We start from the raw sequence: 121,896 nt of genomic DNA, 5'->3' as shown, positions 1-121,896 counted from the left end.
CCTTTCCTTATCTGTTAGCTGTGAAGAAAAAAGCCATAGAAATTCCAAATTATCTTTAAGAGATATAACATAACATTCCCATTGTGATTTGTTCCCATTGGACAAGTATATATATATATATATATATATATGTTGTGTATATATGATGTTTTGTGTCTGCACAAATACAGGCGTAGCATTGTTATTTGGAAAAATAAAAGCTCATTTCTACAAGTTTTACACCATTCAACAGAGACTTTATTTCCAGTTCAGCAAATAATTTACTGCCTTCAAAAGAGTGTATTCATATATGAAGCAAAGAAATGCTACTGATGATAAGAAGAAGAATTAAGTCTACAAAGCAACAGTCTCCAGGATCCCTCGCTCGTTTGGCTCGGCGAATGAGACGACGTCCACCGTTCTCAAACAATCAGTCGGTAAATAAATACATAATGCATCACAGCAAGCAGCCAAGTTTTGTAATTTTTCATCAACATAGTGCATACAACATCAAATCTGATAACAATGATAACTGTCAATAACTATAATGATAATGGCGAGATTGAGCAGAAGCAATATAATTTACAATCAGTGCATGCTCTAAGCATAATGACATTCATGTCCTCACCTTTTCCCTTATAGGTCATGTGACGCACGGGTGACGACGCACGCCAACGAACAGCGAAGAATAAAATAAACTGCCTTTTGTAAACAGTATTGCAACAACGGATGAAAACACTTAAGGGACATTAAATTATTTAACATTATATTTTGGCACTGAATTTTCATTACATATATAATGAAAATATATAACCTCCCGCCGCCATGTATAAGTGTATATACGAGGCTTATACATATACGTATGATATATATATATCAACCTCAATCAATATTAAGTCAGATATTTACATTCAATTTGTGTGTGTGTGTGTGTGTGTGTGTTACACAGAGAGACAAAGTGAGGAAGAGAGAAAATGACGATCTTGATTGAAATTAAAGTTTTTTTACCGTTAACACTGTAAAATGTGACGTCTAAAGATGAGAACATTCAGTGTCTAACTTCTGATCGTTATAAATAAAGTATTGCCACGTTCTCTAATGTTCTGGCCTCGTAATAATTGAACTTGATAAATAAATAAATCAGTTTCTCTTCGCCCTTTTCATCCCTCCTGTTCTTATGCCTCGCACGCTCTTATTTAGTTTTCCTTTATTATCAAATGTTTTGACCCTTCATAAGGCACCAGTCCCCGTGATACAGACCGCCGTATCAGTGCAACAAATCAAAATAAAGCACTTCCTCACACTGATAAACGTCAGAGATAAGAGATAAACGTCAGAAAAGATGATGAGAAATGAACGATAGAAAGGGGGAGTGAGGCCTTTTATAATACCGACGAATTTATCTTCCAGAAGATGTGAATCTTTCTGTGGTTTTCAATTCTCACCCAGACGTTTTACTCCCTTAAATGGACACCTCGTATTTTCTCCTTTAAATGGACACCTCGTACTCCCGCGTATCCTGTTGGCAAAGCAAGAAACCAATCAGTTTAGTTCAGATATAAAAATACATATAAAATAATACAGCTTTTCTCGTTTCCTTTTGGCTCATTTTCTGAAACAGTTTCTCTAAACTGTAAGTGCAATTATCACAACTGTTTGAGGGGACATCACAACTCTGTGTCATGTCTGCAAAAGGTCGTAACTCCCCCAAAACACTGCAGTCGTGCTTCAAAAGCTGTTATTGTGGAAGTGCATAATGGACTGGTGTGAGCCGCACTGCTCAAAATGTTCAGATGTTTTTTCACCATCAACCCTGGAAATGTTTCTGATATACAAATCTCTGTTTTGTTCTACCTTTTTTGTTGACTTCTTACGGTACGATACCAGAAGTGTATCGCACGGAGCCTTTTAGATTCCCATTTCAACAGGACGTCAAAGTTTACTGGAAAAAGTCAACACTGTCGTAGCTACACAGAAACAGGATAGGCATTCAGAGTCCCTCCATTTGATCGCATCAGGCTGAAGAACGCTTTTGTCCATCAGTCCATCTTGTTGCTAAATAATAATTCATGTGCTGCTAAGGAGATGTAAATCCAGAGGACAGATGGTCATGTTTTAATGTGATATGTATGGTTGATTATGATGTGTTTTGGTCTTTGTCTTGTACGTACAACTGATGTGTCCTACTTGTCTGTCTGTCTATAGTAACAGTATGTCCGTTTGTTTATGGTAACAGGATGTCTATTGGATGTGTACTTTTTCTCAAACTGAGCTGCCTATGGATGCAAAATGAGTTTCAGTGCAAACTGACAGTAAAGTTGTATCGTATTGTGCATATTGTAAACAGTTGTACTGACTCTTGTGCACACACGTGTGCAAAAACACGTTCAATCTGCTTGAATGAACGAGACATTTGAATATGTTGTGAACAACAATCTAATTGTTCAGAGATCTGAACTCATTGTTTTGAAAAATCAAATAATTCTCATTCGAGAAACGAGAAAAACTGTAAAAAAAAAAAAAAATTAATTAAAGGAAATGTCTCTTTTTATAAATATCATCCGTATACAGTACTCACCCCGGCCTCGTAAAGAGGGTTGTTGAAGTCGGACTCGACCGTGATGGGACTGTAGGAGTGTGTGTGGGAGAGAGACTTCCAGAAGAGCGGCTTCCATTCTAGTCTGCAAATGCTGCAAGTGAAAAAAATAAAATGACGTACGGTCACATGAATACAGGCGACAGTTTAGACACCATGGTGAACTGAGGTGAAGAAAGACATGTTCATAAATCGACTTTACTGTCTTTCAGAGGCTCTAGTGGGTTCAGTTATAGGGTTAGAGTGAAGACACAGATATCAGATGAAACTAGAGAACCTGAAGAATCACTGTAAAGCTGAGACTCTTGTGGATCCAATGAGCCCAACTGTATTCATGTGTGATGATGTTAGTCCCCATAGGAGACATTTCATTGACCTCACTGTATAAAATGACCTGTGGTGACCTCTAGGATAATCACAGCCTCATGAAACTCTACAGCCACAAACTAGAGACCTAGAGCATTCAGAGGATGGATGGATCAAACTAGAGACCTAGAGCATTCAGAGGATGGATGGATCAAACTAGAGACCTAGAGCATTCAGAGGATGGATGGATCAAACTAGAGACCTAGAGCATTCAGAGGATGGATGAATCAAAACTAGAGACCTAGAGCATTCAGAGGATGGATGGATCAAACTAGAGACCTAGAGCATTCAGAGGATGGATGGATCAGACTAGAGACCTAGAGCATTCAGAGGATGGATGGATCAGACTAGAGACCTAGAGCATTCAGAGGATGGATGGATCAAACTAGAGACCTAGAGCATTCAGAGGATGGATGGATCAGACTAGAGACCTAGAGCATTCAGAGGATGGATGGATCAAACTAGAGACCTAGAGCATTCAGAGGATGGATGGATCAGACTAGAGACCTAGAGCATTCAGAGGATGGATGGATCAGACTAGAGACCTAGAGCATTCAGAGGATGGATGGATCAGACTAGAGACCTAGAGCATTCAGAGGATGGATGGATCAGACTAGAGACCTAGAGCATTCAGAGGATGGATGGATCAGACTAGAGACCTAGAGCATTCAGAGGATGGATGGATCAGACTAGAGACCTAGAGCATTCAGAGGATGGATGGATCAAACTAGAGACCTAGAGCATTCAGAGGATGGATGGATCAGACTAGAGACCTAGAGCATTCAGAGGATGGATGGATCAAACTAGAGACCTAGAGCATTCAGAGGATTCAAGATTCAAGATTCAACAGACTAGAGACCTAGAGCATTCAGAGGATTCAAGATTCAAGATTCAAGATTCAAGATGTTTATTGTCACGCCGGTTGTACAGGTACAAACGTGTGAAATACTTTTCGCTAGGAAGCTCCATTAAATAATAAAGGATGGATGGAGGATGGAGGATGGAGGACGGAGGACGGAGGACGGAGGACGGAGGACGGAGGACGGAGGACGGAGGACGGAGGATGGAGGATGGAGGACGGAGGACGGAGGACGGAGGATGGAGTCTCAGAGGGTTAAATGTCAGGTTACTTTACTTACTTTGTATAATACATGTAAATTCCTCCAATCAGCAGGATGACCAGGATGATTGGCAGAATTATTGCCAAAGCAATGTTCTCACTCAGGATCTGATGGGACGGCTCGAAGGACTGGGACACTGAAAGAGTCCAAAAATAAATCATCACAAAAAGGTTTTCATCAACCGTGATGTTTTTCTGCTCTTGATTTGGTTATTCATCTAAAATGTCATTTAAAGTGTCTGTATGTAAGTTTTTACATATATAAATGTGTTTTAATCCTTTTAATTACCGATGTGTGGACAGGTTGTAACCTAAAAAATTAGACCTTCCGCAACTTTCTGGGTTTCCTCTACCAGCCTGCAGACGGCTTTTAATGTGAATATGCGGGACATTTTTTTCTTTAAAACTCAACGGATGTGACGCAACGCACGCTTGTGAGTGCCTTTAATTTCAGCTCTGCCTACAGGGCTAACAGTGTGCAACTATAGCTAACGTTTGGTTAGGAATGGAGTCCGCTAACGCCAACAAATGTCCAGCACAAACTCCACGGATATACGTGTAAAATCTTACATACAGTCCCTTTAAAAAAGGGGCTACTAAATAAGGAGAAACTCTACATTTTAACACTTCTATTTCTGCATGGATTGCACTATATATTTTGTAAAGTACATTGGTTGTAAAAGCTGTTGTATCTCCTGTTTTCTTTCGTAGCAGCGTCGATCACATGTAGTGGATTTAAATATGACGTCTAAACGGCCTAACTGACTTTATACACATCACAAACAGGAGAATAGAAAATAAATCACCTTCTAACTTGTGATCATCCAGAAGCTCCTCATATGCCACTGTGTGAAATGAATAAAAGAGAGAGAGAGAAGTGAAATTAATGATTATAAATGAACTCCGGAGGTCCTGAATGCACCTTGAGGATCTCTGGAGAATCTGTGTTCTGTGACTGAAGCAATGTAAGAAAGCTTTACCTTTGCAGAAGGGCGGCGGGCTGTTCCACTGAGAGGGGTGGCCGGGAACGCAGCTGATGATGACCTCGCCGATGAGCTCGTAGCCCTCGTAGCAGAAGAAGCGCAGGGTTTCTCCGGCCTGGTAGCTGTGCTTGTACAGGGTTTGGTAGCCGTTGTCGGGGACGCCAGGGTTTGGGCACGGGTCATATTTCACTGTTCAGAGCAACACACAGAAAAACACACAGTCGTGTCTTTGCAAGTTCATTTGTAACCATGCAGCATCGTGAGCGGACGGTCAGGACTTACAGACACACTTCGGGCTGCGGTCGCTCCACTTGGGGGTGCCGGTGTCTCGTCCGTGGCAGGAGATTTGGCTGGGACCTTCCAGCTGGTAACCCTGGTTACAAGAGAAACGGACGACCGTCCCGACCGCAAAACCTGCTTCAGGGCGCACGGAGCGCGCTCCGTTCACCACCTCTCCTGGGTCAGGACACTGCTGGACTGTGGGGGACAAAGTGAGATATACATATATATAATAATAATAATACATTTTATTTGGTGGCGCATTTGAAGACACCCAAGGACACCTTACAAAAATGAAATAATACTCAAGTAGATAAAAACAGCCAGACATGACAAAGACATATTTATGCAGACACATATGATGGACTGATGGACACTACAGTGAATATGCCAGTTTGACGGCGTTTAACTTGATCCTGCCGTTGGACTTCATCAAAAATAGTCCAATACCAAACAAATCCAATCATCATCAATTCAAATCCATTACAAAACATAACGCTTTAACTACCTCACCATTTCCAATATTCTCCAAGCCCGGTGGAAAGCAAATAATATGATAAATATTAAGGGTGCATTTTTTAATACCAGAATGGATATATTTGCTTCATCTGAGTCTATGTGGAGGTAGAAGGAAGTTACCGCTTTTATTTTGGTAGTCTGAGTAACGTGACGTCATATCCGTTCCGTATCCGTCAACCAAAACAAACCTCAGAGAGTGTAAAACGTTGGAGGGTCGTCGTGGATACGACCTGCACCCTCACATGTTAAATCCAGCGTGGTGAACACTACACATCCAGTAAAGGATGGAAACACTTTGGGTTTCACACATTGACAGGAAAAGCAGAGCTAGACAGAGCAGAGCTAAAGCTGTACGCTAACTTCTAAAAAAGGACAAAATGTGTCTGAAAAAAGCCGAATATGTCGGCCCAAAAACAATTCCAAAAAAAGCAGTAATATGTCAGAAAAAAGACTGGAATATGTTTGAATAAAAGGCTGAAAAATGTCCAAAAATATCTGAAAAAAGTGCAAAACAGTTAACAGGAAACGTTATGGTATGGCGGTAATGGCACCTTGGAGAAGTTAGAGGAAGTAGACACGTGGGACTACGTCCGCTTTTCAAAATAAGGTGTTAACAAAGGGAACTGGATATACAAAATACATGGGTTGTATCCAATAAGGAACTCTATCAAAGCAAAAATGGAAATAATCAATAACCCCCTCAGACCATCCCTCGTTACCATAGCAACCAACTCTCCAAATTCTACAATTCTTATCTGCATCAGATTCCACAATATCTTTACCAATAGAAAAATGGAAAAAGGACCTCAATATCAACCCGGATGTCAACTTCTGGACACAAATCTGTCAAATCTGCCTTTCAAATGACCAGAAATATCAATTTATATCAACAAAACAAAACAACGAAAAGGTCACATTTTAAAAACTCTTTAGTTCTTCCGTCCAGATCTCTGCCCTTAGTTAAGATCTTTAAGGTTATGTCCCTCGACTTGTCTCACCTTTGACACATGTAGGCGGACTGCTGCTCCAGGAGAGATCCCACTGGCAGGTGATGATGTCAGAGCCGCTGATGTCATAGCCCGGTTGACACTGATAGGTCAGCACGCTGCCTCTCACGGGGGACGAGTGGGACATGCTGATCCAGCCAAAGTCGATTTGAGGGAGAGTAGGACAGGTGTCGTTGGGCTCAACCTCTGCACACGGAGACACACATAGAGACACAGAGACACGGAGACAGTCCTCATTAGTCCTGATAGATGGTTACACAGTTCTACTGTGTATTTACTACGTGAAAATGTATATGACCCCCTGGACCCCCCTAAACAAGAGAGAGGGCCAAAGTGCAAATGTACTACGGAGTATTAGGTCTACATTGAGGGAAAAAAAATCGGAGACTTCCAGAATAAAGTCACAACTTTACGAGAAAAAACGAAAATAACACGTAAAATTACTACTTTATAATATTCCGACTTTTTTCTCGTTAAGTTATGACTTTATTCTCGAAATCTCAGATTATTTTTTTTCCTCAATGTGGACCTAATACTCCGTCGTACCGTCGTACCAAAGACCTACAACAATGATAAATAAAAATGAAAACGTAAACAGAAGACCAGTTATTCATCTCCATGTTGAAACCTCCACAGGGAGCCGCCGGAGAGGAGCTGAAGAGCTGCAGGTTGCTGACCTCTGAGTTTAGGTGTTTCTTAAGGAGTGTACTCACCACGATAATGGATGAGGAATCCCTGACTCAGGATGAAAGTGGAATCATCCGGATCGCTCTGAAACTGAATGGTGACCTCTGACCCCCCAGACACGACCTGGAAACGCTCTTTGGACCCCAGGTATTGTCCCATCACGTGGGACATGAGGTCACGTCCGTCAAAAACGGTCAGCACGTCAGTGTGGCGGATGTTTAGACTTTAAAGAAGGAAAGACAGAAATAAAAAAATAGTTTAGTAAAAAAACTAGTTTTCATGCCGTATAAAGTTTAGTGTTATTTTCGCCTGTTCTAAAATGATGTATTTAAATATTTCTGCATACAAAACCAAAAGTTTTTGATCCCAAATCACAGCATGGCTTTTTTCTCTGGTGTTCCTCGAGGTCTTGGTGTCTTAATGTGGTATTTTGGAGGGATTATTGATCATTTTTTATCAATTTTCTAGTGGTAAAACAAAATGGTTAAATTTAGCACCAAATCTGTGTAACAAATGGTATCAACCCAAAAATTGCTGCAACAACTTATGAGACATAATAGAGCATGGGGGATGGAAGAACTTGACACACACTGCTAAGCAGCATCTCAAATTAATCCTCAGGTTTCCAGCTTTCAGATGATGTACACCTCTTCTATGTGACATCTACTGTTGACCTGCTATCTCCCCCTAAACACACCCTGGACCCCCCTAAAAAACGACTTCAGGGTTAATTGCCAACAGCTTGAATTATCAACACTCACATCTGGACGTCCAGTTCGACGCGTTTCTCCTCGTTGCCGTGGATCTGCCACACACAGTCCAGCCCCTTGGAGTAGCTCTGGGGCCAATCAGGAGACAGGATGGTACCCGACGGCTCGGTCAGCTCGCCTCCGCACAGAGCTGGCAGAGAAAAAGAAGAGACGAGACGAGAGGATGATGATGAAAGGGATGATGAAATAACAACAGAAACTGTGGAGAAGGATGAATTATTAATGGAGGGAGAGTGAAGATTTCAGAAGGCACATAAAGAAGGGAGATGTGCTGAATGGTAGAAGTAAATCTTTCATTAGGTGACACATCTGTGCTGTTTCCAACGGTGTACTTCAACACTTTTATTTCCCTGTTGTTTATTATTCTGCAGCGACACGCAGATCAATTACAGAATATGAAGAATGACATTTTGCCTCATTACTTCACATTAACATTAACAACATCCTGTCCTCGCAGGAGGGAGACGACAGCTTTAAACTGCAGCGATGCAGCACTTTTATTTCTATGCAAACCCTTTTTGTTTTTTGCCTGAGAGAACACATTCGGTCGCTGCCGACTTCTCATACGACGCCAGGACTTCCTCTCTCATACGAAGCACGACCTGTTAAAACTGAGGCATAAAACTGTGAAGCCAGACACGCAGACGCACACAAGTGGTGATAACGGGCAGATATGAGCAGGATAAACACTATAAAAAGATTACCAATCACAGACACCACCAGCTGATCCCTCAGCTCACTCCGTAAACAGTTTCCCCTCTGAGAGAGAGAGAGACAGCCCTCAAGACAACTCTGTCCGGGGTTATTATAGTCAACTAAAACTAGAATAAGAAGTGAAAATATTGTTGAAACTAAAATAAAAATTACATCCTTTAAGAAAAACTATACTAAAACTAATACAAATTAAATAAAAATAAACGTAAATTCATTTCAGTTTCAGTTTTTCAGCTCTAATATATCACTTCTGCCGCAATCGCTTCACATCGGACTCTAAACATTACGGCCGTTCCTACACAGTTCTCCCACCATGTACTGTTTATGTATATGTAGCTGCATACTGTATGTCTGAGACATTATAGCTGGCCCTAACATAAACAAACTAAAAGTACATATATAAAAACAAGGGCTGTTAATCAATTAAAATATTTAATCGTGATTAATCACACATTTTTTATCTGTTCTAAATGAACCTTAAAGGGAGATCTGTCAAGTATTTAATCCTCTTATCAACATGGGAGTGGACAAATATGCTGCTTTATGCAAATGTTTGTATATATTTATTATTGTAAATCAATTAACAACTCAAAACAATGACAGATATTGATCAGAAACCCTCACAGGTACTGCATTTAGCATAAAACAATATGCTCCAATCATAACATGGCAAACTGCAGCCCAACAGGCAACAACAGCTGTCAGTGTGTCAGTGTGCTGACTTGACTATGACTTGCCCCAAACTGCATGTGATGATCATAAAGTGGGCATGTCTGTAAAGGGGAGACTCGTGGGTACCCATAGAACCTACTTCCTCGCCTAAATTTAGTGTATGTTTGGAGCGTTATTTATCCTCCTTCATGACCAGCTAGTGTGACCTGGTTGGTACCGATGGATTCATCAGGTTTTATAGTTTCATATGCTCTTCATTCTAAATTGAAAACTGAGCCCGCTACAACCTTAAAATCGCAAGTTGCGTTAATGCGTTAAAGAAATTTGTGTCGTTAAAACGAATCTGCGTTAACACCTTATTATCGGGGTTACTCTGACAGCCCGAATAAAAACTAAACCTTTCTGAAAAAAATTAACTAAACTAAAACAAGCAAACACCCTGAACACTAAACTAAAATGGAATAATAATACAAGTATTCTAACTTTGACTCCGACCTCTTCACCACGTGAATCACAACAAGTTAGCATTTAAAATACACACCGATCAGCCGTAACATTCAGACCACTGAGAGGTGAAGTCAATAACATGGATTAGCTCGTTACCATGGCACCTGGCAGTGGGGGGATATATTAGACAGCAGGTGAACATTTTGAACTTTGGACTTTGTGTTGGAAGCAGAAAAAATGGGCCAGCGTAAGGATGTGAGCCACTTTGACAACAAGGGCCAAATAGTGCTGGCTAGATGACCGGGTCAGAGCATCTCCAGAACTGCAGCTCTTGTGGGATGTTCCTGGTCTGCAGTGGTCAGGACCTACCAAAAGTGGTCCAAGGAAGGAGAACCGGTGAACCGGCGACAGGGTCAGACCCGAGGCTCGTTGATGCACGTGGGGATCCAATAGAAGAGCTACTGGAGCTCAAACTGCTGATGGAAAGGAGTCAGAACACACAGTGAGGAGCAGTTTGTTGCGTATGGGGTTGTGTAGGCGCAGACCGGTCAGGGTGCCCCACGCTGACCCGTGTCCACCGACCAAAAAGCGCCTACAATGGGCATCAGAACTGGACCATGGAGTAATGGAAGAAGGTGGCCCGGTCTGATGAATCATCTTTTACATCATGTGGAAGGCAACGAGTTGGAGGTGTTGACTCGATCTCCAAATTCTCCAGATCTCGATCCAATGGAGCATCTGTGGGATGAGCTGGACGAACAAGTCCGATCCACGGAGGCCCCACCTCGCAACTTACAGGACTTAAAGGATCTGCTACTGACGGCTTGGTGCTAGATACCTCAGCAGACCTTCAGAGGTCTAGTGGAGTCCATGCCTCCGCGGGTCAGGGCAGCAAAAGGGGGACCTACTCTGTACGAGGCAGGTGGTCATAATGTTACGGCTGATCGGCGTATCGTTAGCTTCGTGTCTGGGCCTCTATGTTCAAGCTTCAGATAGCTTATCAGGATGTCCCAGTTCACATATCTCCATTATGTTTTATGATTGAATTCATATCTAAACTGAACTGAAGTCACTGATATCCAGCCGTCTCTGTACTTCTCTGTGTTACGAGCTACAGGCAGAAATACCAAACAGCAGATCTGAAACTATAACACCTGACCCGCTGCAACGTCTCAGCCGGTTTTATATCCGCCACAGTCTCTCTCTGTTTATCTCACTTCTCGCAGCACGCCAGCAGTTCAGCAGATGACACCACAGTCAGCGTGGCCGACACAGTCTTCTCTTCAAGCTACAACATCTTGACGCTTCAGGGCAGGCACCCAATAATGAATCAAATAAATGACGTTCTCACTTCATGCAGTTAGAGACTTACAAAACTCGGTGTGGATAAGTAGATTTAGGTTTAGTTAAATGAAGAAAATGAAGCCCAGAAACAGAACAGAAGAACGGACACGGAATAAGAACGTTTGAATTCTGATTAAAGGAAATAAAAAAAACATCAGATTTAATTCATCGCGGGTTATCCCGACTGACTTTACTGTCTTTCAGAGGCTCTAGTAGGTTCAGTTTTAGGGTTAGAGTGAAGACACAGATATCAGATGAAACTAGAAAACCTACAGAATCCATTGGTACCAACAGCCATGATAGTAACCATGGTAACCACGCCATGATGGCTTGTTGGGAAGGAGGCTCAATAACGCTCCAAAGTTGGGCTACTTCTTGGTGAAGAAAAACTGTCATGTCCATTTTCAAAGGGGTCCCTTGACCTCTGACCTCCAGATATGTGAATGAAAAAGGGTTCTATGGGTACCCACGAGTCTCCCCTTTACAGACATGCACACTTTATGATAATCACATTCAGAGGATGGATGGCTTTCCTAGTTACATTGACAATAAGGGGGTTTCTGAGCAGTTTACACCAATCGCCGAAAAATGCAGAAATCTCCAAATGTCAAAACGTTTTTGATCCCAAATCACAGCATGGCTTTTTCTCTGGTGTTCCTCAAGGTCTTGGTGTCTTAATGTGGTATTTTAGAGGGATTATTGATCATTTTTTATCAATTCTCCAGTGGTTAAAAAAATGGTTAAATTTAGCACCAAATCTGTGTAACAAATGGAATCAACCCAAATATTGCTGCAACAACTTATGAGACATAACAGAGCATGGTGTCACCATCATATACTTCTATAAGAATGTTCTAAGCTGCATCTCAAATTTATCTTCAGGTTCCCAGCTTTCAGATGATGTACACCACTGCTATGTGGCATCTACTGTTGACCTGCTATCTCCCCCTAAAGACCCTCTGGACCCCGCTAAGAAAAGAGCTCTATTGTGGGTCTCAAAGGGTTAAATCAACTTATTCATAATACAACCCGAAGCTCAACCCTGAAACGTACCTCTGCACACGGGCTCGCTGTCATTCCAGTGGGGGTTGCTGGGGTCGACACACTCGATGGTCCCTGATCCCTGCTCCATGACGAAGCCCGGGGAGCAGGTGAAGGTCACGGTGGTGCCCAGCTGGAAGGTGATGTCGCTGCTGCTGAAGTTTCCGTGAGGCATGTAGGGCTCCCAGCAGTGTTCGTCATCGAACGCTAAAAAACACAAACAAACAAAGAACGGATATTAAAGAGGAGAACTTATCTTCAGGTGCGTACTTGCATTTGGGGTTTCTACTAGAACAGGGGTCAGCGACCTTTACTACCAAAAGAGACATTTTATGCAAAAAAAAAAAATCTATCTGGAGCCGCAAAACATTGTGATGAAGGTAACACAGTTTATAGTCTAAGTATATAGAATATAAGTCTAATGCGGTGAGGGCCAAAGAGACAATGTACGACGGAGTATTAGGGCCACATTGAGGGAAAAACATCTGAGATTTACAGAATAAAGTCAGAATATTACGAGAATAAAGTCATAACTTAACAGTTTTATGCATGCAATAAGGGGGTTACTGGGCAGTTTACACAACACAAGTGTTCGCCATCCAATCGCAGAAAAAATGCAATTCTTGCAGAAATCTCCAAATGTCAAAAGTTTTTGATCCCAAATCACAGCATGGCTTTTTCTATGGTGTTTCCTCAAGGTCTTGGTGTCTTAATGTGGTATTTTGGAGGGATTATTTATCATTTTTATCAATTCTCCAGTGGTAAAAAATGGTTAAATTTAGCACCAAATCTGTGTAACAAATGGTATCAACCCAAAAACTGCTGCAACAACTTATGAGACATAATAGAGCATTGGGATGGACATCATATACTTCTATCAGAATGTTCTAAACACTTATACACAACTTGACACACTGAGCTGCATCTCAAATTAATCTTGAGGTTCCCAGCTTTCAGATGATGTACTGGTGGATTCATTCTATAATGAATCATATCTGACGCTGGTATTAAATATGATACTAATGAGGTCAGAAGGATATGCAGCGACACACTGCCTTTGTGTTTTTGTTTTTTTTGCTGAATGTGGAAAAGACCACCCGTGAGGCTGCGAGTGTCTCCGGCGCTCACCCTCGTATCGCAGCGCCAGCAGCAGGGGGATGGAGGACGAGTCGGCGGTGAGCTCCAGGTACAGCGTGGCGCTCTCGCTCAGCAACCCGCGCTCGGGGACGTCGTCCAGGTCCGAGTCAAAGAGCGGCGCAGACAGGGAGTTGTTTCCACTGCGCACGATTAACCTGAGAGGAACAGAGCACAGAGATCAGCACCGACGTGAGCGTGAGAAGAAAGGGACGCTACCTATTCTGAATAACAAAATCCTTGTCATTGCCACTGCCAATCATTATCCTCATCTTGTGCATCATCACCACCCACCTTGGTTTAATCAGAACAAAACATTCCCAAGCATCATCAGTCCCACGGCCGCACTGATCTCACTCTGAGAGGAACGTTCAAAAAATACAAACCTTATTTTTTAAAGTAAAATAAAGACGTGTACTCGCTGCAGTTCTAAAACCAGAGTCAGAAAAACTGATTCTGTTCACACACAAATACACGCAGTTACACTAAAACGATCTACGAATCAACTTAAAACACTTTTTATTTATTTATTTATTTTTTGTTTTTCACTTATTATTATTGGTATTGATGTTATTGTTGTTATTGATATTATTATCATAACGTCATTATTATTATTCATTATTATTAATATATACGTATGTGTGTGTGAGTACATATATGTATTTATTTATTTATTTACTTATTTATTTATTTACTTATTTATTTTATTTACTTATTTATTTATTTACTTATTTATTTACTTATTTATTTATTTACTTATCTATTTACTTATTTATTTACTTATTTATTTATTAACTTATTTATTTTATTTACTTATTTATTTATTTACTTATTTATTTATTTATTTATTTATTTACTTATTTATTTACTTATTTACTTATCTATTTACTTATTTATTTACTTATTTATTTATTAACTTATTTATTTATTTATTTATTTTTCTCTTGCTCCCCCTAACCTCTACACATAAAAGGACAGTTACTTGTATGTGTCTGTATATATATACTGTCTATGTGTGTATATGTACAGTATATATACATGTCATATATTACCACCAAGCCTCATTCAGTGCCACTCACACACCCGTTATCCTGATCACAAAGAAGTGGAAACACAAACGTACTTATCATCGTCTTCATCCAGTGCGATCCTCTCGAAGTGGAGGTGCAGTCTGTGTCCCTCTTTGGCTTCTATCAGCCAGTGGCAGCTCAGGTTGTTTCCATTACTGTGGTTGCTGATAGTCGGAGGAGGTGGAGACAGTATCCGTCCCACGGTTGCATTACGGATCCACCCTCCACAAGACACCGCTAAGGACAAAAAGAACGTTATTGTCAATCACATTGTGACCTAAAGACGAGCCGGCGTCGTTGCGTCTGAATGAGTTCACTGACCGACACACTGCGGCTCAGCGGTGCTCCAGTGCGGTTGCGTCGTGTTGACACAAGTTGCCACCTCGTGGCCGCGGACCTGGAAACCCGGATCACAGTGGAAGTGGGCCTGACCTCCGGGATGGATGTCGGTCACGGTCACTCCGCCGCCCTCCGGAGACTGAGGGAACGGGCAGGACAGCAGGAAGGCTGTCGATGAAACAAAGAATTCATTTTGTAGAATGGAAGATAAAAAGTTAAAAAAAGGATCTTTTCCTCTCACATTTTCAACATCCTCGTCTCCTGGTGGATGTCTGCTCTGCACGCTGATCAGAAATCTCTAGGCCCTCACCGTCACCTACACTTTACCATGCCGTCAAACAACTTTCATGTGTCACTATTGTCCCCATAGGAGACATTTCATTGACCTCACTGTATAAAATGACCTGTGGTGACCTCTAGGATAATCACAGCCTCATGAAACTCTACAGCCACAAACTAGAGACCTAGAGCATTCAGAGGATGGATGGATCAGACTAGAGACCTAGAGCATTCAGAGGATGGATGGATCAGACTAGAGACCTAGAGCATTCAGAGGATGGATGGATCAAACTAGAGACCTAGAGCATTCAGAGGATGGATGGATCAGACTAGAGACCTAGAGCATTCAGAGGATGGATGGATCAAACTAGAGACCTAGAGCATTCAGAGGATGGATGGATCAGACTAGAGACCTAGAGCATTCAGAGGATGGATGGCTTTCCTAGCTAGATTGACAATAAGGGGGTTTCTGAGCAGTTTAAACAACAGAAGTGCTCGCCAGCCAATCGCTGAAAAATGCAATTCTTGCAGAAATCTCCAAAATGTCAAAAGTTTTTGATTCCAAATCACAGCATGACTTTTTCTCTGGTGTTCCTCAAGGTCTTGGTGTCTTAATGTGGCATTTTGGAGGGATTATTGATCATTTTTTATCAATTCTCCAGTGGTTAAAAAACAGTTAAATTTAGCACCAAATATGTGTAACAATAGATCGTAATGAAAAGATCTGCTGCTTGTAGTTAGTTTACCTTGATAGTGGAGGCTGAACACGCCGTGGTTGGTCTGTCGGAGGCTGCGATAGTGAATGTACACCTGATTGGTTGTACTGCGGATCACCTGACCTTCTCTCATCAGGGTCTCGTTGGCTAAGAGCTCTGGTCCCAAACCTCCATAGCCCATGATCGTCAGAGACTCTTTCTTAGAAAGATTGACCTTCCTCACCTAGAGAGGGAAAGAAGAGGAGATAATGAAGTCAACCTGTTCTGGCGGCTGTCTTTAATAAATACACTTCAATCAGAGTCACTGACACATCTACTATACCTTCAACATGGCACCTTTAAGATGAACAAAGGAGAAACATAAATAGAGAATGAGCTGTGTGAGATGGTCTTAATCTATCTGCTTCATCTGAGTCTATGTGGAGGTAGAAGGAAGTTACCACTTTTATTGTGGTAGTCTGAGTAACGTGACGTCATATCCGTTCCGTATCCGTCAACCAAAACAAACCTCAGAGAGTCTAAAACGTTGGAGGGTCGTCGTGGATACGACCTACACCCTCACATGTTAAATCCAGCGTGGTAAACACTACACATCCAGTAAAGGATGGAAACACTTTGGGTTTCACACATTGACAGGAAAAGCAGAGCTAGACAGAGCAGAGCTAAAGCTGCATGCTAACTCCGTCACGGACAGGAAACGTTGTGGTATGGCGGTAACGTTATGGTATGGAGGTAACGTGGCGGTGGAGCCGGCCGTGTCGCTCTCGTCTCCGTGGTCAAATGGGCCGACGCTACGACTGTAGAGCACCCAGATACTGACATTTGTGTTCTCTGCATTGAAACGGCCCCGATGGAGCTGACCATGGATGGATAAAGAGAACGGAGCTGACGGGAGAGCTAGAGACCACCTTGGAGAAGTTAGAGGAAGTAGACACGTGGGACTACGTCTGCTTTTCAAAATAAAGGTGTTAACAAAGGGAACTGTATATACAAAATACATCTATGGAAATAAGATTGATGGATTATATTCACCAGAAGTATAAAACATTACATGTCCCTTATAGATTAAAAAGAAAACACCACTAATCTGTGAGGGAAATGTCTTTATTCTTTGATTTTTGGGTTGCTGGATAATAAATAATTCCTGACAATGATCCTGATATATTTGACTTCAGGACATCTCTGACTTCGTACATGCTGAAAATCAAACATTTTTACTGGATTCATTTAGAGATTTTCCAAAATAAAAGTCCCTAGAAGTGTATTATTTAACTTTTTCCCTCCATGGTTTAGAGGTTAACAAGTTAACAACAATCACAATAAATCGTAATATTGAAACGCAATACTTACAAATCTCAATACATATCGAATCGCCACCCAAGTATCGTGTATTGAAAACTCGATTCTGATTGGTCAATGATGCGTTCTACGGTCTGTTATTTCTTTATAACAGACCGTTGCTATGTATAACAGACCGTTGCTACGTATAACAGATCGTTGCTACGTATAACAGACCGTTGCTACGTATAACAGACCGTTGCTACGTTTAACAGACCGTTGCTATGTATAACAGACTGTTGCTATGTATAACAGACCGTTGCCATGGGCGCAGCTCTGATGTCGGACTCTGGAGGACCGTTTTTGTGTCAAATTATTGATTTCTTCAATAAGTAGCCGTGTAATAAGCGGGATAATGTACAGCTAGCGGGTCATTGTTGTGATGAGAGAGTTCAGGTTTATTTCACAACAATGACCCGCTAGCTGTACATTATCCCTTATCACTTATGAGCTAAAAAATAGAATTATTATCAGACTTATAGTGCACTCCCATGTGATTACTTCTGTGTTTTTATACATGATTTACCTTCTCGATATACTCCCACTATGTATTAGACAGGCTTGAGTATATTTCAAACTTGTTTAGTAATTTGACAGATATCTGAGATCACATGAAATAAAAAAAAATCTAATAATCAGATTTCTGTGTCACTATTTTCCTATGCAGCCTACACAATCAGTTCAAAGATAATATTATAATGGACTATTTCACAGTGGGGAAAAAAACGTTTTTTAATATTTGAAAAGATGCGTGATTATGGATTCAGGAGATGACGCACTTTACCTGAATTTCCACACCGTAACCTGCGTACACAGTGATGCTGTAGGTGCACTCCAGAGGGGAAAAAGACGAGGACGACGATGCCGGATCTGGTGACTCGACAACATCCTCCATTGCTGACAAAGTCGCATTGCACTGTACTGTGAAGAGAGAGAGAGAGAGAGAGAGAGAGAGAGAGAGAGAGAGAGAGAGAGAGAGAGAGAGGGGAGGAGGAGAAGAAGAAAGTGTTTTTAATACAGGAACACTTTAGCAAACATATATACATATATAAATATATGTATATAACAAGAGCATGACTCACAATAGTTTGACTTAATAGTTCAAGAACTAAAACGCTTCTTGGCTTCGCTCCCCCCCCCCAGCTGATATTTCTACAGCCAGTGACGGACTTTTGGAATCAAGGATGCACCGTGCAAAGCCAAGTCAGCGTGCATGAAGCCCAGTACACATGAGGGAAATCAAGTCTCCCCACCAATTAAAAGCTGTGTCCTCCCAACTACAGCGAACTGAGAGGAGAGTCCAGGCCAACTTCTCCAATATGCATCAGGGTTTATTTCACAACAATGACCCGCTAGCTGTACATTATCCCGCTTATTGCACGGCTACTTACTGAAGAAATCCATATTTTGACACAATAACGGTCCATGCTATAAAGAAACAACGCCCTGAGACCCGAGACTGACTTTACTGTCTTTCAGAGGCTTTGGTAGGTTCAGCTTTAGAGTGAAGCTAAAGATATCATATGAAACTAGAAAACCTGATGAATCCATCGGCACCAACCATGTTATACTAGCTTGTCAGGAAATAACGCTCCAAAGTTGGGCTAGATTTTAGCGAGGAAAAACTGTCATGTCCATTTTCAAAGGGGTCCCTTGACCTCTGACCTCCAGATATGTCAATGTAAATGGGTTCTATGGGTACCCACGAGTCTCCCCTTTACAGACATGCCCACTTTATGATCATCACATGCAGTTTGGGGGCAAAAACAATGCAGTTTTTTTCATGCAGTATGAAAGCTGAGACTCTTGAGGATCCAATGAGCCCAACTGTATTCATGTGTGATGATGTTAGTCTCTATTTTTTTAAATGTGACCTCAAAGTATAAAATGACCTGTGATGACCTCTAGGATAATCACAGCCTCATGAAACTGTACTGCCACAAACTAGAGACCTAGAGCATTCAGAGGACGGATGGATCAGACTAGAGACCTAGAGCATTCAGAGGATGGATGGATCAGACTAGAGACCTAGAGCATTCAGAGGATGGATGGATCAAACTAGAGACCTAGAGCATTCAGAGGATGGATGGATCAGACTAGAGACCTAGAGCATTCAGAGGATGGATGGATCAGAGTAGAGACCTAGAGCATTCAGAGAATGGATGGATCAAAGTAGAGACCTAGAGCATTCAGAGGATGGATGGATCAGACTAGAGACCTAGAGCATTCAGAGGATGGATGGATCAGACTAGAGACCTAGAGCATTCAGAGGATGGATGGCTTTCCTTGCTAGATTAACAATAAGGGGGTTTCTGAGCAGTTTACACAACACAGGTGCTCGCTATCTAATCGGCGAAAAAAAAATGCAATTCTTGCAGAAATCTCCTAAATGTCAAAACGTTTTTGATCCCAAATCACAGCATGGCTTTTTCTCTGGTGTTCCTCAAGGTCTTGGTGTCTTAATGTGGTATTTTGGAGGGATTAATAATCATTTTTATCAATTCTCCAGTGGTAATTTTTAAAAAAAATTTAGCATCAAATCTGTGTAACAAATGGTATCAACCCAAAAATTTGCTGCAACAACTTAGGAGACATAATAGAGCATGGGGATGACCATCATATACTTCTATCAGAATGTTCTGAGCCCTTATACACTTTCACTATTAGAAGGATCTCAAATTAATCTTCAGGTTCTCAGCTTTCAGATGATGTTCACCACTTCTATACGACATCTACTGTTGACCTGCTATCTCCCCCTAAACACCCCCTGGACCCCCCTAAAGAGACTAAAACGGCTCTATTGTGGGTCTCAGAGGGTTAACTAAACATTTCTGCAGGCGATATGTTACACAGAAAGCAGCAGATGAGGCACGATGCTGTTGCGTCCCAGTAACCTTATGTTTTTTGGATGAGGATCGCTGCTGTGAGCGTTCACTGATGTGAAGATGAGTTACAGTTACAGTGTCTTTTACTGAACCGTGTGTCCACTGATTCTCCAGGATGCCTCCTACACTCCTGACAGTCTGCGCTGCATAAACTGAGAAGTTATGCAGAATTCCTCGTTATCAGAAAAAGCGTTAGATGTGTGCAGAGGCACATACAGTATAGGAAGCACAATACCCGGCGCTGGTTGCTCACCATGTATTCAAGGTTCTGCATTGATTGAGGCATGTGTGCTTGTGCTGGAATTAAATGATTGCTCAACACAGAGGGTGCAGACGGGCAACAGATAACGTCTCTCGCTGCTGTCAGATATCTGGCGATGCCGTATTGATTTAGTGAGCTGAAACCAAGACCTTGATCCTGCAAGTAATTGTGTCTGGCTGATGCTGACAAGAATTATAACCATACAGGTCAGACTCTGCTCGGTGGACATTATTGCTAGAATTAAATTAAAACTGCAAATAACGGCTGAGGAATGTATAAAATTTGTCAATAATAACGAACATACAAGAGCCTTTTACGGCATCCTTCAACGTAAGTGACAGAAACACACCCTGAGCTGTTTCAAGTAGGTCAGTAGTAAGAGATGCAAATCATCCTTGACACCAAAACAGCTGTGCACAGCTGGACAGCCAGAGACACACCCATCCCCGACTGTGCAAATCATCAAAAATACCAAATGGATAAAAGGAAACATCACTGAGTTCCAGAGCCAACCTTTGTGGTGAACATACAATGAAAACATGCACGTGAAGCTGCTGTGGAGATAAAATCCTTTACGAGTTTTATGAAATAAGATTTAGGAACATTTGTGCATTGCTGCTAAGATCTGTTTTTGTTGGGTTCCAAGATGAATGACCAGCAAGGTTATACGTTTGCTGGACGACCACATCCGCCTTCGACTGGTACTGCCCGATCCGATCAGAATGTATTTATAAAGCACATTTAAAAACAACAACAGTTGACCAAAGTGTTGAACAATTAAACATAAAATACTGGTCATGAAGGAGGTTGAATAACGCTCCAAACTTACACAACTATCATGTCCATTTTTCAAAGGGGTCCCAAAAAAAAATGTCCAAAAAAGTGTCTGAAAAATGAAAAAAAGTCTGAAAATTGTCTAAAAAGTGTCTAAAAACTTTCTGAGAAAAAAGACAGAAAAATGTCTAAAAAATGTCCAAAAAAAATGCCTGAAAAATGAATAAAAAGTCAGCAAATTGTCCCACTCCCATGTTGATAAGAGTGTTAAATACTGGACAAATCTCCCTTTAAGGTAGATTTTGAACAGATACAATTTTTTGCAATTAATCGATTAACAACCCTACTAAAAATGTTTTTCATTGCTTATTTTCATTTTACTTTCAGTTTGAGTTTACTATAATAACCCTGGTCCTGTCACAACAACAAATAAACTACCAACCACAGTATAATGACATGTTTTATCTCAGACGAGTGGCGAGGAGCAGCACATTTCTGCCTCGACTTCCAGCTTGCAGGACAGGGCGATAATAATGACAACCTGGCTTATCATCATCACTAAGTGGCGGAGGGATAGAAACTCCTACCACTGAGCTCTGCCTTGGGTGAAGCTGTGGTGTATCGGATTGCCCTGCATTCAATTATTTTATTGACCGCATGACTGAAACTGCTGCTATGCTTCGGTAGAATCAAATTATTGACCACATCTTGTAATACAAACGACATCTGGAGAGGAAAAGGGTTTCACAGTCCATTTGGTTAACAATGATCAGAAATAGAAGAGAACAACAATCCAACATGTTTCACTTATATGGCAGATTTTTAGAAAGTGTCATAAAGTAATTCAGCTGACAGCGTTTAACCCTCCGAGGCCCACAATAGAGACGTTTTAGTCTTTTTTAGGGGGGTTCAGGGGGTGTTTAGGGGGAGATAGCAGGTCAACAGTAGATGTCACATAGAAGTGGTGTACATCATCTGAAAGCTGGGAACCTGGAGATTAATTTGAGATGCAGCTCAATCAAGTTCTTCTAGTCATAAATTACAAATAAACATAAATTAATGAATTCATTATTTAAAATGATTCAATTTAGCCATTTTTTTTTACCACTGGAGAATTTGATCAAAATGATCAATAATCCCTCTAAAATGCCACATTAAGACACCAAGACTTTGAGGAACACCAGAGAAAAAGACATGCTGTGACTTGGGATCAAACACTTTTGACTTTTTGGAGATTTCTGCAAGAATTGCATTTTTTCTGCGATTGGATGGCGAACACTTCTGTTTGTGTAAACTGCTCAGAAACCCCCTTATTTTCAATCTAGCTATGAAAACCATCCATCCTCTGAATGCTCTAGGTCTCTAGTTTGATCCATCCATCCTCTGAATGCTCTAGGTCTCTAGTTTGATCCATCCATCCTCTGAATGCTCTAGGTCTCTAGTTTGATCCATCCATCCTCTGAATGTTCTAGGTCTCTAGTTTGATCCATCCATCCTCTGAATGCTCTAGGTCTCTAATTTGATCCATCCATCCTCTGAATGCTCTAGGTCTCTAGTCTGATCCATCCATCCTCTGAATGCTCTAGGTCTCTAGTTTGATCCATCCATCCTCTGAATGCTCTAGGTCTCTAATTTGATCCATCCATCCTCTGAATGCTCTAGGTCTCTAGTCTGATCCATCCATCCTCTGAATGCTCTAGGTCTCCAGTCTGATCCATCCATCCTCTGAATGCTCTAGGTCTCTAGTCTGATCCATCCATCCTCTGAATGCTCTAGGTCTCTAGTTTGATCCATCCATCCTCTGAATGCTCTAGGTCTCTAGTTTTATCCATCCATCCTCTGAATGCTCTAGGTCTCTAGTCTGATCCATCCATCCTCTGAATGCTCTAGGTCTCTAGTCTGATCCATCCATCCTCTGAATGCTCTAGGTCTCTTGTTTGATCCATCCATCCTCTGAATGCTCTAGGTCTCTAGTCTGATCCATCCATCCTCTGAATGCTCTAGGTCTCTAGTTTGATCCATCCATCCTCTGAATGCTCTAGGTCTCTAGTTTGTGGCTGTAGAGTTTCATGAGGCTGTGATTATCCTAGAGGTCACCACAGGTCATTTTATACAGTGAGGTCAATGAAATGTCTCCTATGAGGACTAACATCATCACACATGAATCCAGTTGGGCTCATTGGATCCACAAGAGTCTCAGCTTTACAGTGATACCCAATTTATGTAATTTAAAACTGTTCAGGGACCCCAGTATGCAGAAATATTCAACACACCATTTTAGAATAGGAGACAATAACACATTTATACTGCATGTGATTATCCAATTTTCTGCCAATTTCATGTAGTGTTTTATAATTTTATGGTTTTATTGTTTATACTAATTTTATTTATCATCATCATTATGTTTATTTTACTCTATTTCGTTTAATCAACATTTTTATTGCTGATCATTATTATCTCTTTTATTCTATTTTATTTTATTAAAATTGTATTATTTTAATACAATCTGCTTATTTTGTGTAGTTTCATAATTTTTTATTTATTTATTTTTATTATGTCCTTGTATTTTATTGATCCTTTATTATCTTAAATATCCATCTTTTATTGCTTTCTTATTCAGTGAACTTTTATCTTGGTTGTTTTGGTGCATTAGTCTCTAAAATCCATTTTAAATACGTCTGTCCAGCACTTTGAATTGCATTTTGACTTGTTTGAAAGGTGCTACATGAATAAAGTTTGATTGATTGAATAGTCCCAGACTCAGGGGGAGCCGAGCGGTGGCATGCGGGTACCTGGCATGTGCATGGTGGTTATGGTGGTGGTGGTGATCAGAGTGGTGGTCGTCTCCTCCTCTACGGGCAGCGAGGACATGGTGTTCCTCGATCCCGTCTGGTGGCCGGCAGCGGAAGAGGAGCTTAAAGCCGTGGTGAGCAGCCCCGGTGATATGACCGTCGCCGTCGACTCGGTCTGCCCGAGTCCAGGAACGGCCTGCGTCGGGTTGGTGGTCGTACCTGCAGAGTCCAAAAGGTTCAATTCAATGTAGTGTAGTTTTAAAGCTAGAGTGAAGACACAGATATCATATGAAACTAGAAAACATAAAGAATCCATCGGTACCAACTACGTCATGCTACCATGTGGGGGAGTCCTTTGACCTCTGACCTCAAGACATGTGAATGTAAATGGGTTCTATGGGTACCTACGAATCTCGTACCCACTAGAGACCTAGAGCATTCAGAGGATGGATGGATCAAACTAGAGACCTAGAGCATTCAGAGGATGGATGGATCAGACTAGAGACCTAGAGCATTCAGAGGATGGATGGATCAAACTAGAGACCTAGAGCATTCAGAGGATGGATGGATCAAACTAGAGACCTAGAGCATTCAGAGGATGGATGGCTTTCCTAGCTAGATTGACAATAAGGGGGTTTCTGAGCAGTTTACACAACACAAGTGCTCGCCATCCAATCGCCAAAAAAATGCAATTCTTGCAGAAATCTACAAAATGTCAAAGTTTTTTATCTCAAATCACGGCATGGCTTTTTCTACGGTGTTCCTCGAGCGGTCTCAATGTGGTATTCTTGAGGGATTATTGATCATTTTATTAATTCTCCAGTGATAAAAAATGGTTAAATTTAGCACCAAATCTGTGTAACAAATGGTATCAACCCAAAAATTGCTGCAACAACTTATGAGACATAATAGAGCATGGGGGATGGAAGAACTTGACGCACACTGCTAAGCAGCATCTCAAATAAATCTCCAGGTTCCCAGCTTTCAGATGATGTAAACCACTTCTATAAGACATCTACTGTTGACCTGCTATCTCCCCCTAAAGACCCCCTGGACCCTCCTAAAGAAGACTAAAACGGCTCTATTGTGGGTCTCAGAGGGGTTAAGACTTGAGTACTTCTTCTTCCACAGCTGCTGATATGTAAATAGTAGCAGTGAAAGACGGGTCTCTCTTGTTTACTTTCCATAAAGTCTCGCTCCTACAGGTGTGGTCCCAGAGGTGCAGAGAGAGAGAGGGGGTGAAGTGACTCTCTAAAGATGATTATGTTTAGAAATGCCAGGAAATAGAGAAACCTTCAGAGCTTAACTGATAACAGAAGTTGCTGGTGCACGATTTATTATGTACCTGTGCTCGCAGAAGCCTCTGCTAAGTATTCCTTACTCTGCAGGGCAGCGTGGATCAGGTCACCCAGAGGGTAGGACTCTGGGGTTGATGTTGGTGGCGTATCAGGCTCAGGAGTCATGAAGCTCATACCTGAAATAAACAGGAATAATGACGGAGTTTGTTATAATATGCAAAAACATGAATGGAAACAAAACATCATTTACATATAACCCGTCCACAGCACCGTACACCAGCATCATCATCCAAACATTAACTTCAACATCATCCAGACATAATCACAAACGTCAACCTTCCAAATATACAATCCAGGATTTATCCCACAACGGAAATACAACAAATAAACAGTCACAGATACAAACACAGCACAAGACATGAGGAGTTCATCTATCTTATGTTACTCTCCTCTCTCCTCCTATCCCAGGGGTCAGCGACCTTTACTATCTAAAGAGACATTTTAGGGAACAAAACAAAAAAAATCTGTCTGGAGCCACAAAACATGTGATCATTGTGATGAAGGTAACACAGTTTATAGTCTAAGTATATAGAATATAAGTCTAATGCAGTGAGGGCCAAAGAGACAATGTACTACGGAGTATTAGGGCCACATTGATGGAAAAAACATCTGAGATTTACACAATAAAGTCAGAATATTACGAGAATAAAGTTATAACTTTACGAGAAAAAAAGAAAATAACACGTAAAATTACTACTTTATAATATTAAGACTTTTGTTTCTCGTAAACTTCTGACTTTATTCTCTGTATATATATATATATATATATAACTATATGTTATATAGATATAACTCTGTTTGTTTTTTTTGTGCTTCCGTGGAGTTTGTGTCAGAGTCTGAGTTGTGGTCGGGGACTGGTCGTTTGTTGGCGTTAGCGTACTCCTATTTCTAACCCAATGTTAGTTTATCGTTGCACGCCGTTAGCCCTGTAAGCGGAGCTGAAGAGACTAACGGCACCCCGCGACCACGCATGACGTCACGTGTTAGAATTTCCTGGAAAAAAAACACTGCCCGCATTCTTCCCATTAAAAGATGATAGAGGAAACCCAGGTTGCTTTCAAAAAATAAAAAAATGACGTCCTAACGTCTTCTCCTAACCACTTCTCCTTGACCTTGATGGAAAACGTCATGAGGTCAAGGAAAGATGAGAAGGAGAAGACGACCGTGGTGTTTAGAGAATCCAACTGCTCTTTCATTACGCTCCGTAATGATGATGCGACGACGGCGGATGTTAGTGACGTGGTGAAACTACAATGTTCTGAAGATGGACTACAAAAGGCGCTGCGACCCCCCGTGCGTTATTAAAAATCTCCTTCAATGACAGACTGCTTCACCTGCGATGTGTGAAAGAGAGATACCACAGGTCCTCCTGCTGCTGCTGGAACACTCTATCAACAGATAATAAAGCATCATCTGACTTTAAACGTGGACAACCGGTGAGAAACATCCTGTAAATAATGGTGAAATAAACAAAGGAATATATGATAAATATTGAGTTAATTGTTCTAGTTATGGAGAAGGTGTAGGACCATATACTTCTCTTCTCTTCTCTTATCTTTTTGGGATATGTAACATTTATTTAAGATGATTATTTGTTAATTGACAGTTTGCTGCTCATTTGATTTGTTATTCTTGTTTTGTTTCTTACTTGTTACATGCTCAAAATAAATAATTAATTAAAAATAAAGTGAAACTGTCCACTCATATTAAACATGAATCCCAATTAGTATATAAAAATAGTATGCAAGATAAGCGTATCGTTTGTTATTATGAGCGGCCGAATGGTGCGTCGCTTTAAATGCTGCGGCCGCAAGGAATTGTGGGATGTTATTCTCTCCTTTCCTTTGGTAAAGGATGCTCCAGTGTATCCTCTGCTAAAGGAGATAATAAAGGAAGCATTGAAGCTCCTTTCCTTTAACATTTAGAGGATTCAAACAGCTCTTATCACGGCTGCTACTGAGACACTTCCGGGTCATTTCACTCCGTTAGGAACCTTCCTAAAGAGAAAAAAGACTATTCGACCGCAGCCCCAGAAAGTCACGACATTTTTTAGGGTTAGGTTACAATCTGTTCACTCGGTTAAACAATTAAAAACAAAAGTTTAAAAACGTACATTGATTCCCTTTAAAGGGACGGTTTGTAACTTCTTACACGTATAAATCTTCCGGGTCGGGATCCCATGCGCGCTCGCATGTGGCCGGAGACTCTGCTCCTCTGCCTGCCTTCACTCACACACCGCGCGCGTTCTCGCTGTCTCGCTCCACCTCTACACGTGCATGCTGCTCACTCCACACTGCAGGAGAGTTAGTTTAGCTCTGAGAATATCTAGTGAATGTTCAGTGGACGTTTGTGCAGAAATAACTGCTGCAGCTCCTCCAGACCAACAGAGGTTTCCCGTGTCTTGTGAAGTGACAGGGCTCCGCAGAGAGAAACGTTATCGTCTCCAACCGGGTGCCGGAGGGAGACACTGGCACCCGGTCGGAGACGATAACGTTTCTCTTCCTGCGGGGCTGAAGCAGGAAAAGCCAACACTAGGATCAGCATTGATTCATGGAGAGACCTTGGTCTGGTCAGCTAACATTACTGCCAAGCAGCTGAAATATAGTGATATTGTGCTTTTAGCTGACGTGTGTCTCCTCACTGTGTTGAGCGACGCTCCTTCATGTCTATGTAGAGCGAGCACAAGCGCGAGCAACAGGACGCTGACTTTCGTTGACTTAACGGCCACAGGTGTCGCTGTTAACAAGACATTTCTGAAAGTTACAAACAGTCCCTTTAAATATCTCACAACAAGCCACCCTGTTGGATGGTAAACCAGCAACCTGTTCCACACCCTCACCACCACGCTGGCCTGACATCATCAGCAGGACATGGCAAGCAAACGCAAATAATTTATTATTATAGATCTGAGATAAACAAAGTCTGCTTTAGTGCATGTTTGGGGTGGAACAACAAAAGAGCATGCTTAAAGAGAACACACACACACACACACACACACACACACACACACACACCCACACCCACACACACACACACACACACACACACAGAGTTACCTGAAACCAGGTGGATCATGGTGATAGAAAGCATCACAGCAAGGCGTGCGAACCCCATGGCTTTGGATAAAACTGAATGACCTGAGAAGGTTAAAAGAGCTTTGATTAGCAAACTATTATGTCATCATGATGAAAGAGAAAAAAAGAGAACAATGACTGTTATATTATATTAGTATCTTATAATTACTGCAGGAGGCTTAAACATAATCCATGCTGACTGGAGTGTGCTAATTAATGGATCAATTATTAGTCACATCATGTAAAACACTGTCAGGTTGGCTACAGAGCAGATGTTTACATCACACAGAGGCCACAATGACTCGGATTAGAGGATCACTGCGATGTGATGGTGGAACAGCTCCATCAATCTGCAAAATACATCAATTCATGAGATATATGTGCAATCTAATAAAAGGAAGATGCATGTCGCATATAAGGTTAAATATTCAGCTGCATTTTTTCTCACCCAAATCTGCAATAACATGCACGAAGAAATGCGCTATTCCAAAAAAAAAAATCCAGCACAAACCTGAATCTATTGATCAACCTGTTAATGGTGAGAATAAAAGCCCCTCTGCTTGTTATTCGAGGCGTTTCCTCGGTGAGGATAAAAGCAGCCTGGTGTGTGACAGAATGATGTGTCTCTAATAAACGAGGAGGCATCACTCGCACCTCCCCCGGCCCTCTTTGTGCAGAGGAGCATTTTTTTTTTTTTTTTTTGGCATCCCTCCTGTGAGAGAGAGCAGCGAGCATCTGAAGCAGCTATACTGTACCTTTTGTCTTCTGCAAGATGCGTCCTCTGTCCTCTGGATCCTGGTGCTCTATTCTAGGCCCCGGTGAGAAGATGCTGATGATGCCCCTATAGCTGATAGCTGGGTACCGTGGGCTTGACGCATTCGGCTCTGATGATGATGGGACTGTGACTGTGAGGGCATCTGCTGCTGCTGCTGCTGCTGGAGGCTTCAGGTGCGCTCTGGCGGTGGCGCGCGGTAACTGCAGCCGGAGCGCGCTGGAGGAGACGCACGCACGCACATGCACATGCACATTTAGTGCGTTGTGACTGTGAGCGCGCTGGAGGAGACACACGCACATCCACCAACCAGCACGCTGCTGATCCGACACACACGCAGAGAGATGCTGCACGCACTGGGTAAATAATACTGTACGTTTGCATGTGCCATATACGGTGTGCATGGTTTGTGCATGTATAATAATGGGTGGATGTTTGGGCCAACATGCAATGCGGACATTAGAACATGAGCTGAGCTGAGCTGAGCTGAGCTGAGCTGCTGCTGAGCAAAAACAAAATGAATGCTGAAGAGAGATTCCTGCGTTGTGGTGCTGGAGGAGCCTCTAAGTGTGTTTCCAGTGAGGCAGTATCATCACATATATAGCATGTATATATGGATGCAACTACAAAAACAGATCCGTTGGAATAAGCCTATTAGAGAAGAGCCCTCCCACTTAAAGCATGCACGCGCGCACGTGCACACACACACACACACACACACACACACACACACACACACACACACACACATTCATTCATGTTTTCTGTGTTGTCAGACTATTAAATAGGCGTTATCAGCCGCTATATAAGCATCATAGATATGAGTCAATAAGGTGTCTACTACACCCACTAGTAGGTTTTAATCATCTATTCACATGGTAGATCGCAGAAAGAAGGTATAAAAGAAGACGACAGCGACGTCTAGCGACTGTAGGAATTATGACAGGAGCAGAAGTGGAAGTCAGGTGCTGTAGTGTAGACGGTGTGAAACTCCATAAGGGGTGAAGGTCGTTGACGATGGATGGGACGTAAACACACGACTTTCACCAGGGAAACCAGATTTCACATCCTGTGTGAAACCAACAATGTGCAGTTGTCTTTGTGTTTGTAGTTATTTTAACCGAAAACAACATGTTTTTCCCTAAACTTAACTGTTTTTGTTGCCTAAACCTAAAGAAGTTGTAGTTTTATTGCCTAAACCTAAAGAAGTCGTAGTTTTATTGCCTAAACCTAAATAAGTTGTAGTTTTGCTGCCTAAACATAAAGAAGTTGTAGTTTTAGTGTCTAAACCTAAAGAAGTCGTAGTTTTATTGTCTAAACCTAAAGAAGTTGTAGTTTTATTGCCTAAACCTAAAGAAGTTGGAGTTTTATTGTCTAAACCTAAAGAAGTTGGAGTTTTATTGTCTAAACCTAAAGAAGTTGTAGTTTTGCTGCCTAAACCTAAAGAAGTTGTAGTTTTATTGTCTAAACCTAAAGAAGTTGTAGTTTTATTGCCTAAACCTAAAGAAGTTGTAGTTTTGTTGCCTAAACCTGAAGAAGTTGTAGTTTTACTGCCTAAACCTAAAGAAGTTGTAGTTTTGTTGCCTAAACCTTATGAAGTCATAGTTTTATTGTCTAAACCTAAAGAAGTTGTAGTTTTATTGCCTAAACCTAAAGAAGTTGTAGTTTTGCTGCCTAAACCTAAAGAAGTTATAGTTTTGTTGCCTAAACCTAATGAAGTCGTAGTTGTATTGTCTAAACCTAAAGAAGTTGTAGTTTTGTTGCCTAAACCTAAAGAAATTGTAGTTTTGTTTATTTAATGACCACATTACAAGATGATTCTGACAACATTTGAGGAGAGAAATATGCATTACAGCAACAGAATATTGATTCATATTTAATCAGCGCTGCCTAGTTTGACCTTTGAGTTTGTGAGTGATTGACAGCTGCCTCCGTTGAATGAACAGCCAATAGGAACGCTCTCTCTCTGAAATTAGTCTCCCGTCACGGGCTAGATTTTCTAAAACCTGAAGACAGAGCTATGAGGAGGAGCAGAAGTCTCTCTCAGAACACTTGAATTACAATATGCTGAAAGGTGAATTTTTACCCAATGATGCCAAAAATATTCTGCCTACTGCAGCTTTAAAGGGAAGAAACAGACAGTGACTGTGTCGATGGAAAGCCTCGGTATGACTTCACAATAAATCTTCAGCTTCGTCCACAAAAGTTTGCTCAGAGAGGTCCAAGATCAGGACTTTTATAACACCATGAAGTCAGCATCAGGGGCAACTTAGCCAAAGGGTCGGTGGCTCCGTGATGGACCGGCAACCTGTTTCACTAATTTGTTCCAAGTGCATGCTGGGATACGCCTCAGCTCCCTGTGACCCTGAAGAGGATTAAAGTAAAGAAAATAAATTTGAATCCAGGACAGTCTGCCATTCCAGCCGGTTAGAACTTCTTTAGGTTGAGGCAATTAAACTACAACTTCTTTAGGTTTAGACAACAAAACTACAACTTCTTTAGGTTGAGGCAACAAAACTACAACTTCTTTAGGTTTAGACAACAAAACTACAAATTCGTTAGGTTGAGGCAATTAAACTACAACTTCTTTAGGTTGAGGCAACAAAACTTTAACTTCTTTAGGTTTAGGCAACAAAACTACAACTTCTTTAGGTCTAGGCAACAAAACTACAACTTCTTTAGGTTGAGGCAACAAAACTTTAACTTCTTTAGGTCTAGGCAACAAAACTACAACTTCTTTAGGTCTAGGCAACAAAACTACAACTTCTTTAGGTCTAGGCAACAAAACTACAACTTATTTAGGTTTAGGCAAAAAAAACAAAACACAGTTAAAAACATTGTGTTTTTGGTTAAAATAACTACGAACACAAAGCCAACTACACATTGTTGGTTTCACATAGGATGTGAACTCAAGTTTCCTGGGTGAAAACGCTGTGTTTTGTGTCTTATGGAGTTTCACTCTTTCTATACTACAGTGCCTGACTTCCGCTTCTGCTCCTGTCATAATTACTACAGTCGCTAGAGGTCGCTGTCGCGTTCTTTTATACAGCCGATTAGACTGTTGTCAGGCTATTAAATAGGCGTTATCTAATGGACTGATAACAGTTGAATCCGGTGGTTATTCCCTTTAGGCTGTGCTTGTTGGCAAACAGAGTTTCTCCCCCCTGATTGTCTTTAGATTGTAGAAGAAACTACTGTTGTTTTTATTATTATAAACATCACCATCAGGGTTACTAGTTCGGGTTGTAAAGTCAGGAGTGAACTAAAGAATTAGTTCTTATTTTAGTGAAATAATCAATAGTCTGAGAATATTTTATTGCCATATTACGCACATGTATGCATCACCATAATCTCTCAATCTGTTTCTATTTCAGTATTTTAGTGTCTCACAAATTTTAAGGATGCACTGGTCAATGAACACGCTGCCGCTGCCTCCGTACGTTGAGCTCGGCGTCCACTCGCTGAGCGGCCTCCTGTGGACTCTTCTGCTGCTCTTCCTGTGGCACTGCTACCGGATGGGCTCCGACCTGCCGATCCCGGGCCACGCGCACGCCGGGAAGCTCAAGTCAGGCTCGAGGCGGTCCATGTTGTCACGTGGCGGCGGCTGTGCCGGAACAAAGTGCAGCGCGCGATCCAAGCTGTCGAGGAGTGATCAGATTACTCCCTTCATTTCCATGGAAACGGAGGAGGATGAGGAGCAGGGACAGGGCTACCTCACCCCGGTGCTGAGTCATGCCTTGTTCCCAGCCCAGGCATCTGCAGAGGCCAAGAAACTGTACGCAGCACTGCAAGAGTACGCCAAGCGCTACAGTTGGGTGGGCATGGGCCGAATTCATAAGGGCCTCCGTGAGCAGGTACAACTTTATTCCATGCAGGCCACACACGTACATACTGTACATACTCGCTATTGTTAGTGAGTAAGTAAGTTTTGGTGCCTTCAAATGAAACTCGTGAGCTCGTGTTTACAACATGGGAAGTCGTGTACACGATATGCGTGGCGTTCAAGTGGTTAAGTCGTGAAAAACACCGCTGCTAAGCAACGGGAATACTAACGTTACTGTCGGCGTCTAGAAGCCACAGAAGCTAACAATTTAGCAAGCTAGCAAGTGGATCACATAATGCAAGGCCCATGGAAAGAGGCTGGGAGAGGCTTTCTCTTAAAGTTATGACTTTATTCTTGTAATATTACGATTTTTTTTTCTCGTAAAGAGTTTCTTAGCTGGAGAAAACAGGACTGGACAAGTTTAATGACACGATGGTCAAAAGTAATTTAACGGTCAAAGATGACACCAAGATTCTTAGCAGTAGGTTGGATATTAGGTTGTAATGGGCCAATAAACTGATCAACTGCAGTGGCATAATTGTCTCATCCTGTTAAAAGAACTTCAGTTTCAGAGTAAATCTTGTGTATCTGATGTATTCAATATTTTATACCGGATTCCATCGTGGTCAAAGGTTTGTTTTCATAATCTCGTGTAGAAGTATCCCAACAGCTCATTTTGTTGGAGGGTAAATGTTGGAGGAAGGACACACGATGGAGAATGAGTCATTGATTTCTCATTGTTCTCACTTTAAGGTCAGACTGAACGATCACTCTGCGATACAGAAGCCTCATCTCTTCTTCCTGCCAGACGTCCCGAGTGTGCCTTTCTTCCCACGAGACGCTCATCGACACGACATCGAGGTCTTGGAGGCCAACTACTCCGTCATCTTGGCCGAATTCAAGGCTGTATACCAGAGGGGCATCGACTCAAAGCTAGGCTGGACCTGTCTGGGACCGAAGGTACGCAATAAAATCACTCAAGTAATAGTAGAAAAAGTAGTAGTAGTAAAAGGTAAAGTAGTAAAAAGTAAAGTAGTAAAAAGTAAAGTAGTAAAAAGACATGCTGTGATTTCAGATCAAAAACTTTTGACATTTTGGAGATTTCTGCAGAAATTGCATTTTTTCGGCTGTTTGATGGCGAACACTTCTGTTGTGTAAACTGCTCAGAAACCCCCTTATTGTCAATCTAGCTAGGAAAGCCATCCATCCTCTGAATGCTCTAGGACTCTAGTCTGATCCATCCATCCTCTGAATGCTCTAGGTCTCTAGTTTGATCCATCCATCCTCTGAATACTCTAGGTCTCTAGTTTGATCCATCATCCTCTGAATGCTCTAGGTCTCTAGTTTGATCCATCCATCCTCTGAATGCTCTAGGTCTCTAGTTTGATCCATCCATTCTCTGAATGCTCTAGGTCTCTAGTTTGTGGCTGTAAAGTTTCATGAGGCTGTGATTATCCTAGAGGTCACCACAGGTCATTTTATACAGTGAGGTCAATGAAATGTCTCCTATGGGGATTAACATCATCACACATGAATACAGTTGGGCTCATTGGATCCACAAGAGTCTCAGCTTTACAGTGATACCCAATTTATGTGATTCAAGACTGTTTAGGGACCCCAGTATGCAGAAATATTCAGATGATAATTCAGAAAATAACACATTTCCTTTTTTTTTTCCCTCGCCAAACATGTAACCTAACTTTGGAGCGTTATTTATTTCCTTCCTGACCTGGTACCATGACAAGGTTGGTACCAATGGATTATTTAGGTTTTCTAGTTTCATATGATATCTGTAGCTTCACTCTCACCCTAAAACTGAACCTACTAGAGCCTCTGAAAGACAGTAACGTCAGTCAGGATGGCGGGGGGTTAATGGGAGTATAAATGGATGGATCCAGTTTAATTCTGATGTCTCATCTCAGGTGATCGTCTCTTTCAGGGCCAGGCAGTGTTTCCTTTGTACAGCGCAGGTGTCTCTGTGGCGGGAAACTGTCGCTCGTGTCCCCGCACCTACCGGACACTTCTCTCTCTGCGTACGTTCATAAGCAGCAACTCGTTGGGATCTGCTGGTTTTTGGCTGTTGGGGCCCGGAGCCACGTTGGGGAGCTCATACGGACCCACCAACACACGCCTACGTTGTCACCTTGGTGAGTAAAACAAATGCACTCGTCATGGTTTATCTGCATTTATCTTAGACAAATCTAAAAAAATCATTAAACCAAAAAAATAAATCAAAACGACCTGATAAAACGCTAAACCATTACATAATGTGGTACTTTGTGGGTCAGGGTTTAAGTTCATTTCCTCCTTAGCCCATTTTGTAGCGTGATCCGTCTGGCTATATAATCCTCTGGGTTTTAAACACAGACGGGAGCGGAGTGCGTGGCCTTCTTAGCTGAGGGGAAACCATCATATTTCCAAAGTTTAAAAACAGACGTCACTTTTGTAGGTCTGCAGACTCCAGCCCTGTGTGAGCTGGTGGTGGGAGGAGAGCCTCAGTGCTGGTCAGAAGGACACTGCCTCCTGGTTGATGACTCCTTCCTCCACACCGTCTCCCACAAGGGTTGGTGAATCACACACTATTTAGGAAAAACAAATGCTTCTAACGTTGATTTTACTCTTAATTGTATTCTCATTATTAAACATGGAATGTAATGCAGGATCTCTGTGTAATCTAATTTTGAAGATTTTTTACGAAGTTGCTGATGCACAATTAATTATTTTAATAATAAATAAGAATTCTATTAATTTTGAAGATTTTTTTACCTAGTTGCTGATGCCCGATTTATTATGTTAATAATAAATAAAAATTCTGTTAATTTTTAATTGTTTTTACCAAGTTGCTAATGCACGATATATTATTTTAATAATACATACAAATTCTGTTAATTTAGAAGGTTTTTACCAAGTTGCTGGTGCATGATTTATTATTTTAATAATAAATAAAAAATCTGTTAAATGTTGAATTAATAAATAATTCAGTAAATATATATATCTATGTATTTATTTTAGGGCTGTCAATCTACTAAATTATTAGGTATTGCTATCGGTATCGGGACTGAACAAGTGTCATCGGTGCATCCCTATTTGAACCTAAATAGCTGCCACATTTTTACCTAAAATGGTGTCTGTGTCTACTTCTGAAGGGCCTCCAGATGCTGGACCTCGAGTCATTTTGAGCGTGGACCTCTGGCACCCGAATGTGGCTGCAGCCGAGCGACAAGCTCTGGACTTCATGTTCAACCCCGACCTCTGAATTTGCTCCTGCCAGTATACAACACGCGGGGATGCCTTACTTTAGCCCCGCTCGTTGTTGGCTCATGCATCTCATTCCAGTCGATGAATCACTGTGTGAATCTGCCCTAAGAATTACACAAGCCGTCAGCCATGCTTACAAGTGGTGTTGGATTTATGGTCTGAAGCAGGAAGTGCCACAAGAGCGCGTTATTATGAATGATGCTATAGACAATGTTAGGGTGTTTTCACACTTGGGCCCTTTCAGCCCTCCAAACAGACTCAGAGCGATTAGTCAGCATTCTTTGTGCATATGTCAACACTCCAAAAGAACTAGACCCTCTGAAAGTCCTCTTAACGTGGACCAAAGTCAAATCAAGTCCACGTTGCAGTTCTCTGAACCTGTACATTGTGAACACAACGCGCTCCAGGTTTGCTTCAGGGATGTCACGAGAACCGATACTTCGGTACCAAGTCGATGCAAAAATTCTGAAGACGTGACGGTACTCGTTTTTCTACAGCACCGCAGGTACTGTATGTACCGTCGAGGCTGGAGACTAATGGCGTCCCGTCGTCCCGGGAACAAAAGAAAATGTGTTTGGATTTTGGCGAAAAACTTGAATAAAAACGGTTGTTTGAAGGAGACGTTTTTACAGTTTTAGAGACACTATGAGTGTACATTTTACAACCTCCTCTTGAGAATAGAGAAACCTTTCTGTCTGTATCAGTCTCACTCCCAAATGCTCCTTATGATTGTAATAACTGATGACAAAACACATTAATAACTGCATTGATTGCACCGGCAGGACATCCTGAAACACCGTAAAACACAGCGGTGGCAGAAACTTGACGAAAGCGCTGCGTTTTCCATAAACACCACTCGGATGATTATGGGCTTAATGAGTCTATTTCATCAGGACGATGTGGGTCTGAGCTCCAGAGGAACTATAGTGTGAACAGAAAGAAAACTGAGGCCTCTTTCAAATGAACTGACAATGTGAACGCAAAAAGAGCCGAGTCTCTTTCCTGTCGGTCCCCTTTAAGAGGACTGAGTTTGGTCCAGATGTGAAAACACCCCTAAAATGCTGCGGCTGCAAACTACGAACTGACATCACTTGAAAGCAACGACGAGATGGAACCTAAGAAGAGCAGATCTGGTGTTAACTGCTGTACATCTGATCTCGACATCATATACTATATACTAGTGAATGCTATTTGCATGTGAAACCGGTCTGTCCTGCTTACCAGACTTTGTTTTGAGCTGCTTATGCATGTGCACGAGCGCACGGGTCAGCCTTACCTACTGTATAACGGTTCAGCCAGAAAAACTGTGAAAATCATGTAAATGTAAATTTATTTTTGTTTTCTAAAATGAATGACGACAAACTTATATTAACTTTTGCTTACTGTGATTATTCTGTATCTTCTTATTACATATGTATGCTTGTGTGTTTCTATCTATAAATCTATAAATCTATAAATCTATTTTTTCTCTGTTTATTGATATAATTGGTGGTTTGCTCGTATTATATGACATGCACACATCAGGTTTTTTGTCTGTTTTTCTTGGAATCAAAATAACAAATAAAGAACAAATCAATCCGTATTGACTCAGTGTATAGATTAGCAGAGTAATGCAGTATGAGTATGCATGCAGCAGAGCTGATTTCTTTTGTACGGCTCTCAAAATACGCAATATATGCATTTGTATTTGGGGAACACATTTATCTTACCCCAAGTGATGAGTTCAAGTACCTCGGGGTCTTGTTCGCGAGTGAAGGGACAATGGAACGTGAGATTGGAGACGGAGAATCGGAGCAGCGGGGGCGGTATTGCATTCGGTTTACCGCACCGTTGTGACGAAAAGAGAGCTGAGCCGGAAGGCAAAGCTCTCGATCTACCGGTCAGTCTTCGTTCCTACTCTCACCTATGGTCATGAGGGCTGGGTCAGGACCCACAGAGCTATATCGCGGGTACAATCGGCCAAAATGGGTTTCCTCAGGAGGGTGGCTGGCGTCTTCCTTAGAGATAGGGTGAGAAGCTCAGTCATCCGTGAGGGACTCGGAGTAGAGCCGCTGCTTCTTTGCTTTGAAAGGAGCCAGCTGAGGTGGTTCGGGCATCTGGTAAGGATGCCACCCCCTGGATGCCCCCCTCCTGGGTGCCTCCCGACCAGCTGGGAGGAGACCACGGGGAAGACCCAGGACTAGGTGGAGAGATTATATCTCCACACTGGCCTGGGAACGCCTCGGGATCCCCCAGTCAGAGCTGGTTAATGTGACCCGGGAAAGGGAAGTTTGGGGTCTCCTGCTGGAACTGTTGCCCCCGAGACCCGACCTGGATAACAGGTTGAAGATGAGTGAGAGTGACACTTATCTTAAAGCTGGGGCCGGTAACATCGGAGAAACCAGCAAGAGTTTGCTCGATTTTAAAAATGATCGAACTGAAAAACCCAGCCCCGTGTTGACAACTCTTTTCCAATGAAAGTAGCTCCAAAAACCCTCAATCTGGAGAGAAAGTCAGCAACACCCCCCAAATGATCATTATGAACGTAAACAAGAAATATGGCTGCTGTTAGTACTCACAGATGTCAAGCTAGTAGCTTGTAGTAGAGCATGCAGGCAGGAAGGTAAATAGGTAGCCCATTTAGTCTTTACATTTCAGGCCAAATTAAATGAGATATCCACAATTACATTGTGACTGGTCAGAGTTCTTATTCCAGATATCTATAACGTCATTGTGACTAGTCCAAACGACAGTTAGAGATCTCTGTAGTTCAGTTCTGACTATCCTAATTAACAGTTACAGATATCTCAAACCTCATTATGATTAGTCAGAGTTGTTGTCATGACGTTGCTCATCAAGGCTTTCCTTTGGATATTGGCCCAACAAAGCATCTGAACAGCGTCAGCAGAAGCTTTTGCTAACTTGGATAGTTCGGTAAAGTATGAAAGATATTCAGAGAGTCAAACTTCAATAACTCATACGTTGTTAAAACACCAACGAGGGCTCTAGTGAGGTAGACGACGAGCTATACAACCTCATTTTAATCACAACGAGCCTTTAGTCCTCCGAGCTGGACACATAATAACATCGGTCTCTATGTTGCAGTCGGCTGTGAGACGAGTGGTTCGGGGACCGCTGTGGATCAGATAGTTAGAAAATGACGTGAAATAGAAAAAGAGCTCATCATCGAGGAATCTGTGGCCAACGAGAGCTGTAATGTTCACTAGAGAGTTGAGTTAGAAATTTACAGCGTGTTGTAGATTTATTGTCTCCAGACGCACTTTATAAACCCGTACGGCTGATATCTGCAACGTCATTTCACCTCGTCACAACTCTAATTCCTGATATCTGTAATTACATTTAGACTATCCCTAACTCCAGTTAGAGATATCTACAACATCATTCTGACTAGTCATAATTTAATATTAGATATCTAAAAATGACAATGTAGATATCTACAATTGAGGGGAATTAAAGATATCTTGAACTGGACTTATGACTAGTCAGAATTAAATTAAAGATATTTGTAGGGGTGTAAGAAAATATCAGGATATCATGTTTTGTTATACTATATCAATTTTTAATTATTAATAGTTTACATGCAAAGATGAACTCATTCAATACTTTGCAAAGAGATGAGCCCTCTCAAGGTAGAGCTATGATGCCTGATGTTACAGGGACTGTTATAAATGCTAATGCAGATCCCACTGTTCTGACTGCATCACTCATTCACTCAGATTTTATGCATAATGGCAGTGTGTTTTTTATACTACGACATTTTCCCTAAAATTCGATTTAAAAAAAAAATCAATATATCGCCTCGCTTACAGTATCGCAATTTATCGCAAGTAACCCCCTGTATCGTGATACATATCGTATCGTCAGATTCTTGCCAATACACAGCCCTAGATATCTGAAACTGGAATTACGACTGGTCTTAATTCACACTGCGGATATCCGCAACTGAATTGTGGATATCCGTAAAGAGGAACCCTGTACACATGAATGGCAAAAGTAGTTTGAATCGTACTAGTCAAAATAGAATTACAGATATCTTGAATTAGAGGCAACATGACGTTGCAGATATCTCTAATAAATATCCTGTCTAGCTATTAAATGTTAAAACAGCTTGCAGTATTATTACATTCCTGCGACAGCCACAGATAGCGGATTTTTTTCTTTTTTCCTCTACCTTCAAGCTAATAATTAAAGTATATTGTTTTTATTAAGAGGAAAATAGCCTGTTGACTACGAGGCTTGTTAAAAAAATAATAATAATAAATTGCAAATGTAATTTACTTTCTATGGAACTGACCAGAAAATATCCAGTATTGTATGTGGTGAATCTGTCTTTTGAATTAAACACAGTAAAATATGATTTTGAAAACACATTCTGGTTCATTAAGCTCCTTTTTTGTGGTGGGGTTACTTTTTTCAGTCAGTAGATGAGAATTAGAGTGGTGATTTTGTCTTATCTGCCATCTGGTCATCCATGATGAGGATTACAGAGACTGAACTAATCCACCCCACAGAAACAGATTATTCCTGAGATTGTTTATATGTAGTTGCATGTATGTTGTTTCATGATGTGTGATTCGTTCAACTGGACATTTATTATTTATATGAGCTGCGTGGGATTTGAAGAAAAAAAAAAATAGAAGCTAAACGTCACTGTCAAAATCACAAGCAAATAATACAACGACTCAGATATGGATTATTACTGTCAAAGGGTAGCATAAAAGGATGGATGAATAAGTCTTGGAATAAAACTCTGTAACCACCTCATCACACTGTGTCACTGCGATGTTTTCAAATCAATGCGTATGCAAATCTTTAACATTTATATTTTATTTAAACTTTATTTAATCAGGGAATCCCTTGAGATAGAGACTCTTTTGTGAGGGAGACATGGGCCAAGACAGCAAACCAGTTACAGTTTAGATAGATAACATGTTTTATATCTGGCATTAACATTGGTAAATACATAGGTTCATGAAGCAATGAAGCAATTGTATGTCATTACATTGATTCTATATCAATGTTTTTCACTGACAATCTGGACATTATAGGCCACAGCCTCAAAAGATTATGAACCAGCATATTTAATAGATATTGTCCCACTCAACAATTTTCATGTTGGGCTATTGTTATGCAATAGCATTAATAACAACTTTAGAGGGATTATTTTCAGTGAAAGATGCCAAATGAATAAAGTGGTTTGGAAATAAATCTATTATTATTATTATCTTTGGCAATCAGCCATTCAGAATTTTTTTTTTTTGCCTAAACCTAAAAAAGTTGTAGTTTTGTTGCCTAAACCTGTTTTTGTTGCCTAAACCTGTTTTGTTGCCTAAATCTGTTTTTGTTCCCTAAACTTTAGGAAGTTGTAGTTTTATTGCCTAAACCTGTTTTTGTTGTCCAAACCTCAAGAAGTTGTAGTTTTATTGCCTTAACCTGTTTTTTTTGCCTAAACTTAAAGAAGTTGTAGTTTTGTTGCCTAAACCTGTTTTTGTTGCCTAAACTTAAAGAAGTTGTAGTTTTATTGTGTAAACCTGTTTTTGTTGCCTAAACCTGTTTTTGTTGCATAAACTTAAAGAAGTTGTAGTTTTATTGTGTAAACCTGTTTTTGTTGCCTAAACCTGTTTTTGTTGCATAAACTTAAAGAAGTTGTAGTTTTATTGTGCAAACCTGTTTTTGTTGCATAAACCTGTTTTCGTTGCCTAAACTTAAAGAAGTTGTAGTTTTATTGTGTAAACCTGTTTTTGTTGCCTAAACCTGTTTTTGTTGCATAAACTTAAAGAAGTTGTAGTTTTATTGTGCAAACCTGTTTTGTTGCCTAAACCTTAAGAAATTGTAGTTTTATTGCCTAAACCTGTTTTTGTTGCCTAAACTTAAAGAAGTTGTAGTTTTATTGCCTAAACCTGTTTTTGTTGCCTATACCTAAACAGGTTGTAGTTTTGTTGCCTAAACCTAAGCACGTTGTAGTTTTATTGCCTAAATCTATTTTTTGGTGCCCACACCTAAAGAAGTTGTAGTTTTATGGCCTAAACCTCTTTTTGTTGCCTAAACTTAAAGAAGTTGTAGTTTTGTTGCCAAAACCTGTTTTTGTTGCCCAAACCTCAAGAAGTTGTAGTTTTATTGCCTAAACCTGTTTTTGTTGCCTAAATTTAAAGAAGTTGTAGTTTTATTGCCTACACCTGTTTTTGTTGCCTAAACTTGTTTTGTTGCCTAAACCTAAAGAAGTTGTAGTTTTATTGCCTAAAATTGTTTTTGTTGCCTAAACTTAAAGAAGTTGTGGTTTTGTTGCCAAAACCTGTTTTTGTTGCCCAAACCTCAAGAAGTTGTAGTTTTATTGCCTAAACCTGTTTTTGTTGCCTTAACTTAAAAAGTTGTAGTTTTGTTGCCTAAACCTGTTTTTTTTTGCCTAAATTTTAAGAAGTTGTAGTTTTATTGCCTACACCTGTTTTTGTTGCCTAAACCTAAACAGGTTGAAGTTTTGTTGCCTAAACCTAAACAGGTTGAAGTTTTGTTGCCTAAACCTAAGCACATTGTAGTTTTATTGCCTAAACCTGTTTTTGTTGCCTAAACTTAAAGAAGTTGTAGTTTTATTGACTGAACCTGTTTTTGTTGCCCAAACCTTAAGAAGTTGTAGTTTAATTGCCTAAACCTGTTTTTGTTGCCTAAACCTAAAGAAGTTGTAGTTTTATTGCCTAAACCGGTTTTTGTTGCCTAAACCTAAAGAAGTTGTAGTTTTATTGCCTAAACCTGTTTTTGTTGCTTAAACCTGTTTTTGTTGCTTAAACCTAAACAAGTTGTAGATCAAGAACAAGATAATAACAATCTGAGCCTGTCAGTGGCAAAAACAAACTATTTTAGTGGACGTAATTGACGGTGCCAGCTTGCCCCATACTGCAGCCACAGCCCTCTGCCTTATGGATAGGATCCAGGTTGAGAAATACCAAAGTTACCATTTAAGGGCGTGGCTGTCTAGAGCTACCATTCAAATCTTTAGCAATTTTACATCCATCAGTTTTAACAAAAAGAACAAAACTACTTAAATAATAGGAAAAATAAAGTAAAACTATTCATAACAAGTAGGCTATCATCAGCGTAGAATCAAATACAAATGCATCCTCTTCATTCACAGTCATCCATTCATTCTGCTGTCCTCATTTCTGCGACATCATTTTCACAAACTCTGTAAAGAGAACAGACAAGATGCAGATTAGCTAAATTATTTAGTAGGTTTATAGCAAACTGAGAACAACTAGTACAACTCCTCATTATTACATACTACTTTCAGCTCTGGCATTGAATGTAAATATTAAGCAACTACCAAGCAAATTACATAATATAGTTGATTTAACAATGAATGAGATTACTGTATGTGTGAACAACAATCAAAACAAATTATTTTAACAGTAGATTCTTTCATGGCAGACACTGTGGCTGTATTCGAAACCGCCTACTACTGGCTGGCGAGCGAGCTACGCAGATAAACACAGGTTCCTGTTAATTTATAACGGACATTAGAGTTGTGATATTTAAACAAAACTATCCGTCAACAAGGAAATAAAAGCCCCTCGTCTACAGACCGGTCTCTAGAGAGCTCCAGGGGTGACCACCAGGCTGGCTGGAGAGGTAGCGACCCCGGCAAGCGCTATAACTAGCTGTCACGGCAGTTTGTGGAGCTTCTAAACTCTGAAAACGTCGGAGCAAATGTTTGATCCGTCATCTAATATCGTAAAACTGTCAATATTCAAAATCTACACAGTTGATTTCTGGCCTCAAAAATGTTCAGAAGTGAATTTAGTGATGAAATAGCTACGAAAAATGTAAAGAAAATGGGCTGTTTTTGGCTGCAGTTGTTGTTGTAACCGTAGCCTGTAGTGGTCCAGTGCTTTGCATTGTGGGATACAGTAGGTGAGGTACACTGGTCCGATGCATGCTGGAGATTTTTTCCAAATCAGTACGACATCCGGATATTTTTGGCACACTGTAGACTTTGCTTTTGTTCGCATACTTCATGCTACATTTTTGCCAAATCAGTACGTACTACTAGTATAGTATGAGGTAGTACTACTAGTATAGTATGAGGTTGTACTACTAGTATAGTATGAGGTTATACTACTAGTATAGTATGAGGTTGTACTACTAGTATAGTATGAGGTTGTACTACTAGTATAGTATGAGGTTGTACTACTAGTATAGTATGAGGTTGTACTACTAGTATAGTATGAGGTTATACTACTAGTATAGTATGAGGTTTAGAATACAGCCACTGTGTTATAGCAGAAAAAGCACAGGTGAAACTAATAACATGGCTCAGAGACGCCTTTAGGTGTGCCAGTGTGCCATATCAATGAGCCAGCTAATAGAGCCCTGCTACTCTCTTTCAGACGTTTTTCGATTAATTTATTTAACAACACAACTAAAACCACTAGAACCACTGAACTAACTCAACATTTAGACAACAGAGGTTAATATAAGGCAATAAAAAAAAGTCAAAATCAGTCTGTGTGTGTTTCTGTGTACCTTCAAAGTCAACTGTTCCGTCTCCGTTGTTGTCAGCTTCTTTGACCACCGCTTCAATTTCATTTTTGCTGGTTTGTTCTCCTAGTAACTTGATCATGGCATGTCTCAGCTCGTCAGACGTGATCGCGCCGTCACCATCTATATCAAACTGAAGGAGAAGTAAACAAAACATTGGCAAAACAAAAGGCCATTTCGGACTCATATTGCCAAACATAACATTTAGCCAGGTTTCTTTTTGTATGTTCATTTAATAACCACCACGGGGTGCCAAAGACCAGAACGAGAGAGAGAAGCTATGTTGAGCTCACCTCTCGAAATGCTTCTTTGAGTTCCTTCAAGCCGATCATCCCCGCAGTTTCAGCCAGGAGCTTGGGCGTCATCAGTTGCACGAAATCATCAAAGTCCACCCGTCCCCCCACTGTGATAAAACAAATGATGTAACTAATATGAGTATAAGCAGGAAGTAGCCAGAGAACACAGCTTAAGCAACGTTTGAGTGCTTTAACACCATCCCAAAAAAGTGCATGCTTTTAGCTCGCTGTAGCAGAGATTTCTCTTTGGCAGTTAAGTGTCTGTTACACACATTATATTTCAGTCTGCTGCAGTGGTCACCGTGGAAAACACACTTCCTCTGGCCTTTACCTTCCCTAAAATGTATGTGAGCCGACGATATACTGTACATGGGATTGTTCCTACCAACACTTGGCTGGCTACTTTCGAAATAGAAATAGGCCATGCAAATATGTCTCAGGGGACCATTGTCAAGGAGAGCGTGAAAGACACATTTCCTGAAACTTAAAAAAAAAAAAAAAGTCTTAGAGATGTTTGACCTTATGTTTTAAAACACATGTTCTGGTACATGTTTGAAAAACGAGGTTATTTTTTAAAATTCTCCAAAACCGGCAAAAAATAGCATCCAAAAATGATTTTGTTATACTTGATACCCATATTAAAATGATGGATTATATTTTTTTATCCAGTTCATCAGCCCGACAAGACCAGCAGTAATAAAGCATTGATGGAGTTTGACATGTTGTTTTGCTTTTAACTCACAAATTAGAGGACATTAGCAACCCGATTTGACTGATAAAACTACAACTTCTTTAGGTTTAGGCAACAAAACTACAACTTCTTTAAGTTTAGGCAACAAAACTACAACTTCTTAAATTTAGGCAATAAAACTACAACTTCATTAGGTTTAGGCTACAAAACTACAACTTCTTTAGGTTTAGGCAACAAAACTACATTTCTTTAATTTTAGGCAACAAAACTACAACTTCTTTAAGTTTAGGCAAAAAAACTACAACTTCATTAGGTTTAGGCAACAAAACTATAACTTCTTTAATTATGGCAACAAAACTACAACTTCTTTAGGTTTAGGCAACAAAACTACAACTTCTTAATTTTAGGCAACAAAACTACAACGTCTTTAAGTTTAGGCAACAAAACTACAACTTCATTAGGTTTAGGCTACAAAACTACAACTTCATTAGATTTAGGCAACAAAACTACAACTTCTTTAATTTTAGGCACAAAACTACAACTTCTTAAAGTTTAGGCAGTAAAACTACAACTTCTTTAGGTTTAGGCAAAAACAACAACATTTAGTTAAGTTGTGTTTTGTGTCCCATCCATTGTCAACGACCTCCACCACCACCACTGTGAATAGATGATAAAACCTACTAGTGGGTGTAGTAGGCCTCTACTGACCCACATCTATGGGGCTTATAGCGACAGATAATGCCTACTTAATAGCCTGACAACAGTCTAATCGGCTGACATTACTCACAATTCATGTTGATGTTCTGACTCAGTTCTATGAGCTCCATCTCAGTCGGCATGTAACCCATGGTCCTCATCAGGTTCCCCAAGTCCTTACAGGATATGAAACCATCCTTGTCTTTATCAAACTCTACAAAAGCTTCACGTAACTCTAGAGAGCATACAGACAAATACAAATATGAGATGGTGTGTGACTTACATTTAAAAAAAGGTGAACAATATTATGCAGCACTCTAACAAGTATATCTGAACACATAAAAAACAGCAAGTTACCGTCAATCTCATCGTTTGTAAGAGCTCTGGTCTGCAAAACAATAAAAAAACAATGAAATGATGTTAGTATGTTTTATACATCAAGGTTTACCACAAAATGTACAACTATTGTCATATGCACATTATCTACATTAAGACAAGGCAATGACCTCCTATTAGTTCCATACATAAGATAAGTATTGAAAAATAGTCTCTATGGAATAAGAACATACTAAACACACTTGTTGAAATTGTAATAGCGCCAACGTCAACGATGATTTTTACATGTGTAAATATGTGAATTTCATTTATTCAAAATATGAGTGTTTTTAAGACAGAAAATTAGAATAAAAAGGGTGAATAATCGTTGCTGATTATATGTTGGGACTTTTACACAATTTTTTTTTTTTTTTATCAGTTTCATTAAATCACAGACTTAAATTACATATTCATGTAATATTGCGTAACAGATGTCAGAGCTAGTTTTTTTGTGTTCTAAAGCTGTGACATATTCTTCCCAAAAGTGCTCTTATTAACATCATAAAGTGCAGCAACAGCAACATCCACATTACAGTATGTTCTCTGGTGAACATTTATTATTTTCACTGGAACTCCTGCTAAGATGTTTATTATTTTGCATAGGCTTTTAATTTTTGTGCCCCTGTAATATCGCTGTGCACATGAATTGACAATGACCTCCTATTAGTTCCATACATTAGATATGTATTGCGTATGACAAAATAAAGTCTCTATGGAATGAGAACACGCTAAACACACTTGTTGAAATTGTAAAAGCGCCGACGTCTATGATGATTTTTGCATGTGTAAATGTGTGTACATAGATTTGAATTGCCCATTGCATTTATTCAAAATATAAGTGTTTTTAAGACAGATAATTAGAATAAAAAGGGGGAATAATTGTCACTGATTATATGTTGGGACTTTTACACAATTTCTTTTAGTTTTATTAAATCAAATAGTTAAGCTACACATTCATGTAATATTGCGTAACAGATGTCAGAGCCAGTTTTTTTTTGTGTTGCACTTAATTGTACATTTGTGTCATATTCTTCCCCAAATTGCTCTTAATGACATGATACAATGCACCAGCACCATCCACATTACAGTATGTTCTCTTATTATATTCACTGGAACTCCTGCTATTATTTTGCATCGGCTTTTAATTTTTGTGCCCCAGCAATATTGCTGTGCACATGAATTTATTATTACATAATAACTCACTTTAATTCAGTTCTGAAACATGTTTGGTTTGAACTTCCATTTCTGATGCATTTGGAATCATTCTGTTTCAATATTGAAAAAAATATTCTGAATATCTGAGTAGCTTTTTGCTTTTGCATCAGCGTCTGCATTTGCTTCTAACATCTGTAAATAAGTCATCTGTTAAATCCCTGTCTAAATCTTTTTTTTCTTTTAAATCTTGCAGTAACTTATCTGATTGATAAGCGATCATACAGTATGTACAATATATTCATTTTGGGATAACATCAGCACAGGTTGTTTATACATTTCAATTACTGGTAAATGTAAGTGAGAAGTGCAGAATGCAACTTTTGTAAATATGTTTTCATTTTTACATTAAATATTAAGGTGCCCTCCCAGCTCTACTCCACAAGGGGACTCTTCCTATAAGCTTTTTTTTTGCCATAACACCATATAAGAATAATAAAAAAACAATATTTGTTTAATAAATGATCAACAGATAATACAATTTACGCTCCTGGTAAACCGATGAAAAAGATAATGTTATATAAATATATATTTGAGCGTTATAAAACTCTTATAGACAGCTACCATTAAATCATAAACTGTAAAATCATAAAACCATTTTAACTTACTTGTCTCCTCGTTCCTCCCCTGAGAAAGATGCAAGCTTGTTTAATACTCATGATGACGGCCTGACACCAGATCCTCGGCTTCTTGTATTTGTGAAATTTATTTTTTATTTAAAAAAAAAGTGCTATGTCGCTATATGGCTTCTGTTTCTTCTGTGCGAGCATGTGTCCGTGAGTAAACCGTGATCAGCAGTGATCTGCGTATGCCAGAGAGGAGGGATGAGGTCTCATATGGATTATCTCTGCAGCTTTGCTCTAGAAAAGAAAGATATAGGCTTAACGCTGATGTGCATATACACAGTTTCATGTAGAAAGTCAAACATTACTGCCAGGGAATGAAATTAGCACCTGCCACATACAACAGGGTAAATGTTGGCTCTGGCAGGTACACATTTCAAGTCACTTGCCACCGTGGCAGATAGATTTTCCTTATAATAAGAAATATTATTTTAAAAGCAATTCCTTGATTAAAAATAGTCAGAGATTAAAGTTACATGATCCATATTTCTGCTATCTGTTACCACTGTGTTTACAAGGGGTGGAAGAAAATATTGAGTATTGCAAATCGATTCTCAAAAACCTTGTATTGATTTCTAATTAATAGTTTGTATGCAAAGATAAACTCCGTCAATACTTTATCTTATTTGTAAAGATATACATCCTCTGTGACAAATGCAGATCCCACTATTCGGATCGCATAAAAAAGTAACTTTTTTTTACTCAGATTTTATGCATAAGGTGGTGTGTTCTTTATACAAGGGCAGTTTTCCTAAAATATATCGCCTTGGCTGCAAACCGGACACTTTTAATGACTTTGCTAAGGTATACTGTATATCTTGCACACTTTACTAATGTATATATATCTTGCACACTTTACTAATGTATATAGAGGGTTATTCTATGTTTATAATTTAGATTATTTTTATGATAGTTATAGTAGTTAGGTATGTTTATTATAGTGTATTCCAGTATTCTTTATATTTTGCATTCAATGTATAGTCCTCCAGTGTTGACATGTACATTACATGTACTGTTACTGTGCATTGCCTGGATAACCTGCTGCTGTTACACAATCATTTCTCAATTTGGGATCAATAAAGTATCTATCTATCTATCTATCTATCTATCTATCCGTTGCTTATAGTACCGCAGTAAATACCAATATATTGAATCATAACCCCTGTATCATGATACGTATCGTATCGCCAGATTCTTGCCAATACACAATCTTAGTGTTTACAACTCTAAAATGTTCTACAGACAAAATAATAGTGTGGTTAGTAGAAATGTTCAGTGACACATGAGGACAAAAACTTAATTTTAGACCCTGATTACTGCTGTTTTGTTTTTAAGCTTCTTTCATAAAGAATAAATGCATTGAAATGTCATAAACAAGAACTTTTGTAACAGCTCTTTCACTTCATCTTTGGATGATTCTTCCATGTGGAGCTAGTTGAGTAAATGAGCTTTCCATCACTAAATGAAAGAAAAGAAAATATAGTATTAAAAGGATTATTTATCTCTGCATGCAAATTATTTGATTTTTAATAAATTACTTGCATCACTTGCACAAGCTTGTTGACTGTATCTTCATATGAGAATAGACATCATCAGCCTATTACATAACCATATATGCAGCACTGGTAAAATTAGAGGCTTCAGAAGATATTCTCAGTCTACACGCAGCGATAACATCTGAAGCTGGATTGTTTTGTTGCGCTGCGTGAGAAACACACGAATGAAATAAATGAGTAATATGATTACACAACAACAACATATTTTTCTGTATGTACCAGCAGGATCAGTATTATCTGACATCAGGAGCAGGTTGCCAAATAATGCCATGAAATCATCATCATATTTATATCGTTTTACATAACTGCATTGATCCTGTTCATATACACACAAAGATACAAAATACAGAGCTCTTTTGTAAAAGAATGGTTAATGAAAGTAGCATTTCACTCATAGTTACATCATCCTTATGGAAGGATTATATATTATATGTGTGGAATATATTCAAAGAGTGAAATGCTGGATTGGCTTTGTTCTTTTAAAGAAACTCTGTCACATATGACGCAGTGGCATGATGACATTTTAGTTTAATTTCTATTGAGAGGTGTTGGTTATACCGGCACGTTTCTCATTCCCAATAGCTGCTTTGTGACGGCCGTCGGCATTTGAAACAAGACGCCCTTCAGCGCCGGTATGTGACGCACCGGGAGTTCCATTAACTACAATGTAAACCCATCCGCAGCAACAGTAAACGCTCAGGGAAAGTGCTGTGGTGGTGACGTAGTAAATGGGTCCAATAACACAGGGCTGTCATCCAGGAGATCGTTGTTCGTGTCCTGCGTTACGTTAAACTTTTTCACTGTATAAACGTAGTAATCTTGAGCCCAACCATGTTGTTCTTTCCTAAACCTAACCAGATGTCTGTACTACGAAGCAGGATTTAGGGTTAGCGAGGTAACTTCAGGGTTTAACCCTTCAGGGGTTTTCAGTCCTGCGACGGTGGATCACTTCTTACCGGGGTAGATCACCATGGTAACTAATGCTGAACGGCTAACCTGTGAAGAAGTAATCCCTTTTAACTATATAAAAATGTGATAAACAACGATAAAAGTATTAATCCTATAACTTTGTTTTTACTATTGAAACAGCATATATTCCTAGTGCAGCTGTATAGACCCCAGTGCTGTAATACTCACACTGGCCGCTGTAACTCACAGCTCTAATGACGTAACGCAAACGAACTTCAAGTCGCATCATAGCTGTGTAGAAAAAGATGCCACCCCAAAAGGCCCAAAAAAGGACATCTCTAACTTAATGGATGGCAGAAGAGGACGAGTTTATGCTGATTTGTAGGCTAGTTTGACGGCGACCAGTAGAAGTGGAGAACGTAAATTTCATGATGACAAGATAAGAAGGATGTATCCTTTGGTTCAAGTATATACCCATATGATGTTAAGCTAGCGGTCAGTCGTGTTCCGGATCGGCTCGGGTTTGATTGTGTTTTGTCTTCTGATTTTTAAAACACAATAAAACTCTATTTTTCTTGCAACATACTTGTACAGCATCAAGTGATTCATTTGAGTAACCTGTGTTGACTTTCTGACACTATTAGGATTGAACATTGAATAACATTGAGCTGTGATCTCAGCCGTCTAGGCCCAAGGCCTGAGATTTCCAGATTCAACACCTGCTCCGGAGCTCCGTTATGTTCCAGATAAGAGATCAACTCGTATAAAAGCCCCGCTCCTGACCAATCAGAGCTCGCTGAGCAGATCGTATGATAATATTACACAAATATGAAGATGTTACAGTCATAATCCAGACTGAAAATAACACAGTGTAAACTGACAGATGCAGGAAGGACAGCTGGCTGGATGCTGCGGGTGTTTACCGCTTTGAATTATGGTTTTATATTTATTTTTTTACTTGCTCTCAAGTCTGTTTCACACCACCGGAGATGGGGACGCAGCTGAAAGAAGGCTGAAATAGTCACACACGCCACAACATAATCAATATCATAATGTAAACTACTGTAATCTATTCATTCATACTATTTTTAAAGCTAGTTATATAACACTGCTCCATCTAGATGACTATATCTGACTTTTGAGTGTTCCGTTAAATTAATAAATCTGTTAATTTACGCATTCACACATCGGCAAATTCTTCTTTTGCCAGCTGTCCATCCTGTGTTTGGCAGCTTCAGCTGTGTTAAATCAACACTTCCTGCTTTCGTATCAAAATAAAAGCCCTCAAGCAGGTTTTTTTCTGTGGACAAAATTCCTTCATTTGTTAACACAACGCTTTTATTCTGAAATATTTGCAGGACAGTGTTGTAGAACATGCAGTGACTTGCACGGCTCCATGAATGAATAAAGTACGGGGTTTTTAATTGTGGATTATTACTATTATTTACAAATGAACACATGTACGCTTCTTAACCTTTTTCTGTCTAAAATAAATATAAATTACATTTATAATGAAATGAACATTATGAAAGGCAGACTCAATGTAGAAAGAAAGGGCTGACAGCAGCAGAAACGCTGCCGGTGTGGACGCCTCACGCGTGAAACACGAAGCAGTTCAGCGAGGCAGCGCTGCTCACGCGGCAAGCACGTACACGTGACATACCACACCTGTTGCAAACATCTGGATCATTTCTGACATCTTGTATTTGAACAATATCAGAGCCAAACGACCCCTCCCTTGTAAAATCCCAATGCAAATCCAGAGTTTTCTGCGGGTATACCTCTGTCCTCCCACTGACTTCTTGGTTAGTGTTAGTTCACTTCTTCAGCCTCAAGATGATGGACAAACTGTCTGTTCTGCTGGCAGCGCTCTGTCTGCCCTGTAAGTTGCTTCATGCTAAAATACCAATCAAAAAAAATATGCATATATTTAATGCTCTAGCATTTACTACTCTCTCTCTCCTTCTCACATGTCTCTTTTTCACTTCTGATTATTTGGCAGGTTTGAATGGCCAGGCTCTGGAGTCCATTCCCTCCACTTCAGTGGTGAAAACGCCTGAGGAGGCCCTCAGTCTCTCCTGCAGGGGAACCGGATTTGATTTCAGTCAATATGGGATGCACTGGATCAGGCAGCCTGAAGGGAAAGCTCTGGAATGGATGGGGCTTATTTACTATGATGCAAGTAAAACAGTTTATGCAAGCAATGTGCAAGGACGTACAGAAATCACCAGAGATAATAGCAACAGCATGACGTATCTGAGACTGTCCAACCTAAAGCCAGAGGACACGGCGGTGTATTACTGTGCCAGACACACACACTGTTGATTGTAAGCAGAGAGGCTTTACAAAAACCTCACCAACTTATTTTTACAATCACCAACAGGGGGCAGCAAAAGATGTTAAATCTAAAATATTTTCATAGCATCATACCTGCACATACAGAGAGACAACACACAAAGTGAAAGCACCAGCAGAGGTTGTTGGTTTGTGACTTCCTCTTTTTTTTGTGGTTTCTACCAACAATATACTGTTAATAATATTCCCATCTGTTATTTTGAGAGGCAGGTGGGAAACATTTCCTGTTATATTTCAAAAGAAGAAACAGCCAAATAATAATTGAAAGGACACAAATTAAACACAAAATGCAGGAATTTCCTTAAAAACAACAACATAGAGATTCATAAAAACAGTAATCAAATAAAAACACGTTCTCACACATGCTGATGCTTTGTCAGACCCCTCGGCATCACTTTTCGGTCGCAGTAAACACATTCTTAATGTTGTGAATTCACTTGATATGTTTAGGGAATAACAACATGATTGGGCTTAAAATGACTACGTTTTTACAGTGAGAATGTGACTCGACGTTGTGAACATGGGACACGAATGAACAGCTGATTGTAAAGTGAAAGTAAAACTTAACTCACATAACAGCGACGGAAAAAGCAGAGTGAACAAGCATCTCTGACAGTCTATCAATGTCAGACTCAAACAATCACATCACCAGGTTGTTAGAGGCTTTAAAAAATCTACAGAGCAACCTAGCGTCAAGACTAGAGAGGCCTGAGACAAACCAGATGGAGTTATAGATTACACCGATTGCAGACGGTAACCCCACGTTTGTGGCTATAGTTATAGAGTAGTCCGGTGATACAGTCTCGTACTGGTGTCATGGCCGTCTGAATGTGAACATGTTTGTCTCAAAAAAACTGGAAATTTAAATTCATGTTTTAAATAATAAATAGATCTTCTTTGACTACTTGTGCAAGGACAGTCCACCCTTCTTTTATAGCCTGTCGGTGTCGTTCTCTATGCAAAGTGAACTTCCTCACAGTCTGCTATAAAGACTTGATATCATGCTGTCAGCTGCAGCAGAAGAAGAGAAGCTCCCATCACTTCAACACCAACCATGTTGTCTGTAGCTCTGCTGCTGCTGCTGCTGCTGGCTGCTGGATCCTGTGAGTCTCACTGAAGCAGAGTCACTGACAGTATGATCACAGCACACCGACTGTTCACCGTTATTACACTGATTCACTGTTCAACATGTTCTCCTCCACAGGTGTGAAGGGTGAAACGTTGACTCAGCCAGCCTCTGTGACTGTGCAGCCAGGTCAACGTCTGACCATCACCTGCCAGGTCTCTTATTCTCTTGGCAGCTACCGCACAGCTTGGATCAGACAGCCTGCAGGGAAAGGACTGGAGTGGATCGGAATGAAATATACTGGAGATTCATTCTATAAAGATTCACTGAAGAACAAGTTCAGTATCGACTTAGACTCTTCCAGCAACACCGTGACTCTAAACGGACAGAACGTGCAGCCTGAAGACTCTGCTGTGTATTACTGTGCCAGAGAGCCACAACAACACAAACCATCAGTAGACCTGAACAAAAACCCCTCAGTGCCTGAACACTTGTAACATGAAGCCACCAGAGGAGGAGCCCTCAGACCACTAATGATTTCAACACCAGCTCACTGTCACACTGAAGACAGAAACAGACCTAAAACCCCCCTGAGACCGCCAGAGATCCCAACTGACTTTACTGTCTTTCAGAGGCTCTAGTAGGTTCAGTTTTAGGGTTAGAGTGAAGACACAGATATCAGATGAAACTAGAAAAACCTAAAGAATCCATTAGTACCAACCAATGTCATGCTACCATGTCAGGAAGGAAATAAATAACGTTCCAAAGTTGGGCTAAATACAGACATGCCCACTTTATGATAATCACATGTAGTATAAATGTGTTATTGTCTCCTATTTGAAAATGGTGTGTTTGAATATTTCTGCATACTGGGGTCCCTAAACAGTCTTGAATTACATAAATTGGGTATCACTGTAAAGCTGAGACTGTTGTGGATCCAATGAGCCCAACTGTATTCATGTGTGATGATGCTAGTCCCCATAGGAGCCATTTCATTGACCTCACTGTATAAAATGACCTTTGGTGACCTCTATGATAATCACAGCCTCATGAAACTTTACAGCCACAAACTAGAGACATAGAGCATTCAGAGGATGGATGGATCAGACTAGAGACCTAGAACATTCAGAGGATGGATGGATCAGACTAGAGACCTAGAGCATTCAGAGGATGGATGGATCAGACTAGAGACCTAGAGCATTCAGAGGATGGATGGATCAAACTAGAGACCTAGAACATTCAGAAGATGGATGGCTTTCCCAGCTAGATTGACAATAAGGGGGTTTCTGAGCAGTTTACACAACACAAGTGCTCACCAGCCAATCGCCACAAAAAATGCAATTCTTGCAGAAATCTCCAAATGTCAAAAGTTTTTGATCCCAAATCACAGCATGGCTTTTTCTATGGTGTTCCTCAAGGTCTTGGTGTCTTAATGTGGTATTTTGGAGGGATTATTGATCATTTTTATCAATTCTCAGGGTGGAGAGAGTCGCTGTGATGACGGATTTAGTGCATATGTAGAGGTGGACATCATTCAGCGTAGAAGTTGAAGTGGGGGTCATGATGACGGATGATATTGCAGAGTGGGAGAGTGTAGAGGATGAACAGGAGAGGATCGAACTTAAAATATTTAAAGTAAAAGTATACACTGTGCAGTATAATGTACTTAAAGTGCTTAAAGTAAAAGTATGCACTGTGCAGTAAAATATACTTAAAATATTTAAAGTAAAAGTATGCATAATACAGTTAAGTATATTTTAAGTACTTAAAGTAAAAGTATGCATTGTGCAGTAAAATGTGCTTAAAGTAAAAGTATGCATTGTGCAGTAAAATGTACTTAAAGTGCTTAAAGTAAAAGTATGTATTGTGCAGTAAAATGTACTTAAAGTAAAAGTATGCATTGTGCAGTAAAATGTATTTAATGTAAAAGTATGCATTGTGCAGTTAAGTATATTTGAAGTATTTAAAGTAAAAGTATGCATTGTGCAGTTAAGTATATTTGAAGTATTTAAAGTAAAAGTATGCATTGTGCAGTAAAATGTCTTTAAAGTATTTAAAGTAAAAGTATGCATTGTGCAGTAAAATGTACTTAAAGTAAAAGAATGCATTGTACAGTGAAATGTACTTAAAGTGCTGAAAGTAAAAGTATGCATTGTGCAGTAAAATGTACTTCAAATGCTTAAAGTAAAAGTATGCATTGTGCAGTAAAATGTACTTAAAGTGCTTAAAGTAAAAGTATGCATTGTGCAGTGAAATGTACTTAAAGTAAAAGAATGCATTGTGCAGTAAAACTTACTTAAAGTAAAAGTATGCATTGTGCAGTAAAATGTACTTCAAGCAAAAATATGCATTGTGCAGTAAAACGTACTTAAAGTAAAAGTATGCATTGTACAGTAAAATGTACTTAAAGTAAAAGTATGCATTGTGCAGTAAAATGTACTTCAAGTAAAAGTATGCATAGTGCAGTAAAATGTACTTAACATAAAAGTATGCATTGTGCAGAAAAATGTACTTAAAGTAAAAGTATGCCTTGTGCAGTAAAATGTACTTAAAGTAAAAGTATGCATTGTGCAGTAAAATGTACTTAAAGTAAAAGTATGCATTGTGCAGTTAAGTATATTTGAAGTGCTTAAAGTAAAAGTATGCATTGTGCAGTAAAATGTACTTAAAGTGCTTAAAGTAAAAGTATGTATTGTGCAGTAAAATGTACTTAAAGTAATAGTATGCATTGTGCAGTAAAATGTACTTCAAGTGTTTAAATTAAAAGTATGTATTGAGCAGTAAAATGTACTTAAAGTAAAAGTATGCATTGTGCAGTAAAACGTACTTAAAGTAAAAGCATGCATTGTGCAGTAAAATGTACTTAAAGTAAAAGTATGCATTGTGCAGTTAAGTATATTTGAAGTATTTAAAGTAAAAGTATGTATTGTGCAGTTAAGTATATTTGAAGTATTTAAAGTAAAAGTATGCATTGTGCAGTAAAATATACTTAAACTGCTTAAAGTAAAAGTATGCATTGTGCAGTAAAATGTACTTAAAGTATTTAAAGTAAAAGTATGCATTGTGCAGTAAAATGTACCTAAAGTAAAAGTATGCATTGTACAGTAAAATGTACTTAAAGTGCTTAAAGTAAAAGTATGCATTGTGCAGTAAAATGTACTTCAAGTGCTTAAAGTAAAAGTATGCATTGTGCAGTAAAATGTACTTCAAGTAAAAGTATGCATTGTGCAGTAAAATGTACTTAAAGTAAAAGTATGCATTGTGCAGTAAAATGTACTTCAAGTGCTTAAAGTAAAAGTATGCATTGTGCAGTAAAACGTACTTAAAGTAAAAGTATGCATTGTGCAGTAAAATGTACTTCAAGTGCTTAAAGTAAAAGTATGCATTGTGCAGTAAAACGTACTTAAAGTAATAGTATGCATTGTGCAGTAAAACGTACTTCAAGTAAAAGTATGCATTGTGCAGTAAAATGTACTTAAAGTAATAGTATGCATTGTGCAGTAAAATGTACTTCAAGTAAAAGTATGCATTGTGCAGTAAAATGTACTTAAAGTAAAAGTATGCATTGTGCAGTAAAATGTATTATATATCACTCAAAATGTGTGAATAAATGCAGTTAGGAGTTAATAAATGTAAATATAATACATTCACGTATTAAAAGTTGACAATAAAACAAAGTTAACAGTAGTTTTATTTCTGTAAATGAGACTTTTTCTAAATGTTTGTGAGCGTGTAATGACATTAAAATATGAGATGTGAAGCAGAGGTGATTTCCAGGCATGTTTTCACTCTGCAGATATAAAAACAGTGAACAGACTCTTCTATTGGCTCCAGTTAGACCAACATTGATGCTTCATATATGTTTGATTCTATATATGCAAACTCAGTGAGCTTCAGCTATAAAACATCACATCAGGCTGTCAGAGGAGTTCACAGCACGTCAGCTTCAACATCAACCATGTTCTCTGGAGCTCTGCTGCTGCTGTTGGCAGCTGGATGTGAGTCTCTCTGGATCTGTCAACACTTCTTCTTTTACAGTACTACTTGATATTTTTGTGATAAAACCTGTTCTTGTTTTTTTAACAGGTGTGAAGGGTGAAACGTTGACTCAGCCAGCCTCTGTGACTGTGCAGCCAGGTCAACGTCTGACCATCACCTGTCAGGTCTCTTATTCTCTTGGCAGCTACTACACAGCTTGGATCAGACAGCCTGCAGGGAAAGGACTGGAGTGGATCGGAAGCGAAGCTACTGGATACACCGCATACTACAAAGATTCACTGAAGAACAAGTTCAGTATCAGTTTAGACTCTTCCAGCAAGACAGTGACTCTAAACGGACAGAACGTGCAGCCTGAAGACTCTGCTGTGTATTACTGTGCCAGAGAGCCACAACAACACAAACCATCAGTAGACCTGAACAAAAACCCCTCAGTGCCTGAACACTTGTAACATGAAGCCACCAGAGGAGGAGCCCTCAGACCACTAATGATTTCAACACCAGCTCACTGTCACACTGAAGACAGAAACAGACCTAAAACCCCCCTGAGACCGCCCGCGATCCCAACTGACTTTACTGTCTTTCAGAGGCTCTAGTAGGTTCAGTTTTAGGGTTAGAATGAAGACACAGATATCATATGAAACTAGGAAACCTGAATCCATTGTTACCAACCATGTCGTACTACCATGTCGGGAAGGAAATAAATAACGCTCTAAAGTACAGACATGCCCACTTTATGATAATCACATGCAGTTTTTTGCCGATTCTAAAAAAGTTTGTTTGAATGTTTCTGCATACTGGGGTCCCTAAACAGTCTTTAATTACATAAATTGGGTATCACTGTAAAGCTGAGACTCTTGTGTATCCAATGAGCCCAACTGTATTCATGTGTGATGATGCTAGTCCCCATAGGAGACATTTCATTGTGGTGAGACCATTTATTTTTTAAACTAGACTTCACTGTATAAAATGACCTGTGGTGACCTCTAGGGTAATCACAGCCTCATGAAACTCTACAGCCACAAACTAGAGACCTAGAGCATTCAGAGGATGGATGGCGTTTCTAGCAAGATTGACAATAAGGGGGTTTCTGAGCAGTTTACACAACAAACATTCTCGCCATCCAATCGCCGAAAAAATGAAATTCTTGCAGAAATCTCCAAATGTCAAAAGGTTTTGATCCCAAATTACAACATGGCTTTTTCTATGGTGTTCCTCAAGGTCTTGGTGTCTTAATGTGGTATTTTGGATGGATTATTGATCTTTTTTTTTTTTTTAAAGTTATTTTTTTTTGGGGGCATTTTTCCATTTTTATGACAGGACAGTGGATAGAGTCTTGAAAGGGGGGAGAGAGAGAGTGGATGCGGAAAGGGCCACAGGCCGGATTCGAACCCGGGCCACCGCGGTCAGGACCAAGCCTTAATACATGGATGCCCGCTCTACCAACTGAGCTAACCCAGGCGCCCGGATTATTGATCATTTTGATCAATTCTCAGGGTGGAGAGGATCACCGTGATGATGGATTTAGTGTATATATGTAGAGGTGGACATCATCAGCGTAGAAGTTGAAGTGGGGGTCATGATGATGGATTTAGTGTATATGTAGAGGTGGACATCATCAGCGTAGAAGTTGAAGTGGGGGTTGAGATGATGGATTTAGTGTATATGTAGAGGTGGACATCATCAGCATAGAAGTTGAAGTGGGGGTCATGATGATGGATTTAGTGTATATGTCGAGATGGACATCATCAGCGTAGAAGTTGAAGTGGGTCATGATGATGGATTTAGTGTCTATGTAGAGGTGGACATCATCAGCGTAGAAGTTGAAGTGGGGGTCATGATGACGGATGATATTACAGAGGGGGAGCGTGTAGAAGATGAACAGGAGAGGACCAAGCACAAAGCCCTGAGGGACGCCTTGAGTAGCCGTGGTAAAGATGCAGTTAATGCTGATGAACTGGTGTCTGTCTGTGAGATATGAATGAAGCCAGGAGAGGGCAGTACAGGTGATGTTGAGAGAGGATTCAAGATGTTGATGAACTGACAGGGAGTGAGGAGACCTCAAGCATGATTTCTACTTCTCTGAAGGAAATATGGGATCTTAATATAAAGCACTTTAGACTAATTCAGCTGAAACATGTCAGATAAGCCTTAAACACAGAGGACAGATGAATGTAAAATTAACTTTCACATTCCAAACATCCGTCCATCCATTAGCTACGAGCTTATTCAATCCCAGGTGACAGAGGACGAGAGGTGAGGTATATAGACAGGTCACCAGTCAATCACAGGACTCATTCACAGCCTTATCAAGCCTGATCTAGTCGTATCCTCCCTGAGAGGAGGAGTCAATGCAAAACTCAGATGTCTTCCCCCTCTACTTATCTGACTGCAGAGAGGAGGACAGAGGACAGTGGACACACAGTTTAACATGATGGACTATAGGACAGGACTGCTGCTTTTAACCATCTGCTGCTGGACAGGTCAACATTTACACTGAACTTTTAGTTGATGTTTTCTTTTTAGTTGTTAACTTGTTGCATGATACTTTTCTTTGCCATCTTGACAGGTGTTGATGGTCAGACTCTGACAGAATCTGAACCAGTGACTAAAAGACCTGGAGAATCCCACAGACTGACCTGTACAGCCTCTGGATTCACATTCAGCAGCTACAATATGCACTGGGTCAGACAGGCTCCTGGAAAAGGACTGGAGTGGATAGGTTATGCTGATACTGGCACCACCCAATATTACTCTCAGTCAGTTCAGGGCCGGTTCACCGTCTCCAGAGACAACAACAGACAGCAGCTGTATCTGCAGATGAACAGTCTGAGGACTGAAGACTCTGCTGTGTATTATTGTGCTCGAGACCCACAGTGACTGGAGTTGGTTGAACAGCTGTACAAAATCCTACAGGACTCATTCTGACTGGTCTGGTTGAGGAAGAGCATGAAGTATTTATTGTATATTTTATATATTTATTATTTAAATGATGTTTTACATGATACAGTTTACTTTATATATATTTTTAAATAATAAATTAATCTTTGTCCTAGCTTTATACAAATTCCTGAAAACTTCACATAACTGATAACAGCATTTAACTTTATTTTTTACAAAGTGAATTTATTTGACTCCTACCTATATCACGTATGGAGGTTAATACTTTATTTAAAAAGTTTTTTCATATTTAAGAACGTGTAATAATATAGTCATTAAATAATTATTGTTGTGTTTAAACTGTCTAACAGATGTGGAGAGTGAAGTGAATCATGAATCTGATAATTGTTTGAAATTATATACATAGTAAACACATAATACAATACATTTAAGAAATAAAATTTAAAAGCTGAGTTATTGGTTCATTTGTATAAACTTTAGTCAGTTGATCATTTGAGTCTATGTGGAGGTAGAAGGAAGTTACCTCTTTTATTGTGGTAGTCTGAGTAACTTGACGTCATATCCGTTCCGTATCCGTTTAACCAAAACAAACCTCAGAAATCATAAAACGTAGGAGGGTCGTCATGGATACGACCTGCACCCTCACATGTTAAATCCAGCATGGTAAACACTACACATCCACTATTGTTGTCCTTGACACACGGTTTAGATAATATTCTCTTTTATATATTATGATATCATATTATTTGTACCACTCCTCCTCAGGTGTAAATGTCTGCAGGTGTGTGGATTTTTAGGTCGGGTTATGGGTTTTGATTCTATTTCGTTTATATGTTGTCATCAAAAATTGTCAATAAAAAATAATATACAAAAAATAAATAAATAAATACATCTTCTTTCATATGTGTCAAAATAAATAATTCCAAATGTTTGACTGCTTGTGCCAGGACAGTCCACCCTTCTTTTATAGCCGGTCGGTGTCGTTCTCTATGCAAAGTGAACTTCCTCACAGTCTGCTATAAAGACTTGATATCATGCTGTCAGCTGCAGCAGAAGAAGAGAAGCTCCCATCACTTCAACACCAACCATGATGTCTGTAGCTCTGCTGCTGCTGCTGCTGCTGGCTGCTGGATCCTGTGAGTCTCACTGAAGCAGAGTCACTGACAGTATGATCACAGCACACTGACTGTTCACCGTTATTACACTGATTCACTGTTCAACATGTTCTCCTCCACAGGTGTGAAGGGTGAAACGTTGACTCAGCCAGCCTCTGTGACTGTGCAGCCAGGTCAACGTCTGACCATCACCTGTCAGGTCTCTTATTCTGTTAGCAGCTACTGGACAGCTTGGATCAGACAGCCTGCAGGGAAAGGACTGGAGTGGATCGGAAGCGGAGTTGGTTCAACCACATACTACAAAGATTCACTGAAGAACAAGTTCAGTATCAGTTTAGACTCTTCCAGCAACACAGTGACTCTAAACGGACAGAACATGCAGCCTGAAGACTCAGCAGTGTATTACTGTGCCAGAGACACACAGTGAGAGACGATAATAGGAGAGTCATACAAAAACTACTTCCTCTATTTACCACCACCACTGGGAACACTCTGTTATCTCAGCATCACTTTATTTTGTAATACTGTTGATTAAATTCTCTGTATTAGTGTGGTGAAACTGGGTCCACATGTCTTAATAAGTACATGCATCAAGATCATTAAAAAAACATACGTCTTGTTAACATTTTAAACAGAAAGCTTCCATGTGATTTACAGATTTAACACCAATATTTTTGTTTTCATGAAAAATACATAAAATCCCCCAAATTCTGAAATTAAAACATTTCACAGCGATAAAAAGGAGCATTTATATATTTAGAAAGTTAACCGGTAACTTCAGTCCACCCTAAACTAGATACGTTTTTAAAAGTTTATTATCTCAAAGAAACCTATAAATAATGTTTTCCTCAAAGACACCAGGACTCTGATGGACTTCTAACCTTTAACCTAAATGACATCAATCACACCTGAGATGATCAGTCAGTCGGACTTTTATGGTTCTGACTAGTTTACAGATTTTACATCAGAAAGGAGAGACAGAAAAGAGTTGACTTGTTTGGAGCATATGATCACTCCATGAGCTCTCATCTGCTGCTGTTTACAGGGAATAATAATAATAATAATAATAATAATAATAATAATAATAATAATAATAATAATAATAATAATAACTAATAATAATAATAATAATATTAATAATAATAATAATAATAATATAAAGTAAAAAAAAAAAAGAAAAACAAAGTTGTAAGAGACGTAGTGAGATGATTCTTTAAATACGGTCAGTAAGGAGATGAAAATAAAGTTTTGAGGAGAGACTGAAAAGACGACACTGTTTAATCTGTCCTCTGAGGTCCAAAACTGAGGGACAAATAAAGTAAAGTTACCAGACAAATCAGCTTCACTCCTTCTAGTGAGGAGGAGTCAATGCAAAACTCAGATGTCTTCCACCTCTACTTATCTGACTGCAGAGAGGAGGACAGAGGACAGTGGACACACAGTTTAACATGATGGACTATAGGACAGGACTGCTGCTTTTAACCTGTACAGCCTCTGGGGTTGACATTAGTAGCTCTTGGATGCACTGGATCAGACAGGCTCCTGGAAAAGGACTGGAGTGGATCGCTGCTATCGAATCTGACAGTGATCGCATCTACTACTCTCAGTCAGTTCAGGGCTGGTTCACCGTCTCCAGAGACAACAACAGACAGCAGCTGTATCTGCAGATGAACAGTCTGAGGACTGAAGACTCTGCTGTTTATTATTGTGCTCGAGAGCCACAGTGACTGGAGTTGGTTGAGCAGCTGTACAAAATCCTACAGGACTCATTCTGACCACAATCATGATGAACGTCTTCACTTGAAGTAGTCCCAGAAACTGATAGGATACAGTTACACTGAACACTTTGTGAGAACCAGTAATGTTTGATTAGAAACACATTTCTAAACAGAGATGTGAATGTAGAAATCATATCACTAAATAGTCATATTCTTGCTTATTCCATAACAGAGCTGCATTAAACACAGCAGCTGAACAATAAACAGCATTTGTGTAGATACATGTTTTTTGTTTTTTTCTAATTGTCTAACCTGAGATTGAAGTCTTTACTTCTTTTAGTTTGCAGGAGTTTGGAGTGAAGTTAAACTATCAATATGCACAGAGTTCTGCAGGGACTGTGGATCGAGACAATAAATAGATGTTCAACTGTTCAACTTATCTACTGTTTTGTTTAGTCTTCTTCATTGTGATATACAAATATGTTTTATACATTATTGACAATTGCTGCATGAAATTAATGTTAATCAACATAATTTCCGTAAAATTATACAAAATGTTTTAGTAAAGAAAGCAGAAATTATGAATTATTTTGACTATTATCAGAGGAACATAATGTTGATGGATTATCACAGGCTGGTATGTGTCAAAGTTTAGTCAGAATATTGGTCTGAAACCACGGCAACAAATAATGACACCTGTCACCACAGATGATATAAATCTGAATAAAATACCCAAAATTCAATCAAAGTAGTCATTAATCTATTTTTTTGCAAAGATCATAGTAGGGAACCATCCATGTTATTTTGGGGCAAATTAGATTAAAGAAATCCATATTTATGATATAATGAAGTTTGAGCTGAACAAAAACCCCTCAGTGCCTGAACACTTGTAACATGAAGCCACCAGAGGAGGAGCCCTCAGACCACTAATGATTGAAAAGCTCTTCATCTAACAGGAAACAAAACAGAAATAACAGACTTCCTTTGTATTGAATGAAAAACATGACTGATGAACACTAAATCAACAGTAGAACATAATGAACCACATTCATTAAGGTGATATTTGTTTTTTTGTTTTAATTAAAATTGAATTAACAGTACTCACTTTATATTGTTAAACTGCTAAACTAATGTCAAAGTCTTCACACGATGCAGACTGAGCTGAATAATGAAAGACAACCAAAATGATATATAATGTGTTTGTGGACCTATTGCACAAATTCTACTGGGAGGAATGACTCCTGTACATTAAACATTCATTCTCCAGTTTCACCAAACAGGAACTGAGATCCATTCAGATCCAGTTCTACACTGAGAGGAGGAGTCAATGCAAAACTCAGAGGTCTTCCACCTCTACTTATCTGACTGCAGAGAGGAGGACAGAGGACAGTGGACACACAGTTTAACATGATGGACTATAGGACAGGACTGCTGCTTTTAACCATCTGCTGCTGGACAGGTCAACATTTACACTGATGTTGAGTTGATATAGTTTTTATTTGTTTAACTGACATAGTTCTGATTTGTGTATCAACTTAACACATGGGATGTATTTTTATATCTTGACAGGTGTTGATGGTCAGACTCTGACAGAATCTGAACCAGTGATTAAAAGACCTGGAGAATCCCACAGACTGACCTGTACAGCCTCTGGATTCACATTCAGCAGCTCTTATATGGCCTGGGTCAGACAGGCTCCTGGAAAAGGACTGGAGTGGATCGCTTATATCTATACTGACAGTAGCAACATCTACTACTCTCAGTCAGTTCAGGGCCGGTTCACCATCTCCAGAGACAACAACAGACAGCAGCTGTATCTGCAGATGAACAGTCTGAGGACTGAAGACTCTGCTGTGTATTATTGTGCTCGAGAGCCACAGTGACTGGAGTTGGTTGAACAGCTGTACAAAATCCTACAGGACTCATTCTGACTGGGCTGATAGACAACAACCATGAAGAGTTTTTTCATAACAATTAGCCTATATTTTTATTTTTATATAGAATTTTTTCACAACTTGTTTTGTATTAACAATAAATTAAGACCTTTCCCTGCATTATACATATTCCTGAAAACACATTAAAAACACAACAAAGATCAGTTGTTCATGAAAGGGCCAAAAACAGCATCTGGTTTCTGAAATTAAACTTCTACAAATATTTCATTAACGTAACAGCGTTAACCACCAGCAAAATACCTCCGCTAATTAAATCCATGCTCTACTTTATAACCGCGTGTTTATGTGAAAGCTAGAGACTAATACACCTATTTGGAAATTACCTCCGCCCAAGTGTATTTCACCAGTGTTTCTGACCGTGAGTTGACGCGACTTGGGTGTGTAACGCAACTATAGTATGTCATATCAGGTATATTACTCAGGGCCCAAGGAAGTTTCTTCCGCCAAGTGTATTTCACTGGTGGTTCTGACTGCGAGTAACCGACCTGTGTGTTTTTCCCTGTGAACCAGTGTATTTCACCAATGTTTGTGACCGTGAGTTGGGTGTGTAACGCAACTACAGTATGTCATGTAAGGTGTATTACTCAGGACCCAAGGAAGTTAAATCTGCCAAGTGTATTTCACCGGTGTTTTTGACCCTGAGTTAAGTGTGTATTGCAACTATGTCATGTCAGGTGTATTACTCAGGACCCGAGGAAGCACAGTGTTGAGTGTAAAATTGTTTGGATGAGCGGTTCTCCAGAACACCAATATTATACCAAATGCAAACAATAACAATAAATAATCATTTCAAAGTGATTTCAGTGAAATCATTTAATCAGCATGCAGAGTGGAAGAAGATTGAGATCAACTAACAGGTTGGATCTCCACTCTAAAGAGGACCCCCCCCCTCTCTCTCAGCACAGAGTGACAGAATCCAACATCCACAGAGTTCAGACTGTTGAACAGACGTCATCAACAAAACAACAATGTCCAGTCTTTCTCCATGCTGAGACTGGAAACTGACAGTCCCTCTTTCAACCCTCCAGAGGACAGTCTAGGACTGACTGAGTTTGACTCATTGACTCATACTGATCATGTGATAAAGCTTGTGCACTAGAAGGAACATCAAGAAAGAACAGAGGTGATTTGATTGGTCTGATCTGACATTAACACAACTACTGATGATGCTCTATTTGTCCAAATCAAACCACAGTTCCTATTTTCACCTGATCTAATGATGGAAACCATTGATCCATGTAGAAATGGGTCTACATATATTAAATGACCCTCTTTAGTTGCTTCATTGTGACTTTTATCAATATATTAAAACTCATATTTATCCACTAATTATAATAAAAGATCCAACTCTGATCAGCTGAGTCCTCCCTGAGAGGAGGAGTCAATGCAAAACTCAGATGTCTTCCACCTCTACTTATCTGACTGCAGAGAGGAGGACAGAGGACAGTGGACACACAGTTTAACATGATGGACTATAGGACAGGACTGCTGCTTTTAACCATCTGCTGCTGGACAGGTCAACATTTACACTGATGTTGAGTTGACATAGTTCTGATTTGTGTAACTGACATATTTCTCATGATGTTTTTTTATATCTTGACAGGTGTTGATGGTCAGACTCTGACAGAATCTGAACCAGTGATTAAAAAACCTGGAGAATCCCACAGACTGACCTGTACAGCCTCTGGATTCACACTCAGCAGCTACGGGATGCACTGGATCAGACAGGCTCCTGGAAAAGGACTGGAGTGGATCGCTTATAGTTATAGTACCAGCATCTACTACTCCCAGTCAGTCCAGGGGAGATTCACCATCTCCAGAGATGACTCCAGCAGTAAAGTCTATCTACAGATGAACAGTCTGAAGACCGAGGACACAGCAGTGTATTACTGTGCCCGACACACAGTGAGAGACGATAATAGGAGAGTCATACAAAAACTACTTCCTCTATTTACCACCACCACTGGGAACACTCTGTTATCTCAGCATCACTTTATTTTTGTAATACTGTTGATTAAATTCTCTGTATTAGTGTGGGGAAACTGGGTCCACATGTCTTAATAAGTACATGCATGAAGATCATTAAAAAAAAGTACATTTTGTTAACATTTTAAAACAGAAAGCTTCCATGTGATGTGCAGATTTTACACCAATTGTTTTCATGAAAAATAAATAAAAATCCATAAAATTCTGAAGCGATAAAACATATTATTTATTATTATTTATTATAATATTATCATTACATAATTATATATATAATAATATCATAATATTATTATTATTTGTAATATTTTCTTTTTTTTTTAATTAAACGTATTATTTATTACTTGTTTATTTAATATATTAATATATTTAGAAAGTTAACTGGTAACTTCAGTCCATCCTAAACTAGATACGTTTTTAAAGGTTGATTGTCTCAAAGAAACCTATAAATGATGTTTAACTCAAAGACACCAGGACTCTGATGGACTTCTAACCTTTAACCTAAATGACATCAATCACACCTGAGATGATCAGTCAGTCGGACTTTTATGGTTCTGACTAGTTTACAGATGTTTGAGTTCTTGTATGTTGATGCTGAGAGTAGATGCAAAATAACTAATTGATTCTTTTGATGCAAAGCATTATAGAAAGAATATATATATATATGTATATATATATATATATATATATATATATATATATATATATAAAGTAAAAGTATGCACTGTCCAGTAAAATGTACTTGAAGTAAAAGTGTATAAGTATTATCATCTAAATGTAGTTACAGTAGCCTCCAGTAAAAGTATTATCAGTTAAATGTAGTTAAAGTTCTGAAAGTAAAAGTATAGATGTGTCAGTAAAATGTTTCTTTAGTTTTTTGTCACATTTTTTATGTGATTTGTCCATAAAATGTGTTGACTGTTACAAAAAGTGACGAAGGAGAAGGAGAAGGAGAAGGAGAAGGAGAAGAAGAAGAAGAAGAAGAAGAAGAAGAAGAAGAAGAAGAAGAAGAAGAATTTAGTGTATATATGTAGAGGCGGACATCATCAGCGTAGAAGTTGAAGTGGGGGTCATGATGATGGATGATATTACAGAGGGGGAGCGTGTAGAGGATGAACAGGAGAGGACCAAGCACAAAGCCCTGAGGGACGCCTTGAGTAGCCGTGGTAAAGATGCAGTTAATGCTGATGAACTGGTGTCTGTCTGTGAGATATGAATGAAGCCAGGAGAGGGCAGTACAGGTGATGTTGAGAGAGGATTCAAGATGTTGATGAACTGACAGGGAGTGAGGAGACCTCAAGCATGATTTCTGCTTCTCTGAAGGAAATATGGGATCTTAATATAAAGCACTTTAGACTAATTCAACTGAAACATGTCAGATAAGCCTTAAACACAGAGGACAGATGAATGTAAAATGAACTTTCACATTCCAAACATCCGTCCATCCGTTAGCTACTAGCTTATTCAATCCCAGTTGACAGAGGACGAGAGGTGAGGTATATAGACAGGTCACCAGTCAATCATAGGACTCATTCACAGCCTTATCAAGTCTGATCTAGTCTTATCCTCCCTGTGAGGAGGAGTCAATGCAAAACTCAGATGTCTTCCACCTCTACTTATCTGACTGCAAAGAGGAGGACAGAGGACAGTGGACACACAGTTTAACATGATGGACTATAGGACAGGACTGCTGCTTTTAACCATCTGCTGCTGGACAGGTCAACATTTACACTGAACTTTTATTTGATATAGTTTCCATTTATGTAACTGACATATTTCTCATGATGTATTTTTATATCTTGACAGGTGTTGATGGTCAGACTCTGACAGAATCTGAACCAGTGATTAAAAGACCTGGAGAATCCCACAGACTGACCTGTACAGCCTCTGGACTTACCATTTCTGGCTACGGTATGAACTGGATCAGACAGGCTCCTGGAAAAGGACTGGAGTGGATCGCTTATGTTTATAGTACCAGCATCTACTACTCTCAGTCAGTCCAGGGGAGATTCACCATCTCCAGAGATGACTCCAGCAGTAAAGTCTATCTACAGATGAACAGTCTGAAGACCGAGGACACAGCAGTGTATTACTGTGCCAGAGACACACAGTGAGAGACGATAATAGGAGAGTCATACAAAAACTACTTCCTCTATTTACCACCACCACTGGGAACACTTTGTTGTCTCAGCATCACTTTATTTTTGTAATACTGTTGATTAAATTCTCTGTATTAGTGTGGTGAAACTGGGTCCACATGTCTTAATAAGTACATGCATGAAGATCATTAAAAAAACACAAGTTTTGTTAACATTTTAAAACAGAAAGCTTCCATGTGATTTGCAGATTTTACACCAATTTTGTTTTCATGAAAGATAAATAAAATGCACAAAATTCTGAAATTAAAACATTTTACAGCGGTAAAAAAGGAGCATTTATATATTTAGAAAGTTAACCGGTAACTTCAGTCCACCCTAAACTAGATACGTTTTTAAAAGTTGATTATCTCAAAGAAACCTATAAATAATGTTTTCCTCAAAGACACCAGGACTCTGATGGACTTCTAACCTTTAACCTAAATGACATCAATCACACCTGAGATGATCAGTCAGTCGGACTTTTATGGTTCTGACTAGTTTGCAGATGTTTGAATTCTTGTATGTTGATGCTGAGAGAAGATGAAAAAGAACTAATTGATTCTTTTGATGCAAAGCGATATAGAAAGAATATATATATAGTATTTAAAGTAAAAATATGCACTGTCCAGTAAAATGAACTGAAAGTAAAAGTGTGTAAGTATTATCATCTAAATGTATTTACAGTAGCCTCCAGTAAAAGTACTGTCAGTTAAATGTAGTTAAAGTACTGAAAGTAAAAGTATAGATGTGTCAGTAAAATGTTTCTTTAGTTTTTTGTCAAATTTTTTATGTGATTTGTCCATAAAATGTGTTGACTGTTACAAAAAGTGACTTATAAATGAACTATGAACTACCATAGTTTTCATGTATTTAAAGGAGTTAGTTTCAGTTCCTGAGCAGCTGTGTTCCTCTAGAGGCTCAGAGTTTCTTCAAACATCTGCAAACATCTGAAACCATAAAAGTCTTTTTTGCAAAAACCTGAAAACCAGCAGCATCAAACTGAAGTTTTTATACTATTTACAGAATAACAAGAAGAAGGAGATGGGGAACAAGAAGAAGAAGAAGAAAAACAACAACAACAAGAACAAGAACAAGAACAAGAACAAGGAGGAGGAGGAGGAGGATGAGAAGAAAAAGAAGAAGAAGAAGAAGAAGAAGAAGAAGAAGAAGAAGAATTTAGTGTATATATGTAGAGGTGGACATCATCAGTGTAGAAGTTGAAGTGGGGGTCATGATGATGGATTTAGTGTCTATGTAGATGTGGACATCATCAGCGTAGAAGTTGAAGTGGGGGTCATGATGACAGATGATATTACAGAGGGGGAGCGTGTAGAGGATGAACAGGAGAGGACCAAGCACAAAGCCCTGAGGGACGCCTTGAGTAGCCGTGGTAAAGATGCCGTTAATGCTGATGAACTGGTGTCTGTCTGTGAGATATGAATGAAGCCAGGAGAGGGCAGTACAGGTGATGTTGAGAGAGGATTCAAGATGTTGATGAACTGACAGGGAGTGAGGAGACCTCAAGCATGATTTCTGCTTCTCTGAAGGAAATATGGGATCTTAATATAAAGCACTTTAGACTAATTCAACTGAAACATGTCAGATAAGCCTTAAACACAGAGGACAGATGAATGTAAAATGAACTTTCACATGAGGTATATAGACAGGTCACCAGTCAATCACAGGACTCATTCACAGCCTTATCAAGCCTGATCTAGTCGTATCCTCCATGTGAGGAGGAGTCAATGCAAAACTCAGAGGTCTTCCACCTCTACTTATCTGACTACAGAGAGGAGGACAGAGGACAGTGGACACACAGTTTAACATGATGGACTATAGGACAGGACTGCTGCTTTTAACCATCTGCTGCTGGACAGGTCAATATTTACACTGAACTTTTAGTTGATGTTTTCTTTTTAGTTGTTAACTTGTTGCATGATACTTTTCTTTGCCATCTTGACAGGTGTTGATGGTCAGACTCTGACAGAATCTGAACCAGTGACTAAAAGACCTGGAGAATCCCACAGACTGACCTGTACAGCCTCTGGATTTTCACTCAGCAGCTACAATATGGTCTGGGTCAGACAGGCTCCTGGAAAAGGACTGGAGTGGATCGCTTGGAATGATAACGGTGGCAGCAGCAAATACTACTCTCAGTCAGTTCAGGGCCGGTTCACCATCTCCAGAGACAACAACAGACAGCAGCTGTATCTGCAGATGAACAGTCTGAGGACTGAAGACTCTGCTGTTTATTATTGTGCTCGAGAGCCACAGTGACTGGAGTTGGTTGAGCAGCTGTACAAAATCCTACAGGACTCATTCTGACTGTTCTGATAGACAACAACTACCTCATAGGTTTATCATCTTTGTTTGGGGTTCAAGGAAATTACTGCATGTGCTAATTTAAGAACAAAATACAGAATCAGGGGGCCAAGCTGCAGATTCTGACCGAGATACAATGTCGTATCTTTTCTGCGACAGTGCTGTTGAAGTGATGATGAAGGATGCTCCGAGGACACTGTTCTTGCTGGTAAAATAGAGTTTATTACAAACAAGCCACACATGTCATACGAACGTCTATAGCAGTCCGGAGGCCTCAGGTCGAATATGAAAGTCCTGCACTTCGGGTCCCTCGCACCCCCATATATCGGGTTCAGATCGTCCAATCCCTGAGCTAAGATATGAACTCATGCCTTAGGTATTCCCTACATGTTATCTTTCAGCCCCTGACCTTTGCCCTGCTTCTTTCACATATGTTTACAATTAGGGCCTCTCTGTCCGGTACCAGACCTGAAAATATACCACACAATGATTGCACTAAAACAATGGATGTGATAAGAAGAAAAGAATAAACCTGATATATAACCATTAACGGTGGCTGCTGCACCTCTCCAGACTGTACAATCACACACACCTCTAGCCCAACAGCTTTCAAATTACTGATCAGGTTTCACCACTTTGACTCGATATCTCACTATAAAGCAAAGAATCTCTGTCAGTCTGTCCCTCTGTGTTTTATTATCTCCAGAACCGTCCACCCAATCGATTTGGTGGGTGTATTGCTGGAAACCCGATGGCATGCAGTGTCGAATTTGGTACAATTTGCACACGTTAAACACGAGCGAATAGCTCATCATAATGAACGTCTTCACTTGAAGTAGTCCCAGAAACTGATAGGATACAGTTACACTGAACACTTTGTGAGAACCAGTAATGTTTGATTAGAAACACATTTCTAAACAGAGATGTGAATGTAAAAATCATATCACTAAATAGGCATATTCTTGCTTATTCCACAACAGAGCTGCATTAAACACAGCAGCTGAACATTAAACAGCATTTGTGTAGTTAAATGTTGTTTGTTTTTTCTAATTGTCTAACCTGAGATTGAAGTCTTTACTTCTTTTAGTTTGCAGGAGTTTGGAGTGAAGTTAAACTATTAATATGCACAGAGTTCTGCAGGGACTGTGGATCGAGACAATAAATAGATGTTCAACTGTTCAACTTATCTACTGTTTTGTTTAGTCTTCTTCATTGTGATATAAAAAATATGTTTTATATGTAATTGACAATTGCTGCATGAAATTAATGTTAATAAACCTAATTTCCATAAAATTATACAAAATGTTTTAGTAAAGAAATCAGAAATTATGAATTATTTTGACTATTATCAGAGGAACATAATGTTGATGGATTATCACAGGCTGGTATGTGTCAAAGTTTAGTCAGAATATTGGTTTGAAACCACGGCAACAAATAATGACACCTGTCACCACAGATGATATAAATTTGATTAAAACACCCAAAATGAAATCAAAGTAGTGGTCATTATATATTTTTTTTGCAAAGACCATATTAGGGAACCATCCATGTTATTTTGGGGCAAATTAGATTAAAGAAATCCATATTTGTGATATAATGAAGTTTGAGCTGAACAAAAAGCCCTCAGTGCCTGAACACTTGTAACATGAAGCCACCAGAGGAGGAGCCCTCAGACCACTAATGATTGAAAAGCTCTTCATCTAACAGGAAACAAAACAGAAATAACAGACTTCCTTTGACTGAAAAACATGACTGATGAACACTAAATCAACAGTAGAACATAATGAACCACATTCATTAAGGTGCTGTTTGGTGTTTTTTTTTATTAAAATTGAATTAACAATACTCACTTTATATTGTTAAACTGCTAAACTATTGTCAAAGTCTTCACACGATGCAGACTGAGCTGAATAATGAAAGACAACCAAAATGATATGTAATGTGTTTGTCGACCGTTTGCACAAATTCTACTGGGAGGAATGACTCCTGTACATTAAACATTCATTCTCCACTTTCACCAAACAGGAACTGAGATCCATTCAGATCCAGTTCTACACTGAGAGGAGGAGTCAATGCAAAACTCAGATGTCTTCCACCTCTACTTATCTGACTGCAGAGAGGAGGACAGAGGACAGTGGACACACAGTTTAACATGATGGACTATAGGACAGGACTGCTGCTTTTAACCATCTGCTGCTGGACAGGTCAACATTTACACTGATGTTGAGTTGACATAGTTTTTATTTGTGTAACTGACATATTTCTCATGATGTATTTTTATATCTTGACAGGTGTTGATGGTCAGACTCTGACAGAATCTGAACCAGTGATTAAAAGACCTGGAGAATCCCACAGACTGACCTGTACAGCCTCTGGATTCACATTCAGCAGCCACTGGATGCACTGGATCAGACAGGCTCCTGGAAAAGGACTGGAGTGGATCGCTGCTGCTGATACTGGCAGCGGCAAATACTACTCCCAGTCAGTTCAGGGCCGGTTCACCATCTCCAGAGACAACAACAGACAGCAGCTGTATCTGCAGATGAACAGTCTGAGGACTGAAGACTCTGCTGTTTATTATTGTGCTCGAGACCCACAGTGACTGGAGTTGGTTGAGCAGCTGTACAAAATCCTACAGGACTCATTCTGACTGGTCTGATAGACAACAAGGAGGAATACAATTTTTATTTTTTATTTTATCTTTTGTTTTTGTAGTTTTTATTAAAATCATGAAAACTGTCCCAGAGAAAGATCATTATTAACCAACAACAATTACTATATAAATAAAATAAATGTTTGATCACTTCCTCACAAAACAGCCGAAGACAAAAATAAAAGAAACACAACATGTAAACATGTCAGCCACATTAATGTAGATATTATTTGGCATCTAAAGTAGGTCACTATATGGGAGTGAATAATGTTGCAGTTCCTCTTATAAAATCACTAGGTGGCAGTCAGTGTCAAGTTTTTCTCTCCTCTGTCACTATAAGGAGACCAAGGTCTATTGAAAGAGGCTGGGACACAGGAGGACACGGGTCATGGGGTCTTTGGGGTCTTTGGGGTCTTGGGGTCTTTGGGGTCTTGGGGTCTAACACATGCGCAGTGTAACTGGAGCTGCGGTCGTTGTGATTGGTTTATTTCCTCGAGCGCAGACCAGATTTCTCTTTGCATGTGTTGCACCTCAAAGATATGAGGCGTGACCTCTCCTCTTTCCACCCTCCTTGAAGGAGACACTCATATCTGCTGTTCTCACTGACCAGAATTGATGTTGGTGAAGCAAACACCCTTTGTGAGTTTGCTTCACCACCACCCAATGTTCATTTAGGTGTAGATCACCATGTCAAACACATTTTAAGACTGAAGACTGAAGGAGCTGCTGGTTATTCTTGTGAGACGTTGTGGAGAAAGCTGAATGAATAACAGGGAAAAACTACGTCTTCCCTTTGGACATTTTTCCTTTCTTAGCAGTTATCCGCCTCACTGAGGTGACCGATCACTATTTAAATGAAAGTGCAGCTTGTTCTGTATAAATGTAACTACACACCACACATTCTGACTCTCTCTCTCACAAACAACGCACACATGTGGAAAACTGTCCGAACACGCTGAAAAACACTGAACAACGTCTTTGTTGTTGGTGTCTCAGTCTGTTTTGAACTCTCTCAGAGTCCTTCTTCTCTGACAGTTTTAGTCTTTCTGTATTAAAACTGTCTCTCCAACATCTCCGACTGTTAAAATGCAAATCCACACACTGACCACCCCCCCCCCCCATTCTGCCTGCACAATACATATATCCTTCTGAACAGCCTTTGCAGTTGCAGACTCAGACAAGCTCCCACCATGACAGTTGTACAAAGTGTCGTCCTCTTGGCTCTCATTTCAGGTGAGTGAAGTCGGCGTCCAGCGGAGGAGGACAGACGGAGCTTTGGATGTCTGCTGGCTCCCCTTCATCTAAACTCTGTGTCTCTTTCAGCGGCTCAAGGCCAGTCCCTCACCTCCTCAGAGCCTGTGGTCAGCAGAGCTGGACAAGCAGTCACTCTGTCCTGTAAAGTGGAAGGACTTGCTCTGAATTGGCTGCACTGGATTCGTCAGAAACCGGGGAGAGGACTGGAATGGATCGGACGCATTGATGACGGAACCGGCACAATATTTGCCCAAAGTCTCCAAGGCCAGTTTACCATCACCAAAGACACTTCCAGAAATCTAGTTTACTTACAGGTGAAGAGTCTGAGACAAGAAGACTCTGCAGTTTATTATTGTGCACGAGAGCCACAGTGACACAAGAGACTACAGAGCTGTACAAAAACTGAACAACACTGATGTCTCTATGGGAAGCACTGAAGCATGTCAGGGCTGTGAACACGTTTCCCTTTGAATGATGGCCATGAAACATCTCTGGCTAGTTTCAAGACTTCTTCAACACAGCATGATGTTCATTTAGTAGATTATGGACCCGTTTAGAGTCAGATAGACCATAAAGCACGGGATGCTTTAGGGCGGGGCTACCTTGTGATTGACAGGTCGCTACCACGGCTGGTTGCAAATAACCAAGATGGAGATGACCAAAAATCAAGGTGGTAACTTGAAAGGCATCTTCATCATTAAGACATTCATTATCATAATAATAATATGAAAGAATGATATAAATCATATTATATTCAAAAATAAGTAGTATACTTCAAGTTTATTATCAAGTAAACTGAAGTAAAGTTCAAGTATATTTTTCAAGGTTATTTTAAGTTTACTTTATGTCGGCTAATAAGTATATATAAATATACCAACGTTTTCTACCTCCTCGTTTCGGCTCGCTGAGGTTTGTTTTGGTTGACGGATACGGAACGGATATGACGTCACGTTACTCAGACTACAACAATAAAAGCGGTAACTTCCTTCTACCTCCACATAGACTCAGATGAAGCAAATATATCGATTCTGGCTATAAAGACTTGATATCATGCTGTCAGCTGCAGCAGAAGAAGAGAAGCTCCCATCACTTCAACACCAACCATGATGTCTGTAGCTCTGCTGCTGCTGCTGCTGCTGGCTGCTGGATCCTGTGAGTCTCACTGAGGCAGAGACACTGACAGTATGATCACAGCACACCGACTGTTCACCGTTATTACACTGATTCACTGTTCTTGTTTTTTTAACAGGTGTGAAGGGTGAACAGTTGACTCAGCCAGCCTCTGTGACTGTACAGCCAGGTCAACGTCTGACCATCACCTGTCAGGTCTCTTATTCTCTTAGCAGCGCCTACACAGCTTGGATCAGACAGCCTGCAGGGAAAGGACTGGAGTGGATTAGTGACGACGCAGACGTCAAAGATTCACTGAAGAACAAGTTCAGTGTCAATTTAGACTCTTCCAGCAACACAGTGACTCTAAACGGACAGAACGTGCAGCCTGAAGACTCTGCAGTGTATTACTGTGCCCGAAGACACACAGTGAGAGACGATAATAGGAGTCATACAAAAACTACTTCCTCTATTTACCACCACCACTGGGAACACTCTGTTATCTCAGCATCACTTTATTGTTGTAATACTGTTGATTAAATTCTCTGTATTAGTGTGGTGAACTGGGTCCACATGTCTTAATAAGCACATACATGAAGATCATTAAAAAAACATAACACATAAATACATAAAATCCACAAAATTCTGAAATCAACACATTTTACAGCGATAAAAAAGGAGCATTTATATATTTAGAAAGTTAACCGGTAACTTCAGTCCACCCTAAACTAGATACGTTTTTAAAAGTTGATTATCTCAAAGAAACCTATAAATAATGTTTTCCTCTCCGGGAACCATCACCTTAACGTGGTGGAGAGGTTTGTGTGTCCCTATGACCCTGAGGGCTGTGTTGTCTGGAGCCTCGTGCTCCTGGTAGGGTCTCCCATGGCAAATTGGTCTTAGGTGAGGGGCCGGACTAAGAATGGTTCACAAAAAACCCAATGACGACACGAGGCAGAGGAGGAGTTACCCGGCCCGGAGGAAGCCCGGGGCCCACGTCTGGAGCCAGGCCCAGACGGAGGGCCCGTCAACGAGCGTCTGGTGGCCGGGCTTGCCACGGAGCACGGCCGGGGATACCCCGAAAAAGGAACGTGGCACCCCCCTCCTCTCCATCCTGTGGGCTCACCACCTGCGGGAAGAACCGCTTGGGTCGGGTGCGCTGCCACACGGGTGGCAGTGAAGGCCAGGGACCTCGACGGACTGGACCCGGGCGGCAGAGGCTGGCTCTGGGGACGTGGAACGTCACCTCTCTGTGGGGGAAGGAGCCGGAGCTTGTGCGGGAGGTGGAGCGCTACCAGTTGGATCTGGTAGGGCTTACCTCTACGCACAGCCTCGGTTCTGGAACCGTACTCTTGGATAGGGGTTGGACTCTATTCTTCTCTGGAGTTGCCCATGGTGTGAGGCGCCGGGCGGGTGTGGGGATACTCACAAATCCCCGGCTGAGTGCCGCTACGTTGGAGTTTACCCCGGTGGACGAGAGGGTCGCCTCCCTACGCCTTCGGGTTATGGGGGGGAAAACTCTGACTGTTGTTTGTGCGTATGCACCAAACAGCAGTTCGGAGTATTCGGCCTTCTTGGAGACCCTGAATGGAGTCCTGTATGGGGCTCCAGTAGGGGACTCCATAGTTCTCCTGGGAGACTTCAACGCGCACGTGGGCAACGATGGAGACACCTGGAGTGGCGTGATTGGGAGGAACGGCCTCCCTGATCTAAACCCGAGTGGTCGTTTGTTGTTGGACTTCTGTGCTAGTCATGGATTGTCCATAACGAACACCATGTTCGAACATAAGGATGCTCATAAGTGTACGTGGTACCAGAGCACCCTAGGCCGAAGGTCGATGATCGATTTTGTAATCGTATCATCTGATCTGAGGCCGCATGTTTTGGACACTCGGGTGAAGAGAGGGGCGGAGCTGTCAACTGATCACCATCTGGTGGTGAGTTGGGTCAGAGGGTGGGGGAAGACTCTGGACAGACCTGGTAAGCCCAAACGCGTAGTGAGGGTGAACTGGGAACGTCTGGAGGAGGCCCCTGTCCGAGAGATCTTCAACTCACACCTCCGGCGGAGCTTTTCTGGCATCCCTGTGGAGGTTGGGGGCATTGAACCCGAGTGGACGATGTTCAAAGCTTCCATTGCTGAAGCTGCGGCGGTGAGCTGTGGTTTTAAGGTCTTAGGTGCCTCAAGGGGCGGCAACCCTCGAACACCGTGGTGGACACCGGTGGTCAGGGAAGCCGTCCGACTGAAGAAGGAGGCCTTCCGGGATATGTTATCTCGGAGGTCTCCGGAGGCAGTTGCAGGGTACCGACGGGCCCGAAGAGCAGCAGCCACTGCCGTGACGGAGGCAAAGCAGCGGGTGTGGGAGGAGTTCGGAGCAGCCATGGAGAAGGACTTTCGGTCGGCACCAAAGTGCTTCTGGAAAACCATCCGGCACCTTAGGAGGGGGAAACGGGGAACCATCCAAGCTGTGTACAGTAAGGATGGGACACTGTTGACCTCAACTGAGGAGGTAATCGGGCGGTGGAAGGAGCACTTTGAGGAACTTCTGAATCCGACCAATACGCCCTCTATGGTAGAGGCAGAGCTGGAAGCTGATGGGGGACCATCATCAATTACCCTGGTGGAAGTCACTGAGGTAGTCAAACAACTCCACAGTGGCAAAGCCCCGGGGGTTGATGAGATCCGCCCAGAAATGCTGAAGGCTCTGGGTAGGGAGGGGCTGTCTTGGATGACACGTCTCTTCAACACCGCGTGGAAGTCGGTGACAGTGCCTAAGGAGTGGCAGACCGGGGTGGTGGTTCCCCTTTTCAAAAAGGGGGACCAGACAGTGTGTGCCAATTACAGGGGTATCACACTGCTCAGCCTCCCTGGTAAAGTCTACTCCAAGGTGCTGGAAAGGAGGGTTCGGCCGATAGTCGAACCTCAGATCGAAGAGGAACAATGCGGATTCCGTCCTGGCCGTGGAACAACGGACCAGCTTTTCACTCTCGCAAGGATCCTGGAGGGGGCCTGGGAGTATGCCCATCCAGTCTACATGTGTTTTGTGGACTTGGAGAAGGCATATGACCGGGTCCCCCGGGAGATACTGTGGGGGGTGCTGCGGGAGTATGGGGTGAGGGGGGCACTTCTCAGGGCCATCCAATCCCTGTACGCCCAAAGCGAGAGCTGTGTTCGGATCCTCGGCAATAAGTCGGACTCGTTTCCGGTGGGGGTTGGCCTCCGCCAGGGCTGCGCTTTGTCACCAATCCTGTTCGTGATATTCATGGACAGGATATCGAGGCGTAGTCGGGTGGAGGAGGGTTTGCAGATCGGTGTGCTGAGGATCTCATCGCTGCTTTTTGCAGATGATGTGGTCCTGTTGGCATCATCGGTCTGCGACCTCCAGCACTCACTGGATCGGTTCGCAGCCGAGTGTGACGCAGTCGGGATGAGAATCAGCACCTCTAAATCTGAGGCCATGGTTCTCAGCAGGAAACCGGTGGTTTGCCTACTCCGGGTAGGGAATGAGTCCTTACCCCAAGTGAAGGAGTTTAAGTATCTCGGGGTCTTGTTCGCGAGTGAGGGGACGATGGAACGTGAGATTGGTCGGAGAATCGGAGCAGCAGGGGCGGTATTGCATTCGCTTTACCGCACCGTTGTGACGAAAAGAGAGCTGAGCCGGAAGGCAAAGCTCTCGATCTACCGTTCAATCTTCGTTCCTACTCTCACCTATGGTCATGAGGGTTGGGTCATGACCGAAAGAACGAGGTCGCGGGTGCAAGCGGCCGAAATGGGTTTCCTCAGGAGGGTGGCTGGCGTCTCCCTTAGAGATAGGGTAAGAAGCTCAGTCATCCGTGAGGGACTCGGAGTAGAGTCCTTGCTCCTTTGCGTCGAAAGGAGCCAGTTGAGGTGGTTCGGGCATCTAGCACGGATGCCTCCTGGGCGCCTCCCTTGGGAGGTGTTCCAGGCACGACCAGCTGGGAGGAGACCACGGGGAAGACCCAGGACTAGATGGAGAGATTATATCTCTACTCTGGCCTCGGAACGCCTCGGGATCCCCCAGTCAGAGCTGGTTAATGTGGCCCGGGAAAGGGAAGTTTGGGGTCCCCTGCTGGAGCTGTTGCCCCCGCGACCCGATCCCGGATAAGCGGTTGAAGATGGATGGATGGATGGATGAAAGACACCAGGACTCTGATGGACTTCTAATAGCTGAATCGTGTATCGGTGACAATGGGTCTGATCTATTCAATTTAGTTCTATGTTTATATACTGTATACATTATAGACTGGAATTTTAATTCCTATTTAAGTTTTGACCAATTTCTTGCTGTATTAAAAAAGGTTTACACTTGAATTTTAATTCCTGTTAATTTTGAAGATTTTTACCAAATTATTGGTGTACAATTTATTACTCTAATAATAAATATAAATTCTGTTAATTTTGAAGATTATTTTTACCAAGTTGTTGGTGTATGATTTATTATTTAAATATAAAATACAAATTCTGTTAATTTTTAAAATTTTTACCAAGTTATGGGGTATGATTTATTATTTTAATAATACAAAATTTGGAGATTTTTTTAGCAAGTTGCTGGTGTACAATTGTTTATTTTAATAATAAATACAAATACTGTACAATTTGAAGATTTTTTTATCAAATTGCTGGTATAGGATTTATTATTTTTATAATAAATAAACATTCTATTAATTTTTGAGATTGTTTTTACCAAGTTGCTTGTGTACCATTTATTATTTGAATTATACAAATCCAAAAATCCAAAACTGAGGGACAAATAAAATAAAGTTACCAGACAAATCAGCTTCAGTCCTTCTAGTGAGGAGGAGTCAATGCAAAACTCAGATGTCTTCCACCTCTACTTATCTGACTGCAGAGAGGAGGACAGAGGACAGTGGACACACAGTTTAACATGATGGACTATAGGACAGGACTGCTGCTTTTAACCATCTGCTGCTGGACAGGTCAACATTTACACTGATGTTGAGTTGACATAGTTTTTATTTGTGTAACTGACATATTTCTCATGATGTATTTTTATATCTTGACAGGTGTTGATGGTCAGACTCTGACAGAATCTGAACCAGTGATTAAAAGACCTGGAGAATCCCACAGACTGACCTGTACAACCTCTGGATTCACATTCAGCAGCTACTATATGAACTGGATCAGACAGGCTCCTGGAAAAGGACTGGAGTGGATCGCTTATATCTATAGTGGTGGTGGCAGCAAATACTACTCTCAGTCAGTTCAGGGTCGGTTCACCATCTCCAGAGACAACAACAGACAGCAGGTGTATCTGCAGATGAACAGTCTGAGGACTGAAGACTCTGCTGTGTATTACTGTGCCAGAGAGCCACAACAACACAAACCATCAGTAGACCTGAACAAAAACCCCTCAGTGCCTGAACACTTGTAACATGAAGCCACCAGAGGAGGAGCCCTCAGACCACTAATGATTTCAACACCAGCTCACTGTCACACTGAAGACAGAAACAGACGTATTTAGCAATCAGTAAATCAATCAGCCTGGTGTGTCTTCTTTGTCTGCCTCCCAATATTTATGTGAATTAATGACAGCATTATTTCAGCTCACGACTGCATTTTAAAAAGCTCTTCATCTAACATGAAACAAAACAGAAATAACAGAATTTCTTTGTATTGACTGAAAAACATCATCAACTCTTCCTTTCAGTTCTGGTTCAGTCCCCCAATCACTCAAACTGGCTGCCGTCACCCCCATCCTCAAAAAACCTGGACTCAACCCTGATGTCATGACTAATTTCCGTCCCATCTCCAATCTCCTCTTTCTGTCTAAAATACTGGAACGTGCTGTCGCCTCACAACTGAAAACCCACCTCATCTCCAATGACCTGTACGAACCATTTCAATCCGGTTTCTGCTCAAAACACAGAACAGAAAAAAGTTCTCCTCAAAGTCACCAACGACCTCCTCCTCTCCTCAGACTCTGGTCACCTCAACATCCTCATCCTCCTCGACCTCACTGCAGCTTTCGACACCATCAACCACACCATTCTTCTCTCCCGCCTTGAATCCTCCCTCAACATCACCGGCACTGCCCTCTCCTGGCTAAAGTCATATCTCACAAACCGACAACAATTCATCAACAACTGCACCTCCTCCCCCGCTCCTCTGTCCCAAGGCGTCCCCCAGGGTTCGGTGCTCGGTCCCGTTCTGTTCATCCTCTACCTGCTTCCCTTTGGTCACATCATACGCCGCCTTGGCCTCCACTTCCACCACTACGCCGACGACATCCAGCTCTACATTTCCACTAATTCCATCACCACCGCTACACACTCCACTCTGTCCAACTGACTCACTGAAATTAAATCATGGATGCAAATCAACTTTCTCAAACTCCACTGTGACAAATCAGACATGATCATCATCGGTCCCAAATCACTCACCAGAACCGCTCACAACTTCTGCTTCACCATCAACAACTCCACTCTGTCTCCGTCCCCTCACATCCGCATCCTTGGAGTCATTTTCGACAGCCAACTCTGCTTCGAACACCACGTCAACCACATCACCAGGACGGCCTTTTTCCACCTCAAAAACATAGCTCGTCTCCACCCATCACTCTCCTTCTCTGCTGCCGAAACTCTGATCCACGTCTTCATCACATCCAGAATCGACCATTGCAACAGCATTCTTTACAGCTCGACATCCAAAGTCCTCAATAAACTCCAGTATATTCAGAACTCTGCTGCCCGTCTGCTCACCCATTCCCAGTCCCATGATCACATCACCCCTGTCCTCCAGAACCTCCACTGGCTCCCTGTCCCACAACGCATCCAGTTCAAACTCCTTCTCCTCACTCACAAAGCCCTCCATAACCACCCTCCTACCTCACAGATCTGCTCCACCATCACACTCCTTCCTGTTCCCTCTGCTCCTCTGATGCCAACCTCTTGTCCACATCACTCAGAACCAAGCACCGGACCTGGGACGACAGAGTATCTGCCGTAGCAGCCCCTAACTCACTCCCCAAACACATCAGAGACTGCACCAACCGGTCCACATTCAAATCACTAATCAAAACTCACCTTTTTAGAACTGCTTTTAATGTGTGATTAATATTGTGTGTTTTATATTTTTTTTATGATGTCCTTGTTTTATGATCATTTTATCTGTGTAAAGTGTCTTTGTGTTTCCAGAAAAGCGCTATATAAATAAAATGTATTATTATGACTGATGAACACTAAATCAATATTAGAACATAATGAACCACATTCATTAAGGTGCTATTTGGTGTTTGTTTGTTTTTGTTATTAAAATTGAATTAACAATACTCACTTTATATTGTTAAACTGCTAAACTATTGTCAAAGTCTTCACACGATGCAGACTCAGCTGAATAATGAAAGACAACCAAAATGATATATAATGTGTTTGTCGACCTATTGCACAAATTCTACTGGGAGGAATGACTCCTGTACATTAAACATTCATTCTCCAGTTTCACCAAACAGGAACTGAGATCCATTCAGATCCAGTTCTACACTGAGAGGAGGAGTCAATGCAAACTCAGATGTCTTCCACCTCTACTTATCCGACTGCTGAGAGGAGGACAGAGGACAGTGGACACACAGTTTAACATGATGGACTATAGGACAGGACTGCTGCTTTTAACCATCTGCTGCTGGACAGGTCAACATTTACACTGATGTCGACATAACACAGTTCTGATTTGTGTAACTGACTTATTTCTCATGATGTATTTTTATATCTTGACAGGTGTTGATGGTCAGACTCTGACAGAATCTGAACCAGTGATTAAAAGACCTGGAGAATCCCACAGACTGACCTGTACAGCCTCTGGATTCACACTCAGCAGCTACCAGATGAGCTGGATCAGACAGGCTCCTGGAAAAGGACTGGAGTGGATCGCTTATAGTTATAGTACCAGCATCTATTACTCTCAATCAGTTCAGGGGAGATTCCCCATCTCCAGAGATGACTCCAGCAGTAAACTTTATCTACAGATGAACAGTCTGAAGACCGAGGACACAGCAGTGTATTACTGTGCCAGAGACACACAGTGAGAGACGATAATAGGAGAGTCATACAAAAACTACTTCCTCTATTTACCACCACCACTGGGAACACTCTGTTATCTCAGCATCACTTTATTTTGTAATACTGTTGATTAAATTCTCTGTATTAGTGTGGTGAAACTGGGTCCACATGTCTTAATAAGCACATGCATGAAGATCATTAAAAAAAACATAAAACGTAAATACATAAAATCCACAAAGTTCTGAAATTAACACATTTTACAGCGACAAAAAAGGAGCATTTATATATTTAGAAAGTTAACTGGTAACTTCAATCCACCCTAAACTAGATACGTTTTTAAAAGTTGATTATGTCAAAGAAACCTATGAATATTGTTTTCCTCAAAGACACCAGGGCTCTGATGGACTTCTAACCTTTAACCTAAATGACATCAATCACACCTGAGATGATCAGTCAGTCGGACTTTTATGGTTGTGACTAGTTTACAGATGTTTGAGTTCTTGTATGTTGATGCTGAGAGAAGATGAAAAATAACTAATTGATTCTTTTGATGCAAAGCGATATAGAAAGAATATATATATATATATATATATACATACATATATATATATATATATATAGTAATTAAAGTATAAGTATGCACTGTGGAGTAAAATGTACTTAAGTAAAAATGCGTAAGTATTATCATCTAAATGTAGTTACAGTAGCCTCCAGTAAAAGTATTATCAGCTAAATGTAGTTAAAGTTCTGAAAGTAAAAGTATAGATGTGTCAGTAAAATGTTTCTTTAGTTTTTTGTCACATTTTTTATGTGAATTGTTCATAAAATGTGTTGACTTTTACAAAGAGTGACTTATAAATGAACTATGAACTACCATAGTTTTCATGTATTTGAAGGAGTTAGTTTCAGTTCCTGAGCAGCTGTTTTCCTCTAGAGGCTCAGAGTTTCTTCAAACATCTGAAACCATTAAAAGTCTTTTATGCAAAAATATGAAAACCAGCAACGTCACACTGAAGTTTTTATACTATTTACAGAATAATAATAAGAAAAAGAAAAAGAAACAGAAAAAGAAAAAGAAGAAGAAGTAGACGAAGGAGAAGAAGAAGAAGAAGAAGAAGAAGAAAGAGAAGGAGAAGGAGAAGGAGAAGGAGAAGGAGAAGTAGACGAAGAAGAAGAAAAAGATGAAGAAGAAGGAGAAGGAGAAGGAGAAGGTGAAGGAGGAGGAGGAGGAGGAGGAGAAGAAGAAGAAGAAGAAGAAGTAGACGAAGAAGAAGAAAAAGATGAAGAAGAAGGAGAAGGAGAAGGTGAAGGAGGAGGAGGAGGAGGAGGAGGAGAAGAAGAAGAAGAAGAAGAAGGAGAAGGAGAAGGAGGAGGAGGAGGAGGAGGAGGAGAAGAAGAAGAAGAAGAAGAAGGAGAAGGAGAAGGAGAAGGAGAAGGAAGAGGAGGAGGAGGATGAGGAGGAGGAGGAAGAGGAGGAGGAGTAGAAGAAGAAGAAGAAGAAGAAGAAGAACAGGGAAAAGGAGAAGGAGAAGGAGAAGGAGAAGAAGAAGGGGGAGGAGGAGGAGGAGCAGAAGAAGAATAAGAAGATGAAGAAGAAGAAGAAGAAGAAGAAGAAGAAAAAGAAGACGACGAAGACGAAGAAGAAGAAGAAGAAGAAGAAGAAGGAGAAGGAGAAGGAGGAGGAGGAAGAGTAGAAGAAGGAGAAGAAGAAGGAGAAGAAGAAGCAGAAGGAGAAGGAGGAGAATAGAAGAAGAAGAAGAAGAAGTAGAATAAGAAGAAAAGGAAGAAGAAGAAGAAGAATTTAGTGTATATACTGTATGTAGAGGTGGACATCATCAGCGTATCATTTCGCATGAGCATGATTTCTGCTTCTCTGAAGGAAATATGGGATCTTAATAAAAAGCACTTTAGACTAATTCAGCTGAAACATGTCAGATAAGCCTTAAACACAGAGGACAGATGAATGTTAAATTAACTTTCACATTCCAAACATCCATCCATCCGTTAGCTACTATCTTATTCAATCCCAGGTGACAGAGGACGAGAGGTGAGGTATATAGACAGGTCACCAGTCAATCACAGGACTCATTCACAGCCTTATCAAGTCTGATCTAGTCGTATCCTCCCTGTGAGGAGGAGTCAATGCAAAACTCAGATGTCTTCCACCTCAACTTATCTGACTGCAGAGAGGAGGACAGAGGACAGTGGACACACAGTTTAACATGATGGACTATAGGACAGGACTGCTGCTTTTAACCATCTGCTGCTGGACAGGTCAACATTTACGCTGAACTTTGTCTCGCATATTTTCATTTGTCCTACAAACATAACGCATGACATGCATATGTTTTTGTCTTGACAGGTGTTGATGGTCAGACTCTGACAGAATCTGAACCAGTGATTAAAAGACCTGGAGAATCCCACAGACTGACCTGTACAGCCTCTGGATTTTCAATCAGTGGCTCTTGGATGGCCTGGATCAGACAGGCTCCTGGAAAAGGACTGGAGTGGATCGCTGCTAGTTATGACAGTAGCAGCATCTACTACTCTCAGTCAGTTCAGGGCCGGTTCACCATCTCCAGAGACAATAACAGACAGCAGCTGTATCTGCAGATGAACAGTCTGAGGACTGAAGACTCTGCTGTGTATTACTGTGCCAGAGAGCCACAACAACACAAACCATCAGTAGACCTGAACAAAAACCCCTCAGTGCCTGAACACTTGTAACATGAAGCCACCAGAGGAGGAGCCCTCAGACCACTAATGATTTCAACACCAGCTAACTGTCACACTGAAGACAGAAACAGACCTAAAACCCCCCTGAGACCGCCCGCGATCCCAACTGACTTTACTGTCTTTCAGAGGATCTAGTAGGTTCAGTTTTAGAGTGAAGACACAGATATCAGATGAAACTAGAGAACCTGAAGAATTCATTGGTATCAACAGTTTCGGGAAGGAAATAAATAATGCTCCAAAGTTGGGCTAAATACAGACATGCCCACTTCATGATAATCACATGTAGTATAAATGTGATATTGTCTCCTATTTTAAGGAGACAGATGGTGTATTTGAATATTTCTGCATACTGGGGTCCCTAAACAGTCTTGAGTTACATAAATTGGGTATCACTGTAAAGCTGAGACTCTTGTGGATCCAATGAGCCCAACTGTATTCATGTGTGATGATGTTAGTCCCCATAGGAGACATTTCATTGTATTGAGACCATTTTCTTTTTTTTTAAACTTGACCTCACTGTATAAAATGACTTGTGGTGACCTCTAGGATAATCACAGCCTCATCAAACTTTACAGCCACAAACTAGAGACCTAGAACATTCAGAGGATGGATGACTTTCCTAGCTAGTTTGACAATAAGGGGGTTTCTGAGCAGTTTACACAACACAAGTGCTCGAAAGCCAATCGCCAAAACAAATGCAATTCTTTCAGAAATCTCTGAAAGGTCAAAAGTCCATGATCCCAAATCAAAGCATGGCTTTTTCTATGGTGTTCCTCAAGGTCTTGGTGTCTTAAGGTGGTATTTTGAAGGGATTATTGATCATTTTGATCAATTCTCAGGGTGGAGAGAGTCGCCGTGATGACGGATTTATTGTATATGTAGAGGTGGACATCATCAGCGTAGAAGTTGAAGTGGGGGTCATGATGACGGATGATATTACAGAGGGGGAGCGTGTATAGGATGAATAGGAGAGGACCGAACTTAAAATATTTAAAGTAAAAGTATACACTGTACAGTATAATATACTTAAAGTGCTTAAAGTAAAAGGATGCATTGTGCAGTAAAATATACTTAAAGTATTTAAAGTAAAATTATGCATAGTATAGTTAAGTATATTTGAAGTATTTAAAGTAAAAGTATGCATTGTGCAGTAAAATATATTTAAAGTGCTTAAAGTAAAAGTATGCATTGTGCATTAAAATGTGTCATGTATCACTCAAAATGTGTGAATAAATGCAGTTAGGAGTTAATAAATGTAAATATAATACATTCACGTATTAAAAGTTGACAGTAAAACAAAGTTAACAGTAGTTTTATTTCTGTAAATGAGACTTTTTCTAAATGTTTGTGAGCGTGTAATGACATTAAAATATGAGATGTGAAGCAGAGGTGATTTCCAGGCATGTTTTCACTCTGCAGATATAAAAACAGTGAACAGACTCTTCTATTGGCTCCAGTTAGACCAACATTGATGCTTCATATATGTTTGATTCTATATATGCAAACTCAGTGAGCTTCAGCTATAAAACATCACATCAGGCTGTCAGAGGAGTTCACAGCACGTCAGCTTCAACATCAACCATGTTCTCTGGAGCTCTGCTGCTGCTGTTGGCAGCTGGATGTGAGTCTCTCTGGATCTGTCAACACTTCTTCTTTTACAGTACAACTTGATATTTTTGTGATAAATAAACATGTTCTTGTTTTTTTAACAGGTGTGAAGGGTGAAACGTTGACTCAGCCAGCCTCTGTGACTGTGCAGCCAGGTCAACGTCTGACCATCACCTGTCAGGTCTCTTATACTCTTAGCAGCTACTACACAGCTTGGATCAGACAGCCTGCAGGGAAAGGACTGGAGTGGATCGGAATGGGAGCTGGTTCAACCACATACTACAAAGACTCACTGAAGAATAAGTTCAGTATCAGTTCAGACTCTTCCAGCAACACAGTGACTCTAAACGGACAGAACGTGCAGCCTGAAGACTCTGCTGTGTATTACTGTGCCAGAAGAGACACAGTGAGAGATGATGATAGGAGAGTCATACAAAAACTACTTCCTCTATTTACCACCAGCACTGGGAACACTCTGTTATCTCAGCATCACTTTATTTTTGTAATTCTGTTGATTAAATTCTCTGTATTAGTGTGGTGAAACTGGGTCCATATGTCTTAATAAGCACATGCATGAAGATCATTAAAGAAAACATAAAACGTAAATACATAAAATCCACAAAATCTGAAATCAACACATTTTACAGCGATAAAAAAGGAGCATTTATATATTTAGAAAGTTAACCGGTAACTTCAGTCCACTCTAAACTAGATACGTTTTTGAAAGTTGATTGTCTCAAAAAAACCTATAAATAATGTTTTCCTCAAAGACACCAGGACTCTGATGGACTTCTAACCTTTAACCTAAATGACATCAATCACACCTGAGATGATCAGTCAGTCGGACTTTTATGGCTCTGACTAGTTTACAGATTTTACATCAGAAAGGAGAGACAGAAAAGAGTTGACTTGTTTGGAGCATATGATCACTCCATGAGCTCTCATCTGTTGCTGCTTACAGGGAATAATAATAATATTATTAATAATAATAATAATAATAATAATAATAATAATAATAATAATAATAATAATAATGATATAAAGTAAAATAACGTGAAACACAAAGTTGTAACAGATGTAGTGAGATGATTCTTTAAATACGGTCAGTAAGGAGATGCAAATAAAGTTTTGAGGAGAGACTGAAAAGACGACACTGTTTAATCTGTCCTCTGAGGTCCAAAACTGAGGAACAAATAAAGTAAAGTTAGCAGACAAATCAGCTTCACTCCTTCTAGTGAGGAGGAGTCAATGCAAAACTCAGATGTCTTCCACCTCTACTTATCTGACTGCAGAGAGGAGGACAGAGGACAGTGGACACACAGTTTAACATGATGGACTATAGGACAGGACTGCTGCTTTTAACCATCTGCTGCTGGACAGGTCAACATTTACACTGATGTTGAGTTGACATAGTTTTTATTCGTGTAACTGACATATTTCTCATGATGTATTTTTATATCTTGACAGGTGTTGATGGTCAGACTCTGACAGAATCTGAACCAGTGATTAAAAGACCTGGAGAATCCCACAGACTGACCTGTACAGCCTCTGGATTCACATTCAGTGACTACTATATGAGCTGGATCAGACAGGCTCCTGGAAAAGGACTAGAGTGGGTTGCTTCTATGTATTCCAGTAGCTACATCTACTACTCTCAGTCAGTTCAGGGCCGGTTCACCATCTCCAGAGACAACAACAGACAGCAGCTGTATCTGCAGATGAACAGTCTGAAGACTGAAGACTCTGCTGTGTATTACTGTGCCAGAGAGCCACAACAACACAAACCATCAGTAGACCTGAACAAAAACCCCTCAGTGCCTGAACACTTGTAACATGAAGCCACCAGAGGAGGAGCCCTCAGACCACTAATGATTTCAACACCAGCTCACTGTCACACTGAAGACAGAAACAGACTTTACATTTTATAAATCGTTCTTAATCTAATTTAACAGTTTTCATCAATTTAAATTCTCTGACATTAAAATCACAGATACATCATTGTATGCATAGGGCTGGATGATATGGATATAATCATATATCACAATTTTTTGACCAAATACCTCGATATAGATATTGTGACGATGTTGTGACGATGTTGTAGGGTTGACCATTGATGCTTTTGTAAAATATGTACACAATGAGATTTTGGATAAATAATCATCAGTAATGTGGATATAATGACTAAGTGGGAAAAAGCAAATAATAGAAGAGCTACAACAGTCTGGTAAGTTCAGAAAAATACATCACTTAACTGTAATGTAGTTTTTAAAACCAGGAAAATACAACACTTATATCATATTATGATATAACAATATCCAAAATCTATGATGATATCTAGTCTCATATCACGAAATTGATATTGATATATTGCTCTGCAAAAACCAAGATGGTGACGGCCAAGATGTCGAACTCGAGGCTTCAAAACCGTAGTCCACTAACCAATGGGTGACGTCATGGTGACTACGTCCACTTCTTATATTCAGTCTATGGTTGGGACAGTTTATCGTGACTCACAGCAACGCCTGCATTTATAAGAAGACAACCTTATTGTGATGAAAACTTTACAATATTCTGTTTTTAGACATTAACTCACTAACTTCCAGAGTTTTAAAACATATCTTTACATTAAATCAAATCAAAGCAGCGCTACAAGTTTACTAAATTAACCATCTAGATGGTGTCGTATCTTTTCTGCGACAGTGCTGTTGAAGTGATGATGAAGGATGCTCCGAGGACACTGTTCTTGCTGGTATAATAGAGTTTATTACAAACAAGCCACACATGTCATATCGAACGTCTAGCTCGTCCGGAGGTCTCATGTCGAATCTGAAAGTCCTGCACTTCGGGGCGCTCGCACCCCCTTATATCGGGTTCATGTCATCCAATCTCTGAGCTGAGGTTTTGACCACATGTTTATCTCTCAGCCCCTGGTCTTGGCGTAATGCCCATTTAAGGACATATAGCTCCTTACACATATGTTTACAATTAGGGGCCTCACTGTCCTATTCAAGACTTGAAAATATACCACATATTCCCCCCTTCGAGACTTGCACAAAGTCTCGAAAAAATAAAAGAAGAGACATACAGGTGTATAAACATGACAAATTTACAACCTGTCCTTTTTACCATTGAAACAACTGTATGGAGTATAAAAGTGAGAGTGAAAAACCTGTCTGGCAGCTAATCTTTCTTGAAATATCCATTAAACAATGTATACAGGAAAATTCTCTCACGGTCCCTCTGCCAAGGCGACCATACGTAGTACTCCATAACACTGAAATGTGGAATTTTAGCAATTTGTGTATGAAAATGACTTTAAGCAAATACATATGGAACTCTCAGCAAATTAAAACAAAACAATGTCCAAAGTCAGGCTGGTCGACCCATCGCACCTTTCTATGGACCTTTTCCTGCCTACCCCACTGTCCCTAAACATCGAGAAAAAGAAAACATCTGAGGTCCCATTATATTTAGAAACCATCATTTGCCAAGCATGTAATACACAAAAACGAAAATTCATCTTCAAAAATACTAATGTAACATCTAAAAGAAGACATAAGACTTTATAACGCTGTAGTTTCTCAGCAGCCTTGACGCCGGTGTAGTATCGATGACGTCTTGACTCTGGATGTTGTATCGACAGTCCACGTTCAGAGTTCTTCAGGCCATTCGTATTTTCATGTTTGAAGTGTCTGAACCCATTCAGCCCCTCGGAGTCCCTGACAATCCACCACCCTCACAGTGGTCATCCCCCAATATGTTCTAGAATGAAAGAAAAGAAAACCAGTATCTTTTGCATACAGAACAGATACAAATTAAAACATCAAACACAGAATAAGATAAGTAAAAAATGTAAAAAATTTGAAATTAGAGATCATATAAGAACACTTCTATAAGTCAAACTGTGAATTTAGAAATCATATTATCCATTAATCATATTGTTCATTTGTTGCCATATGTCTCGAAAGAGCAAAACAACAGCAACACTACAAACTACACAAGCAAAAAACAGAGGTAAACAATATGATTATAATCATATGAGATATTTAAAATGGATATTCCTCCACCAATTCGATCTTTATTGCGTCATCCTCATCCACGTCCGAGTCAGCTTCGTGTAATAATGTCATCAGCGTTTGATCGCCGGGCAGCACAACTCCAACCCATTTAATTATCATAGCCTTTGCAAAGGTCAACAACAGTGTGCAAAAACAAAACATCACACACAACGACAGAACGAGCGCTGCCAAAACCTGAACTAACACTGCTCCTAGTGGCCCCAATTTATCCTGCAACCAAGCATTTGCAGACCATCCCGCGTCTTCTGATGGGCCAAACGCATCTCTTATGAGCTTCAATGCCTCTATGACACTAGTCATATTATCAGAACTATCAGGAATCAATGTATAGCAAGCATCCCCTGTTAAGTTCAAAGTCATACAAAGGCCCCCTTGTTTGGCCAAAATATAGTCAAGAGCCATGTCATGTTTCAGCAACGTCAGTCTGTGACTTCTCTGAGTGTTTGACAAAAATTCGAAACCTCTTATGGTTTCGTTCGCAAAGCCTTGCAAGGTGTAGGTAATGTTGTCGATATGATCTGCCAAGAATGTCACACCATACCATGGAAATAATCCGATACCCCACTTCTCTCCTATACTTATTCTCCAATGGTAAGATTCCAACTCGTGAAACTGTGCCAACTCACGTTTTCTCCTATTACGTGAAGCGACATCAGATTGGACCCCATCTGGCCCTACTCCCTTCTGGATAGTAAGAACCTCATATGGAAGTTTCAGTGTTGCCATATAGCAACATCCTGTCCACCCGTATGGTAGAAATAGATAAGCATCTTCACCACAAATCCACCAAATATCCCTGAAATTGCCTATAGTCACATTACCAGGCAAAACTTGATGTTCTACCATCAAAGTTCTACTCGGCTTACGCTTTGACACTTGAAAAATCACTTCATACAACTTATTCACATCCTCATCCTCACGCTTTCCTAAATCCATCATATAACCATCACACTCTGATATTCCCATAAACATTCCAGACCCCTTATTAGGTACATTTGAGCAAAAACAGTACTTTGCCCTCACAGGTTTCACTTCCATCGGATCAGGTACCGCTGTCATCACATTTTCATGTTGTTCAAGTAAATTCTCATATGGTAATTCTGCCAACCAAGAACAATTCAATCTAGGCTTAAAAAGGTTCACTGATAAAGCCATCACTTTATCCACTGATGATTGCTGTTGATACAAGAGCCATGACAGTACAGAAGATTGACATGACGTAGTTAATGGTTCCGGTACCGCCTCCAAAATTGAAGGCCATGTACCTGGTGTTGGTACTTTCAACACACATGGACCCTTCACTTTCTTGATTGATCTCACTGAGTGTGTTAACTGCTGAAACCATAAATTTCTACCTGCCCATGGGTCTACAATTCCCAACGCTAAAGCATCAAATCCATATGCTTTCCATTTTGCTTCTCTCTTCTGCATTACATGGTTCTGTTCAAACATCTCCTGTGATATCTGATCCGAGTCAACAAACTCCTTTCCCACATCTACACTATTCTTCTGAACAGTCTCAGATGAATTTCCAACCTTCACTTCCTCAATCTCCTTCCTACTAGTCACACTAATCCCCATCTCCAACATAGACTTCCGGCTCTCATTTACCATCTCTTTCACTTTCAAGAATACTTTATCAAGTGTCTGTGTCACATTCTCCAATTTCCTAGGCGTTAATGTTGCCGCCAAGGTAGTACTCTGATCGAAAGCATTATCATTATTTATTGATTTCAAATTTAAAGTAGCAGCCTCTGAGCTGAACGTAGATGACTCTACATACTTCTCTTCTATCCTCTGATCTCTAACTTCAACACTGTCATTACTGCTGTTCACGCTAGGCTCTATTTTTGACATTTGCTTCTGGATTACATTAATCACATCCTTAAAGGTCCAAGATGTCATATTAGATGTCTGCGTTGTATTTACAAATGTCGTAGATGCCACGGATGTCGTCACTGTTGTAGCATTCATCCCCTTTGAAGTCATAACTAGAGTAGTAGCCTGAGTAGGCGTATGAACATTCTTAGTTGTTTCAGGAACTAACGTAACAAGCTTTATCTGTGTACTAATCACCTTTGGAGTGATTACTGTAGTAAATTGTTTCTGAACTTCTTTAGTACTCATAGAAGCTCCAATAGGCCCCAAATCTTTTATCAGGAGTGTCACTCTACGAGTCACACGACCTTTGATCCAATAATTTTGATATGGAACAAATTTAAACTCCGGTTCTTCATAAGAACACCTGTATTCTCCTTCGTCTTCCCGAGTAACGTTACGCAGGACAAGGGAACAATCATCTTTAATTTTCATCCACCTAACCTCATTAAACAAAATATTTTAATTCCTAGTTGTTTTTTTTTTGCAAAATCAATTTCACCGTCTTATTCACAAACTCTTTCCCATTGTCTGAGGATATTCGATCTGGAAGTCCCCACCTGCTTATGACCTCTCTGCATAAGAACTTGGCAACCGATTGAGCATCTTTTCGTTTTGTTGGACAGATAGTACACCTGCCTATGACATAATCAATCTGTTCAAGCAATCATGGTGCCCAAAAACCATACTCTTTTGTGATCTTTCTCTTAACTTCCCCCCTTGCAACGTGAGCTAAGCCATGCGCCTCCTGAATCATCAGACTAGTTGATTTAGTGGAGCCTGATTCTGCATAACCAGAGCCTGCTTCTTCTCCATCCTCTTATTATCCATCAGTTGTATTTGATTAAGTTTCCTGAGGGTCTCTTGGTCCAGGTCTTTTTGATCATGTTCCTTTTTCCTATACAGCTCCACCTGGTGGGCTATATGATCCGTATAAACACCCTTTGCCATGCTTCCAAGACCAACCACCTCTGCTAATTTGCTTCTCACTGGCAGGGGCAACCCCTTCTGTATTCTGGTTCGCAAAATTGACTGCTCCATTTGATTCAAATCCGGGTCATTTCCTGTGACATTTCTCCACGCTTGATGAACTCTCGACACATAGGCCCTCGGGTTTTCCTCTTGTCCCAGTGGATCAATAAAAATATTGTCAGGATGTACATTTGTCGGAAATGTTTCTTTCAGCGCCCTGCACACTTGGCCTCTACTTGCAGCAAACAGCTCTGAATCATTCACAGCCGTTCCCACATATCGATTAAGTCCAGCTTTCTGTAGAATCTCTTCCATAGCGTGAATTCCAATGAGGCTGGCCAAGAGTCTCTTGATATCTCCCATGGCTAGTTGTTCTCCCACTATGATCTCTTCCAACTTCGAAATCCAAGGATGTGCTCCATCTTGAAGAGTAGGTAACTTTTCAAGTATGTTTGACATATCTGTATTCTGCCAAGGCTTATACTCCAAATTCCGTCCTCGGATAATCACTGGAATCATCTTTTTGGGAGTCGATTGTTTTCTATGGCGACCTCTATTTGTCATGGCAGATTGTTTGAAGTTTTCAATCTCTACCTCTTCCTTCCTCCTCCACAATTCCTCTATCTTGTCCTCTAGTTCTCTTAGTTCTTCTGGACTATCAGTTTGTTGTTGGTCACGGCGGCATCGGCCTATGCTTATTTCGATCTTTCTTATAGTCTTCCGGGCATCCTCTTCATGGCCCTCTTCATGGTCCTCTTCATCCTCACTGTCATCAGAGTTATCATTTCCTCTTATTTCCGCTCTTGCCAACATCCGCCTGACTTCAGGGTCATATCCTCCTCTGCTCCCTTCCTGATCGCTTTGGTCACTCTCGTTTCCATGGTCCCACTTTTGCTTCCCAGACCCAAACCTTGTTTTATTCTTACTTTTGGATCTTGGATACATCGTTATCGTTGTCTCCGCTCGTCCTGTTTCTATTATTCTGTCCTCCTCGTTTCTGATACGGTAGTCACCCTCCTGACTAATCACCGGGATCTGAGGATAGATTTTCTTAGACTTCGTCCCTACCTCATAAGGTGGTGGTCCCTTCACTGGGTTCATATGTGAGAAAAATGGGTTGGTGTCTTTCCTCAGTTTTTCTGTTTGTTCTGTATTTTGTTTTATTTCTTCTGCAATTTTATCCCTCTTATCGTTTGCAGCTTTGATCAGTTTCTGTCCCTCATCTTCAAACAACTGGAGAATGCCAAGCTCCACTTGCCTCTTCTCCTTGCGTTTTCTCCCCTTTTTTCCTTTCTTTTGCTCTGCCTTGTATGTGGATACAAGTACCAGCATTATTTTAATTACATCTGGGTTAAGCGTCCCCTCCATTGGCCATGGTTGGTCAATTTCAGGCCAGCGTTTGTGCCATTTTTCCGATATTTTTGCAATGTTTGCGATGCCCCTAATTAACGGATTATTCTTCTGTACTATCTCAACAGGAGTGATTACTTTCGGATTTTTAGTGTTCTTCTTCCCCATTATAACGGCTTCCTTATGTTCCGTTATTGTACTTTAAGAAGTAATTGCTAAAATTAAAACTACTCAAGGCTTATTTAAATTACTTCCCCCCTTTTTTTTTTAAAAACCCAATTACCCAATTAATCAATTAACCAATTATCCAATTAACCAATTAACCAATTAACCAATCAATCACTCAACAAATTATCCAATTATCCAACTAATCAATTAATCAACAAATTAACCAGCTATCTAATCAATCAATCAACAAATCAACCAGTTATCTAATCAATCAATTTTCAGCTCAAATCTTCAAACAGTCACCACATTGAATGTCCACCACATCACAGATCAGACAAACTACGCACAATAACATAAATGAACATCTGTAATTGTCAGCAGAGGTTAGACTAAACAATCCTATGCCATTAATTAATCAAATGCATTAACTGATCAATCCGTTGCCAAGTTTTCTTATTTATTCATTTATTTATTTCTCCCAACTGCCTAGAGCAGGTCAGTTTTCCTCTTAAGCTTATAAATGAAAGCAGGTTTTGTTTTTGTTAAAGAGTCTGTGGATAAATTTATACCGGCCTTTGTAGTAGATTGAAGCGAAAGCCTCCAAGTTGACGTCAGCAATCCACCCTCCGTGATGTGCCGGCCCTCTGCCTTGCCTCCCGTCTCAATTCTCATTCAGCATATATGACATAACAGACGAGGGACAGGCAATGATTTAGTCTCTTGTGAACCCATAGGTCCCTTTAACAGCATCAAACATTATATTCCTAACTTAAACCCCTATCTAAACATTACAGCACTTAGTGAACCCCACTGGACCAAACAGTTCAAATGGCAAAGGAATTCTCTTCATACTCTCACATTTCAACCTCCTCTAGGGAATTTTGAGACGAGTGAGGGGGGGGTTTCAAACACTACCCTTCTTAAACGAAGTTCATTTGTGCTTTAACAGCTTTAATTATTATATAACGTCCCTTTTAAGAAGAGCTCATGGTTTAATTACTAACTCGTTCAATTCATTAGTCTTTTATAAGAAGCTCATGGTTTTATACACTACATTATTCAATTCATTAGTCTTCTTAGAAAAAGGCAAGAAGCTCATTGTTTTATACAATATATCGGGCCACGTATCTATCTTTACAAATTATTAAATGTTCTGTTCTCAAATCCCCACCTATATATGGTTATTCAATCCTAATGTGTTCTTTCTTACTTTTAACTTTACGCACACACATTTTCTGGCACACATCTGGAACACATCAGCAGCCAAGTGTCACACACACACATTTCAGCACTCCAACTCCAACGCACACACATTCTTCCCTTTTACGCACACACATTTTTCCCAGCTGCATCTCATCCCAAAGTAAACACGCACACACATTTTCTTCACTCCAACTTTAGATATCTTCATTCGTACAGCATGCTTTCTGCCGCTATTTCCTTACTTTTTCTCATAAAATTTATGCTACCTCTGAGGTGTAAATCTTCGATGAGAGGCTGCTTCAGACACCGTTCGTCAACAAACGTCAGAGTGGTAACGGTCAATCGAATTGTGATTCTACACTCTCCAGTTATTAACTGACCATTAGATGTTGTTTCAGGTTTTAATTGGCCCATGCTACATATGCTCCTCTTGAGGGCGCTACCTATCTGATTTTGCGGCTGTCCTATGATCATTTCCTTTATTTCCTTTATTTCTCTGTCTCTTAACACTCTTTACATTTATTTATTCAAATTACCTGGATCCAGGTTTCCCAATTTTGTCTTTCTAAGTTAATTCCGGACTATGTCAGAGCCATCGTTACTCAGTGTCTAATATGCATTTATGCATGTGTCTTAGCGTTAATCTTGCACAATACTATTTAGCACACCTTATAGTTACCATTAAGCTATACTAAACTATTCCTTGTATTTCTCATACTTCTTTTCTTTACTTTTTTCTTTTCTCTATTCATTCCCCCTTTTTTTTTTTTTTTTTTTAATTTAGCACGGAGCCTCACTTTAAACATCAAATCAACAGGACATGTCCATAACAAGAAGGTTCTTAATTTACGGTGTGGCCAAACAACTCCACATAACAGCCCCAATTTATGACAAGCATTCATCGAGTGAGCTCACCGCTTTGTGAAGTTGTGCTGATGGCCACCTCCGATCTTGTCTCGTGACGCCAATGTCTGTCGTATCTTTTCTGCGACAGTGCTGTTGAAGTGATGATGAAGGATGCTCCGAGGACACTGTTCTTGCTGGTATAATAGAGTTTATTACAAACAAGCCACACATGTCATATCGAACGTCTAGCTCGTCCGGAGGTCTCATGTCGAATCTGAAAGTCCTGCACTTCGGGGCGCTCGCACCCCCTTATATCGGGTTCATGTCATCCAATCTCTGAGCTGAGGTTTTGACCACATGTTTATCTCTCAGCCCCTGGTCTTGGCGTAATGCCCATTTAAGGACATATAGCTCCTTACACATATGTTTACAATTAGGGGCCTCACTGTCCTATTCAAGACTTGAAAATATACCACAATGGTGACATTTAAGTCCATATAAGATCTTTCATAAAAATATGTGCTTTAAATAAAAAATTATCCAAAAGCATCCTACTACCGTATTCTACAATAGAAATAGTTGCCAAGTATTTGGTGTTTTTACATTTCCCCTGCTCTTGGAGAAAACTCTACTAATGTTAAAGTACATCTGCTTTCCATGTTCTCCTTTTAACCCTGTAGAGGGCGGTCCATGCAAACTCTTCCTTCTTTATAATCAAGCCATGAACCGCTCTCATGTCATTTATGACTAAACACTTTATAATCACTGGATTACAGTGTTTATTAAAGAATGGAAAATATGATTTCCTGGAGTTTATTCTTTTTAGTTACTATTCAGGGTAAGAATGATTTCTGCTTTAACACACTGAAGAGGCTCTTTTGTAAATATCTAACTTGTGATGTAGATATAAGTGTGAATGATGACGATGTCTTACCTTACAGGAGTCTGGAGTGAGATCAAACTGGACCAGTCTCCCTCTGAGGTGAAAAGACCTGGAGAGACAGTGAAGATGTCCTGTATCACGTCTGGTTATAGCATGACAAGCAACTATATTAGCTGGATACAACAGAGACCAGGAGAAGCTCTGGAGTGGATCGGGAGGATGAATACAGGTTCAAACTCTGCTATCTATGCCAGCTCCTTTCAAAGCCGTTTCATCATGACCGAAGATGTGCCCAGCAGCACTCAGTACCTCGAGGTCAAGAGCCTGACAGCACAAGATTCTGCTGTTTACTTCTGTGCTCGACACACAGTGACTGAAGACAGTGGAGCAGCTGCACTAAAACCTCCACAGACAACAAACTGCAGTGATCTTAATAACATCTGGGTTCTCTCACCACCTGCTAAAACACGCTGACATATCCTCATTACATTTCTATGTATTTTAATGATGTTACATCCCTCACAGTTACAGACAGAGTCCCTTCAACTGTCAGAGCGTTATATATAATACTAAATTTACAATGTCATATTCACATGTACAACCCATAAATGACATGAAATCAGTTTGAAAAGAGAAAGAAGCTGAAAAACATCTGATCAGACAGCGAGCTCGGCTGGATCAGAGCAGAATTACAGAGGTGAAATGTCCACAATCAAAAATATGTTCAAAACATCGGTTCAGGGTGTAACGTGGTGAGATGAGAATAAAGCAATTATCATAGATGTTGGTGATCAGAATAAAACTGTAGATTATTTATATTATTGTAAATTGTCTCATGAGTCTTGATGTCTTGATAAGAAAAAAGATTTAAACTTGTATGTTAATGTGTGAGATGTCTGAACATGTTATAACATTTGTGTATTATTAGAACAACAACATGGATATTTTACATGAATTAAAACATGTCAAACAAACAGCTGACTCGGAGGATAATTCTTGGACATTAATTCTCACGTTTTGATTAATTATCTTCAGCTCGGTTCTCTCCTCCCCGTGAGGAGGAGTCAATGCAAAACTCAGATGTCTTCCACCTCTACTTATCTGACTGCAGAGAGGAGGACAGAGGACAGTGGACACACAGTTTAACATGATGGACTATAGGACAGGACTGCTGCTTTTAACCATCTGCTGCTGGACAGGTCAACATTTACACTGATGTTGAGTTGACATAGTTTCCATTTGTGTAACTGACATATTTTTCATGATGTATTTTTATATCTTGACAGGTGTTGATGGTCAGACTCTGACAGAATCTGAACCAGTGATTAAAAGACCTGGAGAATCCCACAGACTGACCTGTACAGCCTCTGGACTTACCATTGCTGGCCACTATATGCACTGGATCAGACAGGCTCCTGGAAAAGGACTGGAATGGATCTCTGCTATTTATAGTACCAGCATCTACTACTCCCAGTCAGTCCAGGGGAGATTCACCATCTCCAGAGATGACTCCAGCAGTAAAGTCTATCTACAGATGGACAGTCTGAAGACCGAGGACACAGCAGTGTATTACTGTGCCAGAGACACACAGTGAGAGACGATAACAGAAGAGTCATACAAAAACTACTTCCTCTATTTACCACCACCACTGGGAACACTCTGTTATCTCAGCATCACTTTATTTTTATAATACTGTTGATTAAATTCTCTGTATTAGTGTGGTGAAACTGGGTCCACATGTCTTAATAAGTACATGCATGAAGATCATTAAGGTACAGAATGATGAAAACTGGACAGAAACAAGTGATGAAGGTATTTGTGTGGAACACTATACTGAACAGGAAATGTACACAAACAAAGATAAAATTCATGAGGCTTCTTTTGTTTTAAATATCTGAAGCCAATAAAAGAAGTTCAGAGCTGTAATGTTGAACAATTAATGAACTTCTAGTCCTGTAAAACATTAGTTACAACAATTCTGTCTCAAGTGAGTAACTTGTCTTGAATGTTAACAGTAGCTCCCATCGCTGTTTTCAACCTCTAGAGGGCAGACAAGGACTGGCTTTAACACTGATCCCAGTAACGTCCATACAGGAAGACATGACGGGGAAAGACACCTTTAGTTTTACTAAAATAATACTCTAGATATTAATGTTCTCCTCCTATAATGATAATCTGTTACCAACTTTTCTGACATGAAATCATCATTAATCTATCACAATGCCACGCTGCACCACTGCTTCACTGATTGTTGATGATGGTTTAAATATAATCAATCAGATGACACACATCGTTGTGGTTCTGTTGATAACCCAGTTATTAGATTTAAAACACGTAAGGACATTTTTAGACGTACAAAACGTCCTGGTGAGTAAAGATTCATTCTAGTTTCACCAAACAAAGAGTGAGATCCAACTCTGATCAGCTGAGTCCTCCCTGTGAGGAGGAGTCAATGCAAAACTCAGATGTCTTCCACCTCTACTTATCTGACTGCAGAGAGGAGGACAGAGGACAGTGGACACACAGTTTAACATGATGGACTATAGGACAGGACTGCTGCTTTTAACCATCTGCTGCTGGACAGGTCAACATTTACACTGATGTTGAGTTGACATAGTTCTGATTTGTGCTTCAAACATAACGCATGACATGCATATGTTTTTTATATCTTGACAGGTGTTGATGGTCAGACTCTGACAGAATCTGAACCAGTGATTAAAAGACCTGGAGAATCCCACAGACTGACCTGTACAGCCTCTGGATTCACATTCAGTAGCCACTGGATGCACTGGATCAGACAGGCTCCTGGAAAAGGACTGGAGTGGATCGCTGCTATCAGTAGTCCTAGTGGTAGCAGCATCTACTACTCTCAGTCAGTTCAGGGCCGGTTCACCATCTCCAGAGACAACAACAGACAGCAGCTGTATCTGCAGATGAACAGTCTGAGGACTGAAGACTCTGCTGTGTATTATTGTGCTCGAGACCCACAGTGACTGGAGTTGGTTGAGCAGCTGTACAAAATCCTACAGGACTCATTCTGACTGGACTGGTTGAGGAAAAGCATGAAATTTTAACATTTATTATTGAAATGCTGTTTTACATGATATAGTTTACTTCATATATATATTTTTAAATAATAAATACATCTTTGTCCTATCATTATGCATACTGCTGAAAACTTCCCATTACTGATAACAGCATTTAACTTTATTTTTTACAAAGTGAATATATTTGACTCCTACCTATATCATGTATGGAGGTTAATACTTTATTTAGAAAGTTTTTTCATCTTTAAAAATGTATAATAATATAGTCATTAAATAATTACTGTTGTGTTTAAACTGTCTAACAGATGTGGAGAGTGAAGTGAATCATAAATCTGATAACTGTTTGAAATTATATACATAGTACACACATAATACAATACATTTAAGAAATAAAATTTAAAAGCTGAGTTATTAGTTCATTTGGATAAACTTTAGTCAGCTGATATCATCAGTATGTAAATCAGCCTCCTTGTGTGTTGCCTCATAAAGAAGTGAAGATGGTGACAGCCAGAAACCAAGATGGTGACGGCCAAAATGCCAAATTCAAGGCTTAAAAACTGTAGTCCACTAACCAATGGGTGACGTCATGGTGACTACGTCCACTTCTTATATTCAGTCTATGGTTGGGACAGTTTATCGTGACTCACAGCAACGCCTGCATTTATAAGAAGACAACCTTATTGTGATGAAAACTTCACAATATTCAGTTTTTAGACATTAACTCACTAACTTCCAGAGTTTTAAAACATATCTTTACATTAAATCAAATCAAAGCAGCGCTAAAAGTTTACTAAATTAACCATATAGATGGTGACATTTAAGTTCATATAAGATCTTTCATAAAAATATGTTCTTTAAATAAAAACTGATTTCTCTCTGGTCTCTAGAGAAGACACACTGTTTACACCTTCAACTGATTCAAATGACATTTAAAAGATGATTCAACAATATGCAAATGAAGGTGACTTCTAAAGAAGTGAGTGAGTGTCAGTGAGAGACAGAAGAGCTCCATCAGCTCAGCTTCAACATCAACCATGTTCTCTGGAGCTCTGATACTGCTGCTGGCAGCTGGATCCTGTGAGGAGCTTTCACTGGATTCACACTAATAAACACATTAGAAACACTGAATAGTCAGATGAATGATGGAGATAATGTTGATTTGTGTTTCCACAGGTGTGAACAGTATTGATCTCATCCAGCCAGACTCAATGGTTGTGCAGCCTGGACAGTCTTTGACCATCACCTATCAGGTCTCTGGTTATTCTCTGACTGATAACAGCTATGCAACCGGTTGGATCAGACAGTGTGAAGGAAAACCAATGGACTGGATTTTACATCGGTGGGGTGGAGGAGACTTTTACCAAAATAATGCTCTGAAGAACAAGTTCAGCTACAGCAGAGACACTTCTGCTGGAACAGTGACTCTAAACGGACAGAATGTGCAGCCTGAGGACACAGCTCTGTATTACTGTGCCAGACAGCCACAACAACACAAACCATCAGTTGACCTGAACAAAAACCTCTCAGTGCCTGAACACTTGTAACATGAATCCACCAGAGGAGGAGCCCTCAGACCACTAATGATTTCAACACCAGCTCACTGTCACACTGAAGACAGAAACAGACCTAAAACCCCCCTGAGACCGCCCGCGATCCTAACTGACTTTACTGTCTTTCAGAGGCTCTAGTAGGTTCAGTTTTAGGGTTAGAGTGAAGACACAAATATCATATGAAACTAAAGAACCTTTAGAATCCATTAGTACCAACCAATGTCATGCTACAATGTTGGGAAGGAAATAAATAACGTCCAAAGTTGGGCTAAATACAGACATGCCCACTTTATGACAATCACATGTAGTATAAATGTGTTATTGTCTCCTATTTTAAAATGGTGTATCTGAATATTTCTGCATACTGGGGTCCCTAAACAGTCTTGAATTACATAAATAGGGTATCACTGTAAAGCAGAGGCTCTTGTGGATCCAATGAGCCCAACTGTATTCATGTGATGATGTTAGTCCCCGTAGGAGACATTTCATTGTAGTGAAACCATTTTTTTTTTTAAAAACTTGATCTCACTGTATAAAATGACCTGTGGTGACCTCTAGGATAATCACAGTGTCTTGAAACTTTACAGCCACAAACTAGAGACCTAGAGCATTCGGAGAATGGATGGCTTTTCCAGCTAGATTGACAATACGGGGGTTTCTAAGCAGTTTACACAATACAAGTGCTCGCCAGCCAATCGCCCAAAAAAATGCAATTCTTGCAGAAATCTCCCAAATGTCAAAAGTTTTTTATCCCAAATCACAGCATGGCTTTTTTCTATGGTGTTCCTCAAGGTCTTGGTGTCTTAATGTGGTATTTTGAAGGGATTACCGATCATTTGTATCAGTTCTCAGGGTGGAGAGAGTCGCTGTGATGACAGATTTAGTGTATATATAGAGGTGGACATCATCAGCGTAGAAGTTGAAGTTGGGGTCATGACGGATGATATTACAGAGGGGGATCGTGTAGAGGATGAACAGGAGAGGACTGAACTTAAAATATTTAAAGTAAAAGTATACACTGTTCAGTATAATATACTTAATGTAGTTAAAGTAAAAGTATACACTGTGCAGTATAATATACTTAAAGTATTTAAAGTTAAAGTATGCATAGTACAGTTAAGTATATTTGAAGTATTTAAAGTAAAAGTATGCATTGTGCAGTAAAATGTACTTAAAGTGCTTAAAGTAAAAGTATGCATTGTGCAGTAAAATGTCATATACAGTATATCACTCAAAATGTTTGAATAAATGCAGTTAGGAGTTAATAAATGTAAATATAATACATTCATGTCTTAAAAGTTGACAGTAAAACAAAGTTAACAGTAGTTTTATTTCTGTAAATGATGAGACTTTTTCTAAATGTTTGTGAGCGTGTAATGACATTAACATATGAGATGTGAAGCAGAGGTGATTTCCAGGCATGTTTTCACTCTGCAGATATAAAAACAGTGAACAGACTCTTCTATTGGCTCCAGTTAGACCAACATTGATGCTTCATATATGTTTGATTCTATATATGCAAACTCAGTGAGCTTCAGCTATAAAACATCACATCAGGCTGTCAGAGGAGTTCACAGCACGTCAGCTTCAACATCAACCATGTTCTCTGGAGCTCTGCTGCTGCTGTTGGCAGCTGGATGTGAGTCTCTCTGGATCTGTCAACACTTCTTCTTTTACAGTACAACTTGATATTTTTCTGTTAAAAAACATGTTCTTGTTTTTTTAACAGGTGTGAAGGGTGAAACGTTGACTCAGCCAGCCTCTGTGACTGTGCAGCCAGGTCAACGTCTGACCATCACCTGTCAGGTCTCTTATTCTCTTGGCAGCTACCACACAGCTTGGATCAGACAGCCTGCAGGGAAAGGACTGGAGTGGATTGGAATGAAATATACTGGAGCTTCATACTACAAAGATTCACTGAAGAACAAGTTCAGTATCGACTTAGACTCTTCCAGTAAGACAGTGACTCTAAACGGACAGAACGTGCAGCCTGAAGACTCTGCTGTGTATTACTGTGCCAGACACACACAGTGAGAGATGATAATAGGAGAGTCATACAAAAACTACTTCCTCTATTTACCACCACCACCACTGGGAACACTCTGTTATCTCAGCATCACTTTATTTTTGTAATACTGTTGATTAAATTATCTGTATTAGTGTGGTGAAACTGGGTCCACATGTCTTAATAAGTACATGCATGAAGATCATTTAAAAACATACGTTTTGTTAACATTTTAAAACAGAAAGCTTCCATGTGATTTGCAGATTTTACACCAATTTTGTTTTCATGAAAAATACATAAAATCCACAAAGTTCTGAAATCAACACATTTTACAGCGATCAAAAAGGAGCATTTATATATTTAGAAAGTTAAATGGTAACTTCAGTCCACCCTAAACTAGATACATTTTTAAAAGTTGATTATCTCAAAGAAACCTATAAATAATGTTTTCCTTAAAGACACCAGAGGCCTGTACTACGAAGCAGGATTTGCGGTTATCGAGGTAACTTCAGGGTTAACTCTGGGTTTTCCGTACTACGAAGCTGGTTTACTTCTTACCGGGGTAGATCACCATGGTTTCTTATGCTGAACGGCTAACCTGCTCCGGAGCAGGTTATGTTCCAGATCAGAGATCAACTCATGTGAAAACACCTCCTACTGACCAATCAGAGCTCAGTGCGGTGATTGTATGATAATATTACACACATAATGAAGAAGTTACCGTCATAATCCAGACTAAAAACAACACAGTTTAAACTGACATATGCAAGAAGGACAGTTGGATTTATGTTGGGGGTGTTTACCGCTTTGAATTATATTTTTATATTTATTTATTTTTACTTGCTCTTGAGTCCGTTTCACACCGTCAGAGAGGGGGGTAGCAGGAGAAAGGATGTTTAAATAGTCATAGACGCCACATTTTACATGCAGTGTTAAAAAAGGTGTAATCCATTCATCTATTACACTCTTTGAAGCTATTTATATTTAAATGACTATTTCTGACTTTTGAGTGTTCAGTTAAATTAATAAGTCTGTTAATTTACGCATTCACACATCGGGAGTTTTTTCTTTTTCCAGCTGTTCTTCCTACATTTAGCAGCTTCAACTGTGTTACTTTTAGTCTGGATTTAGTGTTTAACTTCTTCGTATTTGTCTAATATAGTTTCTTCCTTTGTTAAATGTGCCACTCTGTCTGTCAGTAGACTTGTCCATGTTTGTGATTGGTCAGATGCTGCAAACACCTCCTCGTTCATGTGAACACGCTCACATCCAGACTGAGAAACCCTGGGTTGACTTACCGAGTTGATAACAAGCTTCATAGTACAGTTTAGCGAGATCTCGTTTATTAGGTTAAGTGAAGCCAGATAACGAGAAGATACCCTGGGTATGTTGAACTCTCTTCGTAGTACAGGCCTCAGGACTCTGATGGACTTCTAACCTTTAACCTAAATGACATCAATCACACCTGAGATGATCAGTCAGTCGGACTTTTATGGTTCTGACTAGTTTACAGATTTTACATCAGAAAGGAGAGACAGAAAAGAGTTGACTTGTTTGGAGCATATGATCACTCCATGTGCTCTCATCTGCTGCTGTTTACAGGGAATAATAATAATAATAATAAAAAAAATAAAATAATAATAATAATAATAATAATAATAATAATAATAATAATAATATAAAGTAAAATAACATTAAAAAAACTAAGTTGTAAGAGATGTAGTGAGATGAGTCTTTAAATACGGTCAGTAAGGAGATGAAAATAAAGTTTTGAGGAGAGACTGAAAAGACAACACTGTTTAATCTGTCCTCTGAGGTCCAAAACTGAGGGACAAATAAAGTAAAGTTACCAGACAAATCAGCTTCACTCCTTCTAGTGAGGAGGAGTCAATGCAAAACTCAGATGTCTTCCACCTCTACTTATCTGACTGCAGAGAGGAGGACAGAGGACAGTGGACACACAGTTTAACATGATGGACTATAGGACAGGACTGCTGCTTTTAACCATCTGCTGCTGGACAGGTCAACATTTACACTGATGTTGAGTTGACATAGTTTTTATTCGTGTAACTGACATATTTCTCATGATGTATTTTTATATCTTGACAGGTGTTGATGGTCAGACTCTGACAGAATCTGAACCAGTGATTAAAAGACCTGGAGAATCCCACAGACTGACCTGTACAGCCTCTGGATTCACATTCAGTAGCTACGAGATGAGCTGGGTCAGACAGGCTCCTGGAAAAGGACTGGAGTGGATCGCTTATGCTGATACTGGCAGCGGCAAATACTACTCTCAGTCAGTTCAGGGCCGGTTCACCATCTCCAGAGACAACAACAGACAGCAGCTGTATCTGCAGATGAACAGTCTGAGGACTGAAGACTCTGCTGTGTATTATTGTGCTCGAGAGCCACAGTGACTGGAGTTGGTTGAGCAGCTGTACAAAATCCTACAGGACTCATTCTGACCACAATCATGATGAACGTCTTCACTTGAAGTAGTCCCAGAAACTGATAGGATACAGTTACACTGAACACTTTGTGAGAACCAGTAATGTTTGATTAGAAACACATTTCTAAACAGAGATGTGAATGTAGAAATCATATCACTAAATAGGCATATTCTTGCTTATTCCATAACAGAGCTGCATTAAACACAGCAGCTGAACAATAAACAGCATTTGTGTAGTTAAATGTTTTTTGTTTTTTCTAATTGTCTAACCTGAGATTGAAGTCTTTACTTCTTTTAGTTTGCAGGAGTTTGGAGTGAAGTTAAACTATCAATATGCACAGAGTTCTGCAGGGACTGTGGATCGAGACAATAAATAGATGTTCAACTGTTCAACTTATCTACTGTTTTGTTTAGTCTTCTTCATTGTGATATAAGAATATTTTGTATACGTTATTGACAATTGCTGCATGAAATTAATGTTAATCAACCTAATTTCCGTAAAATTATACAAAATATTTTAGTAAAGAAAGCAGAAATTATGAATTATTTTGACTATTATCAGAGGAACATAATGTTAATGGATTATCACAGGCTGGTATGTGTCAAAGTTTAGTCAGAATATTGGTTTGAAACCACGGCAACAAATAATGAAACCTGTGACCACAGATGATATAAATTTGAATAAAACACCCAAAATTCAATCAAAGTACTGGTCATTATATATTTTTTTGCAAAGACCATATTAGAGAACCATCCATGTTATTTTGGGGCAAATTAGATTAATGAAATCCATATTTGTGATATAATGAAGTTTGACCTGAACAAAAACCCCTCAGTGCCTGAACACTTGTAACATGAAGCCACCAGAGGAGGAGCCCTCAGACCACTAATGATTGACAAAACAGGAATAACAGACTTCCTTTGTATTGACTGAAAAACATGACTGATGAACACTAAATCAACAGTAGAACATAATGAACCACATTCATTAAGGTGCTATTTGGCGTTTTTTTTTATTAAAATTAATTAACAATACTCACTTTATATTGTTAAACTGCTAAACTATTGTCAAAGTCTTCACACGATGCAGACTGAGCTGAATAATGAAAGACAACCAAAATGATATATAATGTGTTTGTGGACCTATTGCACAAATTCTACTGGGAGGAATGACTCCTGTACATTAAACATTCATTCTCCAGTTTCACCAAACAGGAACTGAGATCCATTCAGATCCAGTTCTACACTGAGAGGAGGAGTCAATGCAAAACTCAGATGTCTTCCACCTCTACTTATCTGACTGCAGAGAGGAGGACAGAGGACAGTGGACACACAGTTTAACATGATGGACTATAGGACAGGACTGCTGCTTTTAACCATCTGCTGCTGGACAGGTCAACATTTACACTGATGTTGAGTTGATATAGTTTTTATTTGTTTAACTGACATAGTTCTGATTTGTGTATCAACTTAACACATGGGATGTATTTTTATATCTTGACAGGTGTTGATGGTCAGACTCTGACAGAATCTGAACCAGTGATTAAAAGACCTGGAGAATCCCACAGACTGACCTGTACAGCCTCTGGATTCACATTCAGTAGCCACTGGATGCACTGGATCAGACAGGCTCCTGGAAAAGGACTGGAGTGGATCGCTGCTATCAGTAGTCCTAGTGGTAGCAGCATCTACTACTCTCAGTCAGTTCAGGGCCGGTTCACCATCTCCAGAGACAACAACAGACAGCAGCTGTATCTGCAGATGAACAGTCTGAGGACTGAAGACTCTGCTGTGTATTATTGTGCTCGAGACCCACAGTGACTGGAGTTGGTTGAGCAGCTGTACAAAATCCTACAGGACTCATTCTGACTGGACTGGTTGAGGAAAAGCATGAAATTTTAACATTTATTATTGAAATGCTGTTTTACATGATATAGTTTACTTCATATATATATTTTTAAATAATAAATACATCTTTGTCCTATCATTATGCATACTGCTGAAAACTTCCCATTACTGATAACAGCATTTAACTTTATTTTTTACAAAGTGAATATATTTGACTCCTACCTATATCATGTATGGAGGTTAATACTTTATTTAGAAAGTTTTTTCATCTTTAAAAATGTATAATAATATAGTCATTAAATAATTACTGTTGTGTTTAAACTGTCTAACAGATGTGGAGAGTGAAGTGAATCATAAATCTGATAACTGTTTGAAATTATATACATAGTACACACATAATACAATACATTTAAGAAATAAAATTTAAAAGCTGAGTTATTAGTTCATTTGGATAAACTTTAGTCAGCTGATATCATCAGTATGTAAATCAGCCTCCTTGTGTGTTGCCTCATAAAGAAGTGAAGATGGTGACAGCCAGAAACCAAGATGGTGACGGCCAAAATGCCAAATTCAAGGCTTAAAAACTGTAGTCCACTAACCAATGGGTGACGTCATGGTGACTACGTCCACTTCTTATATTCAGTCTATGGTTGGGACAGTTTATCGTGACTCACAGCAACGCCTGCATTTATAAGAAGACAACCTTATTGTGATGAAAACTTCACAATATTCAGTTTTTAGACATTAACTCACTAACTTCCAGAGTTTTAAAACATATCTTTACATTAAATCAAATCAAAGCAGCGCTAAAAGTTTACTAAATTAACCATATAGATGGTGACATTTAAGTTCATATAAGATCTTTCATAAAAATATGTTCTTTAAATAAAAACTGATTTCTCTCTGGTCTCTAGAGAAGACACACTGTTTACACCTTCAACTGATTCAAATGACATTTAAAAGATGATTCAACAATATGCAAATGAAGGTGACTTCTAAAGAAGTGAGTGAGTGTCAGTGAGAGACAGAAGAGCTCCATCAGCTCAGCTTCAACATCAACCATGTTCTCTGGAGCTCTGATACTGCTGCTGGCAGCTGGATCCTGTGAGGAGCTTTCACTGGATTCACACTAATAAACACATTAGAAACACTGAATAGTCAGATGAATGATGGAGATAATGTTGATTTGTGTTTCCACAGGTGTGAACAGTATTGATCTCATCCAGCCAGACTCAATGGTTGTGCAGCCTGGACAGTCTTTGACCATCACCTATCAGGTCTCTGGTTATTCTCTGACTGATAACAGCTATGCAACCGGTTGGATCAGACAGTGTGAAGGAAAACCAATGGACTGGATTTTACATCGGTGGGGTGGAGGAGACTTTTACCAAAATAATGCTCTGAAGAACAAGTTCAGCTACAGCAGAGACACTTCTGCTGGAACAGTGACTCTAAACGGACAGAATGTGCAGCCTGAGGACACAGCTCTGTATTACTGTGCCAGACAGCCACAACAACACAAACCATCAGTTGACCTGAACAAAAACCTCTCAGTGCCTGAACACTTGTAACATGAATCCACCAGAGGAGGAGCCCTCAGACCACTAATGATTTCAACACCAGCTCACTGTCACACTGAAGACAGAAACAGACCTAAAACCCCCCTGAGACCGCCCGCGATCCTAACTGACTTTACTGTCTTTCAGAGGCTCTAGTAGGTTCAGTTTTAGGGTTAGAGTGAAGACACAAATATCATATGAAACTAAAGAACCTTTAGAATCCATTAGTACCAACCAATGTCATGCTACAATGTTGGGAAGGAAATAAATAACGTCCAAAGTTGGGCTAAATACAGACATGCCCACTTTATGACAATCACATGTAGTATAAATGTGTTATTGTCTCCTATTTTAAAATGGTGTATCTGAATATTTCTGCATACTGGGGTCCCTAAACAGTCTTGAATTACATAAATAGGGTATCACTGTAAAGCAGAGGCTCTTGTGGATCCAATGAGCCCAACTGTATTCATGTGATGATGTTAGTCCCCGTAGGAGACATTTCATTGTAGTGAAACCATTTTTTTTTTTAAAAACTTGATCTCACTGTATAAAATGACCTGTGGTGACCTCTAGGATAATCACAGTGTCTTGAAACTTTACAGCCACAAACTAGAGACCTAGAGCATTCGGAGAATGGATGGCTTTTCCAGCTAGATTGACAATACGGGGGTTTCTAAGCAGTTTACACAATACAAGTGCTCGCCAGCCAATCGCCCAAAAAAATGCAATTCTTGCAGAAATCTCCCAAATGTCAAAAGTTTTTTATCCCAAATCACAGCATGGCTTTTTTCTATGGTGTTCCTCAAGGTCTTGGTGTCTTAATGTGGTATTTTGAAGGGATTACCGATCATTTGTATCAGTTCTCAGGGTGGAGAGAGTCGCTGTGATGACAGATTTAGTGTATATATAGAGGTGGACATCATCAGCGTAGAAGTTGAAGTTGGGGTCATGACGGATGATATTACAGAGGGGGATCGTGTAGAGGATGAACAGGAGAGGACTGAACTTAAAATATTTAAAGTAAAAGTATACACTGTTCAGTATAATATACTTAATGTAGTTAAAGTAAAAGTATACACTGTGCAGTATAATATACTTAAAGTATTTAAAGTTAAAGTATGCATAGTACAGTTAAGTATATTTGAAGTATTTAAAGTAAAAGTATGCATTGTGCAGTAAAATGTACTTAAAGTGCTTAAAGTAAAAGTATGCATTGTGCAGTAAAATGTCATATACAGTATATCACTCAAAATGTTTGAATAAATGCAGTTAGGAGTTAATAAATGTAAATATAATACATTCATGTCTTAAAAGTTGACAGTAAAACAAAGTTAACAGTAGTTTTATTTCTGTAAATGATGAGACTTTTTCTAAATGTTTGTGAGCGTGTAATGACATTAACATATGAGATGTGAAGCAGAGGTGATTTCCAGGCATGTTTTCACTCTGCAGATATAAAAACAGTGAACAGACTCTTCTATTGGCTCCAGTTAGACCAACATTGATGCTTCATATATGTTTGATTCTATATATGCAAACTCAGTGAGCTTCAGCTATAAAACATCACATCAGGCTGTCAGAGGAGTTCACAGCACGTCAGCTTCAACATCAACCATGTTCTCTGGAGCTCTGCTGCTGCTGTTGGCAGCTGGATGTGAGTCTCTCTGGATCTGTCAACACTTCTTCTTTTACAGTACAACTTGATATTTTTCTGTTAAAAAACATGTTCTTGTTTTTTTAACAGGTGTGAAGGGTGAAACGTTGACTCAGCCAGCCTCTGTGACTGTGCAGCCAGGTCAACGTCTGACCATCACCTGTCAGGTCTCTTATTCTCTTGGCAGCTACCACACAGCTTGGATCAGACAGCCTGCAGGGAAAGGACTGGAGTGGATTGGAATGAAATATACTGGAGCTTCATACTACAAAGATTCACTGAAGAACAAGTTCAGTATCGACTTAGACTCTTCCAGTAAGACAGTGACTCTAAACGGACAGAACGTGCAGCCTGAAGACTCTGCTGTGTATTACTGTGCCAGACACACACAGTGAGAGATGATAATAGGAGAGTCATACAAAAACTACTTCCTCTATTTACCACCACCACCACTGGGAACACTCTGTTATCTCAGCATCACTTTATTTTTGTAATACTGTTGATTAAATTATCTGTATTAGTGTGGTGAAACTGGGTCCACATGTCTTAATAAGTACATGCATGAAGATCATTTAAAAACATACGTTTTGTTAACATTTTAAAACAGAAAGCTTCCATGTGATTTGCAGATTTTACACCAATTTTGTTTTCATGAAAAATACATAAAATCCACAAAGTTCTGAAATCAACACATTTTACAGCGATCAAAAAGGAGCATTTATATATTTAGAAAGTTAAATGGTAACTTCAGTCCACCCTAAACTAGATACATTTTTAAAAGTTGATTATCTCAAAGAAACCTATAAATAATGTTTTCCTTAAAGACACCAGAGGCCTGTACTACGAAGCAGGATTTGCGGTTATCGAGGTAACTTCAGGGTTAACTCTGGGTTTTCCGTACTACGAAGCTGGTTTACTTCTTACCGGGGTAGATCACCATGGTTTCTTATGCTGAACGGCTAACCTGCTCCGGAGCAGGTTATGTTCCAGATCAGAGATCAACTCATGTGAAAACACCTCCTACTGACCAATCAGAGCTCAGTGCGGTGATTGTATGATAATATTACACACATAATGAAGAAGTTACCGTCATAATCCAGACTAAAAACAACACAGTTTAAACTGACATATGCAAGAAGGACAGTTGGATTTATGTTGGGGGTGTTTACCGCTTTGAATTATATTTTTATATTTATTTATTTTTACTTGCTCTTGAGTCCGTTTCACACCGTCAGAGAGGGGGGTAGCAGGAGAAAGGATGTTTAAATAGTCATAGACGCCACATTTTACATGCAGTGTTAAAAAAGGTGTAATCCATTCATCTATTACACTCTTTGAAGCTATTTATATTTAAATGACTATTTCTGACTTTTGAGTGTTCAGTTAAATTAATAAGTCTGTTAATTTACGCATTCACACATCGGGAGTTTTTTCTTTTTCCAGCTGTTCTTCCTACATTTAGCAGCTTCAACTGTGTTACTTTTAGTCTGGATTTAGTGTTTAACTTCTTCGTATTTGTCTAATATAGTTTCTTCCTTTGTTAAATGTGCCACTCTGTCTGTCAGTAGACTTGTCCATGTTTGTGATTGGTCAGATGCTGCAAACACCTCCTCGTTCATGTGAACACGCTCACATCCAGACTGAGAAACCCTGGGTTGACTTACCGAGTTGATAACAAGCTTCATAGTACAGTTTAGCGAGATCTCGTTTATTAGGTTAAGTGAAGCCAGATAACGAGAAGATACCCTGGGTATGTTGAACTCTCTTCGTAGTACAGGCCTCAGGACTCTGATGGACTTCTAACCTTTAACCTAAATGACATCAATCACACCTGAGATGATCAGTCAGTCGGACTTTTATGGTTCTGACTAGTTTACAGATTTTACATCAGAAAGGAGAGACAGAAAAGAGTTGACTTGTTTGGAGCATATGATCACTCCATGTGCTCTCATCTGCTGCTGTTTACAGGGAATAATAATAATAATAATAAAAAAAATAAAATAATAATAATAATAATAATAATAATAATAATAATAATAATAATATAAAGTAAAATAACATTAAAAAAACTAAGTTGTAAGAGATGTAGTGAGATGAGTCTTTAAATACGGTCAGTAAGGAGATGAAAATAAAGTTTTGAGGAGAGACTGAAAAGACAACACTGTTTAATCTGTCCTCTGAGGTCCAAAACTGAGGGACAAATAAAGTAAAGTTACCAGACAAATCAGCTTCACTCCTTCTAGTGAGGAGGAGTCAATGCAAAACTCAGATGTCTTCCACCTCTACTTATCTGACTGCAGAGAGGAGGACAGAGGACAGTGGACACACAGTTTAACATGATGGACTATAGGACAGGACTGCTGCTTTTAACCATCTGCTGCTGGACAGGTCAACATTTACACTGATGTTGAGTTGACATAGTTTTTATTCGTGTAACTGACATATTTCTCATGATGTATTTTTATATCTTGACAGGTGTTGATGGTCAGACTCTGACAGAATCTGAACCAGTGATTAAAAGACCTGGAGAATCCCACAGACTGACCTGTACAGCCTCTGGATTCACATTCAGTAGCTACGAGATGAGCTGGGTCAGACAGGCTCCTGGAAAAGGACTGGAGTGGATCGCTTATGCTGATACTGGCAGCGGCAAATACTACTCTCAGTCAGTTCAGGGCCGGTTCACCATCTCCAGAGACAACAACAGACAGCAGCTGTATCTGCAGATGAACAGTCTGAGGACTGAAGACTCTGCTGTGTATTATTGTGCTCGAGAGCCACAGTGACTGGAGTTGGTTGAGCAGCTGTACAAAATCCTACAGGACTCATTCTGACCACAATCATGATGAACGTCTTCACTTGAAGTAGTCCCAGAAACTGATAGGATACAGTTACACTGAACACTTTGTGAGAACCAGTAATGTTTGATTAGAAACACATTTCTAAACAGAGATGTGAATGTAGAAATCATATCACTAAATAGGCATATTCTTGCTTATTCCATAACAGAGCTGCATTAAACACAGCAGCTGAACAATAAACAGCATTTGTGTAGTTAAATGTTTTTTGTTTTTTCTAATTGTCTAACCTGAGATTGAAGTCTTTACTTCTTTTAGTTTGCAGGAGTTTGGAGTGAAGTTAAACTATCAATATGCACAGAGTTCTGCAGGGACTGTGGATCGAGACAATAAATAGATGTTCAACTGTTCAACTTATCTACTGTTTTGTTTAGTCTTCTTCATTGTGATATAAGAATATTTTGTATACGTTATTGACAATTGCTGCATGAAATTAATGTTAATCAACCTAATTTCCGTAAAATTATACAAAATATTTTAGTAAAGAAAGCAGAAATTATGAATTATTTTGACTATTATCAGAGGAACATAATGTTAATGGATTATCACAGGCTGGTATGTGTCAAAGTTTAGTCAGAATATTGGTTTGAAACCACGGCAACAAATAATGAAACCTGTGACCACAGATGATATAAATTTGAATAAAACACCCAAAATTCAATCAAAGTACTGGTCATTATATATTTTTTTGCAAAGACCATATTAGAGAACCATCCATGTTATTTTGGGGCAAATTAGATTAATGAAATCCATATTTGTGATATAATGAAGTTTGACCTGAACAAAAACCCCTCAGTGCCTGAACACTTGTAACATGAAGCCACCAGAGGAGGAGCCCTCAGACCACTAATGATTGACAAAACAGGAATAACAGACTTCCTTTGTATTGACTGAAAAACATGACTGATGAACACTAAATCAACAGTAGAACATAATGAACCACATTCATTAAGGTGCTATTTGGCGTTTTTTTTTATTAAAATTAATTAACAATACTCACTTTATATTGTTAAACTGCTAAACTATTGTCAAAGTCTTCACACGATGCAGACTGAGCTGAATAATGAAAGACAACCAAAATGATATATAATGTGTTTGTGGACCTATTGCACAAATTCTACTGGGAGGAATGACTCCTGTACATTAAACATTCATTCTCCAGTTTCACCAAACAGGAACTGAGATCCATTCAGATCCAGTTCTACACTGAGAGGAGGAGTCAATGCAAAACTCAGATGTCTTCCACCTCTACTTATCTGACTGCAGAGAGGAGGACAGAGGACAGTGGACACACAGTTTAACATGATGGACTATAGGACAGGACTGCTGCTTTTAACCATCTGCTGCTGGACAGGTCAACATTTACACTGATGTTGAGTTGATGTTTTCTTTTTAGTTGTTAACTTGTTGCATGATAGTTTTCTTTGCCATCTTGACAGGTGTTGATGGTCAGACTCTGACAGAATCTGAACCAGTGACTAAAAGACCTGGAGAATCCCACAGACTGACCTGTACAGCCTCTGGATTCACACTCAGCAACTACGATATGCACTGGGTCAGACAGGCTCCTGGAAAAGGACTGGAGTGGATCGCTTATGCTAACACTGGCAGCACCCAATACTACTCCCAGTCAGTTCAGGGCCGGTTCACCATCTCCAGAGACAACAACAGACAGCAGCTGTATCTGCAGATGAACAGTCTGAGGACTGAAGACTCTGCTGTTTATTATTGTGCTCGACAGCCACAGTGACTGGAGTTGGTTGAACAGCTGTACAAAATCCTACAGGACTCATTCTGACTGGACTGATAGACAACAACCATGAAGAGTTTTTTCACAACAATTAGCCAATAATTTATTTTTATATTGAATTTTTTCACAACTTGTTTTATATTAACAATAAATGAATACCTGCATTATACATATTCCTGAAAACACATTAAAAACACAATAAAGATCAATTGTTCATGAAAGGGATAAAAACAGCATCTGGTTTCTGAAATTAAACTTCTACAAATTCGACATTTATTACAAATAAAGACACAATAATATCTGTAAATGATGTGGAATCTAAAGAGAGTCATAAATATGAGAATGAAATTCTTTTATAAAATCAGTTAAATCAGATCTTAACTGAGCTGAACTAGAGCTACAGCTCACTACCTTATATGGAGTTTATATATGTGATGTATTTATAATATTAGCAGTCAAAGGATCGTTGTTGTGTTTAAACTGCAGAGAAACGTCTACACTGTAAAAAAATCCTCTTTTCTCAAACAATTTGACATTTTTTCCTGTATTTCAAAATGACAAAACAAAATCATGTAAAAATTACAATAATTAAATGTTTATTTAAATGTGTCATGTGTTTTAACAAAATAAATCTGTATAAATGGAATACATTAAATATCTGTTTTTTTTAAAGGCTTTTGAATGCTAATTTTAACAAAACTAACCGTGAAAATAAAATATTCTTTACTGATAAAAGTAGCAGGATTTTATGTAATTTCAACAAAAAAAATACGTTTGTTTTGCTGCTTTTAAAGACATAAAAAACACTGTTATTAATCTATTTAAAAGGGTATACAGTGCCTTCAGGAAAGTATTCAAACCCCTTCACTTTTTTCACATTTTGTTATGTTGCAGCCTTATGCTAAAATTGATAAAATTACTTTTTTTCCTCATCAATCTACACGCAATACACCACAATGACAAAGTGGAAACAGAATTTTAGAAATTTTTGCAAATTTATTAAAAAGGAAAAACTGAAATATCACATTGACATAAGTATTCAGACCCTTTGCTATGATACTTGAAATTTAGCTCAGATGCCTCCCATTTCCCCCGATCATCTTTGAGATGTTTCTCCACCTTGACTGGAGTCCACCAGTGGTAAATTCAATTGAATGGACATGATTTGGAAAGGCACACTCCTGTCTATATAAGGTCTCACAGCTGATAATGCATATCAGAGCAAAAACCAAACCATGAGGTCGAAGGAACCGCCTGAAGAGCTCAGAGACAGGATTGTGTCGAGGCACAGATCTGGGGAAGGCTACAAAAAAAATATGCTGCATTGAAGGTCCCCAAGAGCACAGTGGCCTCCATAACTCTTAAATGTAAGAAGTTTGGAACAACCAGGACTCTCACTAGAGCTGGCCGTCCGACCAAACTGAGCGATTGGGGGAGAAGGGCCTTGGTAAGAGAGGTGACCAAGAACCCGATGGTCACTTTGTTGAGCTCCAGAGATCCTGTGTGGAGATGGGAGAAACTTCCAGTAGGACAACCATCTCTGCAACACTCCACCCATCTAG

The 121,896-nt window shown here is 39.9% G+C and overlaps 3 protein-coding genes and 4 gene segments (V, D, J or C); 5 read left to right on the top strand and 2 right to left on the bottom strand.

Annotated features, from left to right (window-relative positions):
• Positions 1-214: 214 nt before the first annotated feature.
• On the bottom strand, positions 215-29,517 carry sez6l2 (seizure related 6 homolog (mouse)-like 2). Of its 2 annotated transcripts, none has more exons than XM_074657018.1 (19): positions 29,301-29,517; positions 28,528-28,608; positions 25,459-25,587; positions 24,114-24,332; positions 18,185-18,321; positions 16,093-16,285; positions 15,050-15,235; positions 14,782-14,965; positions 13,653-13,816; positions 12,537-12,731; positions 8,298-8,436; positions 7,563-7,759; positions 6,841-7,035; positions 5,327-5,521; positions 5,042-5,233; positions 4,868-4,906; positions 4,081-4,198; positions 2,558-2,669; positions 215-1,498 (listed from the first exon to the last, which is right to left on the bottom strand). In XM_074657018.1, exons 2-19 carry the CDS (start codon positions 28,583-28,585, stop codon positions 1,469-1,471), a joined length of 2,682 nt encoding a protein of 893 aa, XP_074513119.1. In that variant the 5' UTR covers positions 28,586-28,608; positions 29,301-29,517; the 3' UTR covers positions 215-1,468. The 2 variants fall into 2 exon arrangements, with proteins under 2 accessions (XP_074513119.1, XP_074513118.1); XM_074657017.1 differs by lacking the exon at positions 29,301-29,517 and adding an exon at positions 29,057-29,143.
• A 2,665-nt stretch (positions 29,518-32,182) lies between these two features.
• Positions 32,183-38,461, top strand: asphd1 (aspartate beta-hydroxylase domain containing 1). 2 transcript variants are annotated; one of them, XM_074657020.1, is made up of 5 exons: positions 32,196-33,171; positions 33,894-34,100; positions 35,080-35,287; positions 35,590-35,703; positions 36,287-38,456. In XM_074657020.1, the coding sequence occupies exons 1-5, from the start codon at positions 32,719-32,721 to the stop codon at positions 36,394-36,396; spliced, it is 1,092 nt and encodes a 363-aa protein (XP_074513121.1). In that variant the 5' UTR covers positions 32,196-32,718; the 3' UTR covers positions 36,397-38,456. The 2 variants fall into 2 exon arrangements, with proteins under 2 accessions (XP_074513122.1, XP_074513121.1); XM_074657021.1 differs by lacking the exon at positions 35,590-35,703 and having other exon boundaries at positions 32,183-33,171; positions 36,287-38,461.
• A 4,330-nt stretch (positions 38,462-42,791) lies between these two features.
• cabp5b (calcium binding protein 5b) lies at positions 42,792-101,765 on the bottom strand. Of its 2 annotated transcripts, XR_012596827.1 has the most exons (8): positions 101,660-101,765; positions 48,806-49,057; positions 46,968-46,998; positions 46,702-46,845; positions 45,221-45,330; positions 44,913-45,060; positions 42,917-43,575; positions 42,792-42,886 (listed from the first exon to the last, which is right to left on the bottom strand). XR_012596827.1 is itself a non-coding variant. In XM_074657022.1 (7 exons), exons 2-7 carry the CDS (start codon positions 48,854-48,856, stop codon positions 43,547-43,549), a joined length of 513 nt encoding a protein of 170 aa, XP_074513123.1. In that variant the 5' UTR covers positions 48,857-49,057; positions 101,660-101,765; the 3' UTR covers positions 42,815-43,546. The 2 variants fall into 2 exon arrangements, 1 of the variants encoding a protein (XP_074513123.1); XM_074657022.1 differs by having other exon boundaries at positions 42,815-43,575.
• On the top strand, positions 54,674-55,203 carry LOC141781568 (immunoglobulin heavy variable 4-30-2-like). The segment is given in 2 exon segments: positions 54,674-54,743; positions 54,845-55,203. Coding segments are annotated over 2 exon segments (408 nt in total).
• Positions 76,678-77,115, top strand: LOC141781567 (immunoglobulin heavy variable 1-24-like). The segment is given in 2 exon segments: positions 76,678-76,720; positions 76,811-77,115. Coding segments are annotated over 2 exon segments (348 nt in total).
• On the top strand, positions 91,558-92,723 carry LOC141781650 (Ig heavy chain V region 914-like). The segment is given in 2 exon segments: positions 91,558-91,609; positions 91,697-92,723. Coding segments are annotated over 2 exon segments (417 nt in total).
• Positions 101,766-115,686: 13,921 nt separating the features above from the next.
• Positions 115,687-116,121, top strand: LOC141781649 (Ig heavy chain V region XIG14-like). The segment is given in 2 exon segments: positions 115,687-115,726; positions 115,817-116,121. Coding segments are annotated over 2 exon segments (345 nt in total).
• The last annotated feature ends 5,775 nt before the right edge of the window (positions 116,122-121,896 follow it).

This window comes from Sebastes fasciatus, chromosome 13 (genome assembly GCF_043250625.1).
Source record: "Sebastes fasciatus isolate fSebFas1 chromosome 13, fSebFas1.pri, whole genome shotgun sequence".
Classification (NCBI taxonomy): domain Eukaryota; kingdom Metazoa; phylum Chordata; class Actinopteri; order Perciformes; family Sebastidae; genus Sebastes; species Sebastes fasciatus.
Note: the sequence above shows the minus strand (reverse complement) of the source record. Positions and strands in the feature narration are given on the sequence as shown.

Coding starts and splice junctions, on each gene's coding strand:
- sez6l2 (XM_074657018.1), bottom strand. CDS start 28,585: ATGGGGTTCGCACGCCTTGCTGTGATGCTTTCTATCACCATGATCCAC. Junction 7,760..8,297: donor GTCGAACTGGACGTCCAGAT/GTGAGTGTTGAT, acceptor CCTTCTTTAAAG/TCTAAACATCCGCCACACTG. Junction 4,907..5,041: donor CCCGCCGCCCTTCTGCAAAG/GTAAAGCTTTCT, acceptor CATTTCACACAG/TGGCATATGAGGAGCTTCTG.
- asphd1 (XM_074657020.1), top strand. CDS start 32,719: ATGCACTGGTCAATGAACACGCTGCCGCTGCCTCCGTACGTTGAGCTC. Junction 33,172..33,893: donor ATAAGGGCCTCCGTGAGCAG/GTACAACTTTAT, acceptor TCTCACTTTAAG/GTCAGACTGAACGATCACTC. Junction 34,101..35,079: donor GGACCTGTCTGGGACCGAAG/GTACGCAATAAA, acceptor CGTCTCTTTCAG/GGCCAGGCAGTGTTTCCTTT.
- cabp5b (XM_074657022.1), bottom strand. CDS start 48,856: ATGAGTATTAAACAAGCTTGCATCTTTCTCAGGGGAGGAACGAGGAGA. Junction 46,846..46,967: donor TACAAACGATGAGATTGACG/GTAACTTGCTGT, acceptor TATGCTCTCTAG/AGTTACGTGAAGCTTTTGTA. Junction 45,061..45,220: donor TCAAAGAAGCATTTCGAGAG/GTGAGCTCAACA, acceptor CTTCTCCTTCAG/TTTGATATAGATGGTGACGG.